At 42.7% G+C, this 118,891-nt stretch overlaps 14 protein-coding genes across 15 annotated transcripts; 10 read left to right on the forward strand and 4 right to left on the reverse strand.

Moving 5' to 3' along the window:
- Nucleotides 1-5,181: 5,181 nt before the first annotated feature.
- LOC102720855 (outer envelope pore protein 16-3, chloroplastic/mitochondrial-like) lies at nt 5,182-7,442 on the forward strand. The gene is made up of 3 exons (XM_006647734.3): nt 5,182-5,313; nt 5,458-5,826; nt 7,065-7,442. Exons 2-3 carry the CDS (start codon nt 5,517-5,519, stop codon nt 7,205-7,207), a joined length of 453 nt encoding a protein of 150 aa, XP_006647797.1. The 5' UTR covers nt 5,182-5,313; nt 5,458-5,516; the 3' UTR covers nt 7,208-7,442.
- A 789-nt stretch (nt 7,443-8,231) lies between these two features.
- On the reverse strand, nt 8,232-20,887 carry LOC102721139 (clustered mitochondria protein). The gene is made up of 29 exons (XM_015833748.2): nt 20,804-20,887; nt 20,283-20,512; nt 19,141-19,202; nt 18,871-19,060; nt 18,645-18,785; nt 18,320-18,476; nt 18,024-18,217; nt 17,837-17,938; nt 17,238-17,373; nt 17,037-17,165; nt 16,397-16,775; nt 15,979-16,083; nt 15,166-15,284; nt 14,876-14,984; nt 14,686-14,775; nt 14,141-14,341; nt 13,897-14,067; nt 13,730-13,816; nt 13,205-13,336; nt 12,961-13,107; nt 12,815-12,883; nt 12,421-12,579; nt 12,238-12,294; nt 12,124-12,164; nt 11,181-11,300; nt 10,411-10,720; nt 10,222-10,329; nt 9,946-10,014; nt 8,232-8,696 (listed from the first exon to the last, which is right to left on the reverse strand). Exons 2-29 carry the CDS (start codon nt 20,506-20,508, stop codon nt 8,232-8,234), a joined length of 4,275 nt encoding a protein of 1,424 aa, XP_015689234.1. The 5' UTR covers nt 20,509-20,512; nt 20,804-20,887.
- Nucleotides 20,888-23,767: 2,880 nt separating this feature from the next.
- LOC102721425 lies at nt 23,768-26,410 on the forward strand. Its single transcript, XM_006647736.3, has 7 exons — nt 23,768-24,205; nt 24,466-24,639; nt 24,754-24,846; nt 24,948-25,016; nt 25,244-25,450; nt 25,780-25,905; nt 26,018-26,410. The coding sequence occupies exons 1-7, from the start codon at nt 23,954-23,956 to the stop codon at nt 26,168-26,170; spliced, it is 1,074 nt and encodes a 357-aa protein (XP_006647799.1). The 5' UTR covers nt 23,768-23,953; the 3' UTR covers nt 26,171-26,410.
- A 35-nt stretch (nt 26,411-26,445) lies between these two features.
- On the reverse strand, nt 26,446-30,209 carry LOC102711409. Its single transcript, XM_015833947.2, has 4 exons — nt 29,507-30,209; nt 27,742-28,025; nt 27,421-27,648; nt 26,446-27,310 (listed from the first exon to the last, which is right to left on the reverse strand). The coding sequence occupies exons 1-4, from the start codon at nt 30,027-30,029 to the stop codon at nt 26,696-26,698; spliced, it is 1,650 nt and encodes a 549-aa protein (XP_015689433.2). The 5' UTR covers nt 30,030-30,209; the 3' UTR covers nt 26,446-26,695.
- A 3,267-nt stretch (nt 30,210-33,476) lies between these two features.
- On the forward strand, nt 33,477-36,447 carry LOC102711676 (probable glucosamine 6-phosphate N-acetyltransferase 2). Its single transcript, XM_040521059.1, has 2 exons — nt 33,477-34,069; nt 36,236-36,447. The coding sequence occupies exon 1, from the start codon at nt 33,547-33,549 to the stop codon at nt 34,060-34,062; it is 516 nt and encodes a 171-aa protein (XP_040376993.1). The 5' UTR covers nt 33,477-33,546; the 3' UTR covers nt 34,063-34,069; nt 36,236-36,447.
- Nucleotides 36,448-37,013: 566 nt separating this feature from the next.
- LOC102721708 (60S ribosomal protein L31) lies at nt 37,014-38,778 on the reverse strand. Its single transcript, XM_006647737.2, has 2 exons — nt 38,610-38,778; nt 37,014-37,528 (listed from the first exon to the last, which is right to left on the reverse strand). Exons 1-2 carry the CDS (start codon nt 38,711-38,713, stop codon nt 37,249-37,251), a joined length of 384 nt encoding a protein of 127 aa, XP_006647800.1. The 5' UTR covers nt 38,714-38,778; the 3' UTR covers nt 37,014-37,248.
- Nucleotides 38,779-44,134: 5,356 nt separating this feature from the next.
- LOC102711950 (PRELI domain containing protein 3B) lies at nt 44,135-45,252 on the reverse strand. Its single transcript, XM_040520255.1, has one exon. The coding sequence runs from the start codon at nt 45,028-45,030 to the stop codon at nt 44,440-44,442; it is 591 nt and encodes a 196-aa protein (XP_040376189.1). The 5' UTR covers nt 45,031-45,252; the 3' UTR covers nt 44,135-44,439.
- Nucleotides 45,253-45,338: 86 nt separating this feature from the next.
- LOC121053430 lies at nt 45,339-46,342 on the forward strand. The gene has a single exon (XM_040520254.1). It carries the CDS (start codon nt 45,373-45,375, stop codon nt 46,099-46,101), a length of 729 nt encoding a protein of 242 aa, XP_040376188.1. The 5' UTR covers nt 45,339-45,372; the 3' UTR covers nt 46,102-46,342.
- Nucleotides 46,343-61,491: 15,149 nt separating this feature from the next.
- On the forward strand, nt 61,492-64,679 carry LOC102721988 (ADP,ATP carrier protein, mitochondrial). Of its 2 annotated transcripts, none has more exons than XM_006647738.1 (4): nt 61,492-61,626; nt 62,806-63,320; nt 63,602-63,973; nt 64,061-64,679. In XM_006647738.1, exons 2-4 carry the CDS (start codon nt 62,826-62,828, stop codon nt 64,355-64,357), a joined length of 1,164 nt encoding a protein of 387 aa, XP_006647801.1. In that variant the 5' UTR covers nt 61,492-61,626; nt 62,806-62,825; the 3' UTR covers nt 64,358-64,679. The 2 variants fall into 2 exon arrangements, with proteins under 2 accessions (XP_006647801.1, XP_006647802.1); XM_006647739.3 differs by lacking the exon at nt 61,492-61,626 and adding an exon at nt 61,751-61,843.
- Nucleotides 64,680-67,235: 2,556 nt separating this feature from the next.
- LOC102712231 (rho GDP-dissociation inhibitor 1-like) lies at nt 67,236-69,623 on the forward strand. The gene is made up of 5 exons (XM_015833545.2): nt 67,236-67,582; nt 67,734-67,800; nt 68,715-68,933; nt 69,042-69,166; nt 69,274-69,623. Exons 1-5 carry the CDS (start codon nt 67,325-67,327, stop codon nt 69,352-69,354), a joined length of 750 nt encoding a protein of 249 aa, XP_015689031.1. The 5' UTR covers nt 67,236-67,324; the 3' UTR covers nt 69,355-69,623.
- An 11,197-nt stretch (nt 69,624-80,820) lies between these two features.
- LOC102722739 (fimbrin-4-like) lies at nt 80,821-85,691 on the forward strand. The gene is made up of 15 exons (XM_006647740.3): nt 80,821-80,964; nt 81,131-81,264; nt 81,376-81,549; nt 81,658-81,908; nt 82,019-82,190; nt 82,593-82,631; nt 82,727-82,795; nt 82,872-82,988; nt 83,329-83,540; nt 83,688-83,846; nt 83,919-84,118; nt 84,207-84,373; nt 84,479-84,575; nt 84,700-84,791; nt 85,029-85,691. The coding sequence occupies exons 2-15, from the start codon at nt 81,178-81,180 to the stop codon at nt 85,305-85,307; spliced, it is 2,115 nt and encodes a 704-aa protein (XP_006647803.1). The 5' UTR covers nt 80,821-80,964; nt 81,131-81,177; the 3' UTR covers nt 85,308-85,691.
- Nucleotides 85,692-95,783: 10,092 nt separating this feature from the next.
- Nucleotides 95,784-97,500, forward strand: LOC102712508 (anthranilate O-methyltransferase 1-like). Its single transcript, XM_040520643.1, has 4 exons — nt 95,784-95,989; nt 96,104-96,532; nt 96,726-96,992; nt 97,135-97,500. The coding sequence occupies exons 1-4, from the start codon at nt 95,915-95,917 to the stop codon at nt 97,498-97,500; spliced, it is 1,137 nt and encodes a 378-aa protein (XP_040376577.1). The 5' UTR covers nt 95,784-95,914.
- A 5,128-nt stretch (nt 97,501-102,628) lies between these two features.
- LOC102712784 (BAG family molecular chaperone regulator 5, mitochondrial) lies at nt 102,629-104,260 on the forward strand. Its single transcript, XM_040521040.1, has one exon. The coding sequence runs from the start codon at nt 102,777-102,779 to the stop codon at nt 103,401-103,403; it is 627 nt and encodes a 208-aa protein (XP_040376974.1). The 5' UTR covers nt 102,629-102,776; the 3' UTR covers nt 103,404-104,260.
- A 6,080-nt stretch (nt 104,261-110,340) lies between these two features.
- LOC102723019 (protein MEI2-like 2) lies at nt 110,341-118,297 on the forward strand. Its single transcript, XM_006647741.3, has 13 exons — nt 110,341-110,511; nt 112,240-112,296; nt 112,394-112,546; nt 112,995-113,473; nt 113,649-113,807; nt 113,891-114,007; nt 114,136-114,287; nt 115,760-115,854; nt 115,952-116,849; nt 116,927-117,011; nt 117,098-117,166; nt 117,359-117,538; nt 117,689-118,297. Exons 2-13 carry the CDS (start codon nt 112,263-112,265, stop codon nt 117,830-117,832), a joined length of 2,565 nt encoding a protein of 854 aa, XP_006647804.1. The 5' UTR covers nt 110,341-110,511; nt 112,240-112,262; the 3' UTR covers nt 117,833-118,297.
- The last annotated feature ends 594 nt before the right edge of the window (nt 118,298-118,891 follow it).

Raw genomic sequence — 118,891 nt, forward strand, 5'->3', positions numbered from 1 at the left:
CATGCTGATACAGGGGTACTGATGAAGCAAGCAGGCTTTCCTTGCCCATCTCATGTATCGCAGTGACTGGATTTTATGGTCATGAGCTTATCGGATGATAATTATCCGAAATGGAGAGGCCGAATGACACCCATGTCCAGACCCTATATCTGTACAACAAACTCTGTAGATAGTTTCAGTAAAATCTTTGTCAATTTCAAAACAATTCTATGTTTTATGAATTTTAGCAGATTCTACCATGTACTAGCTTCCGTTTGTTCAAGTAGCTGGTGTCTAAACAAGCATGCCTAGTTTGCAAGTTAGCGGTGAGAATTGAAGGACAGTTACTTGGTATTGGTAGGTAAGGACCTGGCAGCAAGAGGAACATGTACATCTTCTGTATAAATGCTTTAGAGAATCATTTCAAGATACACGCGCAGTAATATAGAGATACGGTAGTGCCATAGCGAGCAGTACAGCTCCTTGCTGGTTCCCTTCATCTAAATTTATACTACCTGTCAGAAATTGTAAAGAAAGATGAATTCAAATTCAAAATAAAGGAGATAATACAATCAAAAGTATACCCCTGTCAGGATACGGTATAATTTAATACAGCCACTTGCTACAGCAGGTCAGCAGCTGGTGTGTGCTACTAGGTTTGTCTCTTCACAGTATAGCAGTACAGAGACCTGAGTGAGTATCTGACCATCCTTAACACAATAACACTATCGACAAGTATGAGGTGCATCTGCAAAAACTTGCATTAGGAAGCATATTAGAGGTGAACAAAGACTGTTGAACTGTTCAAATGAATTACTACTAATTACTAAACCTGATCATGAACAAAATGTATCTGAAATAAATACCTGTACAATGTACAGTACAGGAGCATCGCTCTCACAGTCTCACTCTCACCTCACCTGGAGGCCGGAGCCAATTGAGAACTGTGGAATCGATTGAAAGCAAATGAACTTGGACGCCAGAGTGTCAGGTGCTGCCGTGTCGAGTTACTACTGCCTGTCCTAGTAGTAGTACTAGTAGGTGTTTTTACAGCCAGAAACATTGGAACAAAAATCCCATCATGGTAAAAGTAACCCGCGCTTCCCCAGGGCTATGGATCCTTCTGTCTTTGCTTTTTTAATCTAGAAAATGGCAAGAAGGCCCACACACTCTCTCTCACACTCCTATTTTTCAACGGTTGGTAGACTGTAAATAAAAGCTTAAACAAACAGCAAATGACTCCTCAGTAGTACAGTTTTAGAAAAAAGCTTCATGAGAAGAACCAAATCTCTCTCTCTCTCTCTCTCAAACCCCAGCCAGTGCAGCAGCTAGTCCAGAAGCCCAACCATCCACAACTCCAGACCCCAGAGCACTAGCTGTTCATTGGTACAGTCTGAGTCCTCCTCCTCCTTGCACACACCACATCTCAATCTTTCCTGAAACCTCTCGATCTGCTGTACTTCTGGCATCGCACACCGAAGATTACCGCCGATCCATTAGATAGATACCCAGCGTTTCTTTCCCTCTAGCACCGGCGAGAAATTCCATCTTTTTGGCTACCGAACTTGGAGAAGAAATGGGACGCGTGATGCTGCTTGGAGTGGACGCCAGCTATATGGAAGGTAAGTTTTCTTGCTTGTCATCCATCAAAAAGAATGGTTCCGATATTGAATCGGTCCTTGTTTTATGTTTCTTGTTCTCTTTCGGAAAATTATTCCTTTTAAAGAACCTATCTTGATAGATGCGTATTGCTTTCTGTTTGCATAGTTTTCATCTGGATATTTATGCCGCCTGATCTGGATTTGTAACTTCTTGATTGCCTTGGATCTCGATAGACCTCAAACTCTATTGCCTATGCACCCCCAAGAATCTATTTTCGCCATGAACAAATTAGATGTAACAGCATGTTGTTCTTGGTGCTACTACTGCAGATTTCTAGTATATCTTCTTGATTGGATTATCAACATCGCGAGGTATCTCGGTGAAATATCGAATACTTAACTTCTGGCCATCAATAAGTGAAACAGAAACAGCAGCTTCAGTGATTCTCTGAAACTCTGAATCAATCTTGCTACTGCTGAGTTGAATAAATGGGTAGAGGAAGAGGCAGAGGAAAGAAGCTAACGATTGTCCGAAGCCATGAAGACAAAGTAAGCGGCGCTGAAGAAGTTGTGCCTGCAAGAAAGAGAAGGGGAAGACCACAAAAGCGCTTCACTGATAAGATTGATCAAGCAGATGTGGAAATTTTTGTAGAAAATGCAATGGATGTTGAAGAAGGAGAAGGCGATGAAGTGAAGCTGAAGGCATCAAGGGTAGAAAAGAACACCACTGCAGCAGCTGCTGGTAACAAGAGAGGCAGGCAGCTGAAAGAAAGCTCCAATCTTGTCCTGGAAGAAAGTAATTCCAGTATTCGATCAAGCAGTGATGAATCTACCAGGACTAATGGATTCAGGCAGATTGGAAGCCGGCGCAAAAACAAGCCCAGGCGAGCAGCGGAGGCAGGGTTAGAGTGCAAGTGAGTCATCCATACAATTTTCAGTATTCAGTAGACTTCAAAAATTTTCCATTGCCGTCTTCAATAGTTCCTCAATGATGCGAAATGCAAGGAAAAAAATGTACTGATTGCTCAGGTTTTTGTCAATGTTGAGGCAAAACAAATGAACTAATAGTACTGTACACCAACAGGTGTTCAACTGCTCTTCCAGGCTGAATACTATTTTGGCCTGCTTGTAGCAGAACCCTGCTGTTTGCAAATTACAACAGCTGGTGATATCAGCAGAAATTCCTGCAGTTTTGAACTTTTGATTCTCTTTGCCTCTTGTGCTTCTCAGTTACTAGACGGTGTTCCTAGCCTCGCAACGCTGGATACATGCGAAAAAAATGGTAGTTTTGTTCTCACCTTGCTATCCGAGCCTGTTGTTTAGTACTAGTATTAGTTATAGTTATATTTCTAAACATTTTTATTTCCATTCGAATGGTATCATATCTTATACATCCATAGTTGAGAAAAACATTACACATTTGCTTATGTATACACGTGTAAAATCAAATTTTGCTTACAGTTTATATATGTATAGCTGGGTTGGGCTGCATCAGATTTTGTAACATATTTTTTTTCAGTTTTGCTATCGATCAATTGATTGAAATTTCTAAATTCATCAATTGATTGATTAACGACTTGGGCAAGCGAGAAAATGAGAGAGAAGAAAATAGTGGCGACTGACTGGCACGGTGATGATCACCTCCATCTTTGATAGAAAACCTACGGATTAGAATTTCGAGGTTGGAGATGGTGAGAGGGGGTAGGGGACGGTGAGGGCGGCTTTAGAGGCATGACCATTGTATTGGAAGACCGGTGGTGGGTGATAGAGACGGGCAACCAGCGAGGTGCCGATTAGGGATGAAGACGGATCGAATACGGTCGGAAACCAGCTCTATCATATTCGTTTTCATATTTTTCTTCAGAATCGAAATCGGAACCGGAAACTCGGATATGAAAACGGAATCGAATATTATCAAATACAAATACGGAGTGAATACGGATCGAAATAAATACGGTGACGAATATTAACCGGAATATACAAACATCTTAAACTAAGCTTCACGTATCATTGAAAAAATATAACTTGTTATTTTTTAATATAAGTATATAACTTATTAACATTTTAAAATATAAGTAATTACTAATACCATAAAAAGAAATATCTGTTGTGGTTGTATGGTCGTGGACGCCTAGACTACTTGAAGGCAGTTAATCAGAACCAGCTAAGATATAAACTCATCTGAATTGTATCGCTGTTTGATAGCGCCGTGTTTACAAACATTTTGTGTCGGCTGAGTACTAAACCTAAGACATGTGGTAGATGCTGAAATAAACCGAGCGTTTAGTAGAAGTCAAAACCAAGCCAAAGGTCTAGTGCTGGAGTATTTTTTAAGCAAGCATCGTCTGGTCTCGGAAACGTGGTTATGGGCCACCACCAAGGCCGCACCACACTAACCTTACCACTTACTACCAGTCACGTGCTGATCGATATAGATCATACTAGACGATAGATGCAACGTGTAATGAGCATCTCGCCAGTTAGCTGCTGAGCAGTAGTGGCATCTCACGCTTAGCGGCCGCACGCACGCACGCACACCGTAATCTCTGCCATGATCGAAGAGCAAGAAGACACGATGAGAATGAGATGATGAGCTCGCCTCGGCACAGTGGTGGAGTTGCTGCTGCTCACTGTGAAACGGGGAGTGTGCGAGGAGAGGGACGTGGCGGCGGGCGCAGCCGGGCGGAACGGGGATTGCGGGGGGTGTGATGCATGCTGTCGCGCGGCCGCGGCGGCCCGCGACACCATGATGGATCGCTGGCGGCTTCCGCCCGCGCGGGGGGGCCGCCCCGCCCGCCACCTTCACGCGTCCGCGTCTCCACCGGTTTCGGGCCCGGCGCGCTATCATTGGGCACTCCGCGGTCTGCATCTCGGGTGAGCGGGTGCGCGAGGTCCGGTGACGGCTACTCCAGCAAGCGGCCAAAGAAATATGCGGAGGATAGATTTGGTTTATTCGGTGAAAATGTAAAACGGTATATTTATAAGCGTAAAATAATTTATGAAAAACCTTTATATGCATGTTGTTAGCAAGAAAAAGGATGAAAAAGCTATAAAACCTAATTCAAATTTACGGTTAAAAATTCAAATTTTGATTTATAAGCATAATCAGAAGCAAAAAGATAGAACCACCGTGATTTACTGGCGCACTATTCGAAAATTCAATACTCCCTCTATCCCCAATAAAATCATTTCTAGCCAACATTTCCATACCAAACAAATACTCCCTCCATCATTTTTTAAGTATAATTATTTCTAATATTTAAATATTATATCAAAATAAGTATTTATTATCCCAATACAGTTTATCACATCAATCACTTATCATTCAATTCTTTTCCTATTTTACCCCAAATATCCCACCATTTTATTTTATATCTCATTTATTAAGAGACACACTATTTTTTACCTTAATTCCTATTAAAAACGTTTAAATGATTATACGGAGTATTTTGTTGGTTCAATACAGTACGAGGCCGTGGCTGTGGCACGAGCGAAAAAGGCCGATAAGGCCGTGAAGTCTCGCTCGAGGTCCACGTGGGGACGAGGCCCAAGCCCGCGGCGAGCCGCGCCGAGGCCGAGCCCGAGACCACGCCGCCGCCCCGTCCCACTAGCTCTCTCTCTCCCCTCTCCCAACCACAGCGATTCCCCCATCACCTCCCTGCCTCCGCCCCCATCGATTCCAGCCATTTTTGGTTCTTCGCCGCCGGCACGCGCCGCCGAGGTTCCCCCCAAGGTAAAGCGACCGCCTGTCGTCCCCGCTCACTCTCCTCCTCGGCCCCGCCCCTTGCCGCAGGCGTCGATCCGGCTCAGATCGACTAGATCTCGATCTCATTTTCTAGGGGTTGGCTCACCTCGGCTCAAGTTACGGTTTGTGCAGGGAGTGGAGAGGAGAGGAGAGGAGCGGCGGGTGCGTGCGGGGGAGGGAGGGAGGGAGCGATGGGGTTGGAGGAGGACACGCCGGTGGTCAAGACGGTGAAGGCCACGGCGATGGGGCTGGCCACGGGGACCATCTGGGGCACCGTCGTCGCCACCTGGCACGACGTGCCCCGGGTTGAGCGCCACGTCGCGCTCCCGGGCCTCATCCGGACTCTCAAGATGTGCGGCAGCTACGGGGCCACGTTCGCCGCCGTCGGAGGGCTCTACATCGGCGTCGAGCAACTCGTGGAGAGCCAGCGGAAGAAGCGCGATTTCGTCAACGGGGCCGTTGGTGCCTTCGTCGCCGGCGCCACCATATTCGGTTACAGAGGTTAGCTCATCCTCTTGCCATGTTCAACACAGCCACGCCTGCCTACATTGCCATTTGCTAGTGTTTTGTTTTGCTTTTGTGTGTTTTCACGCGGATTAAACTCTGATTGGTACTTGGATTTATTGACATGGGCTTCTCTACTTCAATTAACGGTAGAATAAAGTTATTATCAGGGATTGGATTATTCAATAGTAACATTTACTTGACTCAACGATCGCTAGCATTATTTACATTAAGCTGTAGTTCAGTGTCTGAACCCTTGCCCCTTGATCTGTTAACTGAGTGGCCTGTTGAAAACATTGTTGCCTGGTTGCTGTATCGCTAAGTTCTGAAGCATAACTGTTGTAGGATTGAACACAGTTTATATTCAGAATAGTTCTGTAAGGATTATTTCCATACATGGTTAACAACCAACGTTTGGTCGATCGAGTTATCTTGTACAGTAAAGTGACCAATTTGTTGGACGTCACACTGGATATAGTATGCTAATCACATGCTTATGAACTGAAAATATTTGGTGAAACAAGTGAATGAAATATGAAATAGGTTGTCTTGATCAAGGAACCATCATTAGATAAGGATACCTGGAGCATTTTGGATTGGCTCATCCTAAATTTGGATGATGGCATAGTTTGTGCTCCTACATCAATTGACTTCTGGTGACTACGCAGTAAGAGTTATTGTGTGGACAGATACGGGTCAAACATATGTTACCCTTGCTTCATCGGCTTGATAAATTTCTACTTGGATGCTCTACTGGTTGTATTTTACATTTATTGAAACTGAGGGACCTTACTGGGTATCTGGGACTAGTCCAATGAAACTTTTTGTTAAGGGATCCTTTACAGGTGCCCTGTAATGTATGTGATGACTATGCAATTATTAATAGTCAATTATGACATATTTTATGTGCTTAGCTTAGCGTGTTCTCTCTCTTGTCCTGAACAGTTCCATGACTTCCATGTGTATCAACTTACTCAAAGAGTAGCATATGATCTATGCTAGTTCATATCATTTTTCGTTGCACAGGCCACAAACTGGCTATCAATTTATTCATTCAAACTTTGTTTTACCTCTGCATACCAAATCATAGGGTTATTTGTGACATCAGCATGTGCTCAGTCATAATTTATTCTTGATCACATTTATAATAGGCACTCTTTTATTCACCTCGTAGTTGTTATGATTCAGTATATTGGCTAGCAAGACTGATGTATGTAATCTAACGCAATTGGCAGGAAGGAGCATTCAGTCTGCCATCGCTGCTGGTTCTTGCCTGGCCTTTACATCCGCTGTGTTGGACGTTGGTGGTAACACTACCAGAGTGGACAATGGTAAAGAGTACTATCCCTACACGATCGAGAAGAAGCCTGCTCATTGACTGAAGTTCTGTACTTGTAGCACAAGTCCTGCAAACTGTCAGCTCGGTGAATTTTGAAGCTGATGCTTTCTTTCCTGCTGTTTTGTTGATGTACTAGTTCCTTTGCAGATCCATGGAATTGTTGTGCTCGAGAGAGACCTACACAGCAGACTTGGAATAAATCTTTTGCCTTACTTTCTCGTAATCATTAATCACAATAAACGCCGACAAACGCACGATGCTTGAAATGTTTGTATACGTTTCTCTTGCGACATGAGATGCTGAAAGTTTATACTGGGACTCCCCTTTTTGAATGGTACTAAAATATACTGGAAATTTGAGTTGCATTCCTGGCTTCTGAAAGTTTATACTGGGACTCCCCTTTTTAAATGGTACTAAAATATACTGGAAATTTGAGTTGCATTCCCGGCTTCCAGCACTAGCGTCTATCCTTGATCCTCTGCTTTGAACTGCCGATGATCCTTGATCTGGCAACATAAACTGCAATTTTGAGTTGCATCCTCGCGCTAGGGTCCTGCCCCTGACGAGGAAACGGTGGCACTGCACAGTCATTTGCTAAATAATGGTACATAGAACACGGTGAAGCAGTCAATACCAAACTAGGCAATCTTTTTCTGCCAAGGCAGTCCGATATATCTATCCAGCGAAACAACATAAAGTTCATCTCCAGATATATCTATCCAGCGAAACAACATAAAGTTCATCTCCGAAATGCATTTCCAGCTAAATTGCATGACGAGCATGAAGAACGATAACTAAGAACCAAACATGAAGAATTAAGCTTGTGAACCAACTTGGTTAAGCTTTGTGGTTGGTAGACTTAGCCAATAGCCATTTATCTCATCAGTAGTCTATCAATGTCAACAATTCTCGGTTATTATTGGACTCATTCTAACCCCCTCCAAAAAAACAAACAAAATTACCCTGCCACCATGGTGGCGTGACAATTCTATGCGGGTAAAAACTCAAAACACCCTAGAATTCCAAAATTGTCGGGAAAAAAAGCTACCACAGATGTTACTTTCTATGCTTTCTGCTTTGATTTCTGCTTCTTCAACTCCAAGGAAGTCCCTAGTCCTACTGGCGTTGAACCACTGGGCTTAGATGATCGCCCATGGGTATTATTCCCTGCAGTGCCGTTTTGTGTGGGTCCATTTGATTGCTGACCTTCATGTGTATTTTGAGTGCTAGCAGCAGCCAAAGCAGTGGCTGGAGTAGCAGTAGATGCCTTTGCTGAGTCCAGATAGTTGAGAATTTGAGATAGATTTGACATGTAATCTGGTGCCTGACCACTACGCACATTAAGGCCTCTGGCAACAGCTTTCTTCCGAGCTTCTGCAGTTGCCCGAGCAGCCCGCTCGTCAACTCCTCTTACTCGAGGAACACCTTCACCAACAACTGCAGCATTAAGTGATCGGTTGACGTTTGCTGATCCGTCACCAGGTTGTTTTGCAGCCGCCTTAAGTGCTTTTGCCAAACCAGGATGTGCCTGTCAAGTTAAGAAATAATCTCAAAAAGAACCAAAATACAGTATGGAGATGTCAAATAGCTATATGTATATTTCATTAGCAATGGTAAAAACTATTACATTCAATGACCTAGGCTGCGTTCGGCGAAGAGCAATGTTGTCTGATCGGCTGATCAAACCTGATCGCCATGGCACCGATCAGGTCGATCAGACCGATTAATCGTCGATCAGACTGATTAATCGAGTCTGATTGGTACAGTACTACAATCTATGCAGTGTACTAGTGTGCAATATAAAATACAATAATAGAGGAATTATTTGATAGTTAGATGATAATTACCTTTGAGCTTTGTTGTTTGAGGTGCCCATAACTCCAGATTCTAGTCCTATACTCCATATATTTCTAAGAGACTAAAATTCTAGTCCCATACTCCATACTAAAATTCGACAAGACTAAAGATTGCCCAGCCCAACTCAAAACTACAAAGTCACATGCTGATCGGTTGATCGCCACCCCTTCTGATCGCCCGATTAATCGGACCAAATCATCGGCTAATCGGACGATCAGGTTTCTGATCGGTCTGATCGTTTTGAATGGCCTAATCAACGTCAGGTGCCGATCAGCCCGAGATTAATCACGATTAATCAGACGATTAGATAACACTGGCAAAGAGGGGAGGTAAGTTAACTTACCTGGCATGGAAAACGTAGTAATAGATTAATATGATTTTTTAAAACAACTTTCCTATAGAATTTTTTTTGCAAAAAATACATCGTTTAGCAGTTCGGGAAACGTGCACGCAGAAAACAAGGGGGGCTTACTTAACTTATACCATGGCCGAAACGCGGCCCTAGTGTTCAAGGATTAATCCATGTACATAATAGCAAACAGAGAACATGTACATAGCAAACAGAGAAAATAAGAATGAAAATCCCAGCAACATGAATCATATACCATTAGGACCCAATGCATTTTGACATGATCATAGCTAAAACAAGAGAATATTATTTCAGACTTCCACAGTTCAATTGACATCACCCAATGCAATACTAATGTTTTCAGCTTCTATACCTACACCAGCTTCTATACGTACACTATAGTTAGCATTTGTCACTGTCCTTTTTTCAACAGAGGTTGTCACCTTGTATGAATTGTCAGAAGCTAAAAAGGAACTAAGAGTTTAAGACTACTTGTCCCCCTGGAATTATAGGGGGATACAGTATCAAATGCATGATAGTGAGACTTTCATATTGTAATAACTAAACATACCTTCAACAATTCAATAGGATTAGCTGGCGGATTTGTGCCCTGTTGACCTTTTTGCTTCTGGGCATTCACCTGTACGGTGAAAAGAGAGTTACATCTTTGATGCACAATGCAAAACCGAATCCAGCATGAAGTAAGAAAAAAATATCCAAGAAAAAGCAGCCCTAAACATTTTCTTAAGAAAATATGAAAACTTTACAATACTATGCCATACGTATATAACATGTCATATATTTGCTAGAAGTATCATACTAATACAAATACAGTTTAAACTTATACCTGCTGTTCTCGTGTCTTAAACGTATTCAGCCAATTTTCCGCATCCTTTGTCCGTGAATCATCACTCCCCAATTGCTTAACCAGTATATCATAAGTCTTCTTCTCATGCTGCCATCAGAGTAACACATGAGCTAAGTGGTTTTTAAAATGTTTTTTTTTTTTTGCCAACCATCTTACACCAGAACTGACCTGAATTGAAAGTTTGAATGCACCCATGCAGCTGAATGCAATGGCAAGGGCATGATAGCAGATAGCTGTTTGGATATGATCTGGGCCTAGAAGCCTCTCGTTCTTCGTGAGTGCTTCCTGAAGATACCTAAGAGCAGTACTCATATTGCCAGCATCCTGGTACATCATTGCAACGTTTATAAGAGTCGCTGCAACATCTGGATGATCAGGACCTGATGCTAAACTTAGCAAAAGCAATGTGCGAGACATGTGTCGCAGTGCGAGTTCAGTTTGATTAAGCCCATGATAGAACAAAGCCATGTTACCGTAGCTGGAAAAAGAACACACAAGGTTAATAATCAGTGAAAAATATATTAACTGTGCAAAATCAAAGGAAGGAATAAATATATTGTATATTAATATTACATATTCAACAAAGACACACTTGTTAGTGCTTAACTCTGGAAAAATGATAAACTAAACAGAAAAATCACATTGCCCACGCAGCCTTATCTGTCAGAACAATCTTTGTCCCACAGCTAGCACTCCAGCAGAATATAAATTATCGGTTACATCTTTGATTTTCCGCAAGACATGATTCTTTTTCAGTTGATATATCCATAGTTGGTTTAAGATTTTCTTTAGATGATGATGTCTAAAATGGGCTTAAGTTTTGTAACAATAACATGAAATTTAGTTTCACTGCACGCATCAGAACTTCAGTTACAGTTCATTTGAATTGCAAGAAGAACATCAAAATTCCATACAGCAAATGAAACTGAACAACATGCCTGTGGGCTGTATCAGGATGATCTAGACCAAGGCATCGCTCATTAATGATAAGTTCCCTATGTTGTTGCACAATTGCTCCTGATATATCGCCAGCATGGTACAGAACCATAGCAAGGTACCTACAGTCGAAGGAAAAGCAAATTAAGAAATCCAAAGATTTTAGTATGGACGACTAACATACATAATTTTAAAACAGATATCTGGAAAATGTCATGTCTAAACTCTAGCGAAAACCTTCAATGTGCCTACCTTGTTCAAAACTTATGTGAATACCATTATTTCCTAATGCAGTCAATCCTCTTATCAATTCATGTCACATATTTCAAATCTACACTATTCTAGAAAAGCAGTGTCCACCAAGGAGGTTATGGTTCTTGCCAGACCTATCTTTGAAAATAAATATACTACTCAATGTTATCTGATCGACTGATTAATCACGATTAACCAGGGTAATCGGTCCCCTGACCTTGATTAGGCTACTACTTGAAACGATCAGGCTGAACAGAAACCTGATCGTCCGATTACCGATAATTAGGTTCAATCAATCGGGCGATCAGAAGGGAGTAGCGATTAACCGATCAACCCTGTAACTTTTGGGCCAGCCTGGCTAGTAGACTTTTAGTTCGGCCAGTCCATTCTAGGTAGCGTTTACTGTTTAGTCCCCTCACCCCCCCAGACATCAAAGCTCAAAAGGTAAGTACCATCTAACCATCAAATAATTTCTCTATTATTGCATTTTATGTTGCACACTACATAGTATATAGGGTTCTTTAGTTCTGGTAAATATACTGTAGTACTGTACTGATCAGCCTTGATTAATCAGGCTTATCAATGATTAATCAGCCTAATCGGTTCCATGGTGATCAGGTCCGATTGGCCGATCAGAGAATATTGATACTACGAAAAATAAATTAATCAAGTAGAAATAAGCTAATGTGTTACCGGCAACAGTTTGCAGCATCCCTATGCATGGGACCAGTAATCTGTTAAAGGTCATAGATAAATGTCAGAAATCAAATTCCCATGCTTATGCTGTAATAAAGCGGTGTTGCGTACCTGTTGAAGCAGTGAAAAAGCTTCAGAAAACAGTGCATACGCCTCATTCAATGTTCCCTGAAACACATAACCAAAATTTGTAAAATCCATGGGTGCAGAGAATTAAAGAGAAGCAATATAAGAGGAGTTCATCAAACAATAGGATCACAAAGTTTATGGCAAGATTATATCAGCCACATATACCTCAGCCATCCGAATTTTCCCTGCTTCCATAAGATTCCTTGCATCTGCACACACAGGTACAGAATGCTTCACTACTGGTTGGAGATTTAGGATATCTGACGGCTGGAATGGAGCTGCAGAATCCAGGTCGTATTTGCGAGAAGCAATTGTTATTCCCACCTATTATATGTAACAATTGACCAAAATTAGCACGTGCATACCATGGTATGGCAATGATAATTTTGGATGTGTTATGAACAAGCATTCAACGGGCATGATTTCATAAAAGAGCACATAAGAATTATTTGTTTGAACTCCTTTCAACCATACTATTTCTTTTCTCTGAATGAAAACAGCAAACTCAATTATTATGTTTTGAGAAACAGAGTATTATGTAGAGCTGAACAAAGCAAACCTTTTGGCAAAGATTACGGAGTACTGCAACTCTTTTAGCACCAGCCCTAGCATCATCGGGCACTTCAAACTAAATAAACAATGTGTTATTGATGGCATCCACAAATAGTAAACCAAGAAACTGAACGAAGCAGCATCCATCAGTACCAGATATTTATGCTTTGCAAATTCCTTAATGTTAGACCAAACTCTGTCAGATGTTAGATGAGAAAATGTTGGCATAATGTTTTTTGAAGCAGAAAGGCTCAATTTCTGTCCCTTGGTAGATTTCTGGTTTTGAGTCTTCTCATGACCCTATCAATTTGAATATCCAAAAGACAGTAGCCATTAGTTGCAGTTACCTAACAAGCTACAGCAGACTTAAAGTGAATATGAACGTGGAATAGCATACCTTCTGGTTTTTTGAATGTGTACTGTCAGAACTACCTTTTGTGGAAGGTGCCAAGACATTACCAATAAAACAATTTAAGAAATGAGCAATAGCTGGACCAATATCATGATCTGGGCTTTGCCTCAGTAATTCCTGGGACAGGAAGAACAAACAGTACGGTTAACAAATTGGCATAATTTCTCCCATGACTTCTAAGAAAATGGAAACACAGGAAAGCTTATCAATTTGGTGAAAAATAATCTTATAATACGGTGATTGGGACTAGTAAACTATCACAGCATTCAAATTGTATACAAGTAGGCAAGTAATAATGATTAGTGCTCCAGAAGTGAGGTTACATACTTCACTTTTATTATAGAAGAGAAGGCCACCACGTGAAGTATATATATTATCAACATTTATTTGAATAGACAGCAGGATGAAAGCATGAAACAAACTTTAGAAAATTATCAATTAACTAGCCAGAAAGAATGTGTCGTAGAAATAAACATCTGCAATAAGTATAAGCAGAGATTGATTTATAACCTTGACCACATGCTTTGCAGACCTAACAATTATCTCAGAAGACAACAAGTCCCGTAGATGAGGCAAATGTTTGATCATGCCAGCAACCTGATAAAGGAATTAGATGATAAACATGTTACATTATACGCAATGGGTTCACATGCAGCTGGATCAGTTCAGAGACTCACTTTGCCCAGATACCTAACATTTATCCCATTGCTATGCAGCACATCAGTTAAAGTCTGCCCATCCATAGGGGAGATATCTAGAGAGCAGATATCCTGAACAAACTTTGGTATCACTGTGTCTAGAAGATATGAACCAACCTTTTTAACCAATGCTTCATCTGCTGCAATCTCCTAGGAAAAGCGAAGAGTAGAATGTCAATACATCAAGATAGGGATATCACGCAGAAGTAGTTCTAAGACTAACCTCTGGGCTACCAGCAAGTTTGTACTCTGTAAACACATTTGGATTAAAAAGGATTTCTGAAGCTGACTCGTTTTGTTCAGCAGGCCTCATAGAAGAGCTGTCATCGGAAGTGCCAGGTTTAGGAGCAGAGTTTTCATCAGACTTGGCAGCTTCAGGAACAGAGCTTTCATCAGACACGGCAGGTCCTTCCACAGGTGTTGCCTGAAATAGGTGGACTAAGTTTCCAGATATTTGAAACAAGAATATCCAAAAAAAAAATTTACTAGAATTTAGCCTTTTTATCATACGAGTATCACAAAGGTGAAGTCAAAATCATAACATTTAAAATGGAAAAATCATTTTAGTTTATGATTGTGCATAAGTTAGAACTTCAGACAAACAAATTGTGTTCATGCAGCTGCGACAAGGGAAGATCTGAATGTAAGAAACAAAAACATGGCAGTGTTTGGGGTTTTACCCAAAAGGTATTTTGCAATGAATGCTTTTGACCAAACAAAAAACTCTCCACAATAAACAAAAAACAGTAGAGAACATTATGAGCCAACCATAGCATCAGAAGGGCTTGCCAATTGCTCAATAGATTCTCCAGGAGCACCTGCAACTTTCTGTGTGGTGGATTTGTTTGTGGATTCAGCCTGGTTACATAAAGATATGAGACAGTCAGGACTGGACATAAATCATATCATGTACCAGCTGACCATCTTCTTAGAAAATGGTATCATGGGATCAGCTCACCTCAATAAACGATGCAACAAGTTCAGGCCTCAAAACACAGAATCGGTGCTGTAGTCCAATGTAGTTAGAATCTCGAGGGGTCACTCTCATCAGATCAAGAATATAATGCCTAGAGAGTTGGAAAAGGTCAAGCGGGAAAAAACAAGGAGAGCAGCATTGAGGCCCAATAGTGGATACATGAAAATGGAAGCAGTGAAGCTCAGAGTACAATTCTTTTGCATTTACGCACACCCACACACATCCTAGAGAAAAAGAAAAGGCACATTGTTTAGTATTAAATGTAGAATTACCTATCATCACTCCCAACAATTCCCTTGCATTCAACTGTAGCAGCTAATTTTACAGGATTACCAGAACCATCCAAAACCTCATGCTCTTTCACATGGAGCCGCTTTGCAGCCTCGACCACCTAAAATAAAATTACAGACATCAACATGAAATAAGAATAGTCAAAGCAAAGTTGAATACAAGAAGGCACAGCATACATCCAGTGTTGTATAACATGATCAGGGTGGTTAATCACTACCGCCAAGAATAAAGTATGCCTACAAATACATATTTCTCAGCCTGCTAATCTAATCTCCATAATGACCTTCAGTAGAAATCAAGGACCAATAAGTCAGGCAAATATCACATATAGCATTACCATTTGATAGTACCATACAACTTGTGTCTAAGAAAACCTGATACATTATATGACATGCTAGTGAAAATTTGCAGAAGTCAGGTGGAAAAGCTTATCTTAGACAGAGAAGGAAAAATAAAGAACATATCCAAAGAATTGGAATATCAAAAACAGTTCTTTAGCTATACACTTGGTACAGCATGCACTTTTAGCATCAGCACTGACAATCTCAATATATCAACCAGTCGCCTATCAATAATTGCTATTATCAACATCATCTTAATTAACATAACAACCAGTTTACCCGAACAATCAACTCAGGAGAAACTAGAAAATTCTCACAAGTTATGAACTCATGTCTAGCAACAAGATAACACACAAGCACTGAAGGACATAAGAAGTTTCGAGAGCACATGTACTAAAGAAAATTCATTATTCCTGACAAAGCTTGCATAGCAAAAGAAACATTTTGGCCAACCTTTGAATGGAATGACTCGTTCCAAGATATTTTCTTGCCATTATCAACCGATCCATACAGAAGGGAATCAGACTTGTCTCCTTGAAGAATACCGGGTATGATGCTCTACAAGACAAGTATAATTTTACAAGGCAAATAAATAAGAACTCAGTGTAACCTTTTCAACATGACCCATTTTCACTAATACAAGGATAGAGTGAACCCAGATAATACATAATGCAATGATCAAACTGCTAATACCATCAAAAGCAGGCTCTACTAAATCATGCATAATGCTAAAAAAGTACAAATGTGGGTATCTACTTATCAGAAGAATATAAAATATTGTTGTACATAACATGAGCAAGAGAAAATATGTATCCAATTGAATAACATAAAAGGATACAATAACATTATCAGGAACTACTTATAAACATACCTGTGCCACAACCCTGTGACCTCTATAATCAATAATTGCCATCGCAAGATTATAAAGCCCAGGAACATCAGCTTCTTGGTAAGCCTTGGTTCCTTTTAAGTCATTGTTAGCAGATGCATAGGTCGCCTGCTCACTATCTGCTATTTGTGCCTCTGCAGATGCATCAGAGCTATTGTCCAAAACACGATTAGGTTCATCAGTTTTTGAATTCGTTGTGCCACTAGGATCTGCACAGTTCCTGTTTGACTTAGCCCCCGGATCTGTGGAGCCTGTCGCACTTCTGCCAGATCCATTTTGACCATCTGGCTTTTGGTCCTTTGATAGTTGCTCATAGTCAGAGTCAACAGCAAAACTAAAGAATATATTGTTGTGTACATACCTGAATTATATAAGAGCACAGGTAAGCATCTCTAAATGAAAATTAAAACATCCTTGAAAATCAATTAGTCAGATAACTTAAACCAGACTTGATGGAGCATGTGCAAAAGACAAGTTCCTATCAGCACATGCATCACTCACCCTTACAAGAGAACACTTCCACTTAACACTAGTGCCAAAATTCCATATTGAAAACCTCAACAGCAGTAGCCATGAGAATTGTTTTGTTAACATATAGGGCATTATATTTAGGCTTACTCACATATGAAAACATTCTGGATCAGTTGGATTAATTGGAGGTATACATCTATTAATGACACCAACTGCTCCTTTAACTGCAGCATCAACGAAATCGCATGTCACCTTATAAAGCGCTCTGCCACGTAATATCCTACAGGAGCCAGAGATATTTTATTATTGCAGTTATAAATAGGCAACCTGAGAGTGAAAGGTTAGCAAGAACCTTTCTTGAGGATTGCTATGAGGAAACTCCCGGCAAGACTGTAGTTCCTCATTCCAGTCTCTCTGCATGCCAATCAACTCAGTTCCATACGATAACACAACAGAATCTTCAGCTCTAGCTGCATCCCTTCTATGTTCTGCTATACATCAAAAAAGGTGTAAAAATTCTATTACAGCATTTATGTGGAAAAGGCAAAAGATATGGAGTAATCTATAAAAAGTATTAGCAATCTTGCCAAAAATAATAATAATTAACAACGATTATCAACATAAAGAGTTGAAGAAAAATGGAAGGATGAAAGGTTAACAGCCAAGGCCAGAATAAGGTGCAAAAGGATCAGGAAATGACTATTGTGAAGTCAATGCTACAATAGTTGTAAAATCTAGAAACAGCATAAGTATAGCTTCAAGTGCACATCAAAAAAATCTGCCTACTGACAAAAAGCCACAAAACATGTTCATAACTATAACTAGCTTACGATTTGACAATACTAGAAACAGAGACTGTAAATAGACATTATTAGATTAAATATACCCCACCTAGTACAAACTGAAAAGAAAATGCAATTGTGAGCATGGGGAATATACTGAATAAATTACCTGGCACAGGACAAGCTCCCAACCAAGAAGTCACTGGGAGCAAGGCCTGAACATTCTCAAAAGGATGTGCTGATGCTTTGCGATCCAAAATTTCACGAAAACCTTCATAAAATTTGCCCAACTCATGATAAATAAACATAGACTGGTCATTTATGCAAACAAAAAATAATTGTGAGCGGTGAAAAACCTTTCTTGAACTTGGCACTGATTTTTTGTAGCAGACCAACTAGGGTGCTATCCTCCAGGGCTTGTTTGGAAGGCCTTGGGTCCAGAATACTTCCATTGCTGGAGTTCACATAAAATGATTTGGAACTTCCTGTGATACAGTACTTGTTTCCTTCTAGTGTCATAACATCAATATAAATGAGATCACCATGTAATCTGAAGAAAGGATCAACAACTGTAAATTTCATGAAGAATAAAAATACTAAGCAATAACCTTATGTGCCATACAAATATGGATTATACAGTCATTAGAGTTACCTCCTATAACTTGGTGGAGGATTAAATGAAGAAAAAACTATGCTAGCCACACATTTGATCTCTGCTAGTGCAGATGGCAGCAAGTTAATGAGAGCACCAGTACTGTCCTCCATGAAATTCAACCCATCAAGCTCTTGACTAGCCGTTTTCCCAGAATCTGCTAAATAAAAAAAGGCAGAACAAAATATACATCAACACCAAGTTGTACCATCGCTTGTGGGCAAATTAGGAAACTACTCAGTACTCGCTGACATTGCAGAAATTACATGATATACAGAATGTCATCAGTAAACTACACACCATAGGGCAAAACCAAGTGTTATACCTGCAGTGTCTGCAGATTTTTCCTGTGCAGATTCTTGCTGAAGAGCAAGGGATGTGGAAAGTGAGACATGAAGACTAGAAAGGGATAGCAATTCCCTAACACGGCGCAGATGCGACCTAATAGATCTCTCATCATATATTGCTGGAAATAAACACGTATTGTGGCATCAGATTTTAGAAGGAACAACCTGTGAGAATAATACAAAAAAGAATGGCGCATCACATACCAGCAATCATCTCCAATGAACAGCCACCGGCAGTTATATCAGCAATCTCAGAAATTTCATTATAGTCCTCTAGCTCATGAGTTGAGCCATCTTTAGCGTGCAATATCAAATCATAGCATGTATAGAAGCAAGTTTCAGGAGCATCCAAGAGGAATTGTTTGACATCGATGACAGAATCCCCAGGGCTTAGCTGTAAGTAGTAGCATGATATTTACATAGAGGCAGAACAGACTGATGTACCAATAGTCAGCACAATTTGTATACATTTACCTGCAGCTCAAGCTTTTCGCCAGACTGTGTCTTAACAGAAACAGGGTAGAGATGAACCTCATCTGCTCGAGAAAATAAATATAATTAATAATGCATACAGGCACATAGGAAGTCGTGGTCCATCAAATGAGAATGGGTGGCCCAATGTGGAAACAAAGAAACATGTTGATGACAGAAAAAGTAGAGTATTCCATAAATTGTCTCAGTTTAGCAAAGTTCTTGTCCAAGGTACATGTTTCTTCTTAAGTGTCAGTAACATGACGGCTTTAGAAGAGTTAGGACAAGAAAGTATCAAGCATTACACCTTATAACCATACCAAAGACAATTTTCTGCTCATTGCAGTAGATACTATATAAACACATCATCATTAATGCAACAGCAGCATTAGGCATATTTTTCATTCCGCACAGCAAATTGAACTTGTCTAGCTTACTCTGCATTAAAAAAATGCATCATTCTTAACTACTGAATTACTAAAAATACAACGTGAAAGGGCCTATAGCCTAGCGGTTACAGTGCTCAAGTAACACCTCGAAGTTCCGGGTTCGACCCCCCACGGGAGCAAATTTCATGCTTGGCTAAAAAAGGTCACTCGCAACCCCTCAAAAACACGTGATACGGGACAGGGGCCTCAAAACATGGGTTAAGCAATGACCATAAGGGGCGAGTCCAGGTCCTGTCCTCAAAAGCACGGTTAAGGACTGATCATAGGAGCGAGTCCACGTCCTGTCCTGAAAGCACGGGTTAGGACTGATCATAGTAGGCAAGTCCACGTGTGGAGGGCAGTGTTCATGGTCTCTTGGCAGGTTTGATTGATGCTTCTTCTTAACAAAAAGGACACGGAGGTGGCCATTCCCCCCACCACCACCACAAACAGTCGAGTTATTTTTTTACTAAAAATACAAACACACGCTATTTCCTTGTAAAACCCGCTGATTGTACTGCACAATTGATAATTTCCCTAAGTTGATGGTCTGTTGATACTCAAAATCTGATATTTCTATATCCCAGTGGTATTGTGCAGTCATGTATCTCTCTAGGCCAGAGCTTTATAGAAATTATGTACTGCAAGGCACAGTTCATAGTTTGACAAAACAAATATAGCAACAGTATGAACATGATCAAGTGGGGTGGCCCTTACCCTCAGCTGGCTTCTTCGTGGTTTGTGTTTCCTCAGCTGCGTCGCCCTGCTCCTTCTCAGCACCAGGTGCACTGCCCTCCACGGCGGCAGGTTCACTAACTTCCCCGTTCTCGGGCTTGGCATCCTCGACTCCATCGGTCACCGGAACCTCCGGCTCCACCGCGACGGCCTGGCTTCCGCCCTGCGCCTTCCCCTTGTTCCTCGCGCCCTTCGACTTCCCCGCCATATTCCTGCCGCAGGCCAAAACCAACACGCCAAATCCAATCAAACCCAAGCCCTCACACAGTCCACAACACAAACCACTCCCAAGAGCAGCCTAGGAGCACGGGCTGCGCAGAGGCCAGTGCCACCAAACCCCAGCCAAACACGATCTAGACTCCAATCAAAAACCCTAAACCCTCCCCTAATCGACCCCCGAGCTCAGGCGGCTCCGGCGGGCCGGGGCAGCCGCGAGCCTGGAGGGGAGAGGTCGACGGACCCGGATTGGGTGGGGGAGCGGACCGGGTACGAGTGGCACCGACCTGCCGCGCGGCGGCGGGGAAGCTTCGGCTTCCCGGGTGAGGAGAGGAGAGGCGGCGCGAGGCGGAGACGGGGAAGGGGGGCGAGACGGGAGAGAATGATTGGTTTCAGGAGAAGGGCTGTTTGGGTAGATTGGCATTTTATATGAGCGAGCCGCTGGTCTCTGCGGCTCTGAGGGAGGCGCTCTGCTATTATTATTTTCCTTTTTTTCAAAAAAAAAAATCTCTGCGCACGTACTGCGGGTGAATGGGTGATACGGTGATATTTCTTCTGAGCTTTGGGCTGCCTCGAAGAAGGGGCATTTGTGGTAGTTTACTTTGGAAGTCACCTGCGTGAGAGTGATTAGGTGGGTTGTTAGGGTTTTGGGAAGGTTTTAGGCGGCTCTAACCGCCTGTCATGCTGACTAATGACGATCCTATAAATGTTGCACGGTGTAATCAAAGCATCAAGCATTCCGGTGTTTGTATTATGTAACTTGGACATAAGCTACCGATACACTATGTTATAATTTAAGCCTTTTTTTTTTGCTAGAGTTTTAAGTTTAACCACTATTTTTTCAGAACTTTTAGGAATCTGGTACTTTAGAGGGGTAAGTTCAACAAGGGTTAAATAATTTGTCGCTACTCACAAAGCATGCGACGATATAGTTTAAACATGTTTGATGCAAAGTGATGGGTAATTAAGGGTTAGCTGGGTCTATGCTATTATAACCTTCACATTTATAAAAATATTCCATCAAATTCATATGGTAAGACTTTCTATCATTGTTTAGATTTATTAGTTGATCAATATATATGTTTTGTATAAATATTTAGATGCATTAATATTCATATGAATCTAAACAAGGTTAGACGATTTCACAATGTGAAACGGGGGTATGCTATTGCTATTCAATTTTTTGGAGCTATGACATTGTGATCTCATATTTTGCCGATATATACCCGTACTTACCATTTAGTATCTTATCTGCAAATTTTGGACCAAATTGCCCCTGTCTCTTCCTTGACCCCCTCCCTCTTATCCACTATCTCCCCACTACATCCTCCTCACACATTCTCAAAGCAGCAGCCATGGCAATGATAGGGTTGAACCACCGACGATAGACCCCTACAACGCAAATGAAACTCCGACTACATGATCGACAATGTGCACCTCCCATCGACCAAATATATCGTCTTACCACCTTTCTTCTTAATTAAGGAGGCAACAACCCTTGAGCACCCTGAACACAAGCGTGACCTCGAAAGTCGGATGCAGCCGCAAGATAATGACCTTCATGGATAATGAAAATTGGGTGGTAGTGGATAGACGAAGAACACAACCGATGCTCCCTAGATGGTGGAGGGGTGAAGGCAAATACGACCTTCATCATGGTAAGGACGGATCGAGGCAAAGATGGTGCCCTCCCAGGGTAAACGACACTAGGACACAAGGATGGGGTAGGGAAGGAGAGCAATAGTGGGAGGAGCAAGGATGTAGATGTAATGGGGTAGAGATCTTGAGCTCGCTAGCCTCATCTTGGGCATCCTAAAGCCGACACGGAGATTTACTGCTTCCATGTGTAAGAAGATGTAGAAAAAAGAGGACATGTGTAGTACATGGGAGTGCCCATTTTATCTCGCACTTGGCTTGTAGTGCTTGCAATGTTGCCCAATATGTATATACAGAGTTGTGACCCATTTTTAGGGTTCATTTCCTCCACCATACAAGACCATACTTATTTTCTCTTTATCTCCTTTAAAAAGAAGAGTGAACCGATTTAGTATATGAACAATATGACATATTTACATGCTACATATAACATAGTTTTTATAAACATTTTTTGCATGCTATAATTATCACGCAGAAATCTTTCACACTTACCTTTAACAACTTCAAGCATTTTGCCCAACATTCATCGGCTAAAATGTGTTTTCGGCCATAATTCAAGAATGGGACAAAACCAAACGGTAGTGGTGGTAGATGTTTTCCGACACTAGTCCTAGGGGTCACTAGTTCATGGGCCTCCATGCCCAGCTCATCTGCATGGCGGTGAGGACAGTAGTGGTGTAGATGGTGGTGACAACGGTCGACAAAAAAAGGTCATAGAGGCCGTGGCATTGGATTGTGAATTTCGTGTTTGGATCCGCACGTGTGGACTAAAGATTGTCACATCAATAAGTGGAGTGGATAGGTAAAGGACAAATTCAATAGTGATGCTTTGTGACAATTAGGGTGGCTAGATATAACATCATTTTAATGAGAAAGACAAGGATCAAACGAAGGGCTTGATGTAGATACCAACGACGGGCCAAAATAGGGTCTAAGTGTCCCTACATCAAATGTGTTCTGCTTCAATTAGTTCGTGTGGTGGCAAATGACACTGGCATGATTTTTTCTTCCCTGCCTATCATGTGTGAGAATTCTTTTTTTTTGAAAAAATGGGGAAATCTAATTTTTTCTATTTTTATGTATCACAATAATCACAACATATCACATGTTTTCACACAAAAACAACTATTATCAATACCGCGAAAACTGCCATGATTATGGCCATTGATAAAGAAACCATAAGCGTATAATATCGCGTAGTTTGATCCCACGAACCGAGACAATATGATTTAAATTTTTGAATTCAAATTTATACGATTTCTCCATGATTATCTGTGATAATCGCTCTACCACCAGGCCGCAGCTTCTATTGCCAAAGTGAAACTCCGATGTCGGGAACGGGTGGGCGCCCAAATGCCCGGTCCTCCCGTGGAAGGTAAGCGGCCTGTGCAAGGCCCATCGTTGTCATCGGTAAAAACCAAAGCCCGAAAGGCAACGAACCGATTCTTCCTTCTCTTTTCCTTTTAGCCACTGCTAGTGTCGGTGTCGACGTCGCGGCTGCACTGGTCGCTGGCACAACCACACCGCCGCCGGCGCTGGCAGAAGAATCTTTTATCCAGGCCCGGTTCCGTGCGCCCCCGGTTTGACGTTCCGGCCCCGTCTCTCCTCCCTCCCGGCTACCCGCTCGCTTCACGCATCGTTCCTCTCGTCTCGCTCCGCGCTGCTCCCACTCCCACTGCTTGAAATAAATAAACCCGGGCGCGAGAGTTCGCCGATCCCCATTCCGATCCTGTCGCGGCTGATTTTATACGGGCTCTCCCGCCCCGCGCGCGCCGCAGGCGATGGACCTCCCCGTGGTGGACCTCGCGCCGTACCTCAACCGCATCGCCGGCGAGGAGGAGGAGGAGGAGGAGAGGGTGCGCGCGCTGTGCGCGGCGGTGAGCGCCAGCCTGCGGGACACGGGGGCGCTGCTGGTGAAGGACCCCCGCTGCTCCGCCGCGGACAACGACCGCTTCCTCGACGTCGTCGAGCGCTACTTCGCCCGATCCGCCGACTCCAAGCGCCTCCAGGAGCGCCCCAACCTCCACTACCAGGTAATCCTTGCTTCCGAGGTGAATTTTGGTGGGATCAAAGGCAAGGGGTTGGGGTTAAAATTTGGTTTCTAAGTCCTGCTTATCAAGTAGATCAGTAGAGGTACTCGACTTGTTGGATCACGTTGTCTGCATTGTAAAATCGTCACGAGAATTCAGATACAAAACATATATGATACCAACAGTAGCGCTGAACATGTAGTAGACGATGTCTAAATCTGCCCTGTTGTAATGTTGGTTTTGTTTCCATTTCAAATGTTAAGGTTGGTGTGACGCCTGAAGGTGTGGAGATACCTCGCAGCCTTGTTGACAAGGAGATGCAGGACAAGATCAAGGATATGCCGGAGGAGTTTCAGCCAGCCACCCCCAAGGGTCCAGACCCGAAATGGCGGTACATGTGGAGAGTGGGTCCTCGCCCGGCAAGTACTCGTTTTAAGGTTCAGACTGTTTACTTGGTCCTTTCAATTTTGGTGTGGATGTCTGAAAACTGGTGCATATCATGGTTGGTGGTTAACTGCGTTGTATACTGATTTGGAATAAACCTTGTTTAGGAGTTGAATTCAGAACCTGTTATCCCTGATGGATTGCCTGAGTGGAAGGAGACCATGGATTCCTGGGGTTCTAAAATGATTTCTGCAATTGAGGTACACGGATCATGCTTTACGTTTAATTTCAGAGTCCATGTTTTCGGCAGTCTATATTCCGTGTTGCTATGTTACATAAAAGTGGCTGTGTCATTGCGTAGGTTGTTTCTGAGATGGCCGCAGTTGGATTTGACTTGCCAAAGGATGCATTTACCTCTCTGATGAAGGAGGTAATGCTGTAACTCTCTGTACTCTTCTGTTGTAATTTGTTAATCTACTCAGAATCCAAGTTAATAGTGTCAGGTCCCAGCATTATGTTTACTCAGTAAACTTCTTTTGAAGAAAAGATCTCAGTGTGTTCACAGTTTCACACAACCTGTGTTGTTTTTCTAATATTATTCAGATCCATTCTGCATTCATCGAGTTGACATTGGTTGATTATTTGTGTGTTTTATAGGGACCACACCTCCTAGCACCAACTGGAAGTGACCTTGAGCGGCATGGTTCTGAGGGCACTGTTTTTGCTGGGTTCCATTATGATCTCAATTTCTTGACCATACATGGTCGAAGTAGATTTCCAGGCCTGAACATCTGGTTAAGGAATGGCAAAAAGATGGAAGTTAAGGTCCCTGTTGGCTGTCTTCTGATTCAATCAGGGAAACAGGTTAGCTTTGCCATTTTTACTGCTAGTATCTTAACTGGTTCATATTCATTCTTCAATGAAGGAGCATATTTATGCATATCGGTATTATTCAACTGTTTAAGTCTGATTATGCATACTGGTTGGGTTTCTGCGCAATTCTGGTTTTCATAATGAAATTGGTACTGTTGTCTCATAGAACCAAAGCTTTATTTTTGTATTTGAGTCTTCTTTGAAGTACCAACACTTGCAAAGTAGAAGCGGGATAGTAAAAGATGGGGTTTATTTCTTGTAACATGGATGTGATGAACACACACAAGCAAGTAAATTACATGTGATGCTTTTCTCTGCAGTTGGAATGGCTTACTGGTGGGGAGTGTCTAGCTGGAATGCATGAGGTAGTGGTAACCAAGAGAACATTGGAGGCTATAGCATTAGCAACAGAGCAAAATAGAAGCTTGTGGAGGGTTTCATCGACAGTAAGTACTCTGCATTGCTTTTCTATGCGGTTTTACTTCATGAGGCATTTCTAGCAATCCTACTTGATCTGGTGAATTATTGACTTGCCCATTTGTCTACTTGTGTACATAGCTGTTCGCACACATTGCTTCTGATGCCACTCTCAAGCCATTGGGCCACTTTGCTGAAGCATCCGATGCTCATAGTTACCCACCAATCTGCGCTGGGGAGTACGTCGAACAGGAACTATCTGTGATCAATCTGAAAGGAAATAATGGATTGTAGACACATTATGCAGATTGCTGGTCAAACTTACAATTAATCTGATCAGTAAACGGCACACAACAGCCCTAGCTGATACTTGTGTTTTCGTTCCTGGAGGCTCACACACTGACACTACTTGGGTACTCTGCACAGCTCGTTCATATTTATGCTTCAAACCTCTTGTTAAGATAGATTGTATCTCTTGAATGTACTAAACTGGTATCAATTGTGCAAATAAAATTATGATGTTTAACTTCCAAATTAGGTGTGTGAAATCTGCTTTGCAATCCATGGCCATGAGTTCCTACTTCAAATCCAACATGAAACTGTTATTCTTCTCCTAGCACAATCGAAAGTGCTCAAACTAAGTATGGCTGAAACAGAACACTATCCATCGGCCAAAATTATACTCTACGTAAGCTCTATCACACTACAATGCACTGCATTCTGCATAGTCTGTATGAACACAAAAGCCACCCATCGAAATATACATATGTACATCAACACCGAGCATAGCACTTCTGGACTTGCCCCCCTTCGTGTCCATCAGACCCAGTTGTTGGGCAGCTTGAAATTATGGAACCTGAAGGACGTGTCCCCTGCAGTGTCCCTGCCCTGCATGATTCCCGGCTCCGCTCTCCGCACCGGCGGCTCCGTGCACGCGAACGAGTCCTGTCTCAGTAGCTCGCCGCCGAACGAGTCCTGCCGCACCAGCTCGACGCCGAACGAGTCCTCCCGCACCAGCTCGACGCCGAACGAGTCCTGCCGGGGGCGGGGAAGCTCGACGCCGAACGAACCCTGCCGCAGGAGCTCGGCGGAGAACTCCGGGTACGGCGCCGGTTGGGGCGGGAGGCGGGGCTCGTGAGCGCGCGCCGGCGCGTCGGCCGACTTGCCTTCCCACATGAGCAGGTGGAGCAGGATCGGGCGCAGGGCGTGCCGGTGCAGCGACAGCTTCTGGCTGAGCGAGACGGTGTCGAAGCACCGGATGGCGCCGGAGGTGGACACCATCCAGGGGAGGACCTTTTGCCCGGACACCCTGGAGATCACCAGCAGCTTGGACGCGCGCTTCGCCTCCCGGTACAGGTCGCGGAGGCCCGACCTCGTCGACGGCGCCAGGAAGCCGCTGTCGTCCTCCATGACCGACGAGATGTAGATGAAGCCCTAGAGTTTAGATGATTGATCAGACGCGTGCATTGATTAATGACGAGTTAACAAGATGCGATGCAATGCAATGGACGGCACCAAACTGGTAACTGCGAAAGTGTACGTACCTCCTCGGTGCGGCTGATGGCGAAGCCGAGCTTGGTGTCGCCGGCCTCGAGGGTGATCTCCACCGGCATCTCTCCGGCGGAGGCGGTGTACCAGACGCGCACAGCCTTCACCACGCCGATGTCCACGCCGTGGTAGTCCTCGAACCCGTAAAGGCTGGCGTTGGCGAGGTTCGGCAGGTCAGCCAGTGAGCCCGAGTTGACCGTCGCGGAGGCCGTCTCGCCGGAGATCTGCACCATGCAGGTGCATGCACGTCACGCACAACACCTAAAACACGTTTACGTACTCCAGGCGAGTTTGAGCGGCTGCTCAAGACGACGAACCTTGGTGAGCAGGGCCTCGGTCTGGACGTTGAGGAAGGCGATGGGCACCCCGGACGTCTGCGAGGAGAGGACCCAGGCGTTGGCGCGGGCGAGGGTGTCCTCGACGGAGTTGTAGCGGGAGGCGGCGCGGTCGAGCGCCGTGGGGAGCACGAGCATGGAGAGGAAGCTGCTGGAGTTAGGGATCGGGAGCGCCTCCCTCATCTTCTTCTCCCACGGGTAGGCCACGTAGCCGTCCTGCAGCTGCGCCTTGCTCAATGCGCACACCACCCTCGAGCTCCTCGATCCTGGACGTCCCCATAAAATTAGAACATAAAAATGCTGACTCATTATCAGATTCAGGTAAAGCGTTTGTTTTTTCGCTTTGGTTAATGCTTATAAAGCAAAATTTGAATTTTCAACCTTAATTTTAGAGTTGATTTTAAAGTTTTCTTTAATCAAGTTTATTTAAGAACACTTATATAAAAAATTTATTCAAATTATTTTTCATTTGAAAAATATGTTTTTTTTGTGTTTTTCTACGAAAAATCCAAACAATGTGCATGCAAAATCTCTTCTTTTCTGCTTGATCATGCAACGAGAAAAACAAAGACAAAGTTCTTTCATGCTATCTACAGTCCTGAGTGATATTTACTCTGGGAGATGACTGAGGAAGTAAAGTCAACCGGGGAATCTGAATCGCATTGGAATTTAGCGACAGGTTTTTCAAGTAAGGGGAGGGAAGATTCAATTATCAGTTTATCACCAAGTGGTGTTCTGTATAAAAGAATCTAAACGCCGATTCCAAACAACGTGCACCGCCGTGTCTGTTGCCTGGAAGTATGCAACTTGAGCTTAGACTACAGCAACTTGATGTTTTTCTTATCTGAAACTGATGTGTTTGTTTTACTTGTGGAAGCAGAACACCGATCAAATACACACTACCCAGGTTTTCACCCACTCCACAAATATCTTATGATTTGCTATTGGTGCAGTTGCGTGATTTGCAGTAGTACCACTAATCCGCCATATGCTAAGGAAATTTTTCTATGTTAGTTCAAATGTCCACCAGTGACTTTCTCAGCTTCCACAGGGAAGAAGCAATTGAGATCGTTATAAATGTTTTAGTAAGTCTTATGTTCAGAAATCAAACAAATTGAAGGTATGCATCACCTGGACTAATGGATGGCCATATTATAATTCCTGCAGGCCAAGCTACTCCAGAAACTTCAAAGACCAACCAGCTGCCCCCACCCCAAACACGAACAACAATGTTCTTGCAAATCATCTAGTAAGGGTCTATCATGTATCTATCAAACCTAGGATATTCTGATCATATCCCCAGACTGAGCAATCACACCCACAGAAGCGACCATTTCTGACTAGCAATCCAGCATTGATCCAAGTAATATGCCGCTCGAAATCGATACCGTGATCGATCACGCCAAAAATCTCCTCTTGGAAGAGAGAAAACGATAAAAAGAAGGTGTCACCTGTCAAGCTAGCTACCATCTACTTGTGCACAAAAGTCGCATGGAGGCACAAGAGTTTTATCCTTCTTTGTTTGTTTTTAAAGTCCAACATGGCATGTAACGAAAGCTCAGTCACGGACTTTTACTTTTCTTTCCTAGTCATAGCTTGCACAAAGCGAAGGAAAGTGGATGTACGGACGGAAAGGGATCAAAAAAATTGAGCGGAAAATCTAATAATTTGGTAGTTTTTAGATAGTTTACAGCGTGATGAGGAGGAATTAACATGGTGTAGTGCGGTGTGATCGGAGTAGATGTACCTCGGATGGCGATGCACTCGCTCTCCATGCGATCGACGAAACCGACGGCGTAGTTGGGGTCGCGGATCGAGCGGAGCACGTACTGCCTGCTGCGGCCGACGACGGCCATCATCGCGCCGGCGCCGCCGCCGACCGCGGCCTCCTGCGGCACGATACAGGCCTGCATCTTCGCCGTCGTGGTCCCCGACCCCGACCCCGGCGCGGCGGAGGGCATCAGCTCCCCGCCGGCCACCAGCTGCTGCTGCGCGGCGTGCGCGGGGCGCCTCACCCGCACCTCGACGGACGTGTCCCCGCGCTTGTACGCTGAGTGCAGGAGCCTCTGCACGGCGCCGCGCCCGCCCTTGAACGGCGCGGCGTGCGCCGCCGGGCCCCCGCGGCTGCCGACCCCGATCAGCAGCTCCTCGACCACGTCCCCGGTCTGCACCGTCTCGCTGCTCCCCGGCCCCCACTCCTCCGCCCTCGACCCGCCCGCCACGCACTCTATCGCCACCACCCCCTGCCTCCTCCCGTGCTCCATGGGCATACCTCTCAACCTCCCTCTCCTCCTCTCCTCCTCCTCCTCCCACCCACCACCCACCAGCAACCGAACCAGCTGCCCGCCCTTGTATACACGCAGAGAGATCTAGCTGTGTTGACCTGCGCGAGATACCGCCGCAGCCGTCGCCGTCGCCGCCCGGAGCAGCCCACAAAGATTCCCGCGACTTTGCCGTTCGCAGCAGCGTGGGGGGCGAAGAGCAGAACGGAAGCCGATCGGGGCGACGGGTAATTAAAGGCTCTCCCGCTGCCGCATCCGACCGCACGAACCGCCGGGACGACGCATCTGAGCCGTCCACCGGCGTCGCGGGTGGTTGTGAAAAAGGCGTGGGTCACGGTATCGGCAGCGGGTGGCGCGGGGCCGAGCCGAGCCGGCGGGAGGCGTGCGCGTGGACTTGGAAAATTTTCTGCCCATTTGGAATGCGTCGAGCAAGACAGCACGCGCGCGAGGGCGGGGTCGCTGATAGGGAAGGATCACCGCCGTCCATTTCCGGAGCCCCCCCGCTTCTTCAGACTTCATGATCCCGACAAAACATACCACAAACACGCACGATCGTTTGCACCCTATTTTGGTTCTGATTATGTTTATGAGTTAAAATTTAAATATTTAAATTAAAATTTAGAATTAATTTTAAAGTTTTTTAAGTTTATTTGACAATATTGACTTTTAGATATTTATAAAAATGTATATAAAAGTTTTATTTATAAATTGTTTTTTATTTATAAATATACAATTTACCCTTAAAAAAAAGCGAAAAAAGACTCCCTTGCTCCTTAGCTATTAATACACACATCGTTTTTTGTTGGATGTAGAACTAAATAATTATTCTATCCACTTTATATTACTTTGTAGTATTTGCTTGATTTATATGGGCATGCGGGCTGTTAATACACAGATCGTTTTTTATCGACGTAAAAATAAATAATTATTCTATCTACTTTATATTACTTTTTAGCATATACTTGATTTATATGGACATTAGTACATCTAGACACACACGTGTGTGTGTGTGTGTATATATATATATATATATATATATATATATATATATATATTAATGGATGAATCGAGGTAAGTCGGTAAACTCTTATGATATAACCATGGTTCGTTAAAGGCTCGAACATGGTGGATGTAGGAAAAGAGATTTATTCTTGTTCAATAAAAGTATCTCGAGATATAGATACCTTGAGATACCAAATCGTTTTTCATTATTGGATCTAGTTAAGTAGAATGTGTACTGTTAGATCCAATAAACAAAAACGATTTGATACCGTGAGTTACCGGTATCTCGAGATACTTTTTATTATGATCGAAGCAAATTTCTTCGGAAAAAAACGTAACCATACGTGCTTCATAAGCCGTTTCAGTTTTTGAAACCATCTCTCTAAACAAGAGCAGCATCCACCTGCAGCAGCTGAGCTAATCAGTACTTAGTACCTCACTAGTACCACTCGTATTACATTACATAATTAATATGTAACTATACTCTATACCTATAATACGTGTCCATGGCATCTGCTCGTGAATTGTATATTGCAGCAGCTCTAGGAAAAGTTTCTGTTCTCCAACCATATTCTCTTGACTTGTATATTCCAATCTAGACTTGGGCGATGATGCACTTGGCTTCAGAGATTCCCATTCGTCGAGTCCTCCCTATCATGGCTGACGTTCTCACCGGGCCGGGTATCACAGTATTGAATCTAATCTCTCCAGAATAATTCAGAATCAGAATGGTTCATTTACAGGTCCACGTGGATTCGTTGACGTCACCGTGGAAGGGAGGGAAAAAAAATTGGTTGTGGCGTGCTGTCATGCAGTTACGTCGCCTGCGGCGAATTGGAATTAACCTCTAATCTGTAATCAGCGAGCAGTGATACGATATGGTTTTGGGGGAAATGGGGATCAGTTTGATGTCATGAAAATGAAACGAACAGCTGGTTGTAAATTGTAGTTGAAGAAAACGCATCGATATCTCTGAAAACGTAAATTGCCGACCAATTTTCATGTATACTTCCATTCTCTAAATGACCAATAATAATGTCCGTTGAACGAACAGTTTATCGCAGTGGCATGGAGTGGGGGTTAGGATAAATACTGCTAATTATTGTGGAGGACCATGTACTAATTAGTCTTCGGTTTTTTCTTGTATGGAGTAGGTGTAGGTCTCGTGCAATCCTAACTTTGTTTACAGTTGACTGAATGAGTGATGGGGACATGTGATGCAGCCAAGCAGCCAACCACGGGAGGGTGTACGCAATATCTGCATCATTTCACATTTTTTTCCTCGAACAATCAGAAGCATTCGACCTGTATCTCTTTGACGCTACTGCAGCAAACCATCTACTAGCAACACGAGCCGATCCAGGATCTAAAGTTTAGGAGGTTAGTTATTTTCTTCTTCCTCTTATCTCCTCTTCTTCCCCTCCCCTCTCCCCCATTTTTCATGTGGATCTAGCACGGAGGAGAACTGAGAACCGGAGCTCTCACGCTGGATCCGCCTTTAACTAGCAATTAACTTGCTTTTTCTACTGAAATTTCATACATAGATATCAAATTTCAAGATCGTGGCGCACACATACTCCGTATCACTTATCAGTTCGAAGAAGATTAAGTCTTTCATACAGATCTAAATATGAAACAAATGTAAAAGCATTCATAGTATTACGGAGAGAAAATTGGATATATACCATTGTAAAACTTCGATTTTACTAGAATGCCATATTTTTATATGGGTTTGTTAAATATCACTATCAACCAAGACCTATTTGCCATCCTGACATTTTCATTGTGTTTGGTTGACCCTTTTGCCTCTAGGGCTATCTTTTTTCTCTCTTGACAATGGCAAAAAGGGTTGAGGAGAATAACGAGCAGCATGGCGACGATTTGTGATGCGTCCGGCCGGGGAGATCAAATCCTTACGGAATGGAAAGCAGGCAACGCAAAAAAGCTGAGCTCAACCTTGGCTCTGGTCTTTTTTCGGGCCAGCTCGTTATTCTCCTCAACCCTTATGCCTATGAGAAAAAGGAGAGGAGTCCTAAGGGAAAGAGGGTAAAAAAAATATTAACAATAGACTAAATTTTATTATATTTGTATAAAACAATAAAAATAACAAATAATGAATATGTCTAGGTTAAAAATGATAGTTTAATAAAGCCATATGAAGTAATGATATTATAAGCAGGGGCGGACGCACGTTGTACTGAGATAGTACTAATATATAATTTAAGTAAAAAAGTTTTAAGCATACTAATAATCCTAATAATTATTTCTACTTGATTTTTGAGGTAGATCCATCCCTGATTATAGGGAAGCCAAAATTTTACAATGTTCTATATCCAATTTTCTCATTTACGAATTGCTGACGGTATGTTTCAGACTGTCAGTTGAATCCAACGGGCCGAGTGGCCCATGGCAAGTAGTACAGTGCTGGTGTGTCACTTGTGAGTTGTGAAGGCCGAGAAGCCCAAGAAGCTCTCGAGCCCGAGTCGTGGCTCGTGAGCTCGAGATGGCATCCACCTCGCCGGAACTCTCCACGGCCGCCGCCGCCGCTGCAGAGACCGACGGTACCGTCCAAATCCGTCGCCTGGAGGTGACCGACCACGGGAAGGGCTTCGTGGAGCTCCTCTCCCAGCTCTCGGCCTGCCCGGACCTCACCGCGTCCGAGTTCAACGCGTGCTTCGCGGACCTTGCGGCCCTCGGCGACGACCACGTCATCCTCGTGGCGGAGGACCTCGCCGCCGCCGCCGCCGCCCCGGAGAGGAGGATCCTCGCCACGGGGTGCCTCTTCGTCGAGCGCAAGTTCCTGCGCGGCGGCGGGAAGGTCGGGCACGTGGAGGACGTCGTGGTCGACGCCGCCGCGCGCGGCCGAGGGCTCGGGCTCAGCGTCGTGCGTCGCCTCGTGGAGATCGCCAAGGAGGCCGGGTGCTACAAGGTCATCCTCGATTGCACCCCCGAGCTCCGCGCGTACTACGCCAAGTGCGGATTCGTGGAGAAGGGGGTTCAGATGGCAATCTACTTCTAATCCACAGGTACGAAATTGTGCATTTCAATGTCTCATCGCATCCTTGCCTTCTCGATTAGTAAGTCCATCAGTAGTTACTTGGCTTGGGGATGGCCATATCATTTTTCTGGGATCACTTGGTCTTGATCGAAAATTTTACTTGTGCAGCCATCCATAAGGTTACAAGCATAGTACATTATGAGCATTTCCTACTGACATCACTAGTTCTTAAGGTTGTGTAACAGCATTTATAAACCAGCTGAACGGGATGCTTATGAGTATCACCGCGCGTGTAACTGCTGAAAGAAATCCAGTATATGGTGTTTGATGAATCATACCAGTAGTATTTGGTAGGATCAGTAATTATGAATCAAGCCTTTTGACTACATTCTCCTGTGAGATGAGCTAACAACAAAAAGAAGATGTAACACCCGTGCTTAGTAGCATTTCTTGAGTCATTTGACGTACACATATTATATGTGCAATCATTAACGCTGTTTTAACAACACACAGTAATTTGCATGAGACATTATTGCTAAAGTAATAACAAGTTGACTTGCCATGTGAATATGAAAAAGTGTCGCACTAAGATTTGGATAATAATTGCAAGACAGCAGGTAAATACCAATTTTACTGCTGCGGCAAATATTATTTGAAAGACAGCATGACTCATGAGTCCATGAGTATATGACCATTATCTCCATGGTCACCTGACTAGTGACTACTGTCCAGTTTGGAAGTGCTAGATGTGGTTTTTATTAAAAACCTTTTATTTTCATGTAAACCATTTGGCGGTGGCCAGGTGAGTGCTGTATTTTCATACTCTGTTCTGAATCACATTCTAAAATGAATTGGTAACAAATTTAACAAGCGACTATTTTAGCATTCCACGTACATTGTACTTAAGGCGATAAAATTTGCATGTCATATATACACATTAAAAGCTGTGAGAATTTCTTTGTTACAACATGAGAGTATCTTTCATACTTAAATTTTGTTAATCTATAATAATATAATATATTGGTTCGTTTTCTCAAGTGTTGTTTCTTTGGGTATGCGGTCTTATCTTTGCCTTACAGTTTTCCACATTTACATCAAATTCTTTGCCCTGTTAATAAAAATAATGACATTTAATTGCATGCCAACTTCAATTTTACATGGCAGGCCAAATCTGATTTCCCCAATGTTTCTATTTGCGTAGTACAACCAGCAGCATTTACTTCCATACTAGAAAATTGGCATTCCTGTTGGCACGCTGACATTGTAGCCCATACAAATGTTTATTGATGTGTCTATTAGTATACTATATATACCTATACTTTAGAAAATAAGCTCATTTTAGTATCAAGCGGAAACGTGGTTTCAGATCTCTCTCTCTTGAGACTATTTCTCTCTTTCTCTCTCTGGTTAATCTCTGATTCTCCGTTGTCCATGCTGCTTTGTCTGGGTGAGCGGCAGGTCACTGCGTAAACATGTTTGAGCACTGCACGTGCCAGCTGGGTGACATGCCCCTAGTTGTGGATCATTGCTGCTGGTCATTGAGACTCGCTAGGAGGTCACAAGCTCGCAACTATGTTCTTCATCGCCATTTTTTTTGCTCGACCTTCCATCTACCCATTTCCTAGCGATCTCTAATTTTCTCTATTTATATTTGTGATCTATTACTATTATTCTTTTCACAGTTTTTTTTCTTTTTAAATGATTTTTTCCACTCATTCTTCTCTTTCTTTATACTTTCCTCATTTCTGTTTTGTTATTACTTTTTTCATTATTGGAATGACCAAAGGACAAGAGAGCCGCCCAGATTCCCCTGTCGGTTCACATTTGGCTTGATTTCTCCTTTTCTTGTTTCATTTGTCTCCTTACCATCGGAAGGATTTATTGCGGCTTGGAAAGCTGGAAGCCTATAGATTATGGAACTTTTTTTACCTTACGCGTGTCACCAGATTTATCTCAATGTTTAGAGGTGCAAGTGGCCCAATCAGCTGGCGGAACACCCGCCAACTTTAGACAGTAGATTATCCTGTATCATTCAAAAATCAAAACTGATTCGAAATTGGTAAGGTCTTATCCATTCTGTAAGGCCTAATTTTATTTTGTATATAATGTAATTGGTGTTTGATCTCACATTCACACTAGCTAATCTGAATTCTGAAATAACTCTGAGATCTCATAGTTCGTCTTATTGTGGCAGGGAAATTGTTGCTTATGGGCACCATGCCAATATTACACTGAAGTTCCAACTCCATCTAGAACAGTTCCAAGCCTTGAGTACCACTGGATTTTTTTACAACAGCTTGTATCAGTATGACACTGAAGTTTTATTGGCCCATAGATTCTCCGAGAGGAGCAAAGCTTTGAGAATGAAATTGCAGCGACGTGTTCCTACTTTTGTTCGTTCTTCAATTTTGACCAAGCATGTTATTCTTTCATCGTCTATCGTAGAGGAACAGCACCCAGATTGCAGATTTCCAGTAAGCAATGTTCAGCAGATCACACCAGCGATGACCTTGACGAGCTTAATGAGTTATGAGTAAAGAGCTCACTCATATATGAGCAAGTCCAATAAATACGAGCAGAATTTACCCTTCATAATCATAATATAAAGAGTAAATCACGTGGCAACAAAAACTGTACGGAACAAAAATACTCTCCGTTTCAATTTAAATTTTATATACAGTATAAACATTTCTACACCAATTTATACGATTTTGATTATTTCAATGATTTCAAAGCGAATTAGATCCTTGGAAAAAAAATCTAAACAGTTCAAAAAACTGAAACATATTCTTTTAAAATCTCTAGAATATAGGCCAAACAAACTAAAAATATTTATATTTTAGAACACCAGAAGTAGTCAGTATACGCACAATGCCGTTCAACCTACTGCTAGCACTAACCTAGTAAGTACGAGCGAAGGTTAACGACAAGAGAAATAATCTTCAAGCTCACAATCGATATTGAATCAAACATTTTAAGCTCAAAATGTGACCCAAGATAACCGCAGGATAGCATGGCGCGGATTTGACAAACAAGTCAAAATTTCAAGCGCTTAAGAAAATGCATTGTCTTGAATCTTCTATTACATCAAGTCATCAACAGTAGATAACAAAACGCTAAAGCAAGACTTCAAATTTGCTCTCAGCATAGTGACCGATATCATGGAAATATGCACTAAGCGCTAACTGATAAATACCAATGCATAGTTTACTCCTCATCCTCGACAACCTTGGTTCCCAAACCCTTGAGACCCTCTGCAGGGATCTCAGCAACTGTGACCAGAGAGTAGAGCTCCTCCTTGGCGTCCTCCTCGTCGTTTCTCTTACGGGCAATTCTAACACGGACTCGCCTTGGGACACTCCGGATGCCATTGGTCCAGATGGCCTTGTTAAGTTTCACATCAATGCGGACATCTGTTGTGCCCATGGCCTTCTGTGCAAACTTCCTGATCTCCTTGATGGCATTAGGCGCTTTCTTCTTGAAGGTGCTGCACAGCAGCAAAAATGATTCACCATGACATCAGTTTAAATTAAGCATGCAAATAGATGACAGAATCTATAAACTAGAAAATCGTAACATAAAATGTCAAATGTAATATGAACCAACAGTCCACATGATGTAACTTGAATTCCAATTTTATAATGTGTGCATGTAATATATTAGATTAGTATGAAAGTATACAAGACAAACAACAGAAATATATTAGAAATAACAATTTACAGGCGAACCTAAGAAATGAACAGTTGTAATATTCCACTGGCAGCAACTAAACAGAACAAAGTGTTCAGAAAATAGCATTCTTTTTCGATGTAGTGCCCAAATGGAACACATGATAGCATAAGATGGCAGCACGTGTAACGATGAGCAACATGTATGTACCGGGCATGTAACTGTATCAACCACAATATTTATAGACAGATACCTGACTATGTCCGGGGCATAATGAAACAGATTTATCAGACAAAACTTAACAAAATATTGTTTAGAAGCAGACATAATGAACCAAACAATATATCCAATTCCGATGGTGGTTACAAATGAAAACGGTGACATAAATGTGAGGACACTATTGAGAAATTTACTGCCCAAATGGAACACTTGGTAGCACAGCGAGAAGCAACAAATGTAACGATGAGCAGAGTACATGTTCCGGGCATGTAACTGTGTGCAGCCACAACAATAAATAAAGGCAGACACCTGACTATACCCGATTAACAACTAATCGGACGACTAAATCAACCAAACAAGACATGGTCAGTAACCGAGATTCACATGAGTAAAATGTGGGATCAAATACAAGAGAAGGATCCACATGAACCAAACCCCCCTCGGTCATATGATCCCAACTGTAATATAGCTGGTATAAGGAAATCCATCCAACATAAGGTGTATCCGCCATTCGCGAGCCCACAGAGTGCTCACAGGCAGCAACCTTCCGCACCAGCACCGTGCGAGATCCCCCGACACCTCCTGAATCCAACATCTAGCTCCCAGATCTATGGCAAGCACAGCGAAGCTAGAGAAATGGGGTAAAGAGGGAGGGCCGGAGCGAGCGAGCGAGGCGATACCATCCGTGGAGGCGCTTGTGGAGGTTGATGGTGTACTCCCGGGTTACCACCTCGTCCTTGCGGGTGCCGGTGCCGGTGCCGGCGCCGCGCTTCTTCTCCGACATCTTCGCCTTGCGCCGCCGCCCTTCTCCTTGTGTGGCTCCGAGGGAGGCAGCGGCGAGAGGAGATAAACCCTAGTAGCACGCGACGGGGTCGCGCTTTTATAGCAGCGCGAGTTAGGGCTCCGCTAGCTTACTGGGCCAAACCACACTAGAACAAAAACGGCCCATTTGTTCAGCATTTTTACACACTGATTTTTTTCCCTCGAACTTTGCAGCGTCAGCGTTCGGTATCGAGGAATGGCTAAAAAATTTCTTTATTTCTTGCAAGCATGTTTCCAAGCAACTAAACGGGTGTGTTATTGTAAAAAAATTGCAAGTCAAAGTTATGTTAAAAATTCGTATTAATCTAACTTTTCATCGCTGTAGCTAATATTTCAATATTCATTCATGTTTGATCATCTTTTATATATCCTTGCATCACCTTCAAACTCAGCCTGAGACAAGCTTTCTTGGATGGTGTTAACTTTGAGAGAAAACAGGGTTGCGACTTGCGAGTCGAGAGTTTTTCTTTTTAAAAAAAAATAGTTGTAGCGGTTACTGTGCGCTCTGGTCAAGAGGAATCCGTTAGCTAAATCCAACCAACACAAACAGCTTCACTTGTTTCATCACGATAGCTGCATGCGGTGAGCTTATTAACAATTTGCAACCAGCACAGATATGCAGCTGCAGCTCCTTCTATGTCACCATTGATTCCGTAGATCTGAATATATGATCCACTAGGGCCAGTTTACTAAGACTCCAAACTCCAGATACAATGGGAGTTATTCCCTGTGAGAGCTATACGACTCCATATCATGCGTGCCCTAACCTCCAGTGTGCTGCTCTTGCGCTACCCGCACGTCTCTTGTCGTCGCACTTCCTATTCACGTGTGTGCTTTGACGTGAGAGGAAGAGAGATAGCATACATGTGTGTTAGGGACATGTTAGTGATAATTTCGTACAATTACATACAAAATTTAGAGGGAATGTGGATTTAAGGTGGAATAGAGTTGTGAAGCAGCAAAAACTCAACTCCACTTAGTTCAAATTTCAAGAGCAACTCTACCATTTAACATAACTTCATCCACAGATAAATTAGAGTTGGGAGGTAGAGCTATGCTAAACTAACTCTATATCTTCAAAGAGAGTCAAGATCAAGAGTCGGAAAAAAATCAAAAATATGAGGCTCTAACAAACTTCCTTTAAATCTCGTCTTTTCGCTTCTCATTATGTTTATAATTCAAAATTTAAATTTTCGACCTTAAATTTATAGTTATTTTAGGGCCTTTCTCATCATTATTTATTTTACAACATTTACTTTTATATCTAAGAAAACATATATAAGGTTTTATTTGCGTATATCTTTATTTGTAAATATATCTTTTCGTTTTTTTCCTCGTAAATCTAAACGATGACCACTCTGCATACAAAAATCTAAGAGCATGCCCAACAGCTCATCTAAATTTGGTGTTCCATATCTTCATTTGGATGATCATCTAAACTAGTTTTATCCTTCATATCTCTATGTACTCCACTAGATCATTTATATATGACATCCTCTATATCTTTTTGGAGGATGGAGAGATCATCCAAATATAAAGGTTCTCTCTCATAATATGGATGACATCTAAAAATAGATGATAGGGTAGTCGTTCCGTTGGAGCTCAATTTATTGTTTTATCCTCTATTTTCAGAATAGAGGATATGATAGACGAGCTGTTAGGGATGCTCTATAAAAATAAGAACATTGACAAAATTCAAAGATTTTTTTATGCATTTAGGCGGAATATGTTTCGGTTCTTAGGTAGTGTTTGGGACTTTAGTACATTATCCCGTCGAATATTTGGACGCTTATTATAAACAAGAAACGTAGACTTATTAATAAAACCCATCAATAATCTTGAACTAATTCGCGAGACGAATCTATTGACCCTAATTAATGTATAATTAACCTATGTGATGGTACAGTAAACATGCTCTAATTATGGATTAATTTGGCTTAAAAATTTTGTCTCGCGGATTACCACTCATTTATGAAATTACTTTTTTATTAGTCTATGTTTAATACTTTAAATTATCGTCCAAACATCCGATGTGATATGGGGCTAAAAAGTTTAGTCCCATCTAAACAATCCCTTAGAGCAAGTTCAATAGTATAGCCAACTACTAGCTCTAAGTCAGCTATAGCTAATCTAATAGCCAATTCATACCATAGTTACCTACAAAGCCTTAATACATGATCTCACATGTCATACACACGTCGTGTTTTAGAGCTCATGCTACAGCTGGCTATAAATTAGTAGCTTACTACTCTTCTCTATCATATCTTATCTCTTTAAAATATGTTTATAGCTGGCTTATAGCCTACTATTCTATTGTACCTGCTCTTAGGAGGTTGTGCTGAACAACAAACATTTAAAACCTTAAAATAACCAATCACCAGCATTCTCAATCACCAGCATTCTCACTGGATCCTTTTCTTTTCTCTAAACAACAAAATCAGACCCACATAATATTATAAGACAGTCATATATGGTGATAATAGCAAGTTTATAGCTAACTACTAGCTCTAATTCTTCTATACCTATTCTAACATTCATTTCATACAGTAGTTACTTACAAAGTATATACTATATATTAATACATGGTCCTACCTGTCATACACACATCACGTCTTAGATTTTATGCTACAACTACCTATAAGTCTATAGTATGCTATTGTACCTGCTCTAAGTGATGATGATTGTTTTTAATAATATATTTTTATTTAACTGAAAACTTGCAAAAAAATATATCAGGAGAGAAAAATTATAAAAATAAGATCACGTCAAACTTTACATTACCAACGAATGATAGGGAACTACTCCCTATGTCCTAAAATAAAGCAAACTTTTGACCATCAATGTTCAACGTTTGACCATCCGTTTTATTTAAAAATTATTCAAGAAATTTTAAAAAATAGTCACACGTAAAGTTCTATTCATGATTTATCATCTAATAAAATAAAAATATCAATTGTAATTTTTTTTATAACACGAAGAGTCAAACATTATACTATAGGTAAAAAGTAAAAGATTGATTTATTTTGGAACGGAGCGAGTACAAAACTGGAGAGTTCAATAGAGCCAAGGCCCATACTTGGTGCCAATTCGATAGCCACCTATTTGCTAAGGGGGTGTTTATAGGGATGACAATGGCTAAATACCCATCGGGTATTGCTATCCCATATTCATACCCACTAGTAAAATTTTATACCATTAAAATACCCATACCCATCACGGGTAATAAAACTTCCCCATACCCATACCCGCTTGGGTAAACCTTACCTGTCGGGTCACCCATATACCCGCAAAAGTTCAAAACAATATAAATACCACGGTTTCCATATAGTATATTGTATAGACGCTAGATACTTAGGACATCACACGTTCATATAGTGTGGTGGAAAATGTATGGATGGTTTAAATACCTATGGTTTTGGTTAATTAGGCTAGACTAATTCGATATTAGGCCATGACATGCATTTAAACTTGCGGGTATTTATTACCCATGGGTAAACGGGTATAGGGATCATAAGAACATTTCCATACCCGCGTACCCATCGAGTGAAAGTATTTGCCCAATTAATTATCCACGGGTAATATATTTAGCTCATACCCATACCCTAATAGAGTAAATACACATCGGGTCTCAGGTCCCCGTTGCCATCTCTAGGTGTTTAGTTGAGAAAAAAAAATTTTTTTGGTGTCACGTCATAAGTATATAGGACGTCGGAAGGGGTTTTCAGACATGAATAAAAAAAGAATTTCATAGCTCGCTTAGAAACCACAAGATGAATCTTTTAAGCATAATTAATTTGTCATTAGCACTTGTGGGTTATTATAGCATTTATAGCTAATTATAAACTAATTATGCTCAAAAGATTCGTTTCATGATTTCCCCTAAGTATAATTAGTGTATTTTTTATCTATATTTAATACTCCATTTAGGTGTCCAAATATTCGATGGGATGTTTTTAAGGAAAAAATTTTGGGAACTAAATTGGGCTTGGTGACTTGGCTTTTAAAAATTTTCCCCGCCTCTAGAGGCCCCTGTCAAACTGGGCTGTGCATTAGGCTGCGTTCGCTCCTATCTTTAGGTAACTTAGACCCCTCGTTTTTCATGCGCACGCTTTCCGAACTGCTAAATGGTGTATATTTTGCAAATTTTTTCTATAGGAAAGTTGTTTTAAAAAATCATATTAATCTATTTTATATTTTTTAAATAATTAATAATTAACTAATTATATACTAATTTATTACTAAGTTTTCCGTGTGCCGAACACGGCCTAGGCTCTCCATCGAACAGTCAGATGGCAACACATCTTCTGTCAACCTAGACTTTTAGTTCAATAGGGCCTATTTTTGTAAGCTTCAATATCCAACACTTATTTATACGATTTCCATTTCAGAAAAAAAAAATCAGTACTGAGCAACAACACACAGTAAAGATAAATCCAAGGAGAGTGTGCCTTTGATAGGGCAAATGATTACAGATATCGAAGAAAAAGGTAGAATAGAAACATATGAAAGCCAGTAATTATGCAGTAGCAGTAGCCCATTGCTTAATTACTCCATATTTCCATACACGGGTATGAACTATAAACATTTCAAGCATGTCCCAAACCCAGCAAATTAAACAAAATCTGTATGATAAGATGTAAACATGTATGACCACAAGAATGGCAGAAAACGTAACACATGAGGTGTCAGAACTGTGAATCTTAACTCCCTCTGAAAATATCATATAACTTAATTCAAGCAACTCCATATCCTCAGCCAATCAATTGCAAAACGCAACACCCAGATAGTGAATAAACTCCAACAGAAATCAATAAGATAGAACAAAATTCAAGGCACTCTAGTTCCTGAACCAATCAATTGTAAAAGCTCAGCACCCAGAAGAGACATAGACTGCGAACTTGTTCAGGGTTGTTATCAGCCGACATAGGCATGGTTACCCCACCTCAATTCTTAAGTCAATCAAGCTCAATTAGTAAAGCAAAACCGACTCAATGTAGTTACTTATCCATCAATAGGTTAAACAATAGAAAATGTGACATTTGCACCACCAAATATGCAAGCTAAAGGTTTATATTTGCTCTGGAATCAGCATCATAATAGAGGAGCAATAGTCAATAGTGGAGCCAATCAGATAACAACAGTGACAAAGTACCTGTCAACCTACGTTTGCTAGAATTGTCCAAGAAGCGAGCTTATCGACAGTACCTACCAGTCATCACACTTCACAGCTTGTGATTGGTATTCTTACGAACAAACAAAACTGACAGCATATATGCAAAAATCGCATAATCACTCATCACCCAATTTCAGTTCCTACATGTCAATCAAATTGGCACATCTAAATCAGTCATACATTCATGAAAACATTAGAGTTAACTAAGATGTCAAATTTGCGCAATAGTACTAGCGATGTCATAGCGGATCAGAATAGCTTAACAAGAACAGGCATAAATTGGGGTTAAAATGGTTCCACGGTCAAGAAGAAATTAAGTTTATGTCCATAAGCTTTATTCCATTCAGGATTCAGCTCATCATTTCATACAAAAAGAGGAAAAAAAAATGGGAAACTGCAAGAAGAACCTGGCCACGAGGCGAGGTCCGGCCGCGCACACGCAGCACAGATCGAGCGAATCCTTCGATCCGACGAGATCAAGGAAGACCAAGTGAGGAGGCGCAAACCACGCCAAGTCAGATGGCAGAGGACGCAGCGCCGGCGGCCTCGGCTTCGAGATACCGACAGATCCGCTCGACGACCTCCCTCCCCTTGGCGCTGTTCTGCATGAATCTCTCGGCGCAGCGGGTCTCGACCTTCTCGGCAACGGCGGCGAGGGCCGCGAGCGGTCGGCACCGGATCGTGGTCTCCTGCCTGAACTGCGTCCACTCGTCGGGCCGCTCCGCGTGTGGCCGGTAGGTTGACCGCTCCTCGACCTCGATGAGGCCGCGGAGGGAGACGTTGCGGACGACGACGTCCATGGCGCGGCGCGGCGCGTCGACGAGCGAGGTCTCGACGCAGTGGCAGAGCGCCGCGCCGGAAGGGGACGAGGCCACCGAGGGGAGGAGGCGGCGGATGACGAAAGGGAGCGGCGGGGAGCGCACCGTGATGGAGCGCGCGGCCTGGAGCCGCCCGGCCTCCGGGTCGACGCGCCGGTCGAGGGTGTGGACGTCGGCGACGTGGGAGAGCGCCGTGCGCGACGCCGGGTCGGTGAACTTGCGCCACGCCGCCGCCGTGACGCGGTCCCACGGGTGCCGGTACACGTGCTCCTGCGTGTACACCACCATGCCTTCGCGTTGGGTCGCGTGGAGCGGTGGAGGCGAGGGGTGGGGGTTTTGTCTCTCGATCTGTTTCTTTCTTGCGGCGAGGGTTTGAGTTGCTCGGTGCGGCGGCGGCGGAGGTTGGAAATGGGGAACGGAAAGGAGACGGCGGAGAAGAGGGGGGCGGTTTTTTGCGCAGCCGCTGGGTTGGAGAGGAAGGACACTCGATGACCCGAACCCGCCGTCCCCGTCCGTCCGTCCCCCGTGTCCCTAACCGTTTCCCTTGCTCCGCCACGTGTATATCCCAAGAATACCATGTACAAAATCCGCTTACGGTTCTAGAAAACGTAACTTGATGTAGTAAACGCCATGAAGGGGGCAAAGCGTACTTGTACAGTTTACGCCTTCGGCTTGACCTTTCTTTGCGCGGGCGTGGACTCGCGCAGCGGCAGCCGCTGCGGCCTCCTCCCTCCGATGGCGATCTCCCACCTCTCCCGCCGCCTCCTGAGACCCGCTGCCGAGACGGCCAGGCTACTCCCCAGGCCGCTTCCCCCGCTCTTCCTCCACCCGCACCGCCGCTTCTCCGCCGGTGCCTCGGAGCCCGACCCCAGCTCCAGCACCGCCGCCGCCGCCGCGCGTCCGGTGTCCCCGGAGTCAATGAAGCATCAGGAGATCGAGGGGCCCACGGTGGAGCGCGACACCTCGCCGCTCGCCGACGAGACGAGGCGGGAGCTCGACGCGCTCCGCCGCGCCGTGCGGCGGATCAGCGGCTCCCTCGCGCTCCTCGGAGGGGCCCACCTCGCCGCGGGCGCGTGGATCGCATCCGGCGCGGCGCCCGTCGGTGTGGGGTCGGCCGCGGCCGTGCAGGGGGTGGCGGCGTTCGCGTTCCCCTTCACGGCCGCCCTGGTGCTGCGCCGCGCCATCAAGCCCATCGCTTTCTTCCAGAAGATGGAGGCCAACGGGCGGCTGCAGGTGCTCACGCTGTGTCTCCAGGCTACGAAAAATGTTAACCTCATGCTGCTCCGAACGCGGGTGCTCGCCATCTCTTGCGCTCTTGGGGTGTCAATCGGGTCAGTAGCTACGATCTTGATGCGGTAAGAGCTCAGCTCTCTTTAGGAAGAATGGTTAGTGTTTGGATAATAAAAGTGCACTGGTGATAGGCTTGAGAGTATGAACTATGAAATTTGGGTGCTTATGTCGATCATTGCTGGAGTATTTTGTTGTGTATGTTTCGCTATCGAGGAAACCGTATTGTCATAGTTTCAAATGTTCTTTTTACCTGCAAATGTAGAGATCACTCTACCTATGACCAATTGACCATTATGTTTATGGATGCCAACGCGATGTTACATAATGCCTTGCAGAGATAAACTGAAAAAAAGTTTTGAATGTTGCTAGTACAGTGATTTATGTTGTATCAAAGTGCTTGTGCCAGCTTCTCATTTCATGTGGATTTTTGACAACCATCTCTGTGTTACTTGCTAGCATGGTTGGTGACTGTGAGCTTGTAAAAACATTTTATATCCTGCTAACTCACTCATGGCTGAGCTTTGTTTTGAAACCATCATGTTTTGTCAAGTTATAATCTGGCAGTGGACAGCTATTGCTACGTAGCGAGGTGAGAATGGACTTGGAAAGCTCTTTATGTTTTTATGTCTTTACTTCACAACTCATTTTTCTATTAGTAATTTGAGTTTTTTAGGTTGATTTGAGAGCTGCCAAAGTGTACGTTGAGTTTTACAACAGATCAATGCATTTGCAAAAACTCAAAAGAACTTATCAATAAATGGTTTCTAATTGATGTGATTTCGGATACTGAAATACTCGTCACTATATTTATTTACATGCTTCTATTCGTGTTAATTTAAAATGATTTGTGATTGAATGTCCCAAAGATGGTAAATTAATTTATTTCTTTTCTATTTGAACAACTTTTTTTTGATAAAGTTATTAGAGATATGTTCTCTTATTTTACATCTTATATTGGTCACGTTGCCCTATATAGTTTTGTTGCTTGCCTACCGTGTCTCCTGTTTCCAAATAGCAAACAGTATTGAGACACTGTTGTTCATTAAATTTAATGCAATCATCCCCTCACTGAGCTGATATTGTTTCTTTGCGAGATGATTAGTGATGAAAATGTATGCAGATACTTTCTTTGTGAGCCCGTATAAGTACTGTTCTAGGTAGAACAACTTGAATCATCAATAAGTTGTTACCAAGTCTTCCCTATCTGCGGCACTTACTCTTGCTTGTAGGTAGTCTTTAACAACGTTGACATGAACTAAGAGGTAGGTTTTGATTTTAAAAGGCTTTTGCTTTTAATATTTTGCAAGCTGTATAATTGGAATGTTCACGCTGTCCAGTTTTGCCTTATGAATATACTGAGGTCTAACTTTGTGTAATTTATACAATCTAACTGTCTGATACTTAAATAAAATATGCTTTTGTTAGCAACGTATTCATCATATTGTATAGGTTTTGCAAATCCTGCTGGCTCAATAGAACAATATTTTAAATTGGGAAGTAAGACATTGCAGGCTACAGTCCTGGATGAGATTTTTTTCGGGTCTCCTGATACCTGAGAAGTTAGATCATTTTCCAACAAGATGTTCATGGTAGGGCACCTTATATCATTTCTGTAAAGCAAAACTGATGAAGGCATGGGGTTTTTCATTATTAATCAATGTATACAGTGCACTGCACTGTGCTTACCTTGTAGGTCAGGTCTAAGTGGCAAACTGTCAATACTGTATACAGAATATGCGTCAGATATCCTCTATCACCTAGGTTAGCCTTCCTCTGAGAAATAGAATGTTGTAGGATGCAGTCTAATAGCCTGCCGCGTTCCTTTTGGATGTGGCAAAGATTTATTATCTGCTAATTGGTAAACCTTAACAGTTGGCCTTGCTGAACTAGCTCTTTTCTGAACAAGTAGATAAGCATTGCATTATTGGTGCCCTTTTGTCATTGTAAATAGGTATTTTAGCTGAAAGGAAGATGCACATTGCTCACATTCAGCTTCCCAGTTCTTGAACAAGTTTCAGGTCTCTTTTTATCTGTGGTTCTTTCAGGACCTCGACAACACTATTGCACTGCAGTACTGAATCATTAGCATTCCATGTAGTACACCAGCATTAGTTTTGGGTATCCTACTTGGGCTTAGGTCAAGCTTATGCTACCATCGCCATGTTCCTCTTGAGGCCAAGGTGCCAGCTAGATGCTAAGGGCTGGGGAGCCTTGGCACCTGCCTATGATGAAGTGTAGCTCTTTGCTTGAGTTGTCTGTTCTTCTGAACTCTGCATGTTTTCAACAAGAATTTTATCATCTACATTAATCTTCTGTTTCCTTGATGCTTTCCTATATAGCGGTGACATTCCTGTCAAGGTGATACATTTGTCATGGTTGCCACGAAAGAACATATCATGCTGTATTTGTTTCTGAATCTTGTGCATGGTACCATTCTTCTTTGCCTATTTTTCTCATGGGTGAGCTTTGAGAATCAATTGTGGTGGTCCTGCTCAATCACATGCTGCAATACTAACACCAAAATACATGACCCAAAAGTACGTATTTTTTTCGTAGGGGGTTAGCATTGCAGAGGCTTTGTGGGAACCGTTTTCTTTTTTTTTTTTACCTTAACTTCAACCTTTCTGGTGTATGCACACAAGCCAATTGCAAAGTGGACAAATTGTCTATTGTCAATGTTGTAGTGAGATGTTTCTCCTTGTCTTTGGCAACAGAGTATCCCGTTTATTATTTCCATTCAGCTGCTTGAGTCGTTGAATCTGAATTGACACTGCTTATTTTGGCCCCTAAGATTTGTACTTCTGCAGATCATGTGCTCCTTTTACAGCTTTTGTCCAGACTTCAGAGTTTATTAACTTGCCTAGGCACTGTTTGAGGAGATCGAGCTAACTCCGTAATGCGTAATGAGATTTTATTTGTTCGATTTCTTGTTTTGGCCAATTCTGATGTGTAATGAGAGCTGACTCCATAATCCATACTGAATACTTGATGCATCCTATGGCTCATATCTACCCGATGATATGGCTCAATCTGTTTTTGAGAAAGGTTACTCCTTTCATTACTTAAGATTGATTCTGTAAGATGGGATTAAACCACCATCGTCCTTATGCTTGTTTTAGCGGAATTTAACGCTTTTGCCAATCGCAAGCACACGAATAAGAACTAGAATGGTATGAATGGTTACAGCGCGATTTTAGGTCATGGTCCTTCCAGGCTGTTCCATTTGTTGCTGCTTGTTTGTTTGCTTCTCCGTGTTCTGGTATGAATTAATCTAATGCGTTATGGAAAAACTGAAAATTAACTTAGCTATTTGAAAATGTTCACATACCATCGTCGAATAATCCATCCAATCACAGAAGTACGAAATGAACTTAATGTGTCAAACATCCGAGTCGTGCATGATGCGTCATTCTAACGGAATTAATGATGAACCGAAGGAAAAATTACCCAGCCAATAATTCCAATGTCTTGAATTAATCCAAACAAATGGTGAATGATAGTACAACACCCATCCCCATATCGAAGGGGAAGGACAAAATAAGAGAAATTAAGCACCAAATCAAAGCGGTGCATCAACAATACAATCCATTAAAAAAGATGAGAAAGAAGAGAAGGTATCGAGGTTGGCACAGACCAAGAACACGCGCATCGAATCGAAAAGCGCGCGCGTGTTTGGATCAGTGCAGCCATGCATCCATCCCAACCCCCCTTGCTGATCTCCTCCCTCAGGCCGGCCGGCTCACTGCAGGTAGTAGGCGAAGAACGAGACCACGGTGGCGCCGAGCGCCGCGCCGAGTGTCGGCGCGACGGCGGGGGAGGCGCTGGTGGGCGCAGGAGCCGGTGCCTCGGCGGCGAACGCCACGGTGGCCGAGGCGGCGACGAGGACGGCGCAGGCGATCTTCTTCATCTCCATCGATCCCTTCCCCCTCTAGCTCGAGGCGGCGGCGCGCGCGCACGGTCGGCCGGAGGACGCACCGAGCGGGCGGCGGAACGGGACGCGAGGAAGAAGAGACGGCTCGCCGGCGACGACCTGGCTGCTGCTATGCTTGCCTGAGGAGGGAGAGGAGCCGCGGAGAGGGCGGGGATTTATAGCGGGATTAGCGGGCTAATTCGGGGTGTGAGTGGTCGCCATGTGGAGGCGCCGCCCGGCTCACGTACGTGCCTGCATGTGCATGGTGAACGGGCGGCTTCGCGCGGGCGCGGTAATCTCTTCCGTTTCCTGCAGCGAGAGGCGAACGCGTCCGGCGGTCCGGCCGGTCTAACGGATCAACGCCCACACAACCATTTATATGTTTATAAAGTATATACATATAAATTTTCTATAGCAAATTTAATTATAAAGTATATAGTAGAAAAAAATATTTACTTTAAAATATAACGTTAGTTTACAAAAGATTATACACTAAAAAGATAAAAAGATTATATATAAAAAAATTGTACTTATAAAGTGTTCGTGCGGGTTAACAAACACGTGAATATTCGCTCATTAGGCTTTTCCAACACGCCCATGTATGCTTGTGATTTAGTTAGTATTTAGGGTTATTCGATTGTACGATATACTTTGCAATAGTTTATGATAATAAAATGGTGTTTGATTACCATCATGGTTTCAATAATATCAGGGACGAACCTACAAAATATATAATTTCTTAATAAAATATTGTTCATCTCGATAAACGATCACATCGTTTGAACTGACCCAGCGATGTTTTTAGCTAGGTTCGCTACTATTAAATTCCCTTCCAACAATCAGATATCATATGTGACAACGTATTTTATGTTTGTTATGGTATGGTTAAGAATTTAATAGTCTTCGTCAGTTATAAAAACTTAACGTAGTGTGACTAACCACCAAACAACTTCTTCGTCTCTCTAGTTTGAACTGGTCAGTGGTCACGATTAAGTTGCAGCAGCTCGCGCGTGTTCAGGAATAAGAGCTTGGTTCATTGCGTACGTTTCCACAAGTCGTCTACTTATTGGCGAGTCTTCGCCTATCAATTTGGCAACTTGGCCGTGATTTACCGTGCACTATTCATTGTTTTCTTTGTGTTTTCTCCTTCTCCAGCTAAACGCCGTAACGTGTTAATTATCAGGAAGGTGCTGCGGCGATTTTCATTAGAGAAAAGGGAGATTCCAAAGACTGCAGGTTAGACTGCAGACTGTCGAATTGTGTTTGAAAATTCATCGGTCCACTTCATGTGATCCGATCAGTCCTTGTGATTTTAATTTAAAGTGATTTTACACTGTGGCAAACCCCACGTTTGAGGCTGGCAAAAAGATCTTTGGCAACTTGGTTCAACCTGATGCTATCATAGACGGAAGTTTAGTTTGGCTAGCTGTGCAAGCCTTGCAAAGTACACAAAGCCATTTCAAACCCATGGCGCATGCATCAGCGGTGTCATGGGACCCATGAACTAGCTAAGCACGCGCCGTGCCAGCTCGATCGGCAATCAACAATGTTCCATTCCATCTCGATGGGTCCAACAGCACGTTCTCGCCAATGATTTTGCGTTTTTAATCTGTCGCCGAACAAAAATCCTGTCTCCCCGAGTATCTGAATGGAGAGTATTTTGAAAGCGAGCCAGCAATTGCTGGTACTATGGCGACCCAGAAAAAAAAAATCACACTCTGTACGTATCTGAATATTTTGTTCATGTTAATTGCTTTGCATTTTATTGAGTTCTCAAAAAAAAATGTTAATTGCTTTGTTTCCTTTGTTTCTGATCTACTAGTAGTGATGATCTGCATAACTCTGGAGAAAAGTCCCAAAATTTCGATACGGCACCCACCGCTTCGAGTGATCCAGCTCCGGTTCGCAGATCGATGCCCACATGTCAGTAAGCAATAGTGCAGATGTAGTACTACAGAAGTTTTGAACTCGATTGAAAATGAGAGCCTCACCTTCGCTTATGTTTATACTTATAAACTAAAATTTGAATTTTTAACCTTAAATCTAGAGTTTATTTAGGTTTTCTCACTGTTTGTTTGTTTTCAGCATTGAATTCTAGATTGCTAGGAATGCATATATAAAAATTTTATTTATAAATTATTTTTTATTTACAATAACGTTTAATTTTTTTCATGAAAAAACAGACAATCACCCAGGTGTGAACAAGCGTTTTCTCATCAACTAGCATAGTAAGGTGTCTCCCCGCTATCCACGCACAATTAGGACCAATGTAGAGAAAAATGAGAGATATACCACATATTCAATTTGATACTTGGGTTTAAATCAATTATTTACAGTAAGTCTTCAGTTTTTAAGTACTATATAAAGATAAATACTTGTGAAAATAAAAATAATAATTGATATTTGTTAGTGTAGTGAAGATCTAATTAATAGTAACTGATATTTTTTTGACGTGCAATGATCGTTAGTCTAGTAATAACAATGTTTCTAGTTGTAAAAACATGAATAAAAACAGATAGGAGGGTGATGTAAGAAACAAGTTGCATAGCTTGAATTACACAATAGATCATAATTCAATGAACAAGAGCTACGAATAACGAAAGATTGAATATTGAATATTTACATTGCATAATTCATTATTCAGAGTAAAATCTACATTGATATTTATTGGAAATTAATTATACGGAAAAAGAGGTATTCGACGGGCACAGTGAGATATGGCGAGTAACATATCTTGCATATATGCTCCTCCGCTGTCCCAATTTAATCCAAACTACTGATCTAATTTTGTCGGATGATTGTGATTAAATTATACTATCAATAATAATTTTAGGTGTAGTAGAATTCTAATGAAACAATATCGTCTTTTTTTTTATTTTTTACTATGATAGTAAGTGGGCTTTGCTGAACTTTTTTTATCCGTGTATAATGCGACGTCGCAACCACTTCCAGTCCGCCGCCTGCGCCTGCCATGGATCCCATCTTTGCCTCCGACCTTTACCCCTCCTGGCACCGCGCCGGCGGCCTCCCCCCGTCGGTCCGAGCTTGCCGCCAGAAGGCGGCGCATGCTGTGGGTCAGCGCGTCGTGCTCCTGGTGGCGAGTTGGTGGCCCGTACTCCTGCATTTCTGGTCGCCGCGCTGCTCCTCTTGGAGGCCTCTTGTCTCCAAGCCTCCCCGGGCCATCCCTGTGGACAAGGCGAGTACAGGGTGACCAGCTGGGGCGGGAGCCTTTGCCTTGTGGGCAATAGGTGAGATAGATGGTAGTATGATGTAATGGTCATGGTCGCTGGGCAGTGACGACAGATCAAACAAAACATACCACATTGTATAAATAAACTAGATAAACCTTGAGATCCTCTTTCAATCAATCTTTCGTATTAGATCTAGAGAGTTTAGTATGGGCTCTCAAGTCTTAATGAGGATAGTAGAGGTTCGAGCTCCTATCACCCCAATGGTAGATCCATCATTGCTGGACGGCGAAGCGCCCCGTGGTCGATTAAAGGAGGCAAGCGGCTTATTGCTGACACAAGTGTCGATCGGTACCAAAACAGTTGTCATTAATGGACTAGTTGTAGCGACCCCATGGCACATAGACTCTCTCCATCGTCATGTCATGCAAGTAAATATATTGATATAGATTAGAGATGTTATGTATGATAATGGCTTATTGAATGAAACTTTGTTGCATATGTATGGATAAAAAGTACATAAATGTAAAAAAATATTTAGGTGCATGGGTTAAGATATCTTACTTAATTCTATTTTTATACGTATAGAAGTTTTCGTTACTATATGGATTAGACAACAATATGTTCTAGCATCTCTTTTTTTTACCATGCCTTGATAGTGTTTGATTTGGTGGTTCGTCCACGCAAACTCCTGTGCCTGCGATCTACTACACGCGTCCGAATTGCAGCCGTTGGATCAGTACTTCTGGCGCGGATTGAAGAATGCTAAACTATATACGGATATTTCATAACAGTCCATATATATCTGACGGATCAATTACGTAAGTACTGTTTTTGTCCTGCCGTCTCCCGTCACTCGGTTACCGTCGGCAGCGGTAGGATAAATCAGCTGCGAAACCAAATCCAAGCGTGTCTTTTGGTTGCTTCCTTGCTAAGGATGGACGATCAAGCAGATAAAAAAGTTTCTCCCTTGTGTATTTCTGTGAAAACATGTGCAGGACTCGATGTTGATTCGCAGGACAGGGAGTTTAGTCAGGAAGAGGCCTGAGGAATTCATTGAGCGACTGGTAGACGAGTGTAACAAAGAGCTGCAAGTGATGTACTCCTATGCCAGATTTATAATATCCATGTAAAGTAGCCAACGGTTCTGCCTCCCTATCACTGTTGTTCACACGGAAGTGTCCATGCAAAAGGTAGAAACTTATTTATTGACCTGGTTATTCGTTCTGTCGTCTTACTGGTTCGGTATGTGTTGTATCGATCGATTTAGTTCAATACACTACTCTTCAAGCTAACTTGCAATGGCGACAAGTTATCTGTATACGACATTAACCGTTTACCTCAACACGGAACTCTTAGGGCTACCGACACGAGCAGACAAAAAACGAACATCCATCGATCGATCGATCGACGCTGGAGATCACCGCAGAACGATGGACAGAACAGATTAACAAGCTGAGAAGTCCAGCTAGATATATGTTCCTTCGATCTGATCGGCGAATATAACCGTAACCGAGCGATAAAAAATCCCTCAAAAATCGTTTCAATCTGGTCGATCGAGACATGCCATCGTGTTGCAAGACCGAATCGATCGTGAGCATCCCACCGCCACAAGCGGAGAATCCCGCGGCGACTGCTGAGACGGACAGGCTCTCTACCTGCAGCTGAGCCCTCCCTTTCTCACTCGGGGGCTCGGGGCTACTTCCGCCGCGAGACCGATCGGTTCGACGGCGCCGACCGGCTTCAGCTGCACGTTCAGTTCAGACACTTCGGGGTTTTCGTGCGGCTCTTGCATTATTCAGACCACTGAGGGGACTTTTTTAGGTGTACCAAGAAGTTTTTTCTGTGTAGCCCGAAACGGAGGACCGATGAATTGGATGCAGGTGCCAGGCACATTTTCTGATTGGCCGCTGTCTCCGTCGAGAAAAACGAATCCCTCTCACTCAATTCTAAAATAATTTCATTTTACACTGTTTCCAAACGTAGCAAAAAAATTATTATAACACCTTTCACTTTATTAAATCTTAGTGCAATTATTTTTTACCTTATCTAATTCTTATATATTTATTTCGTACTTTTATAAAAAAAACTCTGATACAATACTTTCATAAAACTGAACTTATTTAGAAAAGAAAATATTGACAAAATTTTATTTTAAAACGAACGTATTACGTGACATATTCCACAGGGCACGCGCATGTACCGTGATTGACCCCAACACACTCCGATACGTTTTTACTAGTAGTCGGCTGCTGCTCGTTGGAACGTTCGTTGAGAACGCCACACCGGCGACGAGCCAACGGGCGAGCGTGGCCGTAAAGCGTCAGTGTACGCAACCGCGACGACTTCGGAGCGAGACACCGTGCGCTACGGAGGAGGTGGCCCTGTGCCCGCCCGTAACCGGGCTTTGTACGTCTCCCTACACATCATGTGCACCACTTTTATTTTGTGCGCGTCACCGTTTCGCTGTGTGGCGCACGTACGAGCGTACGTGTACATGTACGACAACTACCCTTGACCCTGAGCAGAAGCGTATCAGACACGCCACGTACTCAGCCTAGGGCCTGTTTAAGGAACTTTTTCTAGATGCAGCTTTTCCCAGAAACTGTTTCTGCCAGAAGCTGCACCAAACAGTCCACAGTTTCTGAGAATCTATAGTTACATATTCTAGAAAATGAAATAAGAATCCAGAATCTAGAGAAGCTGGATTTATGAGTTTTTTCCGATTCTCAAAAGCTAGCTACCAAGCAGTAGCTTTTCAGAATCTAAAGCTCCCTAAACAGGTCCTTAGACTAGTACGGAGTACTACTAGTCATCGTAAGCTACGAGTGGTGGTACAGTGTAATTTGTCGACTACTAATGTTTACGGTGATTATCTGATTAATACGTTATTGGCATTGCATGGCGAGCGATGAATGGTGTAGTGTCGGTTTTAGGCCGCCGGGCTCGCCGTCGAGCCGTGCAGGGGACGCATTGCGGTTGGGTCGGTTGGGTTGTGGGCGTCAGTCAGTCGACATACCCGAGGCTCGCGTGCCCTCGCCGAGACCGCCTCGCGTCGCGCCACCTGCGCGACCCTCGAGCCCAACGTGTCGCGCCGAGGCCCCCCACGCGTCGCGCCACGGCGCCCCGCGCCCGCGACGGCGCCCTCCGAGCGCGCGCCACCTCGATATATACCCCGCTACCCATGCGGCCATGCCACCAGCCCTCGTTTCACCGCTCTCTCTCTCGGTTAACCTGAAGCAGTAGATCGCTCGCTTGCCCGCTTCGTCGAGGGGTCGTCTTCCGGAGATGGCTTCTCGAGGCGCCGTGTTGTTCGCCGTGGCCGCGGCGGTGGCCGTGATCTTCGCGTCGGTGGTGTCGGCGCAGACGGAGATGGACGCGGGCGTGCCGCCGGCGCCGGCGCCGGTCACGGGCGCGGCCGCGGGGGGCGCTCAGTCCGCGCTGGCCGTGGCGTGCTCCGCCGTGCTGTCCATCCTGGTCGTGGGTGGGATCATGCACTAGGCGGGAGATCTGTGGTTGGTGACTTGGATTGGTTCGTTGCTGGTGATCTCCGATTTGGACATGGCTCGTTTGAGTCGTTTCCGTCTACAGAGTAGTGGTGCTAGTAGCCTAGTAGCAGTTCGTTGCGTTTCTGAGTGAGGCGTGTCGTGTTTATTGCTTATTCATTTGTATCATACATTGGACTGTGTTTGTGTCTCCTCTCTTGTGCCGTGAATCCTACGAATAAACATGGATGATGTGATCATTCGTCACCAGCTCGTTTTCTCTGTTCATTTACGTCTCAGATCTTACCTGCGAGGCTATTAAAAATCGACACAAATACAGAACTCGTTGCGCCTTGGATGTTATACGAATGGGGACTTGAGACTCGATTTCGGAATCCTGTTCCCGCACGGGTAAAACACTAAACAAAGCATAGCTACATGTACCCAAGCGGTCGTGGCAGGATCGGGCACGGCGACGACACTGGCAGGAGGTTGCGACCCAGACATTAGTGATTACTGGCAGGAGGCCCGTCCCAAAGCACGACCTAAACACAACACAATATGACTAGTGTCGGGTCCATGCCGATTCGGCCGAATGGTTGGGCCATGCTTGGGTCGATGACTTAGCACGGTGGGTTGGTCCGGCATGACACGATCCACTGAGCAAGGACGATCCACTGAGCAAGGAAGACAAAATAGTTGAGAGATCTAAAATAACTTAATTCAACAATATAAAGCACAACCCAGAGAGAAGAGAGGAAGAGATCTAAAATAACTTAATTCAACAATATAAAGCACAACCCAGAAGAGAGGAGAATATGCTTATTCTAGTCATATAAAACATGATACAACATGGAAAAAATAGACTTGTTTCATGGAGAAGCACAATGGGCTATTGTGCGTTCGGCCTGGCCCGGCACAAGGCCTCTTATTGGGTTATGCATGGCCCGTTGGTACAACCCGTGGGTGGGAATGGCCCTACCCTGCGCGTAGGTCGGGGCGTGCCGGACTGAATGATCTCGGTACTGTTCTTACCATGCATTTTGGGATTAAGAAATCTCCAACAGTTTCGATGTTAACTCGATGTACCTCTGGTCAACTTATTTTGGATGAAAATATCCCCCACCCTGGTCTGATCGAAACATATCCATGTGCTTCTAAGGGGAAAATGGTGCGGCAAGCTTGTCCCCGTGGACTGGGCCGTAATTCTGCCAAATTCCAACCCAAACAAACCAGGCCTGAGGAGTATGTAGTATTCTTTTTAGAATTTATTTTATGGGAAATTTCTCTTTTCACTAGCTTGAAGACCTTGCAAAGTTGCAAGTTGCAAAATCGTTGGTCACAAGAAGCTCCGTACCAGGTGGTGTGCCGTCCCAATGGATTCGAGACAAGTTTTGCAACCAGCACTTGGTTACCAGGCCTGAGGAGTATATATTGTATTGAGAGGCCTTGGAAAGAATTAGGGCTGCTAAAAGGAGATCAAGCATTAGTTGGGCATCGGAAGAATTTAAATGTCTGCAACAAGGTCCAGGACCGATCGACGGGTGATTGTTTAGTTTTCTCATTGTTTATTAAAAAAATCAAATGACATATTTACAAATAAAAAAGTTATGAATAATACTTTTATATACATAATATTAGTGATATAAAAGCAAAGGCTGAAAAATAAACACAAAATTAACTTTAAATTAAAAGTTACAAATTTAAATTTTGGTTTATAAGTACAAACAAAAGCTTGAAAGATCGAAACAAAAGCTTGAAAGATCGAAAATGAAGTGAACACGTCTGGTGTTATGATATTTTTTAGCCCATGGAAAAACATGACGTCTATTCTATACTTTCTAAATAAAAATAGAAAAAATAACTGATCTAGATTAAGAGCGGTGATGTCATTAGTCATGGGAAATGCACAACTTGTCAAGTCGAAGACCATTTTGATCTCTGATAGATTACCCGTCCATTCAACTGCCACTTATCAGTCCATTTTCCTATTTCCAGATGGATCATCAAATTTGATTTTCTCAACAGCATTTGCCAACGCTTAGAACTATCCACGCCACTACTTTAATTATTATCTTCCGGTGATCCCCGCTGGACGTATCAAACACCAATATATATAAATATATTTTGCCCTTGCACACCGTCCCTCCACATGTTAATTGCCTCTTTTAGATCGAAGAATGGACGGGTGGAGCTCGAAATCGAAAGAGAAGTATTCCTCCGGCGCGCATAAACTAGTCTGTATTATTGGGCAACAAAACGTAACAGCCTAGCTGACCTTCCAGAAAGGAGGCGGGTGGGTACAGTGCAACCAACTTGCACGTTGCGCCCCGCACCCGCCCATGTTCCGTGTTGTCCCCATTCACACACGCGCCCCAACGGCCAAGCCTTGGCGTCGCGCTCGCCGATCTGACCGACCCACGCACCCACGCGGCCACGCACGCACGGTGGCATGTTCCCAGCCGGCCAGCCCCCTTCATTAAGGATGTATTTGGTTCACGGTCAAGGCTGGATGGGATATGGCGGTTCTTATTTTGTTAGATATGACGATCCAATTTTTTGTTTGTTTGTGTGAATATGACGATCTAGTCTTTTGTTTGGTCGTAGGGATAAAGATGGATCTGGCGATCAAGTTTTTTTGTTTGGTTGGAGGGATTATGATGAATTTGTAGGTGTGGTCACCTCTCACTTGAGATGGTGAGTATAACCCCCATCAAATTATTAATACACAATACAAATCATAAAATTTCCAACAATTTACAATACAATCCCATTATAAATACACATATAAAAAAGAAAAAAAATGAAGAAAGCGGCTGGATCTGGGCGCCGTCGCCTCCTTCCCCCGGCCGCCGCCGCTGCCTCCCCCCGCCGACCAGCGCCTCGCGCCTCCTCCCTCGGCCACCGCCAACGGCTCCTCCTCCACCCGGCCGTCGCCTCGTGCCTCCTCCCCCAGTCGCCGCCTCGCGCCTCCTTCTCTCGGCCGCTCGCCGCCGCGCTCATTGCCCGCGCCGGCGCTCGCCGCTGCTCCCTCCTCCAGCCGCAGGATGTCCTCGTTGTCGTCGCCGCGCACGCATCGGCATCGCTGCCGCGCTCGCCGCCGCTCCCTCCTCCCGGTGGCAGCATGTCGTTGTCGTTGTCGCCGGGCCTGCATCGACATCGCCGTCGCCGCCGCGCTTGTCGCTGCTCCCTCCTCCCGGTCGCAACACGTCGTCGTCGTCGGGCCCGCATCGGTGTCGCCGTCGCCGCCATGCTCGTAGCCCGCTCGTCGCCGCGCTCGTCGTCGCTCGCTCGCTCTCTCCACGCGGTGACGCGATCGCTCGCCTGCTCGCCCGACTCGCCCGGGCGGCCAAATCCGGGGAAATCGGCCGGATTCATCCATCCGGCATCTGGAGGGAATATTCCTCTCCGGGCCGCCCTATCCCACTCATGCCCATCAACCAAACACCTAAAAAAAATGGGCCGCCATATCCTATCCACCCAAAATCATCCATCCAAACACACCCTAAAACGAGTCGCGTCCATCCGCCTTGCAGCCACCAACACGAGTACAGCGTTGCACACTCACGCGCCATCCTCTCCTGCACATGCTATACAGAAGGAGGCTGGTGCCCTTGTCGCTAAGACTATTCATCAGACTTGACAAATTTAACTTTTTAAATATCTATCTAGTCGCTCTCTATTTTATTTGATAAATTAAATTTATATTTTTTCAACAATATCCATCCTCTAAACCTCTTCTTTTTTTTCTCTTCCTCTTCCTCTTTCTCTTTCTCTTTACTCACGGGCTAAGGCAGGCGGTGCCACGGTGCCGGTTACCTCGACAATGATGACGACCATGGAGAGATACTGGGAGGAGGATGGAGAGGTGGTTGGTAAGTCCCATGTGTGTGGGCCCATTGATGGCAAGTCTGGTTTGACTGGCCAACTTTGGCCACTACAGCTGCTCATTTGACCAACAAGATGACTTAGCTATCTATATAGAGAGCCATTGGACACTATATATTTTTGCTATGTTTATTATTATTTTTAGCTTGGAGAGTGGGATGACCATGCCATTAGAGATGCTCTAACATGCAAGCCCATAGAAAAATAGACTCATATGTCAAAGGTGTAACAAAAACTAACATAATGAACTAGTTTGAGACATAATCTCAGGTTGCGTTCAGTAGGAGAGGGGAGGTGGGTTAGTTACCCGACACGAAAAACGTAGTAATACGTTAGTACATGATTAATTAATTATTAAAATATGAAATAGATTAATATGATTTTTTAAAGCAACTTTTCTATATAAAATTTTTTCATAAAAAATACACCGTTTAGCGGTTCAGAAAACGTGTGCATGGAAAATAAGTTGGCTTACACATCTAAGCCGAGGTGCCGGACCCAGTCTTAGAGTATTAGTAGCCCTCTGTATCTCAACACCATTCTTAAGAGAAAAGAAAAAAATAATATAAAAATGTGGTTATAAAATATTAATAAAATATATATTTAGTATGTAATATTGATATTATATTAAAATGATAACCGATATAAATAGATAATTGTTTGAGATTATCATAATAAATAATATTATGTATCATTTGCAAGAACCGCTCCGAATACTCTTTATCCCACCGTTCGGTGCGCGTCTCCGCGCAGCGGATCGGGAGGACATCGCGAGGAACCCGGCGTGCAACGACCCAGCCACAGCCACCACCGCCCACGTGGCCCCACCCCTTCCCCCCGCTCGTGTTCCGCGCGGATCCAGCCGCCGATCCACCAACCCCGCCCCGCACCGACGGCCCAGATCGCGTACCCACGCCGCTGCCTGCGTACGCAACGATTCCAGCGTGGACGCCCCCCCCCCCCCTCTCTCTCTCCACGGGATGCGGCGATAAAAAGGCACGCAGCCGCTCCAAGAAACCCTCGCCTCCACGCCGCTCGCTCTCTCCCTCTCTCTCGCCGCCGCGCCTGGGAAGGAGAAAGCAAGCCCACCCACCGGCCTCGCCGCCTCCTCCGCTTCCGAAGGGTGAGTTGCGCCCGTCGTTTGCCTCTCCTCCCTCCTCTCCTCCTCCTTTTTGGGGGAGGGGTTTGCGTGGTGATGCCTATATAGATCTGGGGATCTGTCTGTCGCTCCCGCAGATCCGTTGTCTCGTCCTCCCCGTAGGCTCGTTACGCCTGTTCGTTCTCGAAGTGGTAGGGACCTTGGGCTTTTTCCAGATCCAGATCGACGCCTCCTTCCTCTGGTATGGGAAGGATCTTCTGTTTGTATGTTGACTGGGTGGTCGCTTGCGTAGATCTGTTCAATTTTTGTGTTGTTTTGTATATGCATTAGTTTATGGTTTGTTGCTGTCCTGTGCATGGACCGAGTGTGTTTTGTTGGTTTCGTTGGTTTCGTGGGATCTTTAGATCTCTGCGATGGCTCCGAGTCTTAAGCGATTTATCATGTGGGACAAGGAAAAGGGTTGCATTATTTACTGTTTTTCCCAGTTCTCTGATAGTGACTAGATCTGGACGTATCATGTGCCTGTGGTGTGATCTGCACGCAGGCTATCTATCCAAACACGGATCTATTTCTATTTTTCGTTTTGATCTGACTGACTGTAACAAACTAGCCATCCATGTGAACAGTTTCTGACTTGTTTAAAAACGTGTATTTGATCTACTATAATCATGTGTTACATACCTATTATTTTTATACTTTCTTGACCTGTTGGTAGATTTTAGTAATGTACAGCTGCGAATCCTTTTGATCGCAAAAGGAACGGCCCTGGTTGGACAGGGACCAACCTTTAGTGCGACTTGTTTAAAGTTCTTATAGTGCGTTGTGATGGTGATGTGCACCATCGCATAGGACTAGTCTACCAGGAAAACCCGGAAATTCTCTGTAAATTGTATTGCCCTTATACAATTGTATTGCTTTATGATGCGAAGATTCAATTTAGCATTTATCCATTCAGTTTCTTCTATTTAATGGCTGATTGTTGGCCATGATTTCCTTTGAGGAATGAAGTTCCAAAGCAAATATATATTTCCTCTGATTCAGTATGGCATGTCTAAATTATGTTTGTTATATCATGGTGTTTCAAAATTTATTTCTTTATTGGTTTATGCAAAACTTTCAGTTGAAGTTTATAGACCTTAGTTTTAAGTTAATTGTTACCCAGTGTTTTATATTTCTAAATCTGTAGTCTTACGTTGTTTGCAGGATACTGCTATTGGTTGGTGATGGCTGAGCGGGGTAATCAACCAACTGTACTCCAGAAGCTCGGTGGGCAGTTCCACCTTGCCTCCAGCTTCTCTGAAGGCGTGCGGGTTCGCAACACCTGTCCTTCTGTCTCATCCTATGACAGGCGTTTTACCACAAGGAGCTACATGACCCAGAGCCTTTGGGGTCCCGCAATGTCTGTCAATGGTGGCATCAACGTCCCAATGATGTCCTCTCCAATTTATGCTAATGCTCCAGCTGAGAAAGGTGGCAAAAACTTCATGGTTGATTTTCTCATGGGTGGTGTGTCCGCTGCTGTTTCAAAGACTGCTGCTGCTCCAATTGAGCGTGTGAAGCTGCTAATCCAGAACCAGGATGAAATGATCAAGGCTGGCAGGCTCTCAGAGCCATACAAGGGTATCGGGGACTGCTTTAAGCGCACCATCAAGGATGAAGGTTTTGGCTCATTGTGGAGAGGGAACACTGCCAATGTGATCCGTTACTTCCCAACTCAGGTACTTAATCACTCTGCTATACAATACTTGAATGTCAATATTGTGGACACTAGAATTGTTTTACAAAACACTTCTGAATAACTACTTAACACAGTTGAAATGATACTTTTCATTTGCTTGTTGTGATTATATTTCACTTTACATGTCTATCTGCCTTATGTTGCTATTAATCTATGACATATAATGTAAAAAAGTGTTATTTCGTCTTTACATCCATGTTTCTTTGTTGCATTGTTTCATTGTACTGTTCTTGTTCTGATGACTTCTGATTCTTCTCCTAGGCCTTGAACTTTGCATTCAAGGATTACTTCAAGAGGCTGTTCAACTTCAAGAAAGACAAGGATGGCTACTGGAAGTGGTTTGGTGGCAACCTTGCCTCTGGTGGTGCTGCTGGTGCTTCATCTCTGTTTTTCGTGTACTCCCTTGACTATGCTAGGACAAGGTTGGCCAATGATGCAAAAGCAGCCAAGGGAGGAGGTGAAAGGCAATTCAATGGCCTTGTGGATGTTTACCGCAAGACTCTCAAGTCAGATGGCATTGCTGGGCTTTACCGTGGATTTAACATCTCTTGTGTTGGAATCATTGTCTACCGTGGCCTGTACTTTGGAATGTATGATTCACTGAAGCCTGTTGTCCTCACTGGCTCTCTCCAGGTTTGTTCCGATTTCTGTCTGATTAGTTTTACTTATGAGCATGGATTAAAACCGTGATGTAACGTCTTCATATTCATTTGTTTGCAGGACAACTTCTTTGCAAGCTTTGCCCTTGGGTGGCTCATCACTAACGGTGCTGGGCTTGCCTCTTACCCCATTGATACCGTCCGCAGAAGGATGATGATGACCTCTGGAGAAGCTGTCAAGTACAAGAGCTCCATGGATGCTTTCTCCCAGATCCTGAAGAATGAGGGTGCGAAGTCCCTGTTCAAGGGTGCTGGTGCCAACATCCTCCGTGCCATTGCTGGTGCTGGTGTGCTCTCTGGTTATGACCAGCTGCAGATCCTCTTCTTTGGAAAGAAGTATGGCTCAGGTGGTGCCTAAATGGGGAGGTAATGATGACGAACAAGAGGAGGTTGTTCCTGGTCCTGTCCTTACAGGATCTGGGGAATTTTGCCTTTTTAACATTTAAAAAATAATAATTCTTGTAGGGGAGAACATTCCCAACATTCGTTTTTGGTGGAACCATCGATCTCCAAACATTTGTCATAGGCGGAAGCGTTAAGTCTGCAAACAGTTTACCATCATCATAGGGTTGAGTTTGTGTTGTGTCTGGCCAGCTCTGTGTGTCTGGCGATTTTCCTTCCATACATTACCCTCGGTGAAAAATCGAAAGATTATTGAGTTGCTATCTTTTATTGGGGTTCCATTCGGCTTTACAATGCTTTATTACTGCTCGCCCATCCCGTTCTGTTCTGTTTGGATGTTTCATTGCTTTGACTCTTTTTCTGTCATGAAAGCACTTTAAGTTGCATTTCTCAAATGCTGTGCTTATTATGTCATGTAGAACTCATATATCCACTTCTCGAATGCTGTGCTTATTGCTCTTCGGAAATTTTCATTCCAATTCAGTAATTATATTTGGCTCGAGACAGAAATATTGATTCTGAACTAGCCAAATTGGAGAATGGTATGTTTATCTCTGTTCATGTGAAGGATATGTTACTTGGAGTTTCACATGCCAATTTGCTCGAGCCATAGAATTACCGAGTCGCAACTAGCCGAACTGGAGATTGTCCCGAAGCGTGTTCATGAAGGGATTAAAATTGCGTGCTAGTTTGCTACGCTTTCAGCAGTTGAGCCGAAGTGACGAACTAAATAGTAGGCCCCAACTCCCAACCTCAGAGCTGCTGAGGGAAACAAAAACAGCCAGCGTCTCAAACCGCTATACTTTCCTGTCCCTGCTCCGAGCCTCCGATAGTCCGATTGCACCACCGCTGCATCCAGGATCCCTGCCGCCTCCTCCCCAGCTCCCCTAGCTCTTACTCCGCCGTGAAGGGCTCCCGTGTGCCGCGGCGGCCTGTTCTTTTGCATTTGGGGCCTCCTTTTCAACAAATTCTAGTTCAAATTATGCTTGTAAAAGTTCGTTTGTGCGCACAGAACGATGTCGTGCGTGCGTGCGTGTACAACTCCGCTCTCGGTAATCTCGCATAGTTCAATTGATACCAAGCTCATCCTTTATCCAACTTTTTTCAATTATGCTAGGTTTTTGTTCTTTTGCTACTTTTGCAGTAGGTCACACTGTTTTTTTTGTATTTCTTGGCGACAACTTTGTTCCACGTTTGCGGCTGCAATTTTGTAACAAAGTGGCTTTCAGAACTGGAATCCGAGAGTGGCTCGTGGTGGTGGACTGGTGGTTAGGTCGTGTATTGTTGATACCGCCATGGCATGGCGAGCGTCTGCCAAAGGAATGCAGAAACGCATAACCACGCTCACAGTGGTGGTCCATGACGAAGTTCACGCCAGCAGCCCTGACTATCAGCTCACTTTCTTCTGCACTAAAGCCACGAATTGGCATTGTTGCTAGAATAACTTGTACTTCAGGTTTGTAGCTTGGCCGTGAGGCTATTTTTCGTTTCTGAACTTGTTCTCAACGATTGTGATCGCTCTATTGAGTATTGATTAATGAATTTCCCTTTTACCCGAAAAGAAAATCAAGACCAGTTGACATCCCTACACCCTTGCTAATGCTGATCACATAGCAATTGGCTTGCCTGCAGCGTAATTGTTTCGCTGAAATTAATCATAAGCAAAATAACTTATTATGATTAACAAATAAAACTTATATATATAGTTATAATGATGAGGCATATCTGGTGGTAAAAAGCCTGACTAGTTTGGGCCCCGACAGGGCCCAGTTTATCTGGGCTTGCATATGGCGGCAAACTTGGGGCAACGTTCGCTCGCCTGGCGGACTACTCCCTCGCCTGCTTCGGCACAGACCCCATGCTCCAGCGACGGTACTGAAAATGAGTTGGTATCAGGGACCCCTGACTGACTCAACACCACTGCGTCTCGCCGCATTGAAACGTGGAAATGGATGGTGCTGCCTTGCGCAGATCTATGATTGGGGCGTAATGGACGGGCCCGATTCAACCGGACAAGACGACATCTCCTGGGACAAAACTGGCTGGGCAGGTACCCACTCAGATCTTACACCTACCCGGTCAGCAACAAGCAGAGAGCAGGTAGTAAACGAGACCATTCTCTCCACTTCGTGGCTGTCCATTTTGACCGCGAATGCTACCTGCTTTGCCAGTTCGTCACTGGGAGTTTGAGACAAGAGAGGATGGATATACACTACTGCCACTTAAAAAAAATTCGCTTAGTACTAATTAAAACCGGACCCCCAATCATCACTCGGGCATCAACTCCGCAAGCATATACGCAAAGAATACAGAGAAGAAATGGTAGTGGCATCGCCTTAACTAACGCGGCACAGTCGTACCACTGCCGCTGCCAGAGGTTGCAAGCGCAGGTCGTGACGCTCACGTCGTCTCCACTAGTCCACTCCCCCACCCCCTCTGCCTCTCCCCCTCGCCTCCGGTGGTGGGTGCAGAGAGCGCGCGGGAGCAGCGGAGGAATTAAAACCCCTTATCCTCTCTGCCCCGGCTGCCATTGCTGGATCCATCCAACCATCTGTCCCTGCCTCCCTCCCCCTCCCCTCCCTACGGCGTACGCTACGCTCTCGCTTGGCCCGCCTCGCGCGCGCGCGCGCGCGTACGTAACGTAACGTCGCGCCGCGCATTGCCTTCGTTTTGGAGCCTTGCGCCCCGCTGCTTTCCCCTTGTCCGAACCCGGAATCCGCCTCGGCGAGCGTCGTCTTTCTTTGCTTCGTGCCGCCCCTCGAGCGTCCTCGCCTTTTCGTGGGTGCCCCTCTTGGTAGCTAGCTGTGCTCCCGTTGCTTTGGCTGGCCACGCTCATCCTCCTCCTCCTCCTCATCTTTGTCTCCCCGGGCCGGTGGTTCGTGCGTGCGTGCGCGGAGGGGAGGCGGCGGCGGTAGTGGTGACAATGTCGTCGGCGGTGGATGCCATCTCCTGCTCCAAGGGCATCGCGGCCCCGCCACCGGAGGAGGCGAAGGAGAGGGTGGTGGTGACCAAGAACGGCGCCGTGGAGCACGTTGCCGCCGCCGCGAACGGCAAGCAGTGCAGCGAGGCGCCGCGTTGCCGCAAGGACAACGACGAGGAGGAAGATGACGAGGAGAAGGTTCCCAAGGCCATCGACCTCGGTCCGAGGGTCAGCATCAAGGACCAGCTCGAGAAGGACAAGGTACGCCACTGACTCCCTCACTTACTCACTCCCGCCATTGCCCGAATTCTTCGCAGCAACTGCATGCTGCTGCACCTGCCATTCTCGCAACTATCAGAATATATATATAGCACCGATCAATGCATCAAATCGTTTCGTTTCTTGCTTGCAGGATGACGAGAGCCTGAGGCGGTGGAAGGAGCAGCTCCTCGGCAGCGTGGATTTGAACTCCGTCGGAGGTAAAATTCCTCGACAAAAATCCTTTTTTTCACTTACGTTTCAGCTGCCTCGTCCTTGGGATCTTGTTTAATGGCGCCGGCCGGCACATGCAACAGCGTTGCATGTGAGCCTGAGCACCGTGCGCCTTGTCAAGATGGTCCCGTGATAATGCGTGTACCTGTCCGTGCTTAGCTCGTTCCACGGGCCAAGGCTACATGATACACCCATCCATGCATGATGCATGCACCGCCCCCGTGAGCTTCGTGTTGCATCGTGCTCCGTACATTTTGCACATCCAAAAAAAATACGGTAGCGGTAGAGAGAAAAGTAAAACGCGGTGGGCTCTGCTGGACAGGTCCGGCGCCCTTTTGAATGCACCGGTTTTGGATGGTCCTGTTAATAACTCCTGTACTTTGTCGTGCATGTTCATCTTGTCTGATAATGAATCCGGTCTCCTAATTGAAGCTGGAAGTAATGCTTGATCTGATAGGAGCATTGCCTCCTGATCCTGAATGTTGTTGAATGTTGAGTGATTTTGAGTATTTGGGGAACAGTGCATGTGTGTTGATAGTTTATTAACTACTGATCGTTGCTTTTAAGATCGAATAAGTTTAGTATAGTGGCCTAAAAAGACACATTTTTCCATCGCATAATTATATCAAACCTTTGATTTTGTTTTTGGGTTTCTGCTTTTTAGACTAGTGTCGAATAAATCATGCTTCGTTGTTTAACCAAATCATCTATGGATGATGGCTAGCAGCTTCCCGGTCTTAGGATGATCATAGGCATCTGCCTGTCTTCCATTAGAATTTTAAACTCCGAAGAGCCCATCATTTGGCCTACACGTCCTGGCCATTAGGATGCAATAATTTACGAAATAAAACCGATCCAATAATGAGCTCTGATCCTGTGACACGCTTGATTGGTGGCGCAGAGACGCTGGAGCCTGACGTGAAGATCATGAGCCTGGCGATCCTCTCGCCCGGCCGGCCGGACATCTTCCTGCCGCTGCCGGTGGAGCCCAACGCCAAGGGCGTCTGGTTCACCCTCAAGGAGGGCTCCCTCTACAAGCTCAAGTTCACCTTCTCCGTCAGCAACAACATCGTCTCCGGCCTCCGCTACACCAACGCCGTCTGGAAGACCGGCATCAAAGGTACAGTTTTTTTTTTCCCCTTCTGGTTGACGAACCACTTTTCATGGAAAATTCAGAGAATCCAATACATTTCGTGCGTTCTCAAATTACTATCGTTGGGGCGTGCAGTTGACAGCCACAAGGAGATGCTCGGCACGTTCAGCCCCCAGCCGGAGCCGTACACGTACGTGACGCCGGAGGAGACCACGCCGTCGGGGATGTTTGCACGGGGATCATACTCTGCCAGGACGAAGGTAGTAAGATAAGTAGACGACGCAGGTTTCCGTTGTCAGGTATCGGTTTCGTGATGAAACCTGCAAAATGCTCAGTCGCTCAGAAACGTGTTTGTTTGTTCTTGCAGTTCCTCGACGACGACCGGAAATGCTACCTGGAGATCAACTACACATTCGACATACGCCGAGAGTGGCCGGCGTTGAGCTGAGACGTCTTTCCTGGCGGTGGCCGGACGGGTCGCCGAGTGAACGGGTGTCGCCGGCCGTCATGCGGTGCTGTTACTACTTACTACTGTCGTCTCCGTGGGAGCAGAAGTGGGCATTCTTCGTCTCGTTTGCGTCTTATCCACACTTGTTTTTTGTTTGGTTCGGTTCACCCTAGGGGTTCTTTTGTATATTGTTGCCCTGTGTTCGGTTGCTTGCTGTGTTAACGCCGTTTTAGACGCTCTGTCAGGTCAAGTTGATGTATGCTATGCTATGTTTATGTCAGTGTGCGTGTTTGAGCTCCTGTCACTCTGTCAGGGTCTTGTTTCCCGGTCGAACTGCCTGTTTGAGTTCAGAGCAACGCAGCAGCTGCATGCATTTCTTGTAACGACCTCGCTCGCCACTTTAACCGTATCTGATGCTTTTCCCCTTTCCATGCCTGAACTCATCCAGAAAGAGATCGAGGAAAAACTCCCTCCCTATTCAATTGGACAACATAACTTTTTTATATGAGCTGTTAGACCATTCTTGAAAACGTATCTTAAGACATACAATGTAAAAAGTATGTTACCTTAAGGTACTACCTTACGGACCGCTAAAAATTTGTACTAAAATTCTTAAAACTCTTTATATATATATATATATATGTTTGATTATTTATTTTATTCAAAAAATTGTGCAAATTTATAAAAATGTAAATTATAATTAAGATATATTTACTAATAAATTCAGTCATCAAAAAATAAATAATAATTATATAAAATTTTAAAATAAGATATCAAAAGGTTAACAATGTTATCTACTAAAATATGAGAAGAATAGCTTGTTTTACCCGTTATGCCTTCTACTAATAGAGTGGGTAACCTCGCGGATCAGAGGTTTGAGATTCCCTGATAATTTAGGGTGCAAGCAAGCAGTAGCTGGACTATTAATGGGTCCCCACTCCTCAGCGGACGCATCACGCAAGATGCATGGTCAAAGCTCACGTCGTTGTGGAGATTGGCCAAAGGATGCACACACAACATCGTGGGTTCCGTTCACATGGACATCAATGTGGAATTTATTAGGGACTCAGCTACGTGGGCCGGTCGACCCGACCCGACCTGTCGTTCGTGTGGGCCACCATGCTGTCCGGCCCATCATACGACCCAGCCACCCAACTCCCCCCTGGCCCATATCTCTCGGCGTGGATTCTCACCGGAGACTTCGCGGCCCATATGTTGCCTCGTCGACCAACGTCCGAGAGAGACGAGACCATCACCAGATCTGGCCGCGGCGCGTCATCACGTGAGCGGAGTAAAACTTTCGCCCTCGGAAAAGCGGCGAGCACGTTCGGACGACCCTCCCTCCACCCGACCCGGCCCGTCGGTCGCATGTGGTGGCCGCGGGCGAGAGCTCCGCAAGCAAGCAAACCCATCGGCGACGCGATGTCTTTCTTTACGCCGATTTCGCCGTTTTCGTGGGCGTCACCGATCTCATCTCATCGCCCCGGCCGCTTTTGCTTTTCCACGTTCCCCGTCGTCACATCACCGGCGATCCGCGCCAAATTACGAGCAACCGATGCACCCGCGGCTGTGTGCGTTTGTCGTGCTCTCGCCTTGGATCCGGTGGAAATAACGTGCGTGGAATTTAGCCGTCCTCTTGTTGTGTTTGGCGCGCTGCAAGCCTGGCGTTCTGGTGCTTTCCGAAAACATCATTGCGTAGTAGCACGGACGCTGGAACGACTGTGCAGCAGCAGGACAGCTTTTGACAGGGAGGGGCTCCGGTGTCAGCTCCGCTCCGTACGAAACTACGAACTCGTCGATGCTTGCTAGAGCATACTCATTATGTACTCCACTAGTTTCATTCATATTTTTATTAGGATGATCATCTAAACTAGTTTTATTCTTTATATCATTATGTACTCCACTAGATCATCCATATATAATATTTTCTGTATATCTTTGAAGGATAAAGAAAGATCATCCAAATATAAAGGTTCTCTAATATAAATGATATCTAAAAATAGATAATAGAATAGCCGTTCTATTGGAGCTCAATTTATAGTATTCATTATCTATTTTTAAGATATAGAATGTAATAGATAAGCTGTTGGGATGCTTTTAGGAGTTCATCGCATCGGTGAACTATTTGACCACAAACCGAAGCGTTAATTCCATATCGTTGATTCCTTCGTAACTACTACTTCGGTTTAGAGCATCATCCTGGAGACCTGAATTAATTTCGATAGCGTTGCTGCGGATTAATGCGCGGTGTGCCGCTGCGCGTAGTACGTGCTGGCCCAGGGGCGCGCCACGCGTGTCCGCGTGACGGGTTCATGTGCGGCGGGAGCACGGATTGGACGACATGTGTTGTGCAGGTTTGTTCTGTTACGAGCAGGAGCACGTCGGAACACGCCAGAGACGAGGTCGGTGGCGACGACGCTTTCGGTAGGGGATAAAATCCTGAAAAGAAAAAAAAAATATGGCGAAGGCGCGTCGCTCCGCTCCGCTCCAGCTCCGGGTGCACAGGGTACCGGACAAATATCTGTTTTCTGGTTAAACTTTTGAAGTTTTGAGGACACGAGCCCATGAAAGTTGGTTGACTCGAAGAACATACGCAAATCCAATTATTCTGGGGAAAAGTAAAGGGGCATTGATTTTGCACAAATTGGATCAAATAAAGCTCCTTTTATATATTTGGTAATGACTGAAAACATTATGTAAGAGTGACTAAGATAAATTGTATAAACAAGCTCTAAAATTACAGTTTGCGTTTATCTAAAGAATAGAGGGGAGGAGAGAGAAGAAACCCATCCATAATTTATATATACAGACTGCGAGAACATCTGTAAGAGGTGTATTGATCCTAAATTTAAATTTAGGAATTAGGCTAGAAAATATATCCATAACAAGTTTTCAAGTACGTTTCTAATATTCGCACGTCGAAAATCATCTCTATCCTATATTTGGGATAGATATATGTATTCCCAATACAATTTATTTAGTTTTGTGTTTTTAGAGGATGGTCTTCGATATTTTATGAGGATCTAATACAAGATTTTTGGGAGTAAAACATTAGCATTCTCTTGGAGATGCTCAAAATGCTACGAGAGTTAGGTTATATGTTAATGATATAGTATATATTTATGTATTAGTTGATTATAGTTAGCTTTCGATGATATATTAAAATTTTAGAGCTAGCTTTCATCGACTTGTGTGCTTGTTTCATCCTTGTCCAGAGAACATGAACAAGGTCCAACAGCACCCAATCTTTTTTGGTAAGAACCACACCCAATCGAGTTCCAAAAAACACCACCACGTGTACACAAAATAAGGGAAACTTCTTTAAATTCCGGAGGGGCTATCAAGGCACCAACATATAAGGTGAAAAAATTTTCTCCAAGTTACAACAAAAAATTCAAATATAACTCTAAATATACCTATAGTAATCAAAATTTAATTCGATATTTTTTTTGTTAAAGCTAATAGACGTCCAATTTGGACATGTATATTGTGGAGCGGTATATAACATTAATTTATTTATGAATTTTTTTAGTATGGTGGCCCGCACATATTGCGCGGCTAGCATCGTTATAGATTGTAGTTATATAGGGATTCTTATCTCGATAATAATCACTTTTTAATTGTTAATTTGAATTTAAATTTTTCTAAATTATATTTTTTACATGAAACCTCATTTACTTGTATTATATACAGTGTACTGGTACATAAACTCTTTTCTATATAATATTTAATTTATTATTTAAATTTTAGATACTTCTAAATTGTATTTATATATGACCTTTCTCTTAATTTTTCCCAATATTTAACTAAAATTTAGGATCTTTCCAAGTTGTAGTTATAGATGGTCTCCTCACTCAATATCAATTATTTTAAATTTTTAATCGAGATTTCAATTTTTCTAAACTGTATTTACACATGGACTCTTTTTTTATTTTTCTTTATTTTTAATTCTTAAATTGTATTTCTAATCTAATTCTTTTTAACTGGAATTTTATATATTTTCAAATTGTATTTATAGATCGACTCTTTGCTCCATATCAATTACTTTAAAAAAATTTATCCGAGATTTAGATTTTCTAAACTTTATTACACATGGACTCTCTTTATTATTATTTTTACTTTTAGTTGATCTCTTCTTTCCTTGTCTGATTTAAAAAATAATATTATCTTTCTTTGGTTTTCATTGTCAGATTAAAAGAAACCGTTCTTTTCTCCTTTTTTCCTCTTATGTTAATCAGGATTCTATAAGAGAACCTAATCTGTCTGATTGCTGTTGTTTCTTTTATCCGCTTGATTTTTTTTCTTTTTTCTCCAATGTTCGATTGATTAATTACCTCGTGCATTCGTGCACGATCGATCTGCTTAATGTGCAAAGCAATTTGCCAACGCATTAATCTCAGAACTTTCTTTTGTCCGGTTGATTTTAACCCTGGATTTTATTGCTATCCGATTGGTATTTTTTCTCGATGAATCTTAGAATTTCTAGCTTGTGAGAGACAACGTGGAGTCTCCTTGTCCTATATATTTTCTTTTTTTATCTCTTATTTTCCTTTGACCGCTTGATAAAAAAACCTTTTTTTTCTTTTGTTGGACGGCAACAATGCCGATTAAAAAAACTTATTTTTTCCTTTTCTTGTGCGATTCCAAAAAAATATTATCTTTTTTATCAATTATTTTCCTTCGGTTATCAATATATCAATTACCAATGTGATACTACGTCCAGGCATGAGTACTATTATGATTGAGTTTCTTGACTGGGATGTTTTTATTGACGTTGTTTTATACTACATTTGCTTGCCCGATCTTACACAATTTTTTTTGTTCTTGACCGATTTCCAAAAAAAATATCTTTTTTAATCTTATTAGAAATCTGAGATCTTTCTATTGTTGCTGTATCACACGGCACGTACTTGGTGTTCAAATCGGAGACCAATTGTACACACCATGGCCCAGCGAAAAACTTGTACACACCATATCGTCACACTAATCCAAATACGACACTAATTCTATATTTGCAGATTTTTTTTCCTTTCCTGTAAACGTGCTAGTCCGTTTGTAACTCATAATCCTAAAAAACTCCTTGTCCGATAAAACATTATTATATTTTCTTTTTTCTTATTTATTTTCCTTATCTGTTTGCAAGTCATAGTTTATTTCTGTTTTTCTATTTTTTATAGTTATCAATATATACCGTTATAATCTGGACCCACCATGATCTAACGGCGTGTATTTTTCTCTTTTTCTCTGATTAACGTAGTAATTTCTAGCCCATGAGAGACAACGTGAAGGTTCTTTTTCCTATTACTTTATACCTATAATAGATTCTTTGTATTAAAAGACAAGGAGACATTATCTCGAGAATTAGAATCTGTTTCCCACAAAATAATCAGAAAACAATATCAGTTGTAGCTCCCATACCAGGTCCATTTTTTGATACTGTTAGAAACAAAGGCACAAACGAGACACGAATTTAACGTGGAAAACCCTTGCGGGAAAAACCACGGGCGCCAACCGGCAATAATCACTATGAGGATATGATTACAATGCAGGGGAAACAATGAGAACTTTTTTCTTCCCGTGCAGACTACAAGAGTATATATAAGGGGAAAATCTAAGAGTCCTAGTAGGATTAGGCGAAAGAATCCTATTAGGAAACTAATCCGACTCCTAGTAGGAAACAACTGGGAGAAACCTACTAGGAAACTAATCCGGATATAATTCCAGTTACAATTCGGATCACATATTTAACAATCTCCACCTTGAGACGAATTTTCTCTTGTAGCATCAAAATCATCAATTACCAATATACACCTCACAGGTCAAATTGATTGCGCGCCAAATAGTCTCTTGGACTATACCGTAACACCAACCAAGCTTGAGCAAAGCTCAAACTTAGTGGCAGGAACTGACTTTGTCATCATGTCAGCTGGATTATCATGAGTACTTATCTTGCATACCTTAACATCACCATCAGCAATAACACCTCGAATAAAGTGATATCTGACATCAATGTGCTTAGTTCTCTCATGAAACATCTGATCCTTTGTAAGGCAAATTGTACTTTGACTGTCACAAAATATATTTATGCAAGACGTAATTCCACAAAGCTCAGTATACAAGCCTCTGAGCCAAATAGCTTCTTTGCAAGCTTCAGAAATAGCCATGTACTCTGCTTCAGTAGTAGATAAGGCAACAGTTGCTTGCAAACTTGCCTTCCAACTAACAGCACAGCCTCCAATAGTGAAAACATAACCTGTAAGCGATCTTCTCCTATCCAAATCTCCAGCAAAATCTGAATCCACATAACCAACAAGTCCATCTCTAGACGTTCCAAACTGCAAACGAGCATTAGAAGTACCACGCAGATATCTGAAAATCCATTGAACTGCTTTCCAATGCTGTTTGCCAGGATTAGCCATGTATCTACTGACAACACTCAATGCATGTGATAAGTCAGGACGCGAACATACCATGGCATACATAAGTGAACCAACTGCTCTTGAATATGGAACTCCAGACATGTACTCAATATCAACTTCTGATTGTGGACAAAAATCTGAAGATAATCTGAAATGTGCAGCTAAAGGAGTGCTTACTGGTTTTGCATCATGCATATTGAAGCGACGAAGGACCTTTTCAATATAACCTTTCTGGCTAAGATACAACTTGCCAGACCGTCTTTCTCTGGTAATTTCCATACCGAGGATTTTCTTTGCTGCACCTAAATCCTTCATCTCAAACTCACTACTCAGTTGTGCCTTCAATTTTGCTATCTCTGATTTGTCTTTTGCAGCAATCAACATATCATCAACATAAAGAAGCAGATATATAATTGAACCATTAACCTCTTTAAGATAAACACAACTATCAAATTGTGATCTTTTGAAATTCTGAGAAAGCATGAAAGAGTCAAATCTCTTGTACCATTGCCGAGGTGATTGTTTCAACCCGTAAAGGGACTTATCCAACCTACAGACAAGATTTTCTTTACCAGGAACAACAAAACCTTCCGGTTGCTCCATATAGATGTCTTCTTCTAACTCCCCATGTAAAAATGCAGTTTTCACATCTAATTGCTCTAGTTCATAATCATGTATTGCAACGATACCAAGTAAAGTGCGAATTGAACTATGCTTCACAACTGGGGAAAACACATCATTGAAATCAATACCTGGAATCTGGCTATATCCTTTAGCAACTAACCTTGCTTTATATCTTGCCTCATCAGTTGGAGATATACCTTCCTTTCTTTTGAAAATCCACTTGCAACGGATAGGTTTCTTCTCCTTTGGCAATTCCACCAATTTCTAAGTATGATTCTTTTCAAGTGACTCCATCTCATCATGCATGGCAGCTATCCATCTATTGCTATCGGTAGAAACAATAGCCTCAGAATATGAAGAAGGTTCTGCATTACCTTCGATTTCTTGCGCCACACTCATAGCATAAGCAACTATGTTCGCTTCTTCGATCAATCTTTGAGGGGCTTTAATATTTCGCCTAGCTCTGCCTTGTGCAATAGAGTATTTTGGTGACTGCTCAACAACAGAAGAGTCTGACTCTTCAATAACCGGTGCATCTTGGTTACTAGCAATATTCTCTTTTTCTGGTACATGTACTGAACTGATCAAGTGCTCCACCTGCACGCTTGCTTTCTGCTGACTCTTAACAGGAACATTAGTAGAAGATTTATCATTCAACATAACTGTTTCATTGAAGATGACATTTCTACTAATCACAACCTTTTGGGTTTCAGGACACCATAACTTGTAGGCTTTCACACCAGAAGGATAACCAAGAAATATGCACTTAATAGCTCTAGGCTCCAATTTACCGTTGTCAACGTGAGCATAAGCAGTACAACCAAATACTTTCAGGTCTGAATAATTAGCTGGGGAACCAGACCACATCTCAATTGGAGTCTTCTTATCGATGGCATAACTGGGTGAGCGATTAATAAGATAACAAGCAGTGGAAGCAGCTTCCGCCCAAAAACGTCTAGGTAAACCTGCATTTGACAGCATACAACGGGCCTTTGAAATAATTGTCCTGTTCATACGCTCAACTACGCCGTTCTGTTGAGGTGTATGAGAAACGGTGTAGTGGCGCACAATGCCTTCTGACCTACAATATGATTTAAATTGCCTAGAACAGAACTCCATCCCATTATCAGTACGAAGGACTTTCACCTTCCTTTCGTCTGTCTTTTGACCATAGTCTTCCACTCCTTAAATACCAAAAAAGCTTCAAATTTGTGCTTTAGAAAATAGGGCCAAACTTTTCTCGAATAATCATCAACGATAGTCATCATATAACGAGCACCTCCAAATGACCTCTTACGAGCAGGACCCCATAAGTCAGAATGCACATAATCAAGAATACCTTCAGTAGTATGTGTGGATGTGGTAAACTTCACCCTCTTGTGTTTGCCAAAGATACAATGCTCACAAAATTTCAACTTTCCGATGTTTTGTCCATCTAGTAATCCTCTCTTGCTCAATTCTGCCAAACCAATTTCACTCATATGCCCGAGACGCATATGCCAAAGATCGGAATTCGATAATGAATCGGTAACTGCAGCAACATTATCTACTATCGTAGTACCTCGTAGATGGTACAAATCGGCAGTTTTAATATCAGCTTTCATCACAACAAGAGAGCCTTTTGTTACCTTCAAAATTCCGTCTCCACCGGAATATCTGTACCCTTTACGATCAAGAGTAGATAAAGAGATGAGATTTCTCTTTAAACGGGGAATATGCCGCACATCTGATAATGTTCTAATGCAGCCATCAAACATCTTGATCTGTATAGTACCAACGCCCGCAACTTTGCAGGGCGTATTATCACCCATCAAAACATTACCACCTTGTACAGGTTCATAGGTGGTAAACCAATCCCTATTAGGGCACATATGATAGGTGCATCCAGTATCAAGAAGCCACTCGTCACTGGTTTGTACACAACCAGCATAAGCAACCAGTAATTCTGCATCTGGTTTATTATCAGTAGCAACTGCGGCTTTACCTTGCTCTTCTTGCTTACCTTTCGGTTTATAATTTCCCTTGTGCTTTTCTTTGTTCTGTAGCTTCCAACAATCGGAAATATCATGTCCACCTCTCTTGCAGTATTTGCATGACTTATACCTGCCTCTGGATTTTGATCTCCCGCGGTAGCCACTAGAACTTTTGTCTCTTGATTTGTTGTCTGTGTTCTTCTCTTGTTGCCTGCCCCGAACAACCAAGCTTTCTGGTTGTGAGTTAGATCCTTCAGAAGGTACCATCTTCTTCATCTTTTCTTTGGCTTGCAAAGCATCATAAACTTCTTGCAAAGTTAGAGTATCACGACTATACAAGATAGTATCTCTGAAATTTGCATATGAGCTAGGCAATGAGCACAACAGAATAAGGCCTAAATCCTCTTCATCATACTTTATCTCCATGGACTCAAGGTCAGCAACAATTTCCTTGAAAGTGGAGAGATGATCCATCACAGACTCATCATCTTGCAACTTGTGCAGAAATAACTTTTGCTTCAAGTGCATCTTGCTGGTTAGATCCTTTGTCATGCATATCTGTTCCAGCTTCAACCACAGCGCGGCAGCTGTCTTCTCCTTAAGCACTTCCTGCAAAATATTATTGGATAGATGAAGATGGATATATGCCATAGCCTTACGGTCTCTCTTCTTCTCATCGTCGGACCAATCATTTGTCCTTTTGTTGTTGAATCCATCAAGTGCATCATCCAGATCTTGCTGTGCAAGAATTGCACGCATCTTCACTTGCCACAATGAGAATCTTGTGTCTCGGTCCAAAAGAGGTAGATCATACTTTAAACTCGCCATTGGGAATAAATCCTGAATCTGTTGGTATTAATATGTTGAACCCAAGCAGATACGCGAAACTCCAGTGCTCGGAACGATGCACAATAGTTGATCTGACAACTTTTGGGCACACAAGATCGGGTAAATGTAGCAATTAAATCTGGAAAGAAAAACGATACTGTTACTGTAGCTGTACTATAGCTGCTACAGTAGCGCGGATTGGACGGCACGATCTGATGGCTTGTCCTTGGAACGATCAATTTTTCTCCTACGTGCGTGCGTCTGCTCCTTTTCTTTTCTTCTGTGCGGACGCGACGTCGAGTCGGAGTCGCCGCCGATTCCGACCTGATCTCGACGGAACGGCGGTTCTGTAGATCGCCGGAAAAAGCCCGGTCAGCGGTAGCAACGTAGCGTAGATTAATCTTCGCTGCTCTGATACCACTTGTTAGAAACAAAGGCACAAACGAGACACGAATTTAACGTGGAAAACTCTTGCGGGAAAAACCACGGGCGCCAACCGGCAATAATCACTATGAGGATATGATTACAATGCAGGGGAAACAATGAGAACTTTTTTCTTCCCGTGCAGACTACAAGAGTATATATAAGGGGAAAATCTAAGAGTCCTAGTAGGATTAGGCGAAAGAATCCTATTAGGAAACTAATCCGACTCCTAGTAGGAAACAACTGGGAGAAACCTACTAGGAAACTAATCCGGATATAATTCCAGTTACAATTCGGATCACATATTTAACAGATACAAACAGGAAAACTATTAATTTCTCCATAAACATAGGCACTTATTTGTTCGCCTCATGGTTAATAGACACGATAAAAAAACCCTGTCACGATCTTATAGAAAGTGTTGATTTTGGAGGAAACCAATATGGCACTGAATATATTCGATGTGGTTATTGCAAAAAAAAAACCTGTGTCTAGATTTGAATATTTTGTTTTGAAAAATCACAGAATTTTTAGTTTAGAATGGGAAAAAGGGACTCTCCCAAGTTGAAGTCCGAATTTTGGACATTTTTTTTCAATGTAAAAGCATTCAAAGTCTCCTGCTATAACTTCTACCAGGTACCATACGACCTCCTTCCCAAAATAAACGAAATTTTGAGTGTTTGGATAGAATTTTTTAACTCTTCGTCTTATTTAAAATTTTTTTATGATTAATATTTTTATTGTTACTACATGATAAAACATGAATAAAACATGAATAGTACTTTACATATTATATTTTTTTTTGATTTTTAATAAATTTTTTAAATAAGACAAATGGTCAAACGCTAAATCTAGAAAATCCAGAAATTGTCTTCTTTAGGACGGAGCAGTAGACCTTAGATACCACCTGATTTTGCACAAATCTTTAAAGTCCACATCAAGTTGGACCTTATACTCTTTCAAGTTCCGCCATAAAATCAAAGTAATCTCATATTTCCTCAGAAAAAAAAGGAGTAATCACATATCAGACCATCTATTTACCTTTTCCAAAGTTCTATTTCTTTATTTCTTTTTAAGATGCGAATGCGCTAGTAATTCTTAACCATGAGGTAAACCTAAAATCGGAGACACACCAGCGAATAAACAAAACAAACCAAACAAACAAACAAACGAAACCGACCCACCCGACGTCCTGTCCTCGTCTCCACCACTTCCCCCTCCCGCCCCCACGAAATCTGGGAGGAGCCAGGACGCCATTGCCAACCCTTTTCCCCCGGCCGCAAGGAAGGCACTTCCCGGCGAGCGACCGGCGGGAGGAGGAATCGTCGCGAGAAATTCGCAAGGTACGCTGTCCTCGCTCCTACCCACCCGCTGCTCCTGGCCCTCCCGCGCCGCCACGCGCCTATCCACGCGGCGTGCGCGAGGGGGGGCGGACGATCTCCACGTTACATGTTTTTCTTCTTCTTCTTCGGGGGTTTCCGGGCGTTTTGATCTGGGATCTTCCTGCAGTTGTGGTGGAGGTGGGTGGCGATTGGCCCCGTTGTGGAAGGGCGGACATGTCGGGGTTCGTGGGCGTCGTGGTCTCCGACCCCTCGCTGCAGGGCCAGTTCACGCAGGTCGAGCTCCGATCGCTCAAGGCCAAGGTGACCTAAAATTATCCCTGGTTTCTTCAGTTCGTTGCATAGGAAACCGCGTTCCTTCTTTCATTCCGGTTCGAATTCATTGTTTTTTTTTTCTGTTTTGCCGGGCGGCAGTTTCTATCTCTGAAGAGAGACTCCTCCGGCCATGTGACCACTAAGAATCTCCCGGGAATGATGAAGAAGCTGAGGGGACTCAATGAGGTGATCTCCGAGGAGGAGATCGCAGCCCACTTGTCCCAGTCTTACCCTGACGCCGACCAGGAGATTGAGTTCGAGTCATTCTTACGGGTACAGCTCGGTCATTCTCTGAATTATTAGTTGCTTCTGCTTAGGGGAATAGGCTGACATTGTCCTGTTGATTTTGTGGGAATGGGGTTTGGTGCTGTTTGTTTGTAGGAATACCTGAATCTGCAGTCAAGGGCGAGCACCAAAGAAGGCGGTGGCGGTGGTGGTGGCAAGACCTCGTCGTCTTTCCTCAAGTCTAGTACCACTACGTTGCTGCACAATCTCAACCAGGCGGAGAAGTCGTCTTATGTGGCGCATATCAACACCTACCTTGGCGAAGACTCATTCCTGAAGAAGTATTTACCAATCGACCCTAACGGCAACCAGCTGTTCGATCTTGTCAGGGACGGTGTTCTGCTATGGTAGGAGATGGTCTTTACAGCTAACCAATGTGTGCATCTCCATTTACTCACTGAACAGGAACTCCATGAGTCATAGCTGACATTTGTTCATTTATGTATCATTTGCTCAGTAAATTGATCAATGTAGCTGTACCTGGGACCATTGATGAGAGAGCAATAAATAAGAAAAGAGTTCTTAACCCATGGGAGAGGAATGAAAATCACACGCTGTGCCTCAACTCTGCCAAGGCCATTGGATGTACAGTTGTAAACATTGGTACACAAGATTTGGTGGAGGGAAGGGTACGCAACATGTTTCCTACTTGTAATTCGTTTTAGTAACTCATGATGCAGTGTAGTCTATGCAAATTATTTTACCACTGATTTTCATTCAGTACATCTCTGAAATACTTTAATGTCATGTAGCTATATGTCCTAGGTAGTTTGGGTACGAAGCATGCTGTCAGCTAATCATTGTCACCATTAATTGCTGCATGCCCTTTTATCCTTCTTCCTATATAACCTGCTAATAGGTTCCACCTTATATTTCCTTGCTCATAAGCTTTACGCATTATTCGTTGATATGCTTATCCATGCGTCAACTCATATATTATCAGCCATCTTCCCTTTGTGACTTCTTCTTTTTAATTCAAGAGATTCACTAAATGTCAAGTTGTGATTAACATAGTTAGATTTTTTTTGCAGCCTCATTTAATTCTTGGATTGATATCTCAAATCATAAAGGTAAATGCCGTACTGAGTTTTGCATTTATATGTTTGACATACTATTGTTAAACTCCTGCCTCATCATATAAAGATCTGTTTGCACTTGTCAATAGATTCAACTTTTGGCTGATCTGAATCTCAAGAAGACACCCCAGCTGGTGGAATTATTTGATGACAGCAAGGTAAATAATTTTTTTCCTTTTATTCATTTAATCACATTTTGTCAGAACAAAATTCATTTTACTGATTATTTTGCAGGATATAGATGAAGTCTTGAGCTTGTCACCAGAAAAGATGCTACTTCGATGGATGAACCATCATCTGAAAAAAGCTGGTTACAAGAAAACCGTCAGCAATTTCTCTACAGATGTGAAGGTGCATATGACATAGAACAAAGTAGTATTATAATTACTTTATGTGCAGTCTGAACAAAAAAGCAGCCCATTATGTGTGATGGGTCTTATTGTTGCCCTTGTGCTATATACTGTATTGCTAACCCACAGTTTGGCTTGCAACATTTGTTGCATTTGGGTTTCATTGACTAAGCAACAGTTGGCCTTGAAATTTATTTATGAATCACTCTCTTATATGCTATAAATCCTTCTTATAAATGCATATGTAGGAAAAGTACATCGAATTGTAGCCAATTCATTAATATTGCTTTGTCATGTTCTTTCTTCAATCTCCAATGTTCACACACGTTAGTTCTGTACAGGATGGTGAAGCATATGCTTACCTTCTAAAAGCTCTTGCTCCAGAGCATTCCCCTGAAACCACATTAGAGACAAAAGATCCTAGCGAGAGGGCTAAATTGGTACTTGAACAAGCAGAGAAGTTGGATTGCAAAAGATACTTGACTCCTAAGGATATCACTGAAGGTTCTGCCAATTTGAATCTTGCATTTGTGGCACAAATATTCCAGCATCGGTAAGTAATGTTTTTCTTATTTTTCCAAAGGCACTATTTTATTTTTATCATGCTGTATAAGGTTCACATTAATAAAGGTTCTTAGCTAGCTTTTAATGAATTGGTCATCTGATTATAACTTGAATGCCATTGTTCCATGATGGACAGGAATGGTCTAACTACTGACACCAAACAAGTTACTCTCACACAGACAGCATCACGTGATGATGTTCTATTATCGAGAGAAGAAAGGGCCTTTCGGATGTGGATAAACAGTCTTGGGGTTGACTCTTACGTGAACAATGTTTTTGAAGATATTCGCAATGGGTATACGATTATTTGAATGAGCTTTGTGTCTATCTCCAAATGAATTGGTAAGTCACATTGTTTTTCATGCAGATGGGTACTTCTTGAAGTACTAGACAAAGTTTCTCCAGGATCTGTCATCTGGAAGCTGGCATCGAAACCTCCAATTAAACTACCATTCAGGAAACTGGAGAATTGTAATCAAGTGATAAAAATCGGAAAGGAGTTAAAGTTTTCGCTAGTAAATTTAGCTGGGAATGATATTGTTCAGGGAAACAAGAAATTGATTGTTGGTGAGTGTGACTGAATCAAGTTTTTATAGTAGCTGCTGATTCACGGTATCGATTTAGCATAATTGAAGCCTTTTCTGTTCTTTTTCAGCCCTTCTATGGCAATTGATGAGATTTAATATGCTTCAGTTGTTGAATAGACTAAGATCTCACTCCCAAGGATCCCAAGGAAAAGAAATTACTGATGCTGATATACTAAAGTGGGCAAACAGCAAAGTGAAAACATCAGGAAGAACATCTCAAATGGAAAGCTTCAAGGTGTTCTTAGTTTCTGTCTTTTTTTTTGACCTAGAATTTCTGTCATCTTTAGTTTTAATTTGTTGTCAGATAACTTTGGTTAACAAATACTCTACCTTCCCTCAGGACAAGAGCTTATCAAATGGGCTGTTCTTCCTTGAACTTCTTAGTGCAGTACAACCAAGGGTTGTCAACTGGAAAGTTGTTACAAAGGGGGAAGATGGTCTGTTCCTGGCCCATATGGACATTTGAATTGCTATTTGATGATAATTTCTGACTTTTTATATTTGTATCCTTTTGGAAAATGATAGTATTGACTGATTGACTATTTCCTTCCACTTCTGCAGATGAGGAAAAGAAGCTAAATGCTACTTACATTATTAGTGTTGCAAGGAAAATCGGTTGTTCTGTGTTTCTTCTCCCAGAGGACATCATAGAGGTAAGGGATGTTAGTATGCATGAAACTGAGCGTGCAAACTTTACTATCAGATATGGAATTAAATGCTTTGGGCCCTTTGGTAATTTATCTAGCATCTGGGCTAAATGCTACTCTGTCTACATCATCTGTTTTCCGTGATCGTCAACTTGTCTTTCTTGAAAAATGATGTTCATCGTCAGTTGAGAACTGACATGAAGAGTAGTATTGATTCATATTCTTATATTCCTGTTTCAACAGGTAAATCAGAAGATGATCCTAACGCTTACAGCTAGCATAATGTATTGGAGCCTACAGAAACAACCGCAGTCACAATCTGAAGTGTCAGAACAATCTGAGCCATCTAGTATGGCTTCGGATGCAGCTTCTGATATTGCTTCGGAGGACGCTGCTTCAACAACAGCTGCATCTGAGGGAGAAGAGGTGAATTCGCTGTCTGATAGTATGTCCAATTTGACTACAGATGATGCTACTTCAAATGCCCCGCCAGCAGAAAATGGAAATGGTGTGGCAGGATGAGCATTGCATTGGCTGTTCATCGTCCTAATACCAGTTTTATTCTGGAGCTAGTGCCTTCATGGCGTTCAACGGTTGCTGCCAGAAGTAAAATTTTTCCTGCTTCTGTTCCATGCCTACTTTTAAGTAGCCTGATAGATACAGATACAGATAGATAGAGTTGCCGTTTGTTCATTAAATTTTGCTCAATACATACGACAGGGAAAAACTATACATAGGTCACTGGTTGGGCATTTCTTGTATTCTCTAGTATACTTTGATTTCAATGTATTCACTTTGTTTCCCGGACCTGTCAACATGTACTGGCTGGGCATTATCTTTTGTAATGTGTTGCTGCTCTGGACCATGCATGAGCTGTATATAACATATTGAGAGTTCTGGTTTCCCCGAGATTTCTCATTGTTTAGCCTCCTTGATTTGAAGGTTTGGTTTGAAGAAATACATAGGGGTTTTAGAGGATTTTACTCATATAGATTTCTTTTCTAAGCATGGCCTTAACAAAGAATGGGCATTTTAAATCCTTTGAAATTTCTATGGAATACCCCTCAAGTTCTTGAGGAAATTTAACATGAGATCTAACCTTACGGAAAGCTTTCTTTGAGTATTTATCTTTCTTCTTTCTTATATTATTCACTCGTTTATACCATTAAATAACTATCACAAAAATTAGATAAATTTTCATCTTTTATACTGTCAACAAAAGAACACAGCCTCAGTTTTGAGTTCTTCCTGTTTCCCTTTTTTTGGTATACGAGTCTGGTTCCTCCTGCTTGTTGGCTCTTGGAGGTCTCAGATCCGGATGGGAGCAAAGATTTCAGGAGGCAAATGGCATGTTTACTACATTTGGTGGTGATAGATTTATCGCTGCTGCTCATGTGCTCGTCTTCCTTCCGCGTTCACCTTCGTCGTTGTCATCATCAATCCTGTCTCTTTCTCCATTACCATTCATGATTTGTGGCGAAGGTAGTCTAGATTATGTTCTCCGTTTTTGGTAGCAGTAGTGGTGACTGCGACTGCGACTGCCTATGGTTTCTCTAGTCTTTAATTTATCAACCAAAAGGCAACCGATGCTCCTGAGATTTGATAAGGGATCGCCTGTCTCTAGTTGTTTTGAGCCTGGTGATGCAACAGTTATATATACGGCTCAACAACAATAATCCTCAGAAAGTGCCAATTTCGAGGCTAGAGAACCACCGGCATAACACTCGGTGGTTTGCACGATACAAGAAGAGGACCCTGGATGCAATGGTGTGGCAATGCTACCGGCTCTCATCAATTGTATTAGTTGCTGTGGTCTTACTACCATTTGAGAGTTTCACCTTCCGGATCATCCTTCATCTGCTTTTTTTAGTGATGATTAGTCCGGTCTCTATCCTAGTGTCTTCAAGTTTTATCAGCCGAAAACTTGTTGTAGCTGCGGAGCTAAAATTATACTATCATTCCTTATGTATTTAGACTATCTACCTATATGATAAACTGCATAGAGTTTTCAAGAAAACAATCAGTCCGTTTCAATGGAGCATGCTGGGAGTGATCAACCATGAATATTTCAGTACTCTGTTTCAAATGGGATTATATGTTGCCTCATCAATCAATCCATCAGTCTCCTAAACTACCTGCACCGGTCCAGTGCACGAGGGTTCACAAAAACGACAATAACTGCTTGATTGTTTTGGGCGAAATTTCAAGGTTTCTGAGTGGACTTTGGTAAATAAACTGCTAGGTGAAGTGGTCATATTTTTAAAAGAACAAACTGAATTTGAAATCTTGATCGGGTTTTCAAATCTTGAACTGCTCTTATTTGAAACAAACTGCTGGACCGACAGAACCGCTATAGAGCGGGTTTTCAATCAGCGAACGGCTCTGTGAACCTTATGCATGGTAGAATTTGCTGCGTCTGCGATCGATTAAAGAAAAAAGAATCTGCTTCTGCTGCTCCCTTTTCTCTCACACTGCCACACACACACACAAATAAGAACAGTGTGCAGCGTACGTCTTGCAAAAACGGGAGCAGTGTGCAGTGAACGTCTCGCGAAAAGATACCTTTAGCCCCTACATAAATAAATACGCATACAGGCTACAGGGGCCAGCCATCAGATGCTTTGGTTTGGAGGGCTCCATGCCATTTCTGCTCTTTCTTAAGACGCAGCAGCTGCCTTGCTGCCGGCGCCGGGACACCACACCATAGCCCCACGGCTCCCTCTCTCTCTCTCCCTCTACATTTTCCTCCACCATGCAAGCCGAGCTGCGTAAGGAAGCTGGCGCTTCCTCGCCTTCGCCATGGCCGCCTTCCTCCGACCAGTCTCGCAGAACGGAGACCAGCAGCTGGTGGTGGCGGTGACACGGCAATGCGGCGGTGGTCGAGGGATTAAACCGGCCTAAAACGTATCCCGTCCGCGGCATACAAGGGCAGGCCAGGCATCTTGATTTCCTACCTACGTTACTACTAGAACTGCATATTTTGTTGTCATTTCCTAGCTCTAGCTAGTTTCACTTCTCGCTTTGGTCGTCTTAATTAGCTTTCTTGATTTGTTTTGCCGCTGTGCCTTAGCTTCTTCTTCTTCTTCTTCGTCTTCTTTTTTTCTCCTTTTGCGGGCGACATTGTTGTTTCAGAGGGCGCTGTGAAATGTGAATAACCTCTCGCGTTTTGGATGATGATGAGTCGCTCCCATTGGTTGATGATCTCTGTATCGGTTTTCCTGGGAGAATTGAAGTTGATGATACAGCGTGATGATTTCTCCTGTTCCGTTTTCGTGAGTTGATTGCTCGATCTTTCTTGCTTAATTGTAGCCGTAAATATTCCGTGACAGAGTGGTCAGTGGTGTGCAGTAGCTGACTGAATCCTAATGCCCCCGTTTCACTCGCATGCTGCTAAAACAGTAGGCAGCATCGCGTTTCAGGTTCAGCAAGTACCAGGGTACCACGAGTCCAAGGCAGGGTACAGTTTGCCTTTTGGCATTTGGGTAGCATAGCAGAAGGACAACATATTTACATTAGCAACAAGAACCTTTCTGGTAGCCATCTCCTTTAGAAAGAACAAAAAGAAAAAAAAAATATGTAGTGACATAGTAAGAACAAAGAACATAGCATCTCTGCATGATACCAAAATCTACGATCAATTTCTTGTAGCATGGGTTGGGAATATCTTGTCTCTGCGGCGACATATCTACTCAACGATACATTCATCGAGAATTTGAGATGCTGCACTCTGCCAAGGGGCAAGAAAAGCTTCTGCCCTAGCACTTGGCAGCAAAGTGGCAAAGCGCTTTAACCGGTCGTGCCAACCACAGCAACATCTGCATCCTCAAACACATTCCCTATTCCTTCACTCATCTCACTGGAATTGCATCGATCCCGGCATATATTCATCCTACATGCATGCCACAAGGCTACCAACACCAGGAGGACTACTGGAGGAGGAATCACACTACTGCCATTTGAGATCATCATCATCTATCTATCTATCCATTCAATTCCTCCCTGCTCTTGAAGCCCCGGTAGGCTAGCTCAATCAGAGCACAGCGTTTAGCCATTACTGCCATCGCCTGGAGAACTCTCAAAGGCGTTAATGGCGTGCCTGCCTAGCCGCGCGCGCGTGTCAGCGTCTGTGTGTGCGTGCCACACACCACTGTCACTGCGCGAGGCGGATCACTCGCCCTCTCGATCCGGCCTCGCTGCTGCTAGCTGCTGCAGGAGCATTTTCTCACCAGTACCACCACACTGCACTGCACACGCATACATACACATGCACAGTATAATCTACCAGTACTACTACTGCTGCTCGACTCGAGGGATTGTTTGGATACTTCATGCTCTTTTTTTTTAAGCCCTATCACATTAAATGCTTGGACGTTAATTAGAAGTATTAAATATAGATTATTAATAAAACACATCTTATATTTTGGACTATTTCGTGAGACGAATCTATAGGCCTAATTAGTCCATGATTAGTGAATATGATGCTACAGTAAACATTTACTAATTATGGATTAATTAGGCTTAAAAAATTTATCTAATGAAATAGTCTTTATTTATGCAATTAGTTTTCTTATCAGTTTATATTTAATACTCCTAAGTAACGTCTAAATATCCGATGTGACAAAGACTAAAGAAAGTTTCTAAATCCAAACAGCCACTCCGTTGTTTGTTTACTAGTGGTTGATACGACGACGGGGTATTGGGAGTCCTACCAAAAAACTTAGCGCACGATCCGCACATGCAGTCGTCGCCATCTGGATTTCCCATAAATTGTGGTCGGATTACTAGTAGTTGCGCAGACAGGGCAGGGACCAGCCTCCTCCTTTGCCTCGCGCGCTCTGCCTGGCCTGGCCTGCACTGTCGTCCTCCTCCTCGAGTCCAGCTCCGGCTCTCCTCCAGCCCGCTGCATCTGCATGCAGACGAGGCAGCAGCATTAGGAGATGACCACACGGGCTTTTACTAGACGAGCACAACCTACGAGCTGCAGCCTGCCGGCTGACGCGTGGGCCCCGGCCCGTTTGTCTGGCACGCCACACACATGTGCTGCGTTGCGACTAGGACTCCCCTGTCCAAAAAGAGGCAAACTTTGGGTTTTTTTAATATCATTTAATTATCCGTCTTATTTAAATTTTTTTAAAATAATTAGTTACACATAAAATACTCATATTTTATCATATAATAAAAATAAAAATAGTATTCGTTAAAAAAATTTAAATAAAACCAAACATCAAACATTTAGGTAAAAATTGAAAGCTTGATTTATTTTGAGACGGATAAAGTAGTGGTGCACTCATGGGTAGTGAATAAGAGTAATTTTATACCACGTTTATTTGGTGTGAGGGTAAGTTAACTTATCCTCGCACGTAAAACGTAGTAATAAATTAGTACATAATTAATTAATTATTTAAAAAATATAAAATAGATTAATATGAATTTTTAAAACAACTTTCCTATGAAATATTTTTATAAAAAATACACCGTTTAGTAATTTGGAAAACGTGCGCGCGAAAAAAAAAGGTAAGTTAACTCGTGGGGCTTGAACAAACGCGGCCTACTATACTCCACTCCAGTAGCTAGTACGTAGTAGTACCTTAATATTGAGCGTGCTGTCTCATGCTGGCCTAACAATGCAACGCTAGAGCTAGATTTTTACAGTAGATTTTACCAGCACCCTGCCCATGTTTAATTAGCTTCTCAAAAGCTCCCCCTTGGTGCTTGGAAGACACAACAAGAGTTTGTGCTCGTTTTTCCCCCTTCAAACCGGAGTCCCTCAGACGGACGTTCACGGTTCAGAGATCGAATCAGAGTTTCAGACTAGCAGCGCGCACGTACTGCAGCAGGCATAGGATGATGAAAGGAGTATAATCTATCTGTACATTTGAATGATGCATTGAGTAGTTAGTTGAGTTGGAGACGGTATCCAATGGTGGCCGGCGATGTATGATCGTGGGGGTGGGTCGTCGCTGGCGCTGCCGCGCGAAGGCGGTCGCACGCCCGCTTCTCATTTTGCTCGCGTGCGTGCCTCGATCGATCGGCCGGCTCGGCAACTCGGCGGCCGCGTCGTGCGTTCCCTTGTTTGGGATCTCGCCAACCACCCCCATGACAACGCGGCTTGCATCGCGCCCGAGACACACACGGGCGCCGCGCTTGCCGGGTGCCGCATTTGGTTGGGTGCTTGGCTTGGGTGGTGGACGCGAACGCGACGCGATGCGGCATCGATCCCGGGTTGACTCGATCCGTTTTTTTTTTTTCATCGGCAGCACGCCACGCAGCGAAGGTCTCGGGGCCTCCTCCTCTCGCCTGCGATCTCGATCGGGCTCAGGTTACTGTAGTACCACGAGAAAAACGGTAAAAGCCTGCGGCTGATTTCCAGCGGACGGAGGTGAATCTGGGATCGATGAGGAAGCAAGTCGAGGTTGAATGGGATGGATGGGCTCAGAGGTATTGGCTACTTGCCTGCGGCAAGGTGTAGCCTGAGGAACTACGGTACAAACAGTTGGCAGGATGGCAGGGAGCTAGCTACGTATATGGTCCGGGTGGTCTGTTCACGAATAGGAATGGTTGAATGCGATCGATCAACCGCGGACCGCCGGTTTGCTTTCTGCTTTTGAAATCAGTGGGCCGATCGAGCTACTATACATTTTAATAGCAAGACTTATAATATAGTCAATAAACTGCCTATAAGTTTCTTTGTAGTCTTCTTATAGCCTATCTATATAGTAGTTAGCTCTTTATCAGTAATGTAGAACTCACATGTCTTCTTATAGATTTTCTTGGTTCTTACGCCTGAGTTGACTATAAGCGTACAGACTCTCCTATCTCTCCTCTTTCTTCTCCACATCGATATTTAATCGGCTTATAGCCTGCTATTATACTTACTATAATGATTCAGCCGAGCGTTTTCAGCGTTCCACTTCCTACTTAGGCAACTTTTAAATTTTCTAATGTCTAGATAATATTTCAGTAACAAGTTAACAATCACAGTCCACTACTCCACTTAGATGAATATTGTGGGAGAATGCAAATAAAACGAACCGCCGCCGCCACCGAAGCTTCAGGAACAATGGACATGCGACATAAAGATGAGAGGAAAGGATTATTTCTACACGTCGATAATGGTTATCGCAGCTTTTGTCTGTAGAGGCTAGTTTTCTTTTTTTTAAAAAAAAACACTTGTTATCGTGTTAACTGACTAGTTATTGGAAAATTCCAAAGAAATTTCTTCAAAATCCATCGGATTTCATTGAATTCCATTGGACTATTTATTGACTTTTACTATTGCTAACTATCAAATTACACCGGTTAATGCAACAATGATAATCTATGCAAATCTCCATAATAGAATTGATGTCAGTGTGCTAGATATGAGTATTTGGCTAGATTGTAGTCTACATGGTCTAGACCACATCTAGGCGCTAGACTATGGGATACTTCATATATTTTATATTATAAGATTTTATGTTTTTATCTAGATTTATCTATGTATCAATTAATGTATATGTTATATATATATATTCATTAGCACGTAAATAAATCTAGATAAAACGAGAAAGTCTTAAAATATATAAATAAAGAAACATCGTTTAGTTTAGAGCCTAAATTGTGAATAGAAACCGTTTGACCGTCTAGTCAGTCAAAGACGATCACGAACCGTCTAGACCACATAATTAGATAACGTTAAGATAAGTGTAGACCACCGTCTAAAGTGTTGTCTATGCCATGGACCAATAAACTATTGACGTGCAAAAACTAAAATATATACATTTAGCTAAATGTGTGTATACTCGATTTGAAACCAATGGGAGATTCATTCCTATAAATAAGGTAGATTTGAAATCTCACTTTTGTTATTCTCAAATATTCGATGAAAACATGTTGAGTATATTTACAAATGCGCCAGAAAAATACTGATAGTATATTATACGGTGGCTAGACTCTAGACCGTAGATCATTGTCCGTACTCATATACCTAGACTAAGCACCTTCGGAGATATCACATACATATGCACACATGTATATGTGTCCCTAAATATGGGATTGTATATGAATGAGTAGGGAAACCGATCTATGATAAGGCAAGCCTGTGAAGTTTGATCCCGATCCAGGCATGAATCACCCTACTAGTTCGTAATACCTACCTAGAAAAGAGTCATCTCTGTTGGTATAAATATGATGACCTCCTGGAGAGGAGGGCATTTAATCTCGAGCTAAAAATGGGACGTTGTTCCACGCCCAAATGTAATGCTCTCTCAGACCAGCGGAGCAGAGCAGCCTGCCTCTTAAAAACATATACGTAGTACCCAATACTCCATCTGTTTCACAGTGTAAGACGTTTTAGCTATATTTAGATTCATCTATTAGCCAATATATATTGTTTATATATATGTTTAGATTCATTGGCATCTACATAAATATAGTGAATACTCGAAAGTCTTTACATTATAAAACGGAGGTAGTAACTTTTTTTACCTGGCTACTCGCCGTGGAGGGATTTAGGAGTCCCAGACTCCCAATACATATGAAATATGTGCTTTAAAAGAAATCTTTTCCGTTAAGGTAAGATTCCCCTATTATTATAACTCTTAGGCCACATTTGGTAATTAGGTTAGGAACCAGCATAAAAAATATAGTAACAAATTAACATATGATTAATTAATTAGTAGCTATAAAAAGCTTAAAAGATAGATTGAATATGATTTTTAAAATAACTTTTTTTACAAAAATCACAGCTTAAAAATTTGGGAAACGGGCATCCAGAAAATAAAAGAATATATAGGTCAGGAAAAAGAAAGAACGAGCCTTATTGAAAGACACGAGATATTGTTTTTACGGGCCTTAGGAGAATCCAAGCCATCAAGACGAATGTCCAGCGCAGAAGAAAGAAGAAAGCAAAGATGGCCGAGACCCCCAGCACAACCCACCAATGGGCTAATGACGACCCACGGCCCATGCGAACACAGCGAATCGATCACGGGTGCGTGCACACTGCACAGCCCCGTAGTCGCCGTCGGGTGACGGACCCAATGAACGCGCGACGCGTTTGATCCCACCACTCCTCCCCTCGTGCGCTGTGACGGAGGCCGAGGGGCTTCGCGCGGCGGGTCACGACGAGTCGACACACCACCGGTCACGCGGGCCGGGCGGCGTCCGGTCCGTCCCCTCGTCGCGCGATCGATCGAGCGCGTGTGCGGGAGAGAGACTACCAGCTTACCTCTAGCCGTGACGCATATGCGCCCACGTTGGCATGTCGACGAGCGCAATGTTTTGTTGGATTTAGCTATAACTAACTAGTACTATACTACTAGATTCCGAGCTCGTGTTGTGTGTGCAGAATTAGACCACATGCGACATATTGGTCACGTGTTTCACCAAGGCCCAAGCACAACTCGAGCGCAAGATTAGTTCAGTCTCACATGCGCATATGTATCCCATTCGTCAGTTAGCCCGACACGGCCAAGTAAGGCACTGTTTAGTTCCCAAATTTTTTTCCAAAAACATCACATCGAATTTTTGATATCTAAACAAAGCATTAAACATAGATGAATTAAAAAACTAATTACACAGTTATGAAAAATCTTGAGACGAATCTTTTGAGCCTAATTAGCCCATGATTAGCCATAAGTGCTACAGTAACCAACATGTGCTAATGACGGATTAATTAGGCTCAAAAGATTCGTCTCGCGGTTTCTAAGCTAGCCGTGAAATTCGTTTTTTCATTTGTGTCCGAAAACCCCTTCCGACATCTGGTCAAACATTTGACGTGACACTTCTTCTAAAATTTTTCTCACTCTAAACACCACCTAAGCCACTTTCATCCTCCTATCGAACGGTACGGCGGTCGAACAAAGTCAGCTAGAAAGGCATGAGAGATGGGGAAGTGGGGACACAACGCGTGGTTCTTAGGCCGCGTTCGTCTCAACCTTAACTCCTTCTTTCTTCGTTTTTCACAAGCACATTTTCTAAACTCCTAAACAGTATATTTTTTATAAAAATTTCTATATAAAATTGTTTTAAAAAATCATATTAATCTATTTTATATTTTTAACAATTAATAATTAATTAATTACGTATTAATCTATTACTATGTTTTCTTCATCGGATAAGTTAACTTTATCACCCCTCTAACCGAATGCGACCTAATATACATCCGGCTTTCCGAGGTTGGTGAGAGCCAAGAAGCTACATACAGGCGCCGTGCTCACATTTTTTCCACGGGGAGAATAGTACAGTGTGTCCACCAACGGAAGCAAATGCTGGAACAGGAGACCAAAAGACCCAGACGAACAATCTGTTAGGCACCGTTCTTTTGAGCTAATGGTTAACAGATTATCACGGACATGCTTTTCAAACATATATAGGAGTATTATTTTTCATGTTTTCATGGTTAACACTTAATTAATTAAACACTAATAAGAAAGCTTGTCTAACAAGATGATATACAAATATTTGACTGGTGAGCTCTTTTGAGCAGAGTCTTAGTCGATCGCACGGTGTATGAATATATTATAATATCTCAAGCAGGCCCCACTATTATTCTTATGAGTAGTTTATTTTATCTCGAATCTAATCATATGGTAATTTGGTCTATTGAGAAAGCTCTCAATTAGTTATAGGCTGGTCATGGTCTCCTTCGATCTAAGTTGGAGAAGACTACCAGAGGTGGTGAAAGCCATCGAAGATGATGAAGATTTTAAAAGAAGACATGAGCAACAAATGTTGAGGCGGCTCAAGACATTAAGAACGGACCCCTATCGTTAATGGTCTAGTAGGGTAAAGGACAAAAACGTTATGAAGCTGAGGCATCAGTGACTACCAATGAAGCACATGGCATGCATGCATGACATGATCAAAAAAGACGACGCGTCGACGACCACCCGGCCGGCCCCGATCAAACAGCCGAAACTGTACGTGATAGCAGTGGTTGTTGCTAACCCCAACACAGCCTGCTGGCCCTATAAATTGAGAAGCACTCGTGATCCGAGCTGCAAAGTGCAACAGCCAGCAAGAACCATAGTTGCGGATTACTCTCTAGCTAGCTAGTTAACCGGGTCCCGATCTCAATCTCCAGAACAAAGCTAACCTCTACCAGTTAATCTTCAGCTAGTAGTAGTAGTAGTAGTAGCTAGCTAGCCATGAAGGTAGAGCAGGACCTCCACATGAGCCGGGGCGACGGCGAAACCAGCTACGCCGCCAACTCTAGGCTTCAGGTATGAATCTTACTTTTGAAAAAAAAAATGAAATCCGTGTGATGCTGTATATATACGTAGAACGAATGTGTGTATGCTGATCGATGCATGCTTTTGCTTGCCATGTTTCCTCAGGAGAAGGCCATCCTGAAGACGAGGCCGCTGCTTCACAAGGCCGTGGAGGAAGCGCACGCGTCGCTCTCCCTCTCCCGCCCCGCAGGCAAGATGGTCGTGGCCGACCTTGGCTGCTCGTCGGGGCCCAACACCCTCCTCGTCGTCTCTGAGGTGCTCGACGCGGTGGCGAACCGGTACCACCGCCAGCCGCCGCCGTCGTCGACGACGGGCGTCGTCGTCCAGTTCTTCCTCAACGACCTCCCCGGCAACGATTTCAACCTCGTGTTCCAGTCCCTCGAGCCGTTCAAGAGGCTCGCCGTGAAGGAGTTCGGCGAGGCCCTGCCTCGCTACTACGTCGCCGGGATGCCGGGCTCGTTCTACACCAGCCTCTTCCCTGACCGCTCCGTCCACCTTTTCCACTCCTCTTACTGCCTCATGTGGCGCTCCAAGGTAAGCACAATATAAAAAAGCAGGGAAGATTGTTACCTTCCTTTTTTCACATTATAGTTAAGATTTTGTTGTTCTTACTAAATTCATATTTATATTAAAATTTGATTGATGAAATTAAAATTTTCAAACATTTGATCCTATTAATAAATCAGAACACATATGTAATGTAATGACATGTGTGCACAACCTGCAGGTGCCTGACGAGATAGCGAGCGGCGCGGTGCTGAACGAAGGCAACATGTACATCTGGGAGAGCACGCCGGCGCCGGTGGTCAAGCTGTACCAGAAGCAGTTTGAGGAGGACTTCTCGCTGTTCCTGGCGCTGCGCCACGCCGAGCTCGTCTCCGGCGGGCAGATGGTGCTGACGTTCCTGGGCAGGAAGAATCGGGACGTCCTCCGCGGCGAAGTCAGCTACATGTGGGGGCTCCTTGCCCAAGCTCTCCAGTCCCTAGTCCAAGAGGTATATATATATATATATATATATATATATATATATATGCAAGTATACACTTTGCACCTAGTCACTGTACGTGTGTTCGTGCTGAGATGAGCATATTTGATTGATAAATCTGGACCATCTGGTTGCTCGATGATGCATGCAGGGACGTGTGGAGAAGGAGAAGCTGGACGCCTTCAACCTGCCGTTCTACTCGCCATCGGTGGACGAGGTGAAGGCGGTGGTAAGGCAGAGCGAGCTGTTCGACACCGACCACATCGAGCTCTTCGAGTCCAACTGGGACCCACAGGATGACACCGACGACGACGACGTGACGCTACACAGCGTTCGGAGCGGCATCAACGTCGCCAGGTCCATCAGGGCCGTGCTGGAGCCCCTCATCGCTCGCCATTTCGGCGAGCGCATCGTCGACGATCTCTTCGACATGTACGCCCAGAACGTGGCAAGGCACCTCGAGCAAGTGAAGACCAAGTACCCTGTCATTGTGCTTTCCTTGAAAGCGAGAGGCTGAACGGCTGAACCAGTTATACCGTCTCTCCGTTCCTAAATATTTAACAACGTTGTTAATTTTTTATACATGTTTAACTATTTATCTTATTTAAAAAAATTTATATAATTATTAATTATTTTTATAGCATTTCATTTATGGTTAAATATATTTTTATTATGTATATATATATATAATTATTTTATAAAAAATTAAATAAAACGAATGATCAAACAGTCAAAAAAGTCAACTGTATCAAATATTTAAATATTTAAAGAAGGAAGAGTATACGTGGCAGAAGAACTCAAAAATTGCACTGTGTTGGGGTCTAATGATATCACCGATTGTACTGCATTTTACTCGGTCTGCAATATCTTATTTTTCGAACACACAAAAGGCTTGCGCTTCAATTTATCTAAGTCATTGGTCGTCGTAATTTATCGCTCGGATTTAACGTGAGTTTAGTGTTCGCGAGCGAGTTAATAAAAGTAATGAACTAAACTAGCAAGTGAAATTAGGGGTTTGTCGGATCGATGGAAGCCTGGAGCCATATAGGCTTGAATGTTGATGGTGTATTGTTCCCAAAGTTTAATGATTTTAATATACATGTGATCTTATTTATATAAGAGTATCTATTATGTACCACTGACTTGGGTCTGGTCACACGTTCACCACTTGCTTCATCTAGTTTTTATGGCACTGCATCAACTTTTTCTTTAACTGCTACAAGATTTACTGTCACTATCATGTCTCTTAACTTGATTCAGTGAACAGCTGCGTTAGTGATGTACAATTTTGTTTTAGTGATCGAAATACTCCTAGGATGAAAACTTCTAAATTTTGGTTAAAAGTTTTGAAATATCGGATTATTGACATTCAAAATTTGGCCAGAAACTTACACCCCGATGTTCTGAAAATTTTGTCCAAATTTTAGTAGTTTTCGTTGGAGGGATATTTCGTTTATTAGAACAAACTTATACGAGTAGCTGGACGACCATGGTAATCATAAAAAGACAAAAGTAGACGTATATCATGGAACTGATGAAATTAGCGACAAATAGTATAAGTAGGCCAAAATCAATGCACATAATAGATTCTCTCAATTTATATAGTAAGCAACAAGATTAATGGTTTGCTTAGTGAGAGTTTGAAAACAAATGCATGGAATTCGGAGAACGTTGCATAGTTTCGGGCAACTACAAATCGGCGAGATAATACATTTGTCCGCACCTGAAGAGGAGCCATCCGCACTGAAGCGCCGTGCGTGCGTGCGCACGCGACGGCGCGCGGTTGATTCAATGATTCCGTCGCGATCCGCGAGAGGTGGGGCTCGTGATCACGTGTCCGGATGGCTATCAAGTCCCTTTCGGTGGGTTAGACTGTGTTTGAATTGTGTCGGCGTCACTACTCGTCCTCGCGCTTTCGCTGGAAGTACCTACCAGTATTATCTACCACTTTCCATATTTGTTTGATGTTTTTGCTACTTTGTCGCTAGAGAGTAGGGCTGCCAATGGATTTGATTTGGATCCAATCCAAATCTACAGTAATTCATCTCTTTACTAGCTAGTCTATCAAACCAACCGACTCTAATTTTTTTATTAGGATCCAATCCCAACCAATCCTACTTTAATTTTAGTCTAATCCACACCAAACCATTTAGTTAAAATGGATCCAACCCACTCTAGTAAAATGGATGCACCCATTTGGTATGTATAAACTCGGACCTAAAATTTTAAAACTCGCGTTCACACTACGAAAATTTATCAAATTTGACTGAAATTTGGTGGGATGATTTATTATGTGTAAGAGCAACTTTGTGTAGATTTTGATCAATTTCTACATGTGGGTCCCACGTATGTCTATTCTCTTATCCATTAGCTATCCAATTAAAGGATCCATTTGCCCTCCACGGGTTAAATCCATTTAAAACCTAAAATCACCTGACCAAACCTAGTCCATACCAATCCATCTTTCTCTATGACCCAACCCAATCCAATTCATTTAAAGTAACATTCTATTTGCACCCAACCAAAAACAATTCAAATTAAAATCCAACTCATTTAATCCATTTTTATTCAACCCATTAGCAGGCCTACTAGAGAGACGTTACTACTTCGATTTTTATTAGTTTTATATACCTGACTTAACGCACAGTGATATGATAGCGTGACGGTCACCTCCGCGTTACTTCTTCAATTTTTATCATTTTTATATACCTGACTTTGACGCACGGTGATGTGCTAGCATGACACATACCTAAACGTTAATATATCTGTTTAAAATATAAATATTTATATACTATTTAGTAAAAATTAAGATCGATAAGAAAAATACTATAATATTCTTTAATAAATAAGAATCGATTATTAAATAAGAATCGATGATAATAAAAGAGTAACCGAAGATAGATGAGAAACGATTGATGGACATGTAATAAGCGATTGATGGACATGTAATACTGTGAACAGTAGAAATAATTATATTTAGTATAAAATTTAAATCTCATAAATGATTGTATTTTAAATAGGATAGTATTTTTCTTCTCTGGCCTGCTATCATTTTCACAAAGTTTTTGTAAACAAGGCAAGCTAGCTTTCCACTGGATCCCCGCTCATATCCATGCGTTCCTCGTGCTTGGCAGGTACTTGTGAGCTCCTTTCCGTGCGCGTGGGGCGTGTGGCCAGCGCTCAACTCCTCCCCATCGTCCCACAGGCAGCCCGCACTCCTGTTCGGGAAGCTGTTTTGCACGATGATACCGAGAGTTCCAAAACCGTTCTCCGATGGTAACACAACTATCGGCTATAACAGTTTAAAACTGCATGAGTTTAAATTTGAACTTTTGAACAATATCGCCACGGTTGAAGCGATCGTCGTGCCATAGGGCACAATAATCACACGGTTTGGTGCGATTATCGTAACGATTTCGAAGACGATGATGATCACAACTTCAATCATGATAATCACACGGTTTGCTGTGATTATCATGTGATTTTGAATACAACAGTAATTATGATTTCTATCACAGTAATCACGTGGTTTGCTATGATTATCACGATGATCATAATTCCTTCATACTGGGCCATATTAGACCTTAGGAACAGTATGATCTTTAATTTGTTTTTCTCACCTTTTCATATTTGTAATGATTCATGTCTTGTTTTTGAGAATTTTCTTCACCACTAATTTTATGAAAAATATAACTATCATCATGATTTTTTTGGATTTTCTAGTATTTTTTTCAATCTTTTTGAATTGGGACCATATTTACGGAACCGTATCGCCAAAAACGTTATCGCACCCTAGTTATACGTGCGATTATCACGATAATGTGGTTTTGTGAAGTCGGTGTTAGGCGCTTGGGACAAGATCCCAGTGCCTAGCAGCCCCCTTTCTTCAAAGGTGTTGGATGTTCAGAAAACCAAAAACTGAATACATTGGCACAACAATTAATTTTTTTAGATGGATGGAAGATTTCAGTACATTCTTAATACTCTTTTGTAGAGAATTTTTATAAGCTATGTTGCATATAGCACATAGGTATTGCTGTTCCTCTATGTATATGATGGATTTGGCACCATTTATGCTTGCCTAAAGCTGGGGATCAGGAATCCCTATGTCTATCTGGGGTCTGGGGGTTTCTGACAGTGAGAGAACAGAAAAGGAGGAGTTGTTAATGTGGCCCCATGCATATGCGTGCTTAATGACATGCTTAAATGCATAAATGGTTAGGTACTTGAAGTTCTATAATTAGTCATATACTCAGTCATAAACTTCTTAGCATTTATGTATTTCTTCATCTAAATTTCCTTACTGTACTTGGTTGTTACCTGCTGACTTTCTGAGCTACTAGCTGCTAACATGTATGTTGCCATTTTTTTTATGCTGCCACTTTTTCCAGCCACCGTCGTAGTGTATTTCAAATTTAGCAACAGCCTCAAGTTTGGTATGCATTATGAATTCATGATCTATGACTGGTCCAATGGCATTTTTGCAGAGAAGATAGCTGGCCTTTGGCTGTGTTTCCAGGGTAAAATCCTATTCCTATCTATTTTTTTTTAATTTTTTTCAGAGAAGATGGGCTGTGAAGTCATTTTGATTTTTTACCTTAAATTTCAATATGAAAATCTACAGTATTTTGTTTCTGTCACGGAAGTTTGAACTGAATATTTGCATCTTGGTAACCAACTAAAATGTAGGTTTGTGTCTAAATCTAGTTCACTAGTACTAAATTTATTAGTTCACACAATATGCAGCTGCATTGATAAATTGTCGATCATTTAAATAAAAGAGCACATGCAAGGAGAAACTGAAGCTCGGATAAATCAGTCAAGAACGCAGCTTAGATCCAAAACATTTTTTTTTTTCATGCTGGGGATCTGAAGCTTAGATTTAATAGCCACAAAACATTTTGTCCAAGAACCACAAATTTGTGAAATTGAAGCAATTAAAGAAGGACGGAAGGCCAGCACCTTTTTCTTTCCTCGCACAATCGTGTTGGGCGTTGGGTGTTGTGGTAAAAACGTGTGGATTGATATGGTTTGTTGGGTCATTGGTTTTTCTGCTAATGATCATGTTTTTTAGGAGTATTTTTTTATACGATGGACTATATTATTGTAATATGGTGATATAGAGAAACATGTATACAAAATAGAATATACATGTGAGTGTGATGATCCAATAAATTAGGTCATAATTATTTTTAGAATACTACGTGCGTACAGTATAAGAGGTGCATAGAGCATACAAGTCAACAAATCATTGGCATGTGCTGCATTATATAGCAAGAAATTTAGTTCTAACTATTATAAAATTTCAGCCGACAATCATATAGACAGCCCAATAAATATAGGATTCGGAGAATTGCCATTTAATAGTGACAAGATTGTTAAGTTTCCTTGGCTGTGCACTCTTCCAACTCATGGGAGTTGGGACCAGTATTGCTCAACGCACAGTTCAGCGGTTCAGCCCTGCGCGGCTCGAAAAAAGCAAATCATGTGGTGAAGCGTTTGTCCGCGAAGCAAAGAAAGGGATCCGTAGTGGATTCAGAATTTCGTAATATTTTCGGTGATATTCTGTAATCGTGTATATGGCTGAACTCGGGACCCATATGTGAGTGACACGATGTCAGTGACACGGAATGTCACCGAATGTCACTCGATCCCCGTCCTCCGTGGAAGTGTAGTTCGAAGGGAAAAAGCACACGCACTCCCGTCTGTCTTTTGCCAAAGGTGCGGTCGCGGCCGCACTGCACAGCATCCGGCTGCAGGCGGAGCAGTGCAAGGGTGAGGGGCGCCATCGCCATGGGGTCCTACCACTACACCTCCACCTCGCGGTTCTTCTTCGCCGGCGACGGCGAGGGGGAGTTCTCCAGCTACAAGGGTACCAGCACCACCAACACCCACAGGCCCACCACCGTGCGGATCCCCGTTGCCTCCCCGGCCCCGGAGCGATCGCCGGACGACGCGGCCGCGGCCAGGATCCAGGCAGCGTTCCGGGGCCACCTGGTAAGGAGGCACTCCGCGGCCGTCCGCGCCGCCGACGCCGAGGCCACGCGGCTGGAGCGGCTGCTCCGGCGGCAGGAGACCGTGGACGCCGTCCGCGGCGACGAGCGCGAGAGGGCGCGGTTCTCGGAGGCGCTCATGGCCGTGCTGCTCCGCCTCGACGCCGTCCCGGGGTACTACCCGGCCGTGCGGGAGGCGCGCCGCGCCGTGACCCGCCGCGTGGTGGGGCTGCAGGAGGTGTTCGACGCGGTGCTCGCCGCGCCCGCCGCCGACGCGTGGGGGGTCCCGGCCAGCCTGGATCAGGTCCTCGAGGGGATCTGGGGGTGCGCCGGTGAGACGCCGGCCGCGCCGCCGCCGGTGGTGGTGGAGGAAGAGGAGGAGGTGAGGAGGAGTCCGTACTGGAAGAGGTTTTTCGGGGGAGTGTAGCGAGTGGTAAACTGTCAAAACTCAAAAAGTATATGCACCTGTATTGTTGCAGGGAAATACTGGGACGGCAGTATTATACGAAGTATATACGAGTATTCTGTTAGTGCATACCAAATACAGTGGTGGAGTATGAATCATGATGCTATGAACAAGCTCATGTATAAGTTTTGAGTTTTGCCAATCTGAACCGTTGGAGTTTGTTTTTTGTCTGCATGTATAATCGGGCAAATACCTCTTCCAGCTCTTGAAGAATAAGGAAACAGAGTGAGAATCATCTGAGTGCTGGTCCTATTTGATTCTCACGTCAGAGACTCTACTCTGAACAATGGCAGTTTCGTCCGGACGAAATCAATTAATGAGCCCATCATCTTTCTCCGGCACTTCCTCCACACGTCGCCGCCGATCTCTGCCACACTGCTCCCCTCTATCGGCTTCGTGCTCCGGCACGTGTCTTCTCTGCACTCTACCATGCGGCGCCGACAATATCAGTTCGAACGGGATCCTATCCTTTAGTTAGCATGCTCTGATAATGTTGCAAGTTTATTCCACCCTAATCGTACATTACATAATGTTCTGGCAAAATTTAAGTTCCTCTGAAAGTCCTCCGGTCAGTGGTTTGTCTGGTATTTTGTTTTGGATGGTGGTAATACTGTAGTACAATAATCAGGAGGTGGCCAGGAGATGGGCCTAAATCCCGGGTTCTCAGCCCATACAAACATTGCCCTATTGCGGAGTTGGATCTCTCCAACACTACTGCAAGTCTGCAACTCAACTTGCGCCTTCAGCTACGCTGCTATCAAACACACATGTACATGGACTCTCTCCTCCATTCCCTTCAGCCCTGTGCATTTCATTTTATAGTTCGTGTATGTATGATTGTATGATTGCATCTTATCTTACTAATTATGAGTCGTAACTAGCAGTTAACCTAATGTCAGTTTAACTGTTCAGTTCATCCATTCTTCAGTTATAATCCATATATTCTGGAGTTGTCTCACGTTCATCGACAACCGCCAGTACATTCCTTTTTCCCTGTCGCCATACCCAGCCAAGCAGTCACCATCAGAGTAATGCTGGCATTGTTTCTCATGTTTCTTCCTGATTTTTTCTTTTTATCTGCATCCCCTTCAGTGCTCCACTAGTCCACTTGAGTAATTCTATGTTTTATGTGTAGCTGTTAACATACTTTCTGAAAGGAGGGCATCGATATTGGAAAGTATTGCTCGTCGCAGTTTCCATTCAGTTATCCGTGCCTGCTAGTGCATGAATATCTATGTATGTTATTGCTAACAATAATTCATGCTTTTTATTCCTTCTTCTCTCAGGCCCAGGGCTGTTGTTGATCTCAACTGAACGTAGGCAGCTGCTAAGGTTTTTTATCATAAATTATTTTTTATAGTTGACTTTTTTTATCAATATGAACACGTATATAAAAGTTTTACTCTTAAATTATTTTTCGTTTACAAATATGTCGTTTGTCTTTTTTACTGATAAGCTAAAAGATAACCCATATAATCCCTTAAAGTTAAATTGATTTTCAGTCGAATTGATTTATATCTCCCAGTACAGAATTTTGCAAGTCAGACTTGATTTTCTTGCTTTCAGTATGACCTGAACAGCTTCTGTCCGTTCAACGCCTCTGCTGTTCGATCATGATGATCCATCAGTAAATACAAGTGATTGTTTTTCATTGAGCAGCATTATTTTAAAATCAACTAGTAATATATTCGTACATTATAACAATTTTATACAATTGATGATGAGTGGTTGTACAGGTTCATATGGAAAAGGAATGGTTTTCTTAACAACACACTTATTTTTTTTCTCTTTCAATTTTTCTAGAAGCGATTATTTTGTGTGATATAGGATGAGAAAGATGACGGACAACTTTGCTTTTAAGTAAAAGAGATACAATAAGAGAGATTTAACGAGTAATAGGGTCTAAAGGTAACCTCTTACATATAGTTCTTACTATCTCATATTTTCACTTCCACTTATACATGTAAGCCAATTTTTGAATTGTTAACTAAAAATTTAGAATTGATTTTAGGATTATTCATCGTAGTTTATTTTCAAATTAATTTTTAGATCGCTAAGAATAAGTATATAAATTTTTATTACAATTTTTATTTGTAAATATGTCAATTTTTCCCTCAAAACTTAGACGATCACCATCTTGGACTTTCAGTGCAATTGCATGAGCAAATCCAGTGTCAACATATGAGTTTACGCGGTAACACCTGATAATTTACATTTATTTGTTGGCTTCTCTCCGGTAGGATGGTTGTGTCGTCGTGGAAGGCTGTCTTCTCTTCCTCCCTACAATCTACTACTCGGCTCGGTTTCAAAATAAATCTATTTATACTAAAATACCCTTTGTTTTAAAATAAAGTTATTTTTTTCTATATATACCTCGTCGTTTCAACAAATCATAAGTTTTTTCCAATCATTCACAAGTACTTTCTTAATCATATGCATAAATCTAAAAAATATTTATATTTTAAGACGTGGAAGTACTCATGAATGCATGTTATGATTTTTCCTGTAATTCAATAGATTGAGGTGAGGAAACTCCCCCACCCCCTCCCCCAGTGCGGGTGACCAGTCAAAGAATAACACCTAACCATTCACTAGTCTTTATTCTTTCATGGCTTATCTCCAATGAATTAAACTAAGAGGGCCATCTTTTGGTTTTTCGTAAAAAATATAAAATGACATATTTGTAGGAAACATAATTTAAAAATAAAACATTTGTATATGCGTTCTTAACAAAAACAAAGCCTGAAAAATTAAGATAAAAATACCCCCTAAATCAACTCTAACTTTAAGGTTAAATTTAAATTTTAGTTTATAAGTATAAGCATAAAAGAAAAGATGAGACCTCGAACGACAGTAATATAACGTCACACGATGATAATGAACAGGCCACCACCGAGGACAAAAAAATAATGTATGGATAATTATTTATATATGTCGATGTCGATTTTAAAACAAGATTGGATGAAGAAAAAAACACACACACCAGAATTGGCTGCGCCTCAGTGCTGTGCTTGTGGTTTGTTGTGTTCTTACGTTTCAGGTCGTCTGGTCCTTCATTTTTAGATGCACTTGCGTAAAGATGCACTGGAAGTTGGGGGAGAATCAAGCTTGTGGTGCAGCGATGGAGCTGCAAGGCATCGGTGACGCAACGGAGGGTGACCTATGGACTTTTGAAGGAAAGCACAGGAGGAATGTGACGTCCAACTGCATCTAGATAGATGGATGGATGGATAGATAGATTTCAGCTTCTATGTGAAAAGCAAACGCATGCCTTGGCCTGGATGCATGCACATCACATACATACAGCGCCTGTTGCTGCAGGTGAGGTAGAAGAACAGTACACTGTAGACAGATTCAGATTCAAAGGCGAGAGCAGAAGTGCAGAACATGTACACACAGAGTGGTCCAATCCATGCATCTTCATTGCATGAGTGTGTTGGTTATTGGGGAGATTATCTGCTCCACTAATTGGCGCTTAGTGGAGGCGTTGGAGACAAGTTGGTGTACAGAGTTTTTGTCCCTGTCAGGCAGTAACTCGTCAGGAGAATCATCATAAAAATTGGCATGTTTAGAGCAGGTACAACAGTAGACTATAAGCTCTGTTAAAATGTGCGAGCTTTATAAGTCCAACTTTTTACCCTGGATATTAAGAAATTGTAGATGCAGAATCTTAAAAAATTGCAGTAGAAGCCAAAAAAAATATCAATAGTTGCCTTTTCACCTGTTACTTTCCAGAATCCGGCCAAGCTCCTTTAAGCAGAACCAAATTATACTTATTCAGTACTACTAGACAACAAAGGGAATCGAGCATCTCTGGTTAGGTTGAATGCCTAGGGTCAAACAACTAAACAGCACGGCAGATCAACGCTAAAGAAATGAAAATTTTAAGGAGTGCTTAGACAGGTAATCGGAGTTGACACGGTTTTAGCCATCCAAGTCGTGGTAGTTTCGTATCATCTACGGTTAGGAACTGGATTAGTCAGTCAGCGAAGCAACCTTGCACCTATGCATGTTTAATTAGGCTGTCTCTGCCAAGTGCCAACTGACCCAGGTGCATTCATGCACCCATCCTCTCCCTCTGCTAGCACATTTTGGCTCTCATCGTTTTATTTCTTGTAATAAAAAAGGATAAAAATGTTTTCCAAACAAAAAATAAGTTATTAGTAATTTTTTTATATACACGTTTATAGCGACTCAAAAGAAAAACACCAAAGTAAAACACAATAAAATAAATATAAAATCAAGTCTAAAATTGATTTTGAAATTTGATTAGCTTATAAACAATCGTAGCTGAAACGATGGGAGTCTTTAATTAGCAAGAGGCAGATGATAGATGCATCTGTTGCTTGGAAAAGGGAGGTCATCAAGCAATATAATGCATTTAAGCCGATGATCCGTACCGGCCATAACGATGAGCACACAAGTACGGGTGTGCTACGTTTGCTACTACGAAGTATATATGTTTAGGGTATTCCGTTGGCAGGTACGGATGAAGAGGCGTATGAAAAAAGGACAAATGTTATATTTATAAAAAAAATAATTTATGAGTGAAATTTTTATATACGAGTTCATAACGACATAAAAGTAAAGGCTAAAAAATAAACTAGAGTGGAAAACTCAAAACCAACTTCAAACTTAACACTAGATATTTAAATTTTGGCTTATAAGTATAAGCATACACGAAAAGATAAGGATGAAAAACCGTCGTACAAACTCTCAAACTCATTGTCAATCTAGGGTTGTGTGTGTGTGTATATATATATATATATATATATATTTATATATATATTCTAATTCCGGTTAATGCCATGCTATAGCCGCCGATACTAAGGCCGCGTTTGTTTTATGGTGTTTTGAGTAAGTTATTCGACACGAAAAAATATAACAATAGATTAATATATAATTAATTACTTTTTAATTATATAAAAATAAAAACATATTAAGAATTGTTTTAAAACAACTTTTCTATTAAAAAATCCGTTTGGAAAACGTGTATACGGAAAAAGAGAGAAATCTGGATTAGTAGTGTTATCGCCGATCACGGCCTAAATAACTAATTATAAATTGGTGAATATGAAATTACTTACAATTGCTTTGGAAGGAATGTCATCGTTTATAATAGTTTCCAACCGTTTTTATCCTAGATAAAGTATACACGCACAGTGCTGTGTACGCGTACAGGACTATATGTCTTCCACGTAACTGAAAACGAAGTACTAGTACGTATTGTTAAGCTGCTCTGCATCGTGTTAACAGCTGCACTGTATAATCGTGCAGAAGGAGGGAGGGAGAGACGACGAAACACACAATGGCACAACGTGACAAAGCCAAGGAAAGCAGGATGGCTTTCCAAGGAAAGGAAAAGGAAAGCGGCCGCGGACGCGAAGCCGCCCCCATTCCAATCCGCCCTAGAGGTCGCCTCCGGCCGCCCACTGACGCCCGTGGCCCACGCTCCGCGGGGTGGGTCCCCTGCGTGCGCCGTCGTCCACCGGAGCGCCGCCAGGTGGGGCCCGCGTGTCATCGGGTCTTGTGAGGGTAGAGGGGCAAGTAGCGAAACGATGGAGCCAATCATCGTAGCTGTCGCTTTCTAATCCTACCACTACGGCAAAATCCTAAAAAAATCCTCCCGTACCGGGGAAAGCCTACGGGCGGAGCCTCCTCGCCCGCTTTGCCGTCTATACCGTCGCAGCGGGTGGAGACCCGACCCGCTCGTCTTCTTCGCCAATTGCTTTTATCCTTATCCACTAACCTCAACAACTCGACCTGACAAACGTGGCGGCGGTGCATAGCGACTAGCCCAGCTCTCCACTCCTCCTTCGTTGTTCGTAAATCGAGATTCGAGACTACAAAACAAGTATACTATGCGTTTTATATATAAAATATTTTAGATATATTTAGACTTATTTATATCTATATAAATATATGCCAGAAGGTCACAGTAAAATAAAGATAATATTAAACAAATGTTAATTGTTTCGTTCAGGTTAAAACAAAGTTGGCAGTTGGTAGTTTGGTACTGTTCTTTTTTCCCGAAAAACCTTACTCACTTTGATTTTTATAATTGATATAAAAAATACTTTCAAATATGGTTTTTCTAAGTTAGTTTTCCCTTACTCACTTTGAATTTTATAATTGATATAAAAATAGTTTTAAATAGAATTTTTCTAAGTCAGTTTTTTGCTTATGTTCCATGATGGATATTTTTGGACTTGTATTGTCAACAAAAAGACATTTTGAACGTGTACCAGCACCTTTTCTTTATGAGAAGACAGTAGCGGCTACATTATGTAATTTTTTAAACACAGTGTAATAGTAAACACTTATGTAGGTATTGACATACCCATCTCCATGAATGCACACACATAAATCCAAGCATATCTGAATAGCTATGGCAACATCTGGAGAATAACAAATTCACCATTAACTTCATCGTTGGAAACACTGTTACCAGTAAAAGAACAAATAGCCACAATACATACATTATTATCATTTCATTAAGAGAATATATAGATTTATATATTATATTCAATTCAAACATAGGTTATTAGAAAAATATCACCAAATAAATAAAACATGTTGTCTTCAACTAATATATTTTTGGCTATTCTGAGGTTTTTCCTATCTTCAGTTATGAATTAACAATTAATTATTTATCCCCTTTTCCTTTTATATCTTAAAAAAATCAAAATCTTTAATTTAAACCGCCCAATGCACACACGTACAGTGCAACTGGTGCTTTTTTTTTTTCTTTCAGCAAAGCTCCCTTCTTCCACTTGGCCATCGCCTAGCGGGTGAATCTTCAACCGCCCTCATAACGGGCGAGCGCCCTAATCCACAACACTTCCCCACCCCCATCAATTTCTATCCCCATCCACCACCGATCCCACCACGGCACACCACCACCCCCGACGGCTCGACCCTACGACCGTGGCCGCACTCCGCACCGAGGCCCCGCCCTCCGCCGCCCCTTCCCCAAGCACCCCAGTCGATCGGCGACCGTCGCTTCCGTCCCCCCGGCTACGATCGCCGCCGCTCGACGACCACCACCGAACTCCGGCAACCTGCTCCGGTGAGCTCCCTGCTCCTTCTCCGTCTCATCCAATCCCATATTCCCGTGGCCCGCCCCCCTCCCTCCGTAGCCGCTGGCTCCGCCATCAACTCGGGGACGCCGCTCGAGTCCACCCCACCGGCGTGGCGGCGTGGCGGCGTCGTCGTCGCCGTCGCCCTTTTCCCCGTAGCCGCTCCCCTCAACCTAACCTGTCCTCACGTTGTCCCCGGGGGCGGCCCTGCCCACGGCCGTCTTCCTACCCGCGGCGGGCGGCGCCATCACCGACGCGCCGCCACAGCAATCCTCTAAACCCCGATCCCACCCCACGGTCCCCACCCCGAAACCCTAATCCTAACCTCGCTGGAGGCAGTGCAGGAGACAAGTTTGCTTTCCATTTTTGGTATTTTCCAATTCTTGTCAGGTTTTCGCTAGTGATGCTTCACTGCATATCAAGAATCCTGAATGGAATAATGAAGTTCCACCGGTTAGAAGTTTAGTTTAGACTTCAAAAAGATAGGAGGAACGCCAAACAGGGAAAAAGTCAAATCCTTGTCCTAGTTCTCTACCCCAAGCGAGGTTAGGGTTTACGAGTTTTGGTTTGTGCTGTGTGTCTGAGCGGGGGAGGCTGGGGATTGGATGGTATAGAGGGATGGCCGGAGCAGTAGGCAGTGGAAACTAGAACCTATTCCACGGGTTGGTTGGGGGAGAGCTATAGGCAGGGCTGATGGTAAGGGAGAAGGGATTGGTCACCCATCATGGGTGTATCTAAGCGGATGATGCAATGATGTGGCGATGGACTGAAACGGATGGGGAAAATTTAATCTTTTATTGGCGGTACTGATAGTGTGCGTTTACAGTCGAATAGCTGCATTACAAAGTACAAACTATGGTAGGCATGGTGTGGTCAATGTGGCTGTGAGTGGAAAAGAAGAGAAGTACAATTTTGATCTCAACTTGGGGGAAGGAAAGAAAAAATGGCTTATATTTCTCTTGGGGAGATGATAATTGCTAAGTGATCCTTGGCACAAAGTGATCAATCTACAAATTTACAACTCTAAGTAGGTTAACAAAGCTGAAAAAAAATCCAAGACAAGGAAGTAGGAAGGATAAGACGACTAATCAAGTGGAGAATTCAAAGTGCTTGCATCAATTAGTTGAGGAAAATGGCAATCAACCATTTAACTGCATATTAAGCCTAATAAACGGTTATAAAAGTCCCCTAAGAGAGGAACACAGTTGTAGAGACAGCCAACCAGAAATAATGGATACCCTAAATATTGATTCCTTCTCACTTTCTCCTCTAGACTATTGGTAGCTGAGAGGGATATGTGAGGGAGGGAAAGCAACAAGGTGTACAAGAGGAGGGAGAAGGGGAAAGACACTAGAGAGGCAATTGAAATCTTCGCTTATTTTTCACTTGCCCTTTTTTGATCACAGTTTAAGCTTTCAGTTGTCAACAGTACAGTGATTCTGGATTCCTGAGGAAACATATGCCCTTTCTTGTCCTTGACTTAGGATCATATTTTGCTTCTTTTTAGGTCTCAGGCACATTGACCATATGTGTTATGTGTCGTTTTTATTGTAACTCTTGAAATGTAAAAATGCCCTATCAGTTCCTCCAATCTTGTGTACGTCATGCATGCCAAAAGCAACAAAGATAATGTGCAGTTTCCCCATTTACTTATTCCAATCTCAGTAGGGATAAACCCTAATGCTAAAATTTATCTCATGATTCTCTCTGATTCGCAGGCATCCCTTTGGCAAATGCGGTGATGGACCAATCAAAGGATCCTTTCAACCCATCAGGTATCATGATATATACTCCACCTTCCAGGTAAACTATGTTTTGCTCTGGTAAACTAGACCTGAATCCCTGCCACTATTTGCATTTGTCTTGTTATAGGGATTGCAGTCCCCTCTTCAGTCAAGATGCAGCAGCTGGCTGGAAACAACAATCCGTGGATAGTCCCTCCGCCACAACCAATGAATGCACGCAATGGGCTGGGCAATGCCGGCCTCTTCTCCACCTCTTTGCCTGTCCTTCCTCATGAAAAAAGTATGCAGCTTTCCTTGTAAGCTGCTAAGGCATAACAATAAATATTTTGCACTTTTCCTGATATATGCTCTAGTCTGTGTGTGTGTTGTGCCGGAAATAGCCTTGCTGTCCAAACACCTGATGTCCTCATGGGTGCAGCTTGGTGTTTTTATTTCTCTTTTCTGGTAGTAGTTGCATAGGGATGACTGAGGGATGTTAGTTGTGATGAGTACAAAGGAAAGGTGGAAGAAGGAATGACACTAGGTACTGAGATACAAGGGAATGCACACAGAAATTAGTACTATGCCCATATGCCAAATATGTGGCTTGACACCGCCATTTGTTGTTAAATATTCCCATCTTTAATATGCCAAAAAAATATCATGAATCCAACCTTTTCTTCTGACGTGTAGCACTGGTTCATGTTTGTATAATTATTCCTGATCAGGTGTGCTTCCTTCTCTTTCAGTCAACTTTCTTGATTCAGCAAATGGCACCCGATTGATGGATGGCGCATCTGTAAAACTGAAAGAGCTTGATGTTGATGATGATCCTGACGGGAAGGAGTACAAATTTGATTTTGATCTCCGTCAAATCGATGACTTATTGCCTGATGAAGATGAGCTTTTTGTTGGGATCGGGATCACAAATGAGACTGACCCGGCTGGGCAGACAAATTCTATGGAAGAACTGGAGGAATTTGATGTATTTGGCAGTGGAGGGGGCATGGAGCTGGACTTGGACCCAGTGGAGAGCATCACAGCTGGTTTGGGGAATACAAGTATAGCTGATGGGCTTAGAGGCAATGGGGTCAACCATTTTGGTCAGTCAAATAGTGCCGGCACTGTGGCTGGGGAGCATCCATATGGGGAGCACCCTTCTAGAACATTGTTTGTGAGGAACATCAATAGCAATGTTGATGACTCAGAATTGCGCTCACTTTTTGAGGTAATAACTGCAATGGTTGTTAGCTTTGTATAATTATTACAATCAAAGTTTGATTTGTTTGTGTTACTCATCAGTAGGTATACCTTGCAACTAAACAACTTTATGTGCTGTGTTGTCTGCACATCTTTGGTATTGTATCTCAGTTGGTCTTAACAGTATACATTATTTGTTTCAGCAATATGGGGACATCCGAACACTCTATACTGCAACTAAACATAGAGGTTTTGTGATGATATCTTATTTTGATATCCGAGCTGCACGTGGTGCAATGCGTGGATTGCAGAACAAGCCTCTGAGGAGGAGAAAGCTAGACATTCATTTCTCCATCCCGAAGGTTTGTTATATAACGGTTCACCTTCAAATGTTTAGTCCCTTCACCACAAAAGTCCTTAGCAGTTTGCCATCTTGATTTTTCAGGAGAACCCATCAGATAAAGATCTGAACCAGGGAACTCTTGTTATTTTCAACTTGGATCCCTCGGTTTCCAATGAAGAAGTTCGCCAGATTTTTGGAACTTATGGGGAAGTAAAGGAGGTCAGAATGTTACTCCCAATTTTTCCCCTGAGATTTGCTTTTCTTGAATGTTTCATGTGCATAGGTTCATTCTTCGTATACTTTATTTCTGTTTTTGGAAGGCTGATGATGTTTAGTTCTATGCACAGATAAGAGAAACACCAAATAAGAAGCATCATAAGTTTATTGAGTTTTATGATGTAAGAGCAGCAGAAGCTGCTCTTCGGTCACTGAATAAAAGCGAGATAGCTGGAAAACGCATCAAGTTGGAACCAAGCCGTCCTGGTGGAACACGCAGAAAGTATGATTACATGTTTTCTTTCCTAATACATTTATCTATTTATTGCCTTGAGTTGTTTGCACCTTGCATTAGAGCTATACTGAAATTTTACATCAATTTTGGGATGATCTATTGATGCTGCAGTAGGTTGATTTATCTGCTGTATGCAAATATTTAACGTATCAAATTGCTTTATTTGACTGAACGAGGCATGTTGATAAGGATTTCCCTTACATTCTATGTTACCCTCATGATGCTATTACTAATCTGATTGTATTAATCCAGTTTTATCATTTATACATCAGCAGTAGAAGATCTCAGATTTGTACTCAGTTGATTGGCTTTCATTTATTTGAACAAAGTACTTGCAGTTTGAATACCTCAAGCGTGTAAAAGTAATTAGCTTCTTGTACACCCTGCCTCCCTTGTTTCTTTAATGGCCAGTTCACTACTTCCTGATGGTATATTTTCAAGATGCGGATAGGCTCATTTAGTCATAGGATTAATTTGGAAAAAAATTAATGACATTGAAAGTTCGCAGCTCATAGTACACTTATCACTGAGTGTTTGCACCATTCTATTTCATACAATTTCCATCTACTTAACTAGTGTTCCCATTAGCTCAGACAAAAATTCCCATTGTGGACCAAACTTGCATCAACCATGGAGAAAACCCAGCTTCAGCTTCACCACCAATTAGTCATTAGCCACCATTTTCCATCATCGGATTCCCACAATGGGCTGCTGATTCCTGTTGCTGGCCACTGTTTCCCATGGGTCACTTCCACTTCCCACAATGAACAGCTGATTCTCATTGGCCAGCATGGTGATCAGAACATGCGCATCAGTGCATGTCGCGATGCAGCAACATGGACAACACCTGCAGTATAATGCAGAGCTCCACTTGGACATGCATACTAGTAGTGATCACGATTTCATCAGAGGGGGAGGGAGGCCACCTCAAGGTGGCCATTGGGAACATCAATGTTCAGAGCGATGGAATGATCGCAGATGGTGGTGGTGCGGCAGGCGAGTCTGGGGTCAGTGGTGAGGTCACCCAGTGTGCTATGTTCACTATGCGGACAGGTCTTGTCTCGTGGCTAGAGCTGCTCTGCTTTTCCTCTCTTGCTTTCGAACAAGCTCAGAGACCAATCAATCCAATCTTGGTTACAAGGAGGGTAGCATTATCATTTTCAATTGCCTCTCCTGTCGAGAAAACGGACAAAAAAAAAAAACAGAAAAAGGCGAACGTACTGGGCAGAATTGGTATAAAATGATAAAATGGAACATTACAAACTTTCGGTGCTATTAAAGCATATTATGAGCTTTCAATGGTATAAATCTAAACTTGAGAGCTGTTGATGCCATGGAACCAACTTTTCCTTTTATAAGTTTTGGAAGGCATGTTTGTGCATTTATCTTGCAAACCAATTAGCATTGACAGAATGTTTCAGTTTGCTGACACTGACCTAATTTATTTTCTTCTCATTTAGCTTGATGCAGCAGCTTGGTCATGATATAGACCAGGATGAACCAAGAAGCTACAGGCTTCCTCATGTTGGTTCACCTATTGCTAGCTCTCCCCCAGGTACTCAGACTGGATCTAGTTTGTGGTCTTTTATTTTCTCTTTATTTTGATTGCGTATTTGTTTAAACCTGATGGACGTTACATCATCTCCTTTCAGGTGCATGGGCTCAATACGGTAGTCCAACAGACAACAATTTGTTGCAAACATTTAACGCATCACCAACTGGAAATGGTATGAGTCCTATTGGAATGCCTTCTTCCCTGATGTCAAATGCTGTGAAGATTGCGCCAATCGGGAAAGATAACAACTGGTCTAAATACGATAAAGTATTCTCAAACAACAACCAGCCCCATGGTGCTGCATTTCAGCATTCCCATTCATACCAAGATCACAAAAATGAACATTTGAGTTCAAGCCCTGGGACTTTAACAGGGCCTGAGTTTCTATGGGGCAGTCCAAAGCCTTATTCTGAACATTCTCAATCCCCTATTTGGCGTCCACCAGCAATTGGTCATGCAACACCATCTAATAGCCGCTCTCAGGGGCAAGGATTATTGTATGGTGGCCGTCAGGCTTCACTCTTTGGGTCTCAAGATCAGCACCCTCTTCATCATGTTGGCTCTGCCCCTTCAGGTGCTCCGTTTGAGAGTAAGTTTGGATTTTTTCCTGAATCACCAGAGACATCTTATATGAATCAAGTGAGGTTTGGGAACATTGGGAGTGGCCGCAATGGAGCTGGCCTTATGCTGAACATGGCTGCTCGTGCTTCTGTAAATCCTGTTTCTGCTTTAAGTGGAAGCATGCCAGACAATAACTCTAGTAGCTTTAGACCAATACTGTCACCTAGATTGGGACAGTCATTTTACGGAAATCCCACATATCAAGGGCTTGGCTCTTTTGGACTTGATAACTCCATTGAACGTGGTCGTAATCGCCGAGTTGACAGCAGTGTGTTTCAACCTGATAGCAAGAAGCAGTACCAACTTGATTTGGAGAGTATCCGTAAAGGTGATGATACTCGGACTACATTGATGATAAAAAACATTCCAAACAAGTATGTGGCTTCATGTTGTATTTTCTTTTACTGATCTTACTATTTCTACATAGTTGCTCAATTCCTAAATCCAATAGGTACACTTCTAAGATGCTTTTGGCCGCAATTGATGAGTTTCATAAAGGAACCTATGACTTTTTCTACCTGCCAATTGATTTCAAGGTACTAGATTTATATTGTATTGTACTGTTGTTTCCTGTGACTTATTTTGATGCCCAGCATAATTTAATTATATTTTTCCCATGCAGAACAAATGCAATGTTGGCTACGCTTTCATTAACATGGTATCACCTGTGCACATTGTCTCGTTCTACCAGGTATGCCCCCTTCTTTTATTGGTTGTTGCATATTACATTGTTTAATTGGTATCCATGAATTCGAAGGTCTTGATCTGTCTTGCTAAGTTTCCCCAAAATACATCTAGTTGAACTGCATAACAGCCTATTACTGGTAAACATATTTGGAACAATTTGATTGAGCTGTTTCTGGATGCATGTTATAATTTGCAGGCGTTCAATGGGAAGAAATGGGAAAAATTCAACAGTGAAAAGGTAGCGTCCTTGGCCTATGCTAGGATTCAGGGAAGGACTGCACTCATTTCACATTTCCAGAATTCAAGTTTAATGAATGAGGATAAGAGATGCCGCCCCATTCTTTTTCATTCTAATGGGCCAGAGGCTGGAAACCAGGTAAGCAAATCTTGTTTAAAATGTTAACACTCATTTGTTCATTGATTCTTACATCATACGGTATATTGAACAAACCAATAGTAGTGATTTAAACAGAGAAGTGCATCTAGTTCATAAATGCATGCTTCTAACACCATGAATGAATACCAGGAACCATTTCCCATTAACGGCATATGCATCCATATGCCACTGGAAGACGGAACAATTGAAAGCGTGGATTGCCTTGGCTATGAAGACGACACTATTCAGAACGTTAAGACAGCAGGAGATAACTCCATGACAGGGAGTATGTAGGCTATGACTATACTCGGAGTCGCCGATACGGTGCTAAATCTTAACTGCCTAGAGAAGAGTTTTCCATCCCAAAGTGTATAAAAGTGAGGACGATTGGTTAGCCGTGAAGTTTGTGGTTGGTGTGGTATGGCGCATCTAGGTTTTATGGAAATTGATGTCGCCCCCTGAAGGAAACAAATATTGAATTGGCGTTGGAGTTGGAGCAGGCTGTGTCCCTCTCCATGTCTTCCTTTCAAGCTTCAACCCCCTCTGTACAGATAGATGCGGGGAGTTGATAATTGGTCGCATTTGATTTTGGTGTAAAAAGAGACGGGACTGGTCAAATTGTACAGCTGAAGACTTTAATTCTCTATGTTTTAGGAGACTTGATAACTCTCTCTGTTACTGTGTGAACTAAGACTCGAAACTGGGCTTCCACCTTCCAATCGAAAAACTAAAACCTTTTTTATCTGCCGTTCCCTTGTACTCCCGTTAATATAATATGTTTCAGTTTTGTTCTAAGCCTATTTTTTAAAGTTAAACCATTTTTAAAGAAAAAAGTTGCAACATATACAGTTTTTAAATCTTCATTTAAACACGTTTTTATAAATTTCGTAGAACTACAGGTAATTTGATTAGATTATCATAAAACTATAGATTAAAGTAGTGTGCTACAGAACTATGTGCTTAGCATCAAATTCCCTACAACACTTAGATTTAAAGTCTTCCGTAACAAAACTACATATTTTGTGTAAAGCTACAAAAAAAAATCTTTTAGAGTTTCACTATTGTAGTTTAGTAAAAAAATTATGTTAAACCTATAGTTTTACGATACACACCCTCAAATATGTGGTTTTATAATAATTTGATCAAATTATGTATAGTTTTATAAAATTTACTTGCTTTGTATCATTGAACCTTTTGATATATTTGTTTGAATTCATTATCATTTATAGCTTTGTATCATTGAATCTTTTGGTATATTTGTCTGGATTCATTATCATTTATATATAAATCTAGATTATGCTTGAAAGTTTTAAACTTTAAAAAGGAGGTAACCATTTTTTTATATAAATTTAG

This window comes from Oryza brachyantha, chromosome 2, assembly GCF_000231095.2.
Source record: "Oryza brachyantha chromosome 2, ObraRS2, whole genome shotgun sequence".
Taxonomy (NCBI): Eukaryota; Viridiplantae; Streptophyta; class Magnoliopsida; order Poales; family Poaceae; genus Oryza; species Oryza brachyantha.

Excerpts from the sequence above, each read along its gene's own strand:
- LOC102721139 (XM_015833748.2), bottom strand. The coding sequence starts at position 20,508 with ATGGCGGGGAAGTCGAAGGGCGCGAGGAACAAGGGGAAGGCGCAGGGC. Across the intron at positions 14,342-14,685 it reads CAAGCCCTTCTGATGCTATG|GCAACACCTGTGGAAGGACC; the intron begins GTTGGCTCATAA and ends CACCTATTTCAG. Across the intron at positions 8,697-9,945 it reads ATCCTATTGAATTGTTGAAG|GCACATCCTGGTTTGGCAAA; the intron begins GTATGTTTAGTT and ends TTAACTTGACAG.
- LOC102711950 (XM_040520255.1), bottom strand. The coding sequence starts at position 45,030 with ATGGTGGTGTACACGCAGGAGCACGTGTACCGGCACCCGTGGGACCGC.
- LOC102712508 (XM_040520643.1), top strand. The coding sequence starts at position 95,915 with ATGAAGGTAGAGCAGGACCTCCACATGAGCCGGGGCGACGGCGAAACC. Across the intron at positions 95,990-96,103 it reads CCGCCAACTCTAGGCTTCAG|GAGAAGGCCATCCTGAAGAC; the intron begins GTATGAATCTTA and ends ATGTTTCCTCAG. Across the intron at positions 96,533-96,725 it reads GCCTCATGTGGCGCTCCAAG|GTGCCTGACGAGATAGCGAG; the intron begins GTAAGCACAATA and ends CACAACCTGCAG.
- LOC102722739 (XM_006647740.3), top strand. The coding sequence starts at position 81,178 with ATGTCGGGGTTCGTGGGCGTCGTGGTCTCCGACCCCTCGCTGCAGGGC. Across the intron at positions 81,909-82,018 it reads AGGGACGGTGTTCTGCTATG|TAAATTGATCAATGTAGCTG; the intron begins GTAGGAGATGGT and ends TCATTTGCTCAG. Across the intron at positions 84,792-85,028 it reads TCCCAGAGGACATCATAGAG|GTAAATCAGAAGATGATCCT; the intron begins GTAAGGGATGTT and ends CTGTTTCAACAG.
- LOC102712784 (XM_040521040.1), top strand. The coding sequence starts at position 102,777 with ATGGGGTCCTACCACTACACCTCCACCTCGCGGTTCTTCTTCGCCGGC.
- LOC102711409 (XM_015833947.2), bottom strand. The coding sequence starts at position 30,029 with ATGCCCATGGAGCACGGGAGGAGGCAGGGGGTGGTGGCGATAGAGTGC. Across the intron at positions 28,026-29,506 it reads CGAGTGCATCGCCATCCGAG|GATCGAGGAGCTCGAGGGTG; the intron begins GTACATCTACTC and ends GGGGACGTCCAG. Across the intron at positions 27,311-27,420 it reads CCATCAGCCGCACCGAGGAG|GGCTTCATCTACATCTCGTC; the intron begins GTACGTACACTT and ends TCTAAACTCTAG.
- LOC102711676 (XM_040521059.1), top strand. The coding sequence starts at position 33,547 with ATGGCATCCACCTCGCCGGAACTCTCCACGGCCGCCGCCGCCGCTGCA.
- LOC102720855 (XM_006647734.3), top strand. The coding sequence starts at position 5,517 with ATGGGGTTGGAGGAGGACACGCCGGTGGTCAAGACGGTGAAGGCCACG. Across the intron at positions 5,827-7,064 it reads CACCATATTCGGTTACAGAG|GAAGGAGCATTCAGTCTGCC; the intron begins GTTAGCTCATCC and ends CGCAATTGGCAG.
- LOC102721988 (XM_006647738.1), top strand. The coding sequence starts at position 62,826 with ATGGCTGAGCGGGGTAATCAACCAACTGTACTCCAGAAGCTCGGTGGG. Across the intron at positions 63,321-63,601 it reads TCCGTTACTTCCCAACTCAG|GCCTTGAACTTTGCATTCAA; the intron begins GTACTTAATCAC and ends TTCTTCTCCTAG. Across the intron at positions 63,974-64,060 it reads TCCTCACTGGCTCTCTCCAG|GACAACTTCTTTGCAAGCTT; the intron begins GTTTGTTCCGAT and ends ATTTGTTTGCAG.
- LOC121053430 (XM_040520254.1), top strand. The coding sequence starts at position 45,373 with ATGAAGGGGGCAAAGCGTACTTGTACAGTTTACGCCTTCGGCTTGACC.
- LOC102721425 (XM_006647736.3), top strand. The coding sequence starts at position 23,954 with ATGGACCTCCCCGTGGTGGACCTCGCGCCGTACCTCAACCGCATCGCC. Across the intron at positions 24,206-24,465 it reads GCCCCAACCTCCACTACCAG|GTTGGTGTGACGCCTGAAGG; the intron begins GTAATCCTTGCT and ends TCAAATGTTAAG. Across the intron at positions 25,906-26,017 it reads TGTGGAGGGTTTCATCGACA|CTGTTCGCACACATTGCTTC; the intron begins GTAAGTACTCTG and ends TTGTGTACATAG.
- LOC102712231 (XM_015833545.2), top strand. The coding sequence starts at position 67,325 with ATGTCGTCGGCGGTGGATGCCATCTCCTGCTCCAAGGGCATCGCGGCC. Across the intron at positions 67,583-67,733 it reads ACCAGCTCGAGAAGGACAAG|GATGACGAGAGCCTGAGGCG; the intron begins GTACGCCACTGA and ends TCTTGCTTGCAG. Across the intron at positions 69,167-69,273 it reads CATACTCTGCCAGGACGAAG|TTCCTCGACGACGACCGGAA; the intron begins GTAGTAAGATAA and ends TTGTTCTTGCAG.
- LOC102723019 (XM_006647741.3), top strand. The coding sequence starts at position 112,263 with ATGGACCAATCAAAGGATCCTTTCAACCCATCAG. Across the intron at positions 113,474-113,648 it reads AATTGCGCTCACTTTTTGAG|CAATATGGGGACATCCGAAC; the intron begins GTAATAACTGCA and ends TATTTGTTTCAG. Across the intron at positions 117,539-117,688 it reads GGCCAGAGGCTGGAAACCAG|GAACCATTTCCCATTAACGG; the intron begins GTAAGCAAATCT and ends AATGAATACCAG.
- LOC102721708 (XM_006647737.2), bottom strand. The coding sequence starts at position 38,713 with ATGTCGGAGAAGAAGCGCGGCGCCGGCACCGGCACCGGCACCCGCAAG. Across the intron at positions 37,529-38,609 it reads CACAAGCGCCTCCACGGATG|CACCTTCAAGAAGAAAGCGC; the intron begins GTATCGCCTCGC and ends GCTGCTGTGCAG.